The sequence below is a fragment of the Eutrigla gurnardus genome, assembly GCF_963514095.1.
Source record: "Eutrigla gurnardus genome assembly, chromosome: 1".
NCBI classification, from domain to species: domain Eukaryota; kingdom Metazoa; phylum Chordata; class Actinopteri; order Perciformes; family Triglidae; genus Eutrigla; species Eutrigla gurnardus.
Window position 1 is genome coordinate 28295161 of NC_139915.1, and position 144179 is coordinate 28439339.

The 144179-nt window shown below is 43.4% G+C and overlaps 3 protein-coding genes across 9 annotated transcripts; 1 reads left to right on the forward strand and 2 right to left on the reverse strand.

Annotated features, from left to right (window-relative positions):
• Positions 1-5809: 5809 nt before the first annotated feature.
• Positions 5810-7807, reverse strand: senp8 (SUMO peptidase family member, NEDD8 specific). Its single transcript, XM_084010190.1, has 2 exons — positions 7790-7807; positions 5810-7136 (listed from the first exon to the last, which is right to left on the reverse strand). The coding sequence occupies exon 2, from the start codon at positions 7109-7111 to the stop codon at positions 6476-6478; it is 636 nt and encodes a 211-aa protein (XP_083866316.1). The 5' UTR covers positions 7112-7136; positions 7790-7807; the 3' UTR covers positions 5810-6475.
• Positions 7808-8527: 720 nt separating this feature from the next.
• On the forward strand, positions 8528-95509 carry myo9aa (myosin IXAa). Of its 7 annotated transcripts, none has more exons than XM_084008138.1 (44): positions 8528-8911; positions 28733-29705; positions 53880-53974; positions 54066-54128; positions 55022-55121; positions 56811-56870; positions 58879-58976; positions 59138-59264; positions 59683-59772; positions 63335-63451; positions 63571-63705; positions 67223-67344; positions 68552-68693; positions 69416-69611; positions 70796-70915; positions 71549-71596; positions 72133-72208; positions 74988-75128; positions 75823-75862; positions 75957-76079; positions 76921-77001; positions 77222-77332; positions 81012-81134; positions 82037-82186; positions 82769-83088; positions 83436-85148; positions 85488-85578; positions 85765-85974; positions 86581-86678; positions 86834-86961; positions 87085-87308; positions 87398-87514; positions 88324-88512; positions 88734-88784; positions 89011-89122; positions 90147-90208; positions 90367-90559; positions 90654-90782; positions 91240-91345; positions 91460-91591; positions 92171-92294; positions 93346-93554; positions 93695-93837; positions 93926-95509. In XM_084008138.1, exons 2-44 carry the CDS (start codon positions 28821-28823, stop codon positions 94414-94416), a joined length of 8085 nt encoding a protein of 2694 aa, XP_083864264.1. In that variant the 5' UTR covers positions 8528-8911; positions 28733-28820; the 3' UTR covers positions 94417-95509. The 7 variants fall into 7 exon arrangements, with proteins under 7 accessions (XP_083864264.1, XP_083864265.1, XP_083864269.1 ...); XM_084008139.1 differs by having other exon boundaries at positions 85491-85578; XM_084008143.1 differs by lacking the exon at positions 85765-85974.
• Positions 95510-130155: 34646 nt separating this feature from the next.
• On the reverse strand, positions 130156-130479 carry LOC311015168 (coiled-coil-helix-coiled-coil-helix domain-containing protein 5-like; the record flags this gene model as incomplete). The annotated part of the gene is made up of 1 exon (XM_084012277.1): positions 130156-130479. The coding sequence occupies one exon, from the start codon at positions 130477-130479 to the stop codon at positions 130156-130158; it is 324 nt and encodes a 107-aa protein (XP_083868403.1).
• Between the last annotated feature and the right edge of the window lie 13700 nt (positions 130480-144179).

A 144179-nucleotide genomic window follows, 5' to 3' on the forward strand; every position in this document is an offset into this window, starting at 1 on the left:
AGCATGCAGTAAAAGTGCTGTAGAGACGAGTTAATTTTAATTATTAGCTCATGCAACACCTGGTTTATGAGTCCCGGCTGAACAGCCTCCACGAGCACCGAACTACTGGAACTCTCTCTGCGTGTGCGAGTCGAAGAGTAACGGCGGCAGCTCGAAGCAGATGGCCAGAGAGAAGCTGCGGCCTCGTCCGTGCCTCCGGGGAGCCGTAATGCCTGTTGTGGAATGCTCCCCAGGTGACCTTTGACCTCTCTGGTGTGAAGGTGAATGCTGACTGTATCTTCACGGTGATAGTCTGTATCGCACACGGTTTAAGATCATCGCACACACAAGACACATTACTGGAGGTTTTTTCCAGGAAGGCGTTTCATTAAATCAGATCACAACCCGACTGCATGGCAGGTAATCTCTTTATGAAAGGAGAGGAGCCGCGATTCACTGCAGTCGTACTAATGTTTCTTCTTATCTGAAGAGGGTTCGGAACCAAATACCCAGAGAGAATACAATCACAAATACCACACAGCTTATTGAAAATGTTTTACATCATAGACATAAAATAAATATGTGTAAGTGCATGTTGAAAAGGCTAATTGAATGTAAAAGGATATACATTGGATTGTGGATTATTCCCGGGATTACGCTCTGTGGCAAAACACAAGTTTATGATACCTTCAAATTCTGTTCAGCGAGATAATCTTCACAAATGAACACACTTCTTATGACGTTTGAAGCGTGAATCAGTAAGTAAAAAATGAACGTTACGCTAACATTTATAGTCTTATTTAGCAACCGTCTATGAAAACACATAAAAGGTTAAAAATTCACGAGATTATGGGTATTTACTGACGTATTTAATATCGTAGAACAAAACGTTACAAATCTCTTAAGCTTGTGTTCACCACAGACTTTTATTTCAGGCATTTAAAAAAAATCCATTTCAAAAAGCCCATTGAAACATTATGCAATATGAAAATTTGTAAAATGACCACAAAGTTTATTCTATTCTCTCTATAGTTCTGTTTGAGATCATTGCTAACTCTGTGGGTGAAACCTGATAATTGGGGTGTTTTCTTATCATCTCCATGGAAACACCAGCCAAGATGACATCATTCTACGACAGCGATTTAGTTTGATTGTACAAAAAACATAGTGGGCTACCTCGAAGGTTCAATGGGTAAAAAAACGTCTCATTTATCACCTGCCAGCAGACTTGAAAAGAAGCCGAATGCAGCGCCGCCACATGTTCATCTGTGTTGTGATTATCGGAGTTCGGCCGTGACCACAGACACGCCTCGCCTTCACAAACAAGTTGGATTGCTTCGCTGGATTTATGCGTCCATGTGCCCATCACTGACTGAGATCGTCACGTTCACACCCATTCTCTGGAGAGCTGTTGAAAGGCATTCTGGGAAGTATGGGGGAACCTGTCAGAGGACAATTTATTAATATTTAATACTCCTGGGAGGCATTGAATGTATGTTACTCAGACTTTAAATTAAAGTAGTCAGGATTCTTAGTTCAGTTTGATGCCGTTCATTGTCCCAGAGGTTGAATTGCAGCTCCTGATGTGGAGGAGAATCATCAGTGAAGGTCTGAATCGTCTTTACCACAGAGTTAAATTTACTGTACTTTTTTCCTTTTGCTCTCTGTGTTTCCATCTGCACTTCATCATCTCTCTGGGTTTATTTACTTCTCCTCCCAGCAATAACTCATCCAACCCAGCATGCCCATCACGGAGAGATCTGCGTCATGTTAAACTCTCCACAGAGTCCGTGGCCTCGGTGAGCAATATATTATGTTTAAAGGAGATGTAGGCTTACATGTGGTGGAGCTAAGAAAAACAACTTTGTGTTTATGATTTCTTTAGTTTGAGCCATTAAAGACAGAATGACTGTTGCTGTAATGTCTTTGATAGTTCAAATAAAGATGGTGTAGCATTTAGGTGGATTCTATTGGCATTGACATGGAATATAATATTATTAAGTATATATTCTTTAGTGTATAATCGCCTGAAAATAAGTGTTTTCATTAAATGTTCACTGTAATCCAGAATGAACAAGCCAAACACAAGCTCTAGGCACTTCACTGTTTTCCAGTTTTGGTCGTTCTCCAACACGCTCGGCACACAGGAGAAGTTTCAGTTGGTTGCAACCTGCAACTTTAAAGTAATATTCATTGTAAATGTAAAATATATTTCATGGGAAATAAGATAATATGCTTTCTTGTTGAGAATTAGATGTGAAAATTCATATGATGAACAATGTAAGGCTACGGCCAGCAGTGGGTTAGCTTAGCTTAGCTTAGCCCAAATACTCATAATGGGGGGAAACAGCTAGCCTAGCTCAGGTCAAAGGTCATGACATGTCCCTACCAGCATCTCTAAACCTCACAAATTAAAACACGACATCAGTACGTACATAATCAACAGTGTAAACATTTAAAGTAGTGGTTTAGAGGTGATGTTAGTTGGATTGTGTCACCATTGCAAAGAGCTAGGCTAGCTGTTAAGCTAACCAGTAGACTCTCTACTAGACAGCATTTGCGTATTTTCCCCAAAGTCTCAAGCTATCAATAGATTTAATAGGTTTAACTTGGGACTACAGTATTTATTTTCCTGATGCTAATATCAAAATGGGATTCACGATATTATTTATAGTCAACTTATGCACTTTAGAAGAGATATTGCTCCAAATCCCCGGTTGCCCCTCGAGGTTGATGAAAGTCCACCTTAATAGCTGCTCGCACATTCCCACATGTGGGTTTATATTAGTCGTGTTCTGCTGTTTCACAACACATTTTAAGATGAGTGAAATATGTTTACACGTTGAAGCCTCCAGGTTCTCGTTCTCTGCTGTGTTTGCTGGATTTCAGATGTGTTTATCTGCAGGGACAGATGTTCTCACTGACTGACCTATATAACAACCGCGGTCCACCACCTGATCCTGAATGCCGGTGGAGCATCTAATTCTTGCCTTCCCCTCTCATCCTGTGCCCGTCGTGATACGGACTCTGGCCTACTTCCTCCTGAACGAGACGTGTGAACGAGCAATTGCACACCTGGAAACGCCGGCGTCCAGGATGCAACCGTGTCGGCGCTGGGCCTCTTGATAGGACGTTGCTTGTTTTAATCAAACCGAGTCTCACGCACTTTAAATGAAGCTGAAACGGCTCCAAGTCGTTGTAGTTGGTTGCAGATGTGTCTTGACAGGACAATGATGTAATGTAGAGCCAAAAACTCCCCAAAAACAGATTTATTTCAGATGACAGCGACCGATCTGAGCTCAGAGTACGTTCTGCATGTGTGTGTGTGTGTGTGTGTGTGTGTGTGTGTGTGTGTGTGTGTGTGTGTGTGTGTGTGTGTGTGTGTGTGTGTGTGTGTGTGTGTACCTGCTCCAGGCCTGAGGGGTCCTCTGGTCCTCTCTCTGACGAGTAAATGTGAACCACCTGGCGGAGGAAACCTTGGCTGCTGCTCCTGAACTCAATTACACAGAAACACTGATGAAGAACAGCGGTGAGTTCGCTAACGGACCTTTGCGTTTGTTTAAATGTCTATAAAAATACATTCTTTATTGGGTTCAGCTATACGTGTGTGTATTTTTAATGCAGGTAGATAGAAAACATGTTTTGTAAGTCTCTTGGAGGAGCACATGTCCAAGTCACGTCCTCTCAGCGTCACAGCATTTCAATTCCTCCTTTCAAAGCTGCGTTCACTAGCCAGGACCACAACACAGCAGAGGGCCTCACACAGGAAGTCCTACAAGAACAAATTTCCTTCTTACTTTTGTTCCGAGATTTGCTGTTATTTTGTCAGGCACCATTGATTACTTGGATTCACGAATGTGCTCTTATTTGTTTCTCTTCTCTCAGGTTTAAATGTAATTTAAAGGAACATGAATGTCATATGATCACATTTAGACTATTCTAGATTTTAGAGTAATTATAACAGCTGGATTATTATATTTGTAGGCTAAATAAATACTACTGGAGCACGGATTGATTAAGATGATAAAAAGCCTTCATATTGTGTAGCTTCTGCTCTTTGGTGCTCTTTGATTTTCCTGTAGCTTCCTTTTTCTTCTTGGTGGCATCTCGACCACCAGTTTATGATAAAAGTGACATCATTCAGCACTTCCTTAAGAGACTGTTGCTGCATGAGGCCCAATGTGAGTTTGGTTTATACTATTATATGAATACTGATTTCATAGAAGCCTCCTGTAAAAAGGTCAAAGGCCATCTTCCACCTCTCCTCTGTGTGTTTAGTTCACGGCTGTGTGTTTAGTTCACGGCCCCTCAGCTGTCATCTGTTAGCCTCCTGCAACACAACAATAGCACCAAATGCTAAGAAGCTTTTGTTTTATGCCACAGAAAAGCTGTGCATCAATGTATTGCCAAAAAAGAGCAAATCCCACGGTACGGGATTTAGTTGGATTTAAGTTTATCCGTTGATTATCCGGCACAGAACAAGGTGTGCCTTTGTAATATGCCTTCAAATTACGCCACCGATCCCGTGCAACACGGTTAAGAGTCCCGAGATGACAATAGACAGAAAGTGGAGCTCGGTTTTTCCTGAGTGGTCTCGGCAAAGTGGCCATTTAGAAGAACATCTGTCTACATTAATGTGCCTTTGTCTCAGTAATGCAGTGCACCGCCAGGGTGGTGAATGCCCCGGCTTTGTGGCACTTTATTAGGACAATGGTGAACCCTGACGGCTCGCCTGACTGGTTACTCCGGGTGAAATACGCCAGTGGGATGTCGATGTGCCAGAGGAAGTAGAGCAGAGGGTGGAAGCGGTCCAGGCAGGGTGAATTACAGAGCAGCGCAGCCAGTCAGACCAGGAGGTTCCTCCTTTACACGATTACTGATGAGGATTTCTGATTACACTGTATGTGGTCAGCTGGTTTCATGAGGTCAGATCTAAAACACAAAGTCAGCGTTATTTTTGCTGCACGTCTGTCCGTGTTGAGATCTTAAATCATGTTCCGACTGCTGTTATAATGCTGACTTATAAATATGTCAGAGGCCACAGTCTGACTCTGAATAGTAAAGTTGTAAATAAAGAATAGTTTGGCTTTCCTGTGTTTTATAATTTAAAGCACAATACCGAGTGACGGCATGTATTGTTCTACTTTGAATGCTGTTGCCTTTTTATAGAACATAAATGTATTTTAAAACATGCTACTAAAATGAAAGTCTCCGTTTACGTTGTCTGAATCGTAAATGTGACAGATTTCTTCACAAAAATTTATTTTGAACTCTGCCCCGAATGAGTTTCAGCTTTATTTAGCTACGATCCGTCATGTTGTTGCGTTCTTGTAATATGTTCCTTACTTTCAAACCACAAAGATAAGATACTGTTCAGTGTCGAATTCCAATACATTTTAAGCTCTGATTGAATTGTTTGTACAAGCAGTGAAGCAAAACGTACTTGTAAACACTAACAATTCACTTTCTCCGTTTTTTAGCTTTGTTTATTTATTTTTAATCTATTAATCTGAGTTATGCCATTGTATTTATTTTAAGCCCGTTTTGTATGATTTATTTATTACAACAGATCATTGTACCTAAATCTTAATTATCTTCGTGCCAGTAAAACACCCAGAAGAATCTGTTACCCGATGATTCAGTAAATGTGCATACATATAAACACAAGTGAGGTAATTGTGTATTCAAAAGGACATACAATTTAGTTTTCTAATGGAAATGAATGGAATAGAATAATGAAAATGTCAACATATTTCCATGAATAAGACTTGAACTTGATGATAAGAAGACAGCTGGGACCTCAGATAAAAAAACACAGAGCACATTTATAATATTATCAACAAAAATGTGACAATACAGTTTATTAGATCAGCACACAATGAGTTTGATACTCGGCTTTTGTGAGAACATATCACACATTCCACCGCTCAACATTGCCCTTTGTCCCATAAACAGTCACAACAGAGTGCAGCCTCACCCTCGTACAGCAAGTTTATTTAAAATGTCTCCAAACTAAACGTTTGTAACTGCAGACGCCTGAATGTGCGACACAAAAGTAGGAGCCAAAGTCAAGATTCACATTCTTATTGTTAATTCTAGTTCATTTAAAATGACCCTGAGCAATAATCAGTGTAAACAATTCTACATTCGCCCCAAAAATAACACAACGAAGCCTGTGCCTCCTCTTTGACGCAACACATTCTCCACCCGCATTAAATACGTACATGGAAGTAGATTCCTTCATAGGCATGCTGGTGTTCAGGTTTACATATTGTACATGCATATACAAGGCATAAACATGACACCACGTGTTCAATGAACCATTAGGAGATTCGTAACAAACCATAAACTGTTGTATCTTTGTTGCAGTGACTGTAATAGAAATATAGTTAAATACTGTATTCAAGGAGTGCATTCAGATGCTCCAGCAGGAGATATGTAGAGGCTGACAGCTGTTCTGCATATAGTGAAGGGCAAACAACGTGCTAAGGAAAGGTCATAGAGCTAGACTCTGGATCAGTCTGCTCCACTCAGCCCTCTTCTGGGTGATGTAGGCCGGGGTGAGGACTTGCCCAGGAAGGCGTGGCGAGCCCTCCACCCTGGCCTTCTCACACAAGGCCTCAGCGATACAGATAACGTACATGCCGCAGTCGTAGCTGTTCTTCTGCGACGGGCAGGGCTCCTCCACAAACGACGCTTTTCTCCCCGCGCCCAAGAAGGGCTCCAGGTTGATGGCGATGCGCCGCGCATGCATGGAATTGCTGCCGTTCTGAGAGTCGTAGTGCGCAAAGTGGTTGGAGCCGTGATGGTAGACCAGAAGGCTCCAGTGGGATCCCCCGGCGGTCTGGTTGGAGTTGTCGTTGACGGCGAGGAAGACCCAGTGGCGAGAAGCGAGATCCAGCGGCTCCAGAAATAGGGCTAACTCATTAGGGCAGGAGGCACATTTGATGAACTGGGTGACCTCTGGGCTGATGAAGGTGACGGTCTCCCCCAGGACCCTGAAGCGCTCGGCAGCAAAGTACTCAAAGGCAAAACCAATGACTTGGTCGTTGAGCCAGTAAGGCCCTTCCAGCAGGGAAGCATCGGAGCGCCGCAGCAGGCTGTCCTGGTAGCTCAGCACGACGGGGTCCATCCTCCAACACAGTCAGAGTGCCTGTCTGGAAAACACAGATTTCAGTGTCAATCTCCACAAAATGAATACATTATCAATTCATCTTTACTCATTTATCCAGAAAAAATACCAAACTTTCCTTCTCTTAATTGTGATGATTGTCTCTTTTTTTTATGTAATGTCTCTTTAGGTTTTTAACTGTTGGTCTAAAACCCACAGTTTAATGTAACGATGGCGCTTTAGGGGATTGTTTGATCAATGTGTCAATAAAGTATCCATCTCTATTTTTTAAACAGAGAAAACCTTGTGAAAGCTGTTTCAATTCAACACTTACTGTGGTGTGTGATTTATTTAACTTTACTGGAGCCGGCCCAGTTATGGTTCGTTGGTTTGGACCGTCACTGACAGACGCGTTCATATGGAAGAGGTTAGTCGTGTTAAGATATATTATAATTTACACATATTTACTGTCACACTAACGTTAGCGGGTGATGCCACTGCGAAGTGTCACATCGGCGTTTAGCCAGCAGGCAATCTCACTGATGAAACGGTTTTACGTTAGCATGAGCTAGTTAGCTAGCCGCCACTTTTAACCCTCACACGAAGCTAAAAGACTCCGCTACAACAGTCATTTTACCTGTACGACATAAACGATTTACTGTAAAATAAAAACAAGAGCACTACATTAGATGTCCCTACCTGTAAAAGAGACACTTAAATAAAAAGTAGCATGAAAACTGCGGTCCTGTCCCTCATTGCAGTAACTAACGTAAACCGCCGCTGGGAGACGTTGGACGTGTTTGCGACAGGATACCTGCGCGCGCAGTCCGTTTACTGAAAAAAAGGGTTCCCGGTCTGTTTCGTTACATCTCGGCACCGGAAAGTCACCGGCGTTTAGGTTTTACAGCTATATAATCGGAATGACTGGCTGTACACGTTGAAAGCAGCACATCTCTCATCGTGACAATCTCGTGTGACAACAACAATAAACGCCCGGGCTCTTTTTAATCACCGTTTTTATAATCATGTGGTGTGACGCGTGTGCAGCGCTGCCGTGTCATCTCATTCCCACTTCCTGTTGTTTCGCCTCATCCATGGAAGCAGAAGCGCTTTAAAAGATGGCGCCCCATTCATTCCTAGGATGATTTTGTGCGCACGTAGCTCGTGATTTGAGTCGTAGTGGTTCAGAAACGTGTGTTTATTATTTTAGAGCCACTCCTTTGCGCGTGACTGTGTATATGAAAGTATTTTTAAGGGCGTTATGATGAACGCGGAACTTGCAATACCCCTTTCCAACCACTACGTTAAAATCCCCCCCCCTACCCCGGTTCCGCATCCCGGAGGCTCGGCTCCGTCATCATGCTCCCTCCTAGTCTACATCCTCGGTCCTCCCCCTCTTCATCTATCTCCCCGCCCAGTAGGAGAGCCGTGACCGCGCACTGCCGCGCGTCCCCGCAGCGGCCGCACTGATTAGCAAGGCAAAGTGGAGTTTTTTTCCAGCGACCGTCACCGAGCTGCGAAGGACTGCGTTAAAAAAAAAAAAAAATCACATTCGCAACAGCGAGAACGCACGGATATTTAAAAAGAAAAAAAGGAAGGAGCGCACGTATTCAGCGTGGACTTGAAGCTCGAGGAGTTGTTCGGAGGCTGAGCGGCGCGCGACGAACGGAAACAAATTAATTCAGTGGGAATGCAGGGAATTAAATAGAGATTTAAGGGTGTTTTTTTTTGAGTGCGGCTCTGCAAACCATCCCGAGAGAGAGCAGACGGGCAGGAAGAAAAGTTCCCACCTCCAGTTGACTTCGGCGTTCACGTCTGGAGGTAAGAGCGTGATGTTGTTTGGTAGTTGGACGCTGGTGAGTGTGTGTGTGAGTGTGTGTGTTGCCCCGCACAGGGACGAGGGGCTGCGGGGCTGGGAGCAACCAGTGAACCAAAAAACTTGTTCCTTTAAAAAAAATATATAATTTGTTGTTGTTTTAAAAAATATAATTTGCAAGATGTCCGAGCTTTTAAGGTGTGTATGGGCTCAGTGGGTGCTTTTTGTTGTTGTTGCTGTTGTTGAATGAATCGTCTGTGTGTGTGTGTGTGTGTGTGTGTGTGTGTGTGTGTGTGTGTGTGTGTGTGTGTGTGTGTGTGTGTGTGTGTGTGTGTGTGTGTGTGTGTGTAAAGTTTGAGTTGCCGCTCTCTCGTCATGTCATCCAGTGTTTGATCTCTACCTAAAGCCACCAACATGTGCAGTTCTGTAATAATGATGAATCCTGTCTACTCCTATTGATTTATTCCTGAAGCATAACACCTATATTTGCATCAGTGTGATGAGACTGTGTCAGATTTCTTTGTATAAATCTGGAATCCCTGTGCATTGATGTTGATATGCATTCAAACAAGGCACACACACACACTCGTATAGGGATGATACAGCATGAATGAACTGAGGCGGTATTTTAAGCTCATAACAGGATGATGTTGTGTGCTGCAGTAGGGTGGGGTGACTGTTTACATGTATTATTTAGTGGAGGTCAGGCTTATAATGCAGCCGGAGCCAGAAAGACTGCAGAGCAGCTGTAATCGTACAGGAGAGAGGTCTAACGGGGTGAGGAAGCTGCTGAATCATGGGTGAACGTCTCCGGTCTGTTCGGTGGACGGAGAGTCGAATTCACACACTGCGTGGCTGCAACCCCCCCCCCCCCTCACAGCAGCAGATATCAATCTGCCTTTTAATGTGCCTGTAGTTTTCCTTCTGGGGGCTTTGGCCTACATTGTGTCTGTGCTGCTCCTTTTGTACTTGCTGAGGATCCTGATGCCTTTTTTTATTTTTGCGTTGTCAGTAGAGTGATGACAGGAAAATGAGGGGAGTGAACATGCAATGAACGTCCTGTAACGGGTGACCTACACATCTGCATGGAGCCCTGGTCATCTTCCATCAGCGACTGTGTGAGATTCCTACAGTGTCTCTATTCGTTTTCCGTGATTATCGAGGGCTGAAAGTCTTTGCTCCATGTTGCTGTAGATCAGTATTCCCTGCATCCTCTCATATCTGCAACAGGACCTTTATTTAAAGTAACTGTGACCCCCCCTCCCGAGATCTCGTCCTGGCCTCGGCTCGCCACAGGTGATGAGGGTAAAAAGTGGGTCTGTCCTGCAGGAATGTGAGGTCTGAGAAGACGCAGCTGCTGTAAGCATGAGAGAGGCGGCCCAGGCCTGAGACTCCAGCAACTGGTCCCTGTCGACATCTGACACCCCACAGCCCCCCCACCCAACCTCCCACCCCCGGCCTCCGTCTCTATCACACCGGGCTGCGTCTGTGTCGGGGCGATATCGCCGACACCACCTGAGGCCGAAGCTGTGGCTTGAAAGGTCGTGCAGGAGAGCCGTCTGCACGCCTGCAGCAGAGTTTGTGGTTCTGTGAACGTGTTGCAAGACGACGTGCACCTCTAATTATACTTTGTGGATGAAAGCGTGTAACCTTCTAAGACTGGCTCGATGAAACAAACCGTTACATGGGGGGAAGGGGGGGCATCACGTCATGCAGCCGCGCAGATACACGATCTCCCGTAGGATCCAGGCGATGTTCGTCTCAGAGCCACTGTCACCCTGAGCGCTCCGTCTACCTGAACCGGGGCGTGGCCTCACTATTTGGCAAGTCCTGTTCCTCGAGTTCAACTCAAGTTCATACAGATTCATACATTGAAGCTGTGGCCATGTGGCTGAACTTCCTGTTAATCAGTCGCCTGTAAAGATGGAGGGAGGGGGCTATAATGAATATATGACTGGAGATTTTGAAAGAGTTCCCAGAGGAAATGTTTGACGGCCTTTCCACGCTTCATACCCGTAACGTTGCCGTGTTTTTTGAGTTATACGTCCTCGGATAATGGTGAACAAACTGAGGAGCCCTCCTCTGTGTTTCCAGCACGCCGTAAATATACTGCAGCACATTTTAGATGCAGACCAGCTGAGACGTGACGATGGCAGGAAGAGCAAACCACCGCTCTGCAGTTTTAAACCCTCCTGTCATAAGATATTTATCAGCAGTGAATCAACTCCGTCTTTATTTAGAACCTCGCATTCTTTTGACAGTGAAGTATGTCTGTGGTTTTAGACAATGATTCTGTAGATACTGTACAGATTTTACAATCAGCGTTGGATTAAGAGAGTGGCGTGACTACATTTCTGCTCCATCTCTATAAATCCAAATAGGCAGAATATCAACTTTCACCCACTTTTCACATTTATTTTTGGGGGGGATTCGTCACCACAGGTTTGGAAACGGTTGTAAACGCATAGTTTTCTGATGCATTTCTAACAAAACGAGGATAAAGTAACATTTATTTTGGCTTGAACCACATCGAGACCCTAATGGAGAGTTACGGTAACTGAGCTTAAATAGGTCTTCCCATTGATATATTACCACGAATGATGGGACGATATAGGATTTTATCGCAGATCGGCATAAAAAACACTCACAATAAGTCCATTGTGATGAATTTCCATTATTGGGGTAATATCTTCACAAGGCTGTCTAGCTCGTTATCATAATAAAGAGAAAAATAGAAATAATGCAGGAATTAACATCATATTTAAACAAACATTTATTGATCCTTTATATTTATGCTAATGAAAGATGTGTGTTCCATCTGTGATGAATAAAAATCTAAGGTAAAGTCATTGTTAATCAGTCATCGTTAATAATTGCAATTCACGACATGAACCCGATGAGCATCAAACTGCTTAACAAATGACAGCAAAGCATGCTGGTATCACTTTACTCTTTGTTCATAACCAATTTTTCCCCTGCGTCACAGATAAGACACACTTTTTTTTTAAAGCAAATGTCCTTTTTAGTGAAAAACAATGAAATAATCTTCAATAAGATGATCATGAATCATAAGGTCTTCCTGCCAAAATAAAGGAAAAATCCATTGTTATCCAAATTTATATTTAGATCCTGTATTTTTAACATCTCATCGTTGTCTAACATGGTAGCGAGCTAGACTGATCCCTGAATTAATCCCATGCCTGATTGCCACGGTTTCAGTTTTAGTTCCTGACCCCCGCGACCCCCATCATCAGCCCCCCCCCCCCCCCCCCCCCCCGAGGTGTCACCTGCTGAACCGAATTGCAGCCTGTGTTTGGGGGGAGGGGCAGGAGTCACGTGCTGCAGGCTCACAGGGTCGGGACGTCCTGAATACAGTGTTGTGGCCGCATGACGGGATTGTGTGGCGTAAGTGATTGGCACTCGCATGAAGTCATTAAAGAGGGAACCTGCTTGTGTTGCACCGAACAAAGCTCCCTTTTTTTTTAGTAGGCCATTATACGAGCGAGGCTTTGGCCTCAAAGGCTCAGCTTCCCTGCATTTTGCATTTCCCCTCATTAACTCGCTGCTGCTGCTAACAGTAGCTGGAGCGCCGCGGAGGGAAGAACGTGCATTGTGTCGTTCTTTGGCGATTTGTTTTTGTTTACGTGAAATGGGCTTAACTTATCTTTAATTAATCCCTTTCTTTTTTTTTGTTTTTAAATGGGGAAAATGGAGTCAACAAACAATAGTGATCCGTGCGGAAGCTCAGTTTATGTTCCTCTAAATTAAATTCCATCCTCAGAGGTTTGTGTTGGACGGAGAAGAAAGCCCCCCTCTGTGGTAATTTAGTCAAAGCTTAGAAAGCTGTCGTGCAAAGAAAGCAGTTTGCTCGGCTTTAAGACCTTTTATATATTATTTAAATAATTACACCACTAGAAAGGACATTCTTAATGAAAGGATGAAGTTAGATCAATTGATGTCTGTCTGTCTGTTAGTCTGATTTTTGGTGCTGTGACACAGCTGTGACAATAGCTGGTGCCCCCCCGCAGCCTCATGGTACAGAGGGGACCGGGCCCTCGGTTAATCCCCCAGGCATGTGCTGTTGTGTAATAGTTGTGCACCGAACTGTCAGTTTGCAGCGCTGCCGTCAAAAAGCCCTCAACACTCTCAGCCTTCGTGCAGCAGCACTGGTCTTATAGCCTGTGAGAGGTCTTCAACCTCAACACAGTGACACTATTACAATATGCATTTGTGTTGCTTATTAAACCGGTCAATAATAATATGTAGTGCAGCCCTAAAGGTACTTTTTGTATGTATACAATCGTAACGCCATTAAAATAATGATTGTTGACATATTCATATATTTATAGAACATAATTTAATTCTAAACGTTTAACAAATAGGAAGATTATTATTTGCTTTTTTTTTAGGTTTTTAATGTGTATTTTTGGACATTGTCATTTTTGGAAGAAGTAGTTCGGGATTAAATAATTTTTGGGACCCCCTGCAGTAGCTCTGTGACCCCCAGGGGTCACGGACCCCCTGTTGAAGATCTCTGGTCTATGTCATAAATCAAAGAGTTCAAGATGCTTTGCCAACTTTTTCAAGGCATTGCTGCATTCTTTTTTTTTTTTTTTTCTTTTTCCATTCATCTTCTCTCTTTGGAAGATCGCCGTGTTTTATGAATGGAAAAACCCTCAAAGTTCAGCAGCACCTTTATCATCGAGCACAGAGCCGAATGTGATGCCGTCGCATGAAAAGGATGCTAAACCAAATGTTCGACTTTCCAGCCCCAAAATGTTTTGTGTGGTTTTCCAATTCTATATCACTTTTACAAAAGGGCAGTTATTTTTTTTACTAATACAAAGAATTAAACGAAAATACCATTGAAAGAACAGGGCGTCGAATACAGTTTGTATGGAATTTTGTAATGGTGATTTAGTACATTTCAAGAGATATGATTGTATTGGAAAGGCCGGGAAATCAATTGAATAACTTAATTCACAATTATCGCACGAAAAACCGCTTCATGTAAAATGTGAACGAGGGGCCAGATATTCTCCTCCATTCAGAAAGGAAGAAAGTAAGAGTTGTCTCGGCGGTGCGCTGCTGCTGCTGCTCTTATCTGTGAGGAATTCTGTCAGTTTACACTTACAGTAGTCTGTGCTCCGTCAGAATGAGGCAAGAGGGGAGGAAGAGCCCAGATAGTTGTGGCTAACTGACAACAAACAGGCCGCGATAAGCTGGATTTCAAATGCGGCCGGAGACGTGCTCACTAATAGCTGGAATGCTTCTTCTGCCGTCTAATCTATACAGTTATCAATGTAGTAAAAGAGCAGATGATACAGGCTACTTGGAGATCATTCTTAAATCCAACCTCTGCAGAAGTGTAGTGAAATAAAACATGTTGGTTTTATTAAAGAAGATGACAGAAAATAATACAATTCAGTCTGATAATTAGGTTTAGTTTGAGTTTATTATGACTTGAAATTACTTCTGTATCATATTTTTGCTTTTTTTGGTCCCATTTTGGGGTCTTTTGATACCAGATTTCTTTGAGTGATTTTCTTTTACTGGTGTTTTTTTGTAAAGAACTTTTTCTCATTGAGATATTGAATAGTTTTGCAATTTTCTCATGACATCACTTTATTTGGATCATAGCACCCCGTGCCCATCACTATGAATGTTTCCCTTTTTAATTGACTAAATAACTAAGAAGATGATTGTGCAGACTTGGCGTAGGTTTGCGCTCTTGAGTGCTTTTCCTTTTTGTAATAAGAGACAACGGTTTGTTTTAAAGCTGCGAAAGTCTAATAATTCTCCATCAGTCTCAGCAAACGGAGCCTGATGTCATCTTAAAGTAATCATTCTTTGATCAAAACTTGAATCATGATGATACTGGTACCACTGATCTCCCGTCCTTTCACGTGGGCGTCCACCTGCGTTCACGCTGATGGCCCAGTGGTTATGGACAGACACCCCGGGGACGATTAGAGGGCCCCTATTGTCTCCACAAAGTCAGAGTCCTCCACTCGGCCTGAAAAGAGCCCTCTTAGCGCTGAAGCTGTTTCAGTTTAGGGAATATTTCTGCTCTGCGGAGCAGGTGAGCTCTCTGAGGAGCCTCAAATGACAACTGTAATGAGTTTTATCCTGAAAGTACCGGTTTTTGGGGGTGGAGAGTCGGAGCCAGTGTGAGCTTAATCAGGGTTCAGAAGGAGGGTCGGACTGAGCTGACCTTCACAAACGGAGAGAAAGAAGTTTATTGTTCTGTGAGAGTGGATTAAGGAGTTTTGTTCTTGATGCTGATTCTCTGTGGACGCGACATGGTCCCTTTTAGTGAAATATGGTGTATTTAAAATATGGATGTGAGTGAATTCAATGAGGTTCAGTATAGTGTTGAGATTTACATACTTTACATACAGGGAGGATGATGTCCAGTGTTGATGGTAAATGTAGTCAAAGCAATACATTCCTCAGTGTGTGTTATATCCACTGGGAAAGCAGCTGCAGATTCTGTTCTTCCTCCGACCAACAACCGTTATTTGACGTAGAACAGAGCGGATATCGGCCGAGACCGAGGCTGCATTAGTGCGAGACGATATGGCCGGTGTCGCAAGCTTGCAGCGCAATGCATCCTGGTACATGTAGGCACTGCCAGCATAGCTTTCGTCAGCAGGAGAACTGAGCTTTCTTGGCGAGTATTGCACTGAGGCATTTAAAGTGACTACATTTACCATCGTCATTAATTGGACATCCACTTAAAAGGTGTAAAATGTCCTTTTTAAGTTATTCAACAATATGTGCAGCTTCCTGCTTCTAAAATATGGAAATTTGCTGCTTTTCTTTGTTTTGCGTCATCATTAATGGAGGTATTTTGGTTTGTTTGTAGTGCACTATGGGAAATTGTGATATTTTTCAGTCAATAAATTAGTAGTAAACAATTAATTAATCGTGTATGAAATTGGGTCCAAGTTTTTATCCATATTATGCTTTTTGTTGTTCTTGCAGACAACTAGTCATATGCAGCCTGCTTGATGTCATATTGAGTTACTTCCAGGATACTGTACAAACATCAGTTTTTCCAGATGGAGTAAAGGCTTCTGTCTTGACTCATCATTTTTGCACCAATGATCGTTGATCCCAGAAGAAGAAATCCACATTAGAACACGAGGAGAGTTCAGTTTGTTTCCCCAGTAGACCAGAAAGTCTCAGACCAAAGTGTGAAGGAGGTGAGATGTGTTTTAAAGTCTGAATGTTTCCATGCAGAATAACACATCAAGGGTTAATGATAAAGTGTATCTGAGGATGGAAGTTTCCGACGGGTCTAGTTTATTTCTTCTTCGACCGCATTTTACCAAAATGCTTCTCTCCACAAACTTTGGGTGTGCAGTAAACCATGAGGTCATAACATCAAGTGAAGCCCAGCCAAGAGATTCCCTCGCCAACGTGTCCCGTCCTCTCCAAGAAGCCGGGAAAACCAAACGTGCGTTATCATCACGCTGCAGCTCTTACCGTCTGCCGACTGCGGCTCAGACTTCCCCGCCAGGCTCCGATTTCAGGCAGAGAGACAGCCTCCCCCCCCTCAGTGAGAGCCACTGTGAAGCTGCCCCTAATTACAGGTCATGTTTTTTTCCTAATACGCTAAACAGATGTGCTTAAAATGATGCTTAACATTCAGACCCCGAGTTAGACATGATGACATGTCATTACTATCAGTCGGTGGAGGCGCAAACTGCTTCTGTCGCATAGATGACATTCTGTCTCTGCGTTGCTTTCGTTCTCTAATGGAAACATCTGTGGATTTAATGGACCGAAAGAAAAGAAAAGTCAACAAATTAAACTTCAATCAAACCAAAAAAAGTAAAAAAAAATAGAAGTTTAAAATTATATTTTGCATGGAAGCTACAAAATCAAATTTATAAAAGTGGTTTTATTTGTCCCCGTGGACATTTTGAATAGAAAGATCATGATTTGCATTTTAAACGAGGTCTTTGAAATAAACCAGAGAGGATCAGACGGCCGACTGCGCTGCATCAGGATGTCAGATGTTGAGCGCTGGGTTTGCTTCACTTCCAAAGTTGCCTAAATGTATTGCGTTATAACATTTTCCTTTGATTTTTCTTTCGCTGGCACCCACCCACGTATCCCATGATTCATAGCGATTCATTATTGAAAGGACTCTCCGTGTAGGTGTCAAACAGCCCCGGGGAAGATCTTCCCTCTGTTTCATCACGCAATGCTTCAAAAAAAGAAACATCCGGCAGCTAATTTGATCAAATTCACTGCAGTTAATTGAGCACGAAGTGGAGCGGGTCCGCGTACGCCTCCCTCAGGTTGAAAAGTAACTCTCCTTTAGCGCCTCGGCGTCTTTTTGTCTGCGTGCATGCTCGACCTCGTCGCAGGTATTCAAAATAAGAAATCGGTCTCTCGGCTCATGTTTGGAGGACGTGAGGTTGGAGGCGTCTTGGCACCGCGGCGCCGTGCGAGCGGCTACACTCATTACTGCTCATCTCCGCTCAGCTGTGAAAGACGAGATGAGTCCTTTTGGCACTTGCAGCCGCCGGAGTGTTTGTGTTTGCAGACGAGGCCCCTGATCCCTGTAACCCATCCCGTCGTGTGTACATGTACATGTACATGACTTGGTGTGCTTTGTCGTGCTGCTTTGCCGTCTTTTAAAGGCTGAATGTTGTTCAGGGAGGAAAACGTGCCGGTGTCCTGGCTGCTCCTCCTTCTGTCTTCCCTCGGGCCAGAGGGCGGCTGAATGGGTCCGTTTGGCCCAACAGACTCCCTTTCTGAGGGGGAAATGGAGTGTGCATAATCCAGGTCAATGATACCTCCTAGTGCTTCGCCGTCTTCCCCCTTGTCTCCTCCCTTTCGTCTTTCAACTCCCCTCTCGCCCGCCGATCCCTCGTAACGCCTTGAGCACCTCAACTTTTTTTGTAAAACCTGATGGGATGTTTGGTGCTGATAAACCTGTGACCAAGAAATATATCGGGCAACTTAAACTTGTCACTTCTGTTTGGTATACAAACTGTAGAAAACACATTTTTGGCATTTCCTTACATCACCGGCCGTCATACTACAGATGTTCTAATACCATTTTAATAACAAGCATCATAACTCTCTCTATCTATTTGTATGTGTGTGTAGAAACAATATATGTTCAGGTATCTTAACATTCTTTTTGTTTTACAAGCTTACATTTAAACACAGGATGAAGTTTACTTCTCATTTTTATTGAATAGAGCTTGTGCGCATCTAACTCAATGTCGCTTCTGTTCTGTTCCGTTAGCTTTTAGCTGTTAGCTGTTAGCTGTTAGCTCCGTTATTCAGCCAAACAGGACTGAGCACCAGCTAATGGCTAACGTTTGCTAGCTCTCCTGTTGATTTCCTATTCAGAATGTAACATCATCAGGGATGGGGGGGGGGGGGGGGGGGCTATGCTGCACAAGAGTGTTTAACTGCAGTGAAGTACTAGTTGTACTAATACTTATGTACTACTATGATGATATGATGAGGTGATATTGATTAATGTACTGGCCGACACCGGAGCCAGCATTGTAGGCTGTAGTGGAACAGCTCTAGTCAATACTTGTATCTGCAGTCAGCTAATATCGGCCGGAATATTACTTGGACTTTTAAGTGCCTTTGACCATTTATGAGCTTCTCCCACATTCTACAATTGTTTGGTCTCCAAGCCCTCTCTACTTTTTTTTTTTAAATGTTTCTATTTTCCAACAACATGCTGTAAAAACCCACCCATATGGATTTAATGATTTTATTTTTTTATTACATTTTAGAAAATAGAAGTCAACATCTACATTTCTGGAAATTATTTCCCAGAGAACCATTAAACTCCAAAACACGTAATCCCTTTCTAAAACAGCTGTTGATGACGTGCCTTCCATTTGCTTGACTCTTTCTTTCTCTTTTTTTTTTTATTGCCGGGTGGTGTACTTTTCCCATTCCACCGGCCAAATGTAGACTGCACAGCGTCATATAGATATTTCCAGAGTCTGAAAGGAAAAACACATTTTTCCACTCTCTCAAACAATAAAATGTAAATGTGAGGTCAGTCTAAGAGCAAGGGCCTTGTTTCAGACTCCACCGTTCACACCAATGTTCCTCCACCTACAGCAGCCTAAAAATTCAACCATCTACATGAGTATGTTAGAGGCGAATGAAGGGGATCTCAAAGAGAACAGAGGGGAAGCTATAGTTTACAGGAGCGAAGGCTGATTTGAGGGGAAACTTTCGGCGTTGCCAAAGACAGAAGTGTTGGCAAGAAAGTTGAGTTTAGAAGCAGGAGTTTCAGCATCAGCTGACATGTCTCATCTGCCGGATCTGGACTCTAGAAACAGGAAAAAATGTCGTCCAAAACGAAGAACAAACTTCAGCCAGAGAACCTCACTGTTTTTATTATTGGAAGTCTTTGTGGATTTTTGTGTACTAATGCAGGAATTAGATCAGTTCTTCAGTACAAACCATACGTGGCAACAACAAGGAGTCTCCACTATGTGACCATCTGTCTAAAATGTCATATGTCTGGTTGTGGTGCATTGCTGAACACCCCCGCCCCCCTCCCCGCCCCCTGCATGCAAGATGTATAACTGGCCCCGTCAGTCTTCCACCACAGCCCATATTGTTTTTGTTATTCAGCCTTTTGGTCCTTGATGTTGACGTGTTTAAGTGAGCGTGCTGCAACGAAAATACATACAAATTCAGCTGTCTTTTAATTGTGGTTCAATCTCGACTCCCATTGTTTGCCTCCAAACTTTGAGTAGAGAGTTTATAATCCATGCTGCTAATATTGTATATAACAAAACAGCTTAGACCTTTTTTTAAAGGTGAAACAGAGATTCATTAACGACGTCATGGTGGCGTTGTTGTGTTGAAGCCCCCCGGAGCTCCACTTCCTGTCTCACCCACGGCCGCTGTCATTGTCCTGGGAGTGGACACAGGAAGTGGAATTCTCCATGGCGACAACAGGAGTGGCGGTGTCCACACCCAGCTTCTCTATTTCATAGAAACCCCACATAGTCGTCGGTAACGTAGATGCTCATACAACACGGAGAGAAGTTCGTTCTAACATCTCAGTTTCTTCCAGCCGGTTAGAATGAATCCAACAGTCACTTGCAAGCTTTTGACTTAACCTTGCACTTTCTAATGCTTGTTTCATTTGTTATTTTTCTAAAAAAAATAAGTTACATTAATGCGTCGACTGAAACTGGTTGGATTAGCAACATTTTCCTACAATATTCTTTTTCCATGAATGCTTATAATGTTGAAACACTGAGTCAGCGAAAATGGCAAAAGGACACAAGTTTTATGTACAGATGTTGCAGAGAACAATGTTGGCCTTAGAACCGCTGCCGTACTCCGTATTAATTTCCTTCCTCTCCACTCTCTCCAGTCCACCTCGGGTAATAACAATAATGGAGTCCTGCAATGTTGGGCTTTTAATTTAGGACACAAACACATGGCACTTCCTCCGGTGTCATATTTGGGTGCGGGTGGAATGTGGAGGGAGTTGGTGTCGGCCCAGCGCTTCATTCAGAGTGACCGGCTGCAGTCATCCTCTGCTGTGTGCACAGGCGGGCCTGAGAGGCCTTCAGTCGTTTTTAATTACGGCGTGGACAGTGATTCCAGTGTGGACTTGTTCCAGTCCGGCCTCGCGGACTCAGGTCGACTCGGTAACCACGGATCCTGTTGGCCTGAAATACCAGCAGGAATAAAGGCCAACATGTTGTTAGTTGATTGATTTTCATGACTTAGAGTCAACTTTTTCTTGGTTTCTTGTCTCTCTCTTCCTGTTTCTTTCTGTTGAGCGGCAGTTTGTTTGTTTGTTTGTTTGTTCGTTTGTTTAATGTGAAGCGTTCCTCATCAATATTCTGTCCTGTGTCTGAAATGCCACAGTCACCCTAAATAATGAAGTTGAACCAGAGCCTCAACATGCAAAATAATAATTCCTTGGCTGTAAATCACAGCTGATTTACTTTTTTGATGACCATTTCCAAATGCAACCTGTCCAATTTAAGAAGTTTGAATGCGTTTCCCATATGTTTGAACGCAGCCATTGATTTAAATTAATTCCTGTTTGAAAAATCAATCCGTAGACTCACCTTGGTTAACCCCTTTTTTCATCAATAGTTTTCATTGACACTTCATTTGGTAGACCCCTCATCAACACTGTATTTTTAGCAAATACATGAGCACAAACTGTAAAAGATAAGGAAGCAAAATATGATGTATAACATAATTACCACTATGTCCATATGAGACAATGCAATGCAAATCAATCTCCACTTTAACTGTTTCCATGTGACAGTTATGTTCATTTAAAGAAGGAAATTAACTTACATGAATCCAGAGAGATGAGAGTTTATTTTATTGTTGAAATGAAAATAAACCCCCAAAAAACTACATCAAACAATCTAAACCAAGAAGCCTGAGCTGCAAACAGGTAAATGTTATTAGTGCTACAACCAATTATTATTTTCCTTATTGATCAATTACTCAATTGCGTTAACGGTTTATAATATTGGCTGGCAAGTTACAAGTATTTTCCCTTCGTAATTAAGAAGCGATTATCAAAATGTCATTTAAACGGGTGTAAATGACCAGTATGGTCCTTTCACGTTAGTTTGACCTAAAAGATAACGATTACTTTTGCATTGAGGTGATTTCCACCTACGTTGAGGTAGATATGAGGTTCCTGGACATAACTGTGAGTTTACTCAGTTCTGAGGGTGCGGCTCGTCGCTGAAACGCTGGAATAAACCATCTGTTGGGGGTGCATCAATAATGCACGGCCATGTCTCGGCAGCTGAAGCCAGACCGGCTCTCAGAATTCAAGCTCACTTTCCCACAGCTCCAATTTCGGGAAGGCAACATCATCTTCTCTCTCCGTCTCCGTACCTCCTTCAGCCCTTCCTACTCATCAGTAGTCGTAGAGACTCGAGAGCCGTGTGAGTGAACACGGAGGTAGTAAAGTATGTAATGCTGTTTGTCTGCAGGCCCTGAAACCGTGTTACTGTCAGTGTGTGACTTAACAACAACAACAGCAGCAGCTAGTCTTCCTTCTGGGCTTTGACTGACAAGTGAATTCAGGACGTCCTCTAAGTTGACCTCATTCCTTTCTAGTGGTTCATCAAAGTGGTGAATGGAGCTGAACTTGTCTTAAGAAGTTTTTATGATTTTAATTACGTTTTCCAGGGCCAGTCTGAAACACCCACCTGTATCTGAAACCTCATCACAGGTGCTTTAACCAGCTTTTTTTTTAGATCCGTTTAATCTGAGTCATTTATAAACGCTTGGAGAGGTGAACAGGTTTTCATGGGCGATAATGTAGTATGACATTTTATCATCCTTCAGTGCAATCATATTATGTATTCACATTGAGATCACAATACACAATGATGGCGTTTAAATTGATAATGATATTCACACACTCAAATGTCTCAGAGCATCTTGATTATTTTTGCACTGAAGTTCTTGATTAAATGAGAAAACATTTTGTAGTTCTGCCCCGATACCGAGCCTCCAGTTTTGTTGTCTAGATAAAGTTTATTAATAAATCGATTTCTCTGTGAGGCTTCGGTAGTTACGGATGAGTTATAACCATCACTTAATCAGACATTGAGACATATTTCCTTTGTTTGGCTACTTGTGCTGAAAATGAAAATCCAGCTTCTGAAGCACAGTCTACACATTTGAGGAAGCGTTTGCATGTATTAACTGCAATTTGGAAAAGAAAAGAAAAAAACTAACCCCAAACCGAAATGTTAGAGACGCTGACTACAGCGTTGGCATCTCCTCGCTCCTCGTTTTCCATTGACCCAAATTAGCGTCAAACATGGTCATTCACCAGGGAGTTAAATACAGGGAGAAGTTTCAGTTGGCTGCCGGGCCGTATCCTCACGTTACACTCAATTTACCACACGGCCTCGAAGAAAAGTTAACCTCTGTCAACCTTTCACTCCGCAGCAGCCTTTATTGTAGTGTTGACGGGGTGTGAAACAGCAACACTGCTGAAATAAACTCTAACGTTTAGTCCACGACGGCAGTCAGAGCTACAAAATCAAACTCCACAATCATCGAGATGGAAGCTTTATCTCTTCTGCTTCATTTGTCGACTCATTTTGTTAGTGACAATAATCCACGTGTCTCCTTGGAGACGTCCGGACTGCTTGCAGGGCTAGCTGGCTAGCTAGACGAGCTAAGGGCTAACGCGTTAGCCAGCTGGAACATGCTGAGGCTAGTCAGTCACGATGGCTACCCGAGCGTTTTCTGTTTCTTCTGTAATGTGACATGTTCTCCTTCTCCGCGCTGACATTTTCTCTCCAGGATCATTTCATTTTATAAAATATTTCAAGGAAAAGGCGGGAAACGCTCTCTGGCTTTGCTAACTGATAGCTAACATAATCTGTAAACCTGCAAGTGTTTGCTGATGAATGTAGACAGAAGACTTTTTTAGGAAATTGTTGCATATTTTTTAACTATCATGAATGTTAGCCTGCAGCTGTCCGTCCCGGCTGCTATTATCGTGTTACTCCCAACAAGCCGGAGGTCGCGGCTCGGTGCCTGACAAGGTCAAGGCCGCTCTGAGAGCTGCAGTGTTGCCTCGGGGCTGAAGGTGAATCCTCTCTGTGGGACGCTGCAGAGGCAGAGTTGTGTTACACATGGATACATTTGGTTGCAGAGAATGGCAACCTTTTTCTTTCTTTTTGTTTTAACTATGTGTGTGTTGGACATGTCGGCGCTCGTATGGCACGTCCACTACCGCTCATCATTCAGCTGACCTCTCCGGCCCTTAACACCTTGTTTTTTTTGGAAAAGTTGAAGTAAATCCTGTGGGTTTTGTGCTTGCACTGTATGGTTCTGGTCAGTTTGGTCTCGTAAAACAATTCCAATAAAGTTTCTTCACACTAGACAGCGTTGACAATAAGAGAAAAAAGGCAGTTTTACTTTGTGCAAACCGACCATGAACGTAAAATAACAAAAAGAGAAGAATTTGGAGCTGCAGATGAAAGACGCAGACATTATGGAGTCTGTTCTGCAGGACGTTTTATATCTCGGTCGAGACAACGGTTTGAACCACATCATGTAAAATACGACTCCCAATATAATATAAAACAAGTCTACAAAGCATCTTCTGACCATGTCCAGGAGGGAAGTTACACTGAATCAAACAACAGAATCTGGTGGAAATTCGGCCTGATTTTAAAGTTAGTCGGGGCGACCGATCCGGGTCAACAATCTGTCTCCCACATGGTCTGTCTTCATCGTCTCCATACACAACGCTCTATACACACTACTGTATTTGAAGGCTCTTTACTGGAAATCCTGCAGGCGTGTAAAACTTTCAGTACACATGACAATCAAAGCACGCTCTGGTTTTTAGCAGCTCGTGCCCATCCCTTTTTTCCTTTAAAGTCACTTTGATGACTGTGTGTACTGTATGTCTTTTATGTCTGAAGGGTAATTTCCTAAGCCCATAACAGTCAAGCGGGGGGGGTTGGGCCTGTTCCTAAAGGCAGCGTGGCCCTATTAAAAGCAGGGAAATGAGTTTCTGTGTGGTATGTAAACTGCATAACATAGTCCGGCCCTGCCTCACCCGGGTCTTATCTGTGCTGTAACGTAGTTTACGGCTTCTGTTACACGTGAAGTAGAGTAGACACCAATAAACTAAGCACACCCCTTTGTTATAAAATAAAAAGGTATTTAGAGAACAAGTGACTCGGTCAGCAATAAAAACAAACCTTTACAGCAAAATGTCAAACCTTTTCCACCCAGAAGCATTCTCACAACCGTTGAACACTAGAACAATTAATTAGGGATGCACCGATCTGACTTTTTGTCCAGTCCTGATACCGATACCTGGTCTTCGGGTGTCAGCCGATACCGATCCAATACCGGTGTTTAACTCATAAGCTGTGTGCCTCATTGTGCACTGGGATCTTTCTCTTATGTGCAATGCAGCATCAGGCTAGACTTAAACGTTGTTTTCCTAACTTATTTGTTAAAATAATGTTATCTGACACCAGATCGGCCTATTATCATTGATATCTGATCCAGCTTTGTGAGAGTCAGTATCGGGCCCATATCTGATATCTGTATCGGTTCTTCTCTACAATAATGTGTTTAAAAGGTAATAAGTAGTACTAGTAAATACAAGATGACACACCTGTCCTTATGTAATTCACCCAGCATAGTACATTTCTTTCAAATGATATACACACCCAGTGAAACCTGTAGTGGCCTTTAGAGCTGCTGACCTGCAGCTGAAGGATGCTTTTAATATTTGTTTTGTCTTCTAAATTTAGGGTTTAATTAACGGAGGATCCAAACATTAACATAAGAGATTATTGTCAGTATCTGCTTTAAGACACCTTATTGGTTTGACTGTCAAAGAAACCCCACTATAAAATATTTTTTCGTTTGAAGTCAAAGTTCTGAGTTGTGCTCTAGCTTTGAGCAAAACTCTATTGCAAACTCATTTCTATGACTGATAGAATCCGAATGTGCAACAGCGAGAAAACTTTGTGGTCGTGTGACACGAAGCTAGCAAACACAGCGGGTAAATATGGCACCGTATTCATAAATAAACCCATAAAAAAAACTGTGTAGGCTGGACGTGAGAATTCACAATCCAGTGGCAAGTCGGACACCTCAGTGTAACGCACATACAAAGTCCCAGTGGCTGAAGGTACAACAAAGAGCCGACACAGCATTATGAGCCCTGAACACACAAGCTGAGCCCTGATGACACACACACACACACACACACACTCACTCACTCACTCACACACACACACGGCCTATTCAGAAAGATGACTTCACATGGTAGAAAGCTGACCAAACTCGATCCTTCACTCTGCACAATGGCAGCCGTTGAAGAGGCCGAGTCACATGGTGGAACCTCTCCTTGGTTTCCTGTCACAACCTCCAAACAGTCAGCGTTCAGATTACTGAGAGAATGCAAAGAGGGATTTTACTTCTAATTATTGTATATCTGGAAGCAAGTAATCCCAGTTGAGGTCAGTCCTGGTCTGCTGTGTCTTCAGGGGGAAAGGCCCCTCAAACAGACTCCAGGTCAGATTACCTGACTGTGATAGACTCACAGCATTCAGGTGATGTAACCAGATCTGTTCCTTGTCCAGTTGTTTGAGGAGGACAGCAATAAGGAAGAGGCCACAGCAAACCTTTTTTCTTTTTTTTTTTCTCTTTCAAGTTGCCGTAGGGACGAACCTGTGCAGCGCTCAGGTGGAATGACATCATGCCTCAAACATTTTCTCTGCTTCGCTCGCTCCGTCGCCTCGAGCAGGTCGTCGCCGCCGCACGCCGGGTTGTGAATGTGCGTCCGAGTGTTTGTGTGCAGACGCAACACTTTAAACAGTTTAAAGAAAAAATGCAACAATCGTGATAATGTTTGAATATTTTCGGTATCTTTTCCTGTCCGGAGAACAATGCTGACGCAGAGCGCTGAAGAATGAATAGTTTGAATGTTATCTGAGAAGGTGTTTCATTCTTGGAAACAAGAGTAGCATTCACAAAGAAGGTTTTTGTGCATCCCTCGCTCAACAACTGAATCCACGGGGGCGGTTTCATTGGTCGGTTGGGATAAACTGCCCGATCCAGACCTCTGATTTGGTCGTGTTAGTGGTTTGTCTTCTCCTCTCTCTCGGTTACACATCCAGGAAATAGCTTGTGAACAACAGTGACGTAGTCCAGAATAGTGAGTAGCAGCTTGTGATACATGTCTGTAAACATGTCCTCATTCAAAATGGGATTCAGAGAGTGAAGTGAAATAAAGTTTCAGTGTATGCAGCTACGTCACCTACAGGGTAATCTCCCAAAAGTCATCTGTTTCCTGACTATAATGAAGTAAATGCCTGTTGTCTAACCAGGTCACTGTGTTTTATTATTCCTTCCTTTTTAATAATGCTCTTTTCAAAACTGCGTTAATGTTAAAAAACATTTTTCTCGTACTGTCTTTGCGTGTTTCAATGGAAATGGTCGATAATATCTTGTATAGTTGTAACATGACAACAAGAAATTGGTTTAAAATGTGCATCCATGTACCTTAACATGACATCATCCTGCCACCCAGTCTGAGCAGCCCCTCCCTCATGTCACCTTGGTCCACTCTGTGGTTCATGCCGTTGTAAATCTGTCAAAAGCAAGAGAGCAGCGGAGATGGTTGTTACCGGGAGGGAGGTGCTCTGTGATTGGTACGTTTGTGCCAGCGCTCTCCTGGAGGAGACGTCTGTTAGTCGGTTCTCCTCGTGTCATGGTAAACAGAGAAGCAGCCCCCCCATCCTTTAAGCAGCAAGCTGGCCATCTGTTCCAGGCGCCGGGCCCGAACCCAGTACTCCAAACACATGCACACACACACACACACACACACACACACACACACACACGCACACACACACACCGTTTGCAGTTAGAGTAAATGCTTTGTTTGAGGTTCCAAATAGGTGACGTGTGTGTGTTTGTCTCGTGTGTGTGTGTGTGTGTGTGTGTGTGTGTGTGTGTGTGTGTGTGTGTGTGTGTGTGTGTGTGTGTGTGTGTGTGTGTGTGCGCGTTTGGAAAGAGGTCCTGTGTGCACGTTTGTGCACCTCATGGTCAAATCAAAGTTGCTGAGGCGACACATGGCAGGAGAAGGTTGGAGAGTTGGACGCGGGGCGACAGGAAATGACCAGGGGTGCAGGAGCCCTTTGTACTCCCCTCTGCACACCAACTATACGCGTCCCTGTTCCATTTCCTGTTTTCACTTTTCTTTTTTTCTTTTCACTTCTGCAGTTGCCATACTGCTCCATTTCTTACTTACCCCCATTTATACTCAGCCAAACATTTCACAACTGGCATTTTATACACTTCATATCATCAATACTCAGTTTAGAACAGATGCTCAGCAGGAGAAATCCCTTTTAACAAGACGCAGAGATACACAGTCCTGCACACATTTTTAGCTGTTCGTGGAGCAGAATGCAACGAAGCCACAACATCATGTCACTCTTTAATTAAAAGGCGCAACTCGAGCAACTGCGCGTGTCGCCATTCCTTTCTCTACCTGCGGGAAGAAGCCGTCGCCGACGGCAACGAGTCGAAGCTCATTCCTCGGCTTTGACATTCGGTTTGTAAATTAGAAGTCGACGAGACGTGTTGAAGAAAAGTGGGGTGAAACGTAAAGACACATTACAGCATGATAACTAACTGGAATGCACTGCAAAGACTGCAACGCTGAGACGAACGCAGGGATACGACGACGCCAAAAACGCCAAAAAAGTGCAGTTTTTTATATTTCTGCCTCATTAGCATTAAATGTGACACTTAAATAAAAAAAGCAGCTCAATTGATTAATTCAGACGTATTTTCCTGAAACGCTACAGAAGTGTCCAGAATGAGCAGCAGCTCCGTCTCTCCTCTGTCTCTCTCCGTTGGCCTCCTCTCACCCCAGGGTGTCCCTCTGCTGCGTATTAAAGAGGGAACTTGTGAATGGCGTGATTGTGTCTTCTTCGGGCAAAGAGGAACGGCAGCTGCTGGTCTCGGCGTTGGCGAGGGCTTATGTGTGCGCTCGGGAGTGTGTATGTGTGTTAATGGTAATCCTGCAGATCCCCCCATGACTTATCCTTTATCCTTTTATGAGTATGCATGTGGGGGGGGGGGGGCAGTTGAAGCCTTTTTGTCATGATTTAACAAATGTCGTAATCTGTCTGCAGAGGGCTGTAGTCTGAGATTATTTGATGGAAGTCTGCTTTTATTTCCGATTATAGATTTAGTTTGTTGTGTAATCTGTTTTCTGATTGATTGATTTGTGTTCTTCCTCTTCTGCTCCGCAGTGGGAATGTCTTGACTCGGTGGCCCCTCCCAGCCCAGTAGAGGACGTGCCAGAGCCCGGCTGCCGCTAATGGGAACTCCTGCTCCGCCATGAGTGCTCGTGATGGCGGTGGTGGCGTCGGTGGCGTGGGCACCCTGGGCCGCCGGCCGCGCTTCGAGAACTCCGAGTTCACCGTGCGCATCTACCCGGGCGCCCTGGCCGAGGGCACCATCTACTGCCCCATCAGCGCCCGCAAGACCACCACGGCCGCCGAGGCCATCGAACGCGTCCTGGAGCGCCTGATGCTGGACCGCACCAAGTGCTACGTCCTGGCCGAGGTGAAGGAGTTTGGCGGCGAGGAATGGGTGCTGAACCCCTGCGACTGCCCCGTGCAGAGGATGATGCTCTGGCCCCGCGTGGCGCTGGAGCACCGCCCGCTGTCCGGCGGCGAGGATTACCGCTTCCTCCTCAGGCAGAAGAACCTGGACGGCTCCATCCACTACGGCGGCAGCCTCCAGATGTGGCTGCAGGTGACGGAGGAGCGCCGGCGCATGATGGAGCGCGGTCTGCTGCCGCAGCCGGATCCTCAGGGGGACCACGCCGACCTTTGCCACCTGCCGGAGCTCAACGAGCGCTCGCTGCTGGACAACCTGCGCTCGCGCTTCCGCCAGGAGAAGATCTACACGTACGTCGGGAGCATCCTCATCGTCATCAACCCCTTCAAGTTCCTGCCCATCTACAACCCCAAGTACGTGAAGATGTACGATAATCACACGCTGGGCAACTTGGAGCCGCACATTTACGCCGTGGCGGACGTGGCGTACCACGCCATGCTGCAGCGGGAGAGGAACCAGTGCATCGTCATCTCCGGGGAGAGCGGCTCCGGGAAGACGCAGAGCACAAACTTTCTGATTCACCATCTGACCGCTCTCAGCCAGAAGGGTTTCGCCAGCGGAGTGGAGCAGATCATCTTAGGGGCGGGGCCAGTGCTGGAGGTAAGCAAAAACACGAGCATGCTGGGAGTCGATACAAAGGCTTTTGTTGTTTGTTGAATACGCTCTTCCGATAACGAGGCTTTGCTTTTGAGACGAGGGACTTGACATTGATTCAGACCCAATGAGACATGACCGTTGTGTCTCGTGTTCTGACTGTTTTATTCTATTGTTCTGAGATATTACAATGATAATCAGGTATTCCATAGCTCTGAAATAGGTGACGTTTTCCTTTTAAAAACATCTGTTCCTGACCTCCTCATCCCCGATCTGGTCTCAGACGTCTTTTGAGGCTTTTAGTTGGCTGATGTTGGCTGATGAGACACAGATTCTTGATCTGAGACTCGTCTGAGTTGACTTGAGACTTGACCTGGTTTTTTGCCCAGAAGACTGACGGTTGTTTTTTTGGTTTTTTTGCTTATAATCCTGCCTGATTCACATCCTGTGATAGTTGAATTTCAGGCTGTGTGGGCCGATGTTTGTCCATATAAACTGCCACTATAGTCGACGTGACTCGCTGTGATTGTGAGACTCTTCATGGCTTTTCACATCAGTTACCCCCCCTCCTCCCCTACAGTTGCCTCCACACAGAGGTTTATTGCTCCGTCGGTCCAGCTGTGTGGGGATTATGTCGCACACATAGAGGAGCTCTCTATCTGCAAACAGCCAGTGGCCTATCAGTGGTTCTAGCATTATTCTTGTTATTGTGATTTTTACTGCACAGTGGAAAGATTGTCTGAAGGTGGAGCTCGTAGGGGCCCCGGCCAAAGGTTGTGAAGGAAACTGGTTGTTTTCATATCGCTCAAGACATTCCACTCATATTCCCCTTCTCTTCTTCTTCAGGGACCTGTCACTTTAACGCACGCTAGTCCGACAGTCTTTGACGAGCTCACAACGCGCAGATTGTTTTCTCATTCGTCGTCAATTGAGTTTGCGGCGGTTGCGTAACAGCCTCTGACTGTACGAACAACGCTGCCAGTCAGGAAGGCAAATACTTAGTCGCTTATTGTCGTCGTATTTTACGAGGGGGGCTTTATCGCTCGCCGCCGCGTCACCTGACCACCTGCTGTTTACACTCCGTTCGCGTACAAAGAGCAGGGCAGCGCTCCCAGAAACGCACACATTGCCTGCTGGGTATTTCTCCATCTGGTTGGAGTCGTCCAGGATCGTACAAATGTGTTTTTATAATACAGCTGAATCATTTATGGTGTCTTGAGTTATTAAGTTCCTCAATAAAGATACTGCCCAGTGTTCCCAGTATCAATGTCAAAGTTGAAACCGGCAGCTTAGAAGCCAAGTTCAAAAGTAACCTGCGCGATGACAATCTTTGCAACAGGTAGCTCTTCGCTCGGGCAAACACAGCTCCCAGGAATGCCATTCATCGGTGTGTGTGTGTGTGTGTGTGTGTGTGTGTGTGTGAGTGTGTGTGTGTGTGTGTGTCTCCGGGGTTAATTTGTAAGCATATCAGGTTAATCCTCAACGCGGCAACGCGAGCGTGTCGCTTCAAGTGCAGAGGAGCAGCCTTTAATTGTTTGCACAGTGAGATTGTGTATCTGCCCGCTGGCGGTTTGATGCCAGGGTTGGAGCCGTGGAGCTACTGCAGAGAGAGAGAGATAGCTAGAGGAGAGGAGGGCGAGCGGCCAAAGTTACCTCATAGCAACACTTTGTCTTCATTTCCGTGTAGCGCTTCATTCAGGAAAGTGGACGAGCAGCACAGGAGGAATCATAAACACGTGTTTTTTTTATATATTCTGTTTATGTTTATTCATCTGCTTCAGTAATTGTGTGGGTTTAATCATCATGGAATCCTGGTCGAAGTAAAAAAGTGGAGTTAATGTTCTTGAGCTTTGCATTTAACCTTCATCTGACACGTGTCGTTGGTTTTAAAGAGCTGTGCCTCAGTTAGCTCGAATAGAAACTCAGAGTTTTCCACATCAAAGTCAGTTGTTGATGGTTGGAGTGTTGGTGGGAGAGCGACTGCACATGTGGAGAGGAAAAAATGTAGTTTTAAAGCCATTTGTGGCTCCAGAAGGAGTCTGATAAAAGTCCTCGAGTGATGTCACTTCCTCTCGAGTCGGGTCGACAGGTCTGGAAAAAAAAGAGTTTTGTTGGTGTGAAGTTAGAAGTGAGTGTATCAGACCTCCTCATCTCGTCTTTAGGCTGGAGACCACATTAACCAGCAAAACCAGCACAGTTGCATTCTGGGTAACGTAGGTGTAACTATTGGGTAATGTCCACGTTTTTATAACAAACTAATATTAGACATTTAGGCAGATTTGTGTATTTGTTGAATCCGATTTTCAGATTTTAGGACATTTTTGTGGTTTGAGGTGAACTGGGGCTTATCTTATTGTGTAAATAGATTTAGTTCCTCATAACAGCAGCCTTGTTTCCCTTTACTTCACATTAACCAGGCATTAGCCTCTAGACCTGTTCGTCAGTCAGGTATCAAAGACCAGGACAGCGTCGAGCCGTCAACAATCCCTCAGCAGACAGACGTTTCCTGCTGACTGTCAGACGCGGGCCAAACTCCCCCCGAGGCCTGCAGCGTATATATAAAACTCCTGATACAGGATATCACTTACAAGAGGGTTTTCTGTCTTTTTTTTTTTTCTTTCTTTTTTTGGAAACCAGCCAACAGCTGCAGTTACGTGTAAATATCCTGACAAGCCCTGTCGCTCAAGTGCTCCTATTAATCAAACTCTGCCTGGAGGAGATGAAAGCAGGAACCTGGTTTGATAAACACAGCGAGTCCCAGTGTTTTGGTTGAACATGGTTATTATTCTAAATGAAGGTAATCAGGGATGTGACAGACTGGATCTCACTGATGCTACCTTCCAACACCTTCGGTCTTCAGTTGACCTGCAGATTGAAGACTGATACCAGCGTACGTGAAATATGACTAATGCATCACCCGATGTTGACGTATGGCTCTTATCTGCCGTCTGTCATTCCTCACTTTGTTTTCCCTCTTGCGGGAGATATGACTGAAATTGACATTAAGCTTTAAATTCCCGTGACTGCGGCGCACTGGAATTTATTGTGTGAAATAGTTTGGGTGAGTCTTTATCTTCTTTCGTTTCCATGCCAACGTGGAACATGGCATGTAGTGACGAATGCGCTTACATGCGTAATAGAAACTTAAAAGCTTTTCCCCTGATCCAGGACTTACTGTGATCACATTTGAAAGCTGCATAAACGTGTATATATAAGACTGACGTTAGCCGTAAAGCGCAGGGTTCCTGTGCATCCATAAAAAGGCATTACAATTTCTTTTTAGGCGACTAGATGAACTAAAAAAAACAGCGATTAAGGTTCTAAAAACAAAACACGGACTACAAGGTAGCCCCGCCCTAAAGCATACCCTGCTTTATCCTCCATTTTATTCTAAAGGGACCATAATTTACTAAACGAACATCATGCTATTGAAGATTATTACAACTAGAGATTGAGACCATAAACTCATGTTTACAATGTTTACTGAGATAATAAATCAAGTGAGACGTAGGGTCATTATCTCATAAACGTCCATGCAGTCATACTTAGTTTTGTAACCAGAGGAGTCGCCCCCTGCTGGCTATTTGAAATAATTGAAGTTGAAGGCACTTCAGGATTGGCTTCACATGTCAGTACCTGAAGACTATTAAAGCACATTTGCTTTATTTTTCAAGTGTTGGATTTAAGATCGATGGTTGGAAGCCGTATCCCGGATAGTATGGATATGTTTATTTATTTATTTGTAGTTTAGTTGTACTACCCATTCATCATCTTGTGTTTAACTACTACCTGGGCTTTGAATCCAGATGTCAGCCTGTTGCATCTTTGGGGTTTACAGATGAATACCTGACATTTAGGAATGATTTAAGGCAACGTTGGGGGAATGAATGTTGTAAGTAGGAATGATAATGCAAAAAGTGTTTAAAATACTACAGGATGGGGCTTCATTGTAGCTGAAAAGGTTACCATAACCATGGCTTAACTACAGCAACCTAATATATGACAGATTAGATTTCGATTTTTATGGACATTTTATGAAAAATGCCTAATACAGGGCCATATTACTCATTAGCATTTTAAATAGGAACTGGTTCTAGTTCAACACGGTTGTTGACACTGTTGAAAACAAAGACTACTCACAGGAAGTGCAGTCATTTGTTTTTACATCTGAGCCAAGTGACGGCTTAATATGAGCTCAGCTGTCCTCTGTAGTCCCCGTGGGTCCAGAGGGGGGGTGTGGGGTTACCTCGCCCTGACGGGGCATCATCGGGATCTGCTGTCCAAGACCGGCGTCACAGGGCAATAGTGTGTGTGTGTGTGTGTGTGTGTGTGTGTGTGTGTGTGTGTGTGTGTTACCATCAAAGGCTGGAACCACTTTCATGTGCGTGAATACAGACGAATTCGTCGGCTTTGAGGAAGGTGCGTGTAAACCTGCATTCATCAGTATCTTTGATGTTAACATCAAAACCGACCACACCATTCAAGGCAAAAATCACATAAAAATAGATAAAATGTTTATTGAAACCACCAGACAGAAATAGCAGCTAAATAACCAAGTATTTAATTTTTTTCTCAGCCGTTGGTGGAGACCAAAACGGAGCTTTACAGAGAGTTAATGTTGGACTTTGGTTCAGGATGGACCAGAACCTTGACTGTGTCTGCATATCTGGATCTCACCTGGTAGCTGTTATTCCTTTCTTTACCTATAAAAGTATAATACCTTCTGTCTGTGGAGGACCTGCAGGTCCTTGTTGGCCCCGGTGAGCTCCAGAGCTCCTGTTGTTCTCCTCCATCGTTCCCGGCCAACAGAAACACTCCCGGTGTGAGTCAACCCAGGTCAGCAGATTCATCTCTCGGCATCTCCTCCTCCTCCTCCGCTACCTCACTACGCATTTAACACACCACCTCCTCAGAGCCCCCCGCTAGTACTGTGTATAGGATTAGTGCGTATTACTGGGATCTCCCCCCAACTGGGCGGGGTCGAGGCAGATTTACTGTACCCTGAAAGTGTTGTTTTCCTCGGGCCGGGGGACACGGAGGGGGAAAGATCGAGTGCCTCCTTTTTAGGTTGAGTGTAAAGTTCCAGTTCTGTGTGTGTGTTTTTTTAAACGAGGTGAAACTGAGTGTCTAGGTTATAGCCTGCACCGCCTCCAGTTGAGTCACATGTAAGGTGCAGGTCTCGAGTGCCTGGTTTATCTGGACTAGTTTGAAGAGTAGAAAACACACAGCGGCAGGTTACACAAGCGACTCACCACAGAATGTTTGTGCAGCAACTTGAGGTTGAAGAATCACATTTGTTTTCCAGCAACTTCCCTCCTCGCGGTGATGTGAGGATGATGTCACTTCAAGCTGTATTTTTTTAGCTGTTTGCTCGGGATTGTCCCATATGATGGAGGGACGGCTGATTTGTTATTTTTCTTTTATTTATTTCTTATTTCCCACTTGTTAACACCCACACTAACTTGGTGAATATGGAGCAGAAGCCTTCCCCCCTCACATCCAGCTCACCTCCGTTCTTTGAGCTTCTGTCGACGCCGATGCAATCTCTCATTCAGTTTCTTTCATAGGCCTTCCTGGAAATAATAAGCTCCTGTGTTTCTGGTTTACTTCCCTGAAGCTCCGACTGTTTGACGTTGAAACCCCCTCGGGGTCTCAACCAAGTTAAAAACACGGGTGCGTACGTCATCGTCATAGGTATCAGTAGAAACTCTCAACACTCGCTTGTAAAGACGTTTTTTTTTTTTACTTCTTGGCTGTTATCTTGCCTGTCCAAAAACATTAAGTCCTCGTTTGTCAAGATGAGGCATTTAACCAAGGGCTTATGGGAAATGGTGTTCATTAAAGACTGTCATGAACAGAAATACAGAGAAAAATAGCGCTCTGTCCCCAAGGCTGGATTTAAAGTGACATGTTTCTACAAATGAAATGTGAGTTCACAGAAACTCTGATTTGGAAAGAGATTAGTCTCGGGAGAAATGTTTTTATTCATTCATTTGACAGAGACAATACATAGGACTTAGCAATCTTCTTAGGCTATACGAAATAGTCAAACATAATAATCTTAAAAAGAGTTTTGCATTGAAAGTGTTCTGCTGGGATTATAAGTGTGTCCTCATTGATTCTGCTGCCTTTTGAGTGTAAAATAAATGAGATAGATTACCTGAACAGCTTGATGAGGTTATGATCTCCTCACCTCATTTAGATGACTGTGTCCTTCCTCTGTTCTTTATAAAGCTCATAATCATCATTAGTCAGGAGATGAATGAATCATTCAGTCCTTTATTCACCCTCCATGATGGAAGCAAATCATTAGTGTTAGTGAAAGCATTTGATATGAATAGTTTTAGCCATTACTAAAATGAGAGCTGTGGTTAAAACTGCTCCTACTACAGATTAAAATTGAAATTGGCCAAAGTTATTTCATTTAGCCAAGTTGTGCCCACTTTTTCAGTTGTAATTATCATTAAGGAATATTGATTGATGGTTATAAATAAACAAATATACACAGACGAACACGAGTCAGTGTAGCTGCACTCTAACCAACAAATGGCATTTTGCTCAGCTCCAGCTGTTACCCATCCCCCGTTTGTTTATCTCTCCGGTCCGGTGCCAAACGCCTCTAAACCTGCATCCACGCAGACTGGTACCGCAGGCCGGGAGAGAGGAGTTACGTACGACTAGACAGCGTCGACGCAGCTTCTCGCTCTGACTGTAACAGCCTGAGGTCAGAGGTCACAGAGACTCATCGAGGGCTCAGAGGGATTTGTTTGACTTCTAATTGTTTGTGTAGCAGGTCAAAACAAAACTTTCCTCCAGTTGGGTCTCTTGCACTCTGCAGGTTATTTAAACGTGAATCGTACATTCAACACCACAGTTTTCACCGTCACGGTACGTCTGTGTACAGCTGAAACAATTAATTATTTAATAGTCATTTTTCAAGTAAGAAAAGTGAAACAATGCCAAACATTCTCTGTTTCCAGCTGGTATCTGTGTATATATCATTTTAAAATAATTTAAGATGAGTTAAAAAGTAATCTGCAGATTAATAGCTAATTAAATAATCTCTTAGTTGCAGCCCCGCATCTGTGCAGAACTGAGGATAATGTTTGATCTGTCTCTGGATAGACTTTTATCAGTCGGCCGTCAGCAGCAGCAGCAGCCCGACAATGTGCCTGTCTGTGTCCCATCACAGGCTCTTTATTTATGCCGGGGTACGCCAGAGTTCGCAGGTGCCTCGTCAGCATCACACACACGAACACACACACAAACACACACACGAACACACACCACAGTCAGCTTTAGCTGTCAGACCCGACCAGCTGCCCTCCTGCCCCGGCTACACCTGCAGCAGCGTGTCACATAGAAGCGAGTCGGACAGGAAAGGCTTTATTCTGTATTAAGTCCATCACACAGTGGACCTGCTCTCTTCTTTGTCATCTGGAAACTAAAGGACTCGGGAGCACACAGGACTCTGTGTTGTCAGCGGCGTAACCGTTTCTTTGCTCAAATACAATGTTTCCTCATGAACGGCCTGGATGAATAATAGTTAGTTGCAGCCTTACAGTCATTTTCATTCAGGAAAGAAACTCCTACTGGATTCCTGCACTCCCTTCTGTGACTTTGTTCATCTGCAGCTGGCCAGATGTTTTCTTCCTGAGAAACTCTCCTCTGATTTTTGGGAAACTTCGTCACATGTTGATAAAAACCTGCTCTCCTGCTGAAGGTGTGGCAGCAACGGAAAGAAAGACGTTTTTATTGTATGTTTCTAATCTATTTCTTCTCAAATCCAAATGAATTACCTTGAGCCTAAAATCTGAACCCAGGTCTCACCCTCCTCCAGGAGCTCGCAGACTGTTTGTTCATCCAGCAGATTTTCCATCCTCATGATTTTGAGTATCAATAAAGTTACATAAATGCTGAAAGCAGCTTGTGTGTGCACGCGTGTGTGTGTGTGTGTGTGTGTGTGCGTGTGTGATTAAACGAGAGTGTGAAAAGAGCACACATCTGGAAGGGAGCAGGAAACGAGGGATGTCGCCGCCGCTCAGAGCAAGAAGTCGCTCACGGAAAGATATTTCCTGCTCTGTGTGTTTTTCCGGTGGGTTGTCTCTAGATTTGTTTGTTGCCAAGTGGAGGAAAGTTAGTTTAGCATGGCAGGTGGTCATCTCATCGGCTCATTTGGGTTTTTGTTTTGTTTATTGAATCAAAGATTAGATTGGACTTGTATACCCCGATACGTTATCTCTGCAGGAAACGGGAAGCGATTATAAAGTGGCGTTATCGTCTTCCACGTGTCGCGTCCCTCTCATGTCGCTGCAGAGAAAACATCTCTGGAAGAGTTGCCTGTTGTAGTGTCAATGACTCTGTGGTTTGAGATATGGTTCCCTTCTGTCATAAAGCTTCTAAGAGTCGGCGACGCTTCTGCTTAAATCGTTGAAGGACCGGATTATGTTCTGTATGCAGCGGCTTTTTCGCTTTGATGTCGTACACTCAGTCCGTTTTATTTCATGGAGGATTTGTGGGACAGTTTGTCAAGTCGGTTTCATTTATACAGCATGAATTTGACAAAAATCACATATTTGCCTTTACAATCTGTGCAGCATATGACACCCTCTGTCCGTCGAGGAATAACAGAAGTTGAACATTTAAAATGGAAGAAACCTCAGGATGAGGCCAAAATGATAATCAGTTATTTTCGTCCAATCTCCTCGAAGCAAATCCGCCCCACACACACACACACACACACACACACACACACACTGAATTTAAATATGACCGTGTTTGTTTACAACAAAACCCTGCAGGGTATCTTCATAGTACGCCTCTGTGACGAGTGCAGCGAGGTCACATGCTAGTAGCTTACCTAGCGCTGCATTGAAGTGAGTTGAGGGCGGGCCCAGCTTTTCAGATTAACCACTTAAATTCTAACAAACTTTCCCTATTGATCCTGTTTAGTTTTTTTCTCTAAAGACGGATAGATATGTGTGTATTGTACGACTATGGCGGCGGCGGCTATTCTTGGAGCTGCACGGGATTGGACCAGCGTTTGTGTCTCTCAGATCTAACTAATGGGATTGACCCCCTTCCTGCTCCGACCACGTGGCTCAGCTTTAGCGTATTGATTGTGCTAAGTCACTCCCCTCACCTGGCTGCACCGCGGCGCCGGCCGGCCGGCTAATGCTCGACATGTGGCCTACATATGGGGCGCGGCCCCGATGAGACCACCTGTTCTGACTTTGCTCCAACATGGCCGACCGTGTGGACGGAGCTTTAACCAACATGACCTGGGCGTCGGCTAATGACGGAGAGGTCATGGCACGCACGCACGCGTAAACACACTCATCTGTCAGCTGATGTAGGAGGTCGACTGGGGCTTATACACCTCACCTGGGAGTATTTGTTATAAGGAGAGAGAGGGAGCTTTCCACACTGTCATTACCGAAGCTTTACGCTGTCAGAGGCAACAGTCAGAACGGTGTCAGTCTAGTTCTTTAGGTAAACACTTGTGCATGTAAACCTGTGGACAGAAGGATGAAATGACTTCAATCTGAAACCAACATCATTGTTCAGTGATCGCCCCGTCCTTCCAAATGTAGCAAGTTTTTAAAGATTACTGACAAACCGAAGATTAAAGGGACAATTCAGCACAAAATTTAAAAACATATTTTTCCTCTTCACTGTAGTGCTATTTAATAATCTAGGTTGTTTTGTTGTGAATTGCCTAGTTTTGGAGATCTCGGAGATGTAACTGATGATGGCTTCTTCCTTGGCTGAGATGTAGCGTGAGCTAGCTGATTGGTGCTAGGTGAGCTAGCTGATTGGTGCTCCGTAAGCAAGCTGATTGGTGCTAGGTGAGCTAGCTCATTGGTGCTGTGAGCTAGCTTGTTGGTGCTAAGGGAGCTAGCTCGTTGGTGCTAGATGAGCTAGCTCGTTGGTGCTTGGTGAGCTAGCTCGTTGGTGCTTGGTGAGCCAGCTGATTGGTGCTAGGTGAGCTAGCTCATTGGTGCTGTGAGCTAGCTTGTTGGTGCTAAGGGAGCTAGCTCGTTGGTGCTAGATGAGCTAGCTCGTTGGTGCTTGGTGAGCTAGCTCGTTGGTGCTTGGTGAGCCTGCTGATTGGTGCTAGGTGAGCTAGCTCATTGGTGCTAGGTGAGTTAGCTTGTTGGTGCTAAGGGAGCTAGCTCATTGGGGCTAGCTGCAGAATCTAAAGTTATGAAGCTACAGCGAATTATCACCATGATCTGCTGCTCCCCTCTGGTTTTATAAAGCTTTATAATGGGAAAAAAAACATTTATTGAAGGTTATGAAAACATTCCATTTAGAGATTCAACACAACCACAGTGAAGCAAATGCAGCCGTCAGCAAAGAATTGCAGTTCTCTTCCAGGACCTGTCTCCGTCTGCAGCCTCGCAGCTGTTTGCTCGCCGGTATTCCTCAATGAACAGATACATAAATTGATGACCTCCATTACCGAGTGTGCAGCCAGCTAAAGCTCAAACAGCGCTGACGGTGTCGGGTACACAGCCGGGATTTATCCCCAGAAGGTTTCCTAGATGGAGCGATAATCGACGCGATAGCCAAGCTCTCAAAGTAGAGGCAAACATTTACAAACTCACCTCGACAAGTTTAATGATGGCTGTCGACCTCAAATAAATTAATTTCAAAGCTAGCACGAATGCATTTTAATACGCAGACAGATTATTATGTAAGATAACGGATCAGAAATGCTGCAGGGCCCTGATCCTAGCAAGTCTGCTGATGAGTTGTTACTTGCTGTGTGAAATTTGCTTACATGATGGGAACATAAACAGGCATTTAAACATCCCCAACCTGTTTTAAAATGTTTTCTTTTTTAATTTCCCCACAAAACTCCACTGTGACCAGTTCTACCATCCTCGCATGTGAATCCGTCCTCCTCGGGTTTCACGTGGGTTGTAATCGACCCGTGTGCGATCAGCTCGCCGCCGTGCCTCGGGAAACGGAGGAAAGCCGAGGCCCGACCCGGCAGTGACTGATCTGTAATAACAATTAGCAGCAGCTTTGCACTGTCGGTGCGAGGACACTGTTGAGATTATAAATACTTGGAGAGAGTGAAGGTTTATATTCCCGCGGTTGAGTAATCCCTGCTGTCCTGCACTGTTAACGCCTGTAGACATTTTCATTTCCAGCGCACAGCTTTTACTGCGTGACCTCCTGCACTTTCTGTCAGCGTTTCCAGCGTTCAGGATTGAGTTTCATCGCTCGGGAGGACATTAGGGTTTATGTTGCAGCCTGTAATTACAGTGGGCCAAAGGAAAACAAGTCGGTATATTTACCCGTTTCAGGAATTAAATTCTAAGTCTGTGAAGCACATGCATTAGGGGAAGGACTGTAGCTAACAGTTGTTTTCATCCTGACAAGTCGATGAATCATTTGGTCTATAAAATGTCAGAGGTAATAGCATTGAATCCTAAAAATATATAGCTTAGTGCTGAAATGACTGGTTGATTAATGGACCAGTCAACAGAAAACATGTATCATTGATTCATGGTTTAAGTAACGGAAGCAACCTTGTTTTAGCTTCTCAGTTATGAGGATTTTCAGATTTTCTTGGTCCAGGGTGAAAAAAAATGGCTTTTGACCTTTTCTATCTATTTGATATGTTATGGATTCAGCCATAATGAAAATAATCTTAATAATAAAAGTAAGGTCACATGACATGCAGCCCAGAAAAAGGATGTGATCATGTGACCAAAAACTGTAAATGATGTTTGTTGTGTGGTATTCTTTCTAATCAGATTCACATTTAGAATCTGGAGGCAAACGGGACCAGATTTTGGTATCCAGAGTATTCTGCCTTGCGTTTTTAAGTCATATTGATCGATTGTGTTTGAGCAGTCTTAGTCAAAGAGTAAAGGAATATTTACCATTTCTATTTGAGGAATGACAGTAAATAGATTTTTCTGTCGATTTGATGATGAATGAACTCATTTCAGATCTACGCTGAAAGACCACCACGACATAAAGACTGTAATTTGCTGTGTGAGGATTCTTGCTCTTCCCTCACTTTCTCTTTGTGTCCAAACGCACCGCGTTGGACGTGACTCCATGTTTCCAACCCTCACTCCCTGGTGCATTCCGCTCCGCTGTATGGAGGCCAGATTTGGGAAGCTTCTTTCTACGCCTCCTGCATTTCCTCTCCGTTTCTGCGGATGTCTGGACTGGTTCTGGTCTCCTCTCTTCACACTGAGCGGCTCCAGGGTCGAGAAGAGGGACGACAGGATCCCGAATGTTGTTTTTGTGAAGTTTCACGGTCTCCATGCCGACCACTTGTATCTTCACATACACACAGTAAGAATGCAAATTCTGCGATTTGGACAGGTTTCTCCTGCTGTCGCCGCCCCATAAATCCCTCATGGCACACCTCCACACTCACCAAGCGACACACAAAACACACAGCTCTGTGTGTGTGTGTGTGTGTGTGTGTGTGTGTGTGTGTGTGTGTGTGTGTGTGTGTGTGTGTGTGTGTGTGTGTGTGTGTGTGTGTGTGTGTGTGTGTGTGTGTGTGTGTGTGTGTGTGTGTGTGTGTGTAGGAGGTTTTATATGGGGATGCCTCCTCTTCGTAACCTACAATTGAGTTATCTCCTTCAACATCTCCTGCAGAGAGCTCTCGGTCGTATTTCTGCCCAGCTGTGCGTTTCACGTTTCCTGCTTTTGGGAAAATAATAACATTCATTTCTGCTTTGAGTGGCACTAGATTGTCATGTGGAGCGTTATGTCAGAGAAAAGAGGAGCGCCATGGATCATGATAAAGTCCAGAAAATGTAACATGTGCTTAAGTTATTATAACATGACACATGTTTATCTCTTCTTTTAACTTCTGGCTGCAGAACATATTTACTCAAGTGCTGTACTTCAGGTCAAATCTGGAACACTTGTATTTTACTTGAGTTTCTTTATGCGGCTTGATACTTCCACTCCACTACATTTCTTTGATAGATGTAGTTCCTTTCCAGAGTTTAATATCTTAGATTATAATGTCACTAAGTGTTAGTAGTAAAAAAACAACCTATATGAACCAGATTTTTCCCCCTCCTCTCATTAATGATCTCACAAGCGTTACGATTTATCTGGTGACCCTTTGAAGGGACCTGACCCCTCACATTGGAAACATCTGGACCAGATAAAGTAGTTAAACAAACCAACTACAACAATAAAAAGCTGCTTTTAAAAAATGCAAATGTGGGCAGTTTTATTTAGGAATTATGGCTGAAAGAAAATGGTTCTTGGCGTGATTGAGAAAAAATCCATTCAAATAATATATTTAATGTGAGCAGAGCAGCAACACACACGGTCATAAAGTAAATATTTAATGATTTGGAAAAATCATCTTATTGCCTCCGGCCTTTGGTGCTTATCTTTCACAATAAAAGCCCTTAGACATATGCAACATGGGAACTTAAATTACAACAAAGTAGCTTAATCTGTACTTATTATGGATGTTACACCAGCACGTTTTAATTATGCGACAGCAGTGATGTAATTGTGATAAATATGGGTTTTTTTGGGGCGCTTCGAGCACCACAAGCAAACGTTTGCTTCAATGAGCGCTCCGGGACGTCCGTCCACCACTGATATCACATAAGTACGCGGAGGGAGATTTCCCCTGTGAAGCTACAGCAGGTTATCAAAGCCTGTTTCTGGCACTGAGAAATAGCATATTGACACAGGCTTCTGGAGTGAGTGGGATTAGTGTTTGCTCTTAAAGATAGGCCTGTTTTCCTAATGGCTGAGCACATTTACTTAGCGCTTGTCAAACACATCCTATACAGGGAGGCAAATTGACTCGGGTCACTCCGTCACAATCAAAGCCAGCGGCGGACTGGAATGCCACCAAATCTGCTCCAAAACACCCGACCACCTTATTACTTCTCCGGGTCTGACGAATGACTTTTAGTTATTATTATTTATTCTTTTTACTATTTGCTGTGTGAAATATCGACTCAAACCTCATGTTTAACGTTTAACATAAGTTTCTCCAATTTTTGACAATTACTTATTTTTAATTCTGAAGCAAAAGATCCAGCATGATAGGAATATAATTATATATATAAAATAATATATATATAAATATATATTGTCCTGCGCTATTGAACAATTAATACTCAGTCAACATGTAAATGTGAACTTATTCCTCCATGTTGTCTTTAGTGTTACACTGTGAGTTATTGATGAAAAGGCCCTTTTGTGAGGCCACACCTGAGTCTGCAGTGCTGCAGTGAGCTGGCAGAGATTCAAGTGGAAAGGCTCAGATGCTGTGTGCGTGCGTGCGTGCGTGCGTGCGTGCGTGCGAGCGAGCGAGCGAGAGAGAGATGCTGACCTGGTGGCCCATTCTGTCAGGTGCATACTGTCTGCCAGCTCAGGTTCGCTTCTGGTTCGTCTGTGTAGAAACTGCAGCTAACTACTGACAGCAGGCTGGTGCAGACGAACACATTTGTCAGATAAATGCTCTTTGCTTTATAAACTGTGTATATGTGTGTGGATAGGGTTCAGTTGTAGATGTGTGGTGATTAATGTGTGGTGATTAATGTGATATGACGAGCCTTTATTGAGCCCCAAAGCGGAGGTTCAGGTGTTGCAGCAGCACAAGAACAGAAATGAGTAAAGATAAATGGATAAAATTGAAACATGTAGAAGTATGGAAAATACTAATTAGAATAACAAATAAAACAGAAACAATACAAGAGCAATAAAACTCAACGAGCAGTGCACATACAGTAACCCTGACCAGAGTGGGACCTAAACTAATGCAGTACTGTCTAGGACTTAACTGAGGATACTAGTTCGCTTCTGATCCGACTTTCTAGAAAATACTTTAATTTTATTTTCAGTACATGGACTATTTGTTTGGCTCTAGTTGTGGTTTCTGTTCCAAATGTGTGTCTGATCCCCGGGTCGAGTCGGCGGTGCCGTGGTCAGTTTGATATTTGACTCAACAATCAGGTCTTGTGTCTCTCCATGTTGGTGGAGTTTGACTCTGTGGGCCGAGTGGAAGGAATGACGGCATTTCATCGCGATCACACATCAGCTCCTCCTCAAGTGCAGACGAGGGGACGATGTACTGATAAAACATGTGGAGACAAAAGGCACACAATCCCCAAATATTAATCTACTAATAGACACAGGATGATGTCACGACAATCCTGGTCAAAATATTCACAATATTATCCCAGTAATCATCAAAATATGCTTAAAACTCTTAAAATGGCACTAAAACACACTGGGATCACTTTAAATTTTGTTAAGAAACTAATACTTGTATTATGTCACATCCATTGTTGTGAAAAACAATCAAATAATCTTAAATAAGCAGATTATAAATCACAAGGTCTCCCTGCATACATTAACGATCAACAATTCATTCATTCCTGCCTATGAAGTATAAATAGCGAATTCTTCCTGCTGTTTTTTAATATTTTCCCTGTTTTATAGATAAAAATGGATGGGATTTTTTCAACACAATCCTCCACGTTTTTGCTTTTGAGTTAAACACGTTAAACACCTTCCTCTTTTCCACATTAGCTGAGCACATAACTCAGATTCTCCTAAACATCCTCAGGATGAAGTGAACTACCAGAAGAAGTGACCTGAAAGTTCCTGTGATGTACATCTGCCTCTCTTTCTCTCCCCCCTCCCTCCCCCATCTTCTTCATCCCTCTCTGTGCCTCTCGTTTACCTCATCTCATTACCGTGAGGAAACACTGCACTATTGTTTCGTCCCGGTGAAGTCGATGCTGAAACGAGAATCTCCCCGTCACGTTTGTTCTGCCGCGCTTTCCGCTCCAAGAAGAAATGTGGATCAAACATTACATTCTCTCTCACACTTTAGAAAACCAAGCGCTCTTACGCAACGCCGGGTCAAAAGTTCATCCGAGGAAAACGTGTTTTGTTTCTTTGAAATCGTCACATGGCAGAAAGAGCAGGAATAATGAGGGGAATGGCCGGAGAACAGAGCCGACTCTGTGCGCCAGTGTGAGGAATGACATTGCGTCGAAGGCATCTTGACAATGTTTGAAATAAATCCTGTACGGCAGCTGTTCTCCGCCGGAGAGGAGCGGGCCTCGGCTGCAAATAGTCACCTCCACTGTAACTTCAGTCATCCGGTCGCGCTGAAGAAGAATGCAGCTTCACCACTTCGTGCAAGAATGCAGGAATACAGAGCTGCCTTCATTCTGTTAGGATTCTCAGAAATAGGTGAATCTGCTGCTTCACCTGGACCCGAGCTACTTCCAGCAAAATGTTACTTTTACTACAATTATTACTAGAATTTACCATCAAATTATTTTTGAATTTTAAATGTGATCCTATCAGTGCGTTCTTGTGATTACCTCCACACATATGAGCAGTTATACGTCAGTAATTGATAGAAAACAACAGTTTAGGCATCAAATAAAAATGGAAATGAATTGATTTCAAATTAAACTTTCATAACCGGACAAAGACGAAAAAGAAGGATTTGAATGGAAGCTCAAAACCCGGTGATATAGATTAAATAATAAAGATGATTCCTCCACTTGCTATGGGACTTATATGTAACATACAAAACTCTAACTCTAACAAAACTATTTGCATTATTGATTAACGTTTTCTATGAATCCCATTACTTGTCCATAAAATGTCAGATGACAAATACCCATCAAACTCTGTCGTCGTGTTCGATCAATGTCTCCATCTTTTGTTTAGCGTTTTGTTGCTTTGCAACCTTCTCTCCCCAAAACATAGAATTTACTTTGATGACCGACGTCTGAAAACCGGCAAATCTCCCCGTTTGAGATGTCGCAACGAGCTCCTGATTCTGATTCATCGATTATTCATTTTCGATGAATCAGATCATCACAGACAGTTTGTTGCTTTTTTTATCTCCTTTAGGGTGGGAACACAAACCTATACGTGTTAATTTTGTATTAGTTTACTTCCTGAGGAAGCTGAGCTCCTGACTCTTGGAAAGTCATGTGACATGGCGGGTCTTAATTTCCCATCTCAGTCTGTAGTTTTGTTGAAGTGTCACCTCCCTGCTTGTGGTCACACGTACAGCCGAGCCCAGTCATCAACGTCTCTCAATTTAGCTTAGTTACACACACACACACGCACACACACACACACACACACACACACACACACACACACACACACACTGAGCCTCACGTCTCCTCACGCATATAAATTCCTCTGACCCTGTTCTGTTTGGCTGCTTTCTAATGTTGTCTTCATCACTTTGTTTTCTACGTCAGGATTAGCTCTACTTTTATTTTATCTGTTCACACTTTAAAAAAAAAAAAAAGAAGTTGAAATGCCTTTAAAGCACGTTGAACCTGGCTGATGTGAATCGTGCTACATTGATGAAACAGCCTCGCCTTGTAGTATTTATATAACCCACGGTGAAGTAGCTGCCGAGACGGTGAGATCAATATCGGTGATCGCCAAAATCCCAGCAATTTAAATAGATTAAGTGCCGCTGCACTGTTCGTAGTCTGTGACTGACGTGTGAGCACATCTGTGTGTTTGAAATTGATCTCTCGAGGCGTCCGTCCTGTTTAGTTTTATGGTTTCACTCTGTTTTTTGTTACACTTGTTCTGTTCTCTGTCCCCGTTGAACACTCAGCCGTGAATACACTCTGATCTCACACACATCTCACCCCGTTACTCCCTCACAGCACAGATCTGAGACGTTAGCAGATACAGATGCAGGGTTTCACTTCCAGTTCCGTTCGCTGTGTGTTTGTGTGCGCGATGTGTGAGGGAGAGAGGAGAAGAAGAAACAAATACAACAGGGTTCAGATGCTTGAAAGAGGCAGTCAGAGGAAGTTGACCACTCTCTCACACACACACACACACACACACACACACACACACACACACACACACACACACACACACACACACACACACACACACACACACACACTGACTCACTTCTGAAGAAAACAAAGTGCCACCCACCAATGAATCACTCCAATAATCTCACGCTGTCTCCCAAAATTAGGAATGTGGATCAGGTCTGCTCAGTCCTGCAGTTCTGATCTTAGTTGCACCATTTAGGACACAATGTGATGATGCAACACTCCTCATTTTTGCCATTCAAAGTGTTTTGAGGGTTTTTCTGCAGGGTGAGAACAGCTTCCTCCCTCGGGGTTTTAAATTCTTTGTGTAACACAAACGACAACGAGGTTCCTGTGTTCCTGGAAAGTTCTGTGTTCCCAAGTTCTTGGATGTACAGGATTATTCTCTGCTGCTGCTGCAGCAGATTAATGGCAAATGTTAATTTTCTCTCCAGGCTTAACTTCGTCCCGTCTGTATCTTCTCAGATTGTAATCAGTGAACATGAGAAATGGAGTCACTCAGATGTGTACATGCTCGACCTAATTTCCTTGTTTATGTAGTCTCACGTTTCAAACGCAGCGATGGAGACGGTCTCCTGCAGCCCGAGGACAACCGTCTTCTCTCAGGATTCATGCGCGCTTCATGGGAACAGCATGGGAAATGAATACGCTAATTTGGACCTTTTTTTTTTTTGAGTTTTTGAAGTTCGCTTCTGTCTGAGGAGCCTTTTGTAAACTGAGGAATGTGGCTTTTTTTCTTTCTCCTCCCTCCACTCATCTTCTCTTAACTCTGGGAGGTTTATGTCATATGAGCGATGTCTCCAGTCCTGGAGATGTGTGTGATTATTTTTCTATTATGCAGAGCTTTCATCTCCATCCCTGCGACTAAATCTCACTTCCTTCTTACGAAACTCAGGACTTTCTGATTAAGCCAAATACTTGCAGTCGACCATCGGACTGATCAAAAGCCCTTTTTCTAATTAGGTTTTTCTTGTTTTCTCCCTCACTTGTCAGCTGCAGTCCAGCGATTCAGACATTTTTTAGGAGTTGTTTGGCATTTTGAGAACTGTGCTTATTTGCTTTTCTGTGGGAAGTTGATGGAAATGGATGAAACCATTCCTGTATCCCTCTGTTGAATAAAAGGTTGCCGGGGGAAACAGCCAGCCTGGCTTTATGTTCTCAGGAAGATCCTGTTTTAATTTACGTGGTATTATGACATATCTATTATTACACAATACAGAATAACTTCATCTAATATGATCTAATATCTTTGTTATGTCTCAAAGCATCTCCCGTTGTTACACAAAATGAACTTACCTCGTTAAAACGTGGAAGGTTTTGTGTCGTGGCAACATACAGACTATTATATTTACAATGATTTGGATTCATGAGGACAAAGACGCTTTGTTTACACGGTTTGATTAAGTTTGTTCATGAGACGCTGTATATGGGGGGAGATTCCCAGAAGTTTCCGCCTGTTTATTTATTTCTCCTCCGGGCTGTGAGAAATGTCGTCTCCGATACAAACATCAGCGTGCAGCGCACACAGAATTATGAAGTATAAACAGACGGGACTCCAGTTTTTATTAAAAGTCGAAGCTGAAAGTCTCTTCTCATCAGTTGAGTCGGAGCTTTATGGCCGTTCATTCGCTCATGAATTCCTGATTCCATTGGACCATCAGATCTGGTCCCAGGGGGGTTTGAGGCAGAGTGACGATGAGCTTTCTGGGGATTATTCACAGCTTTTCAGATGGTCGGATCTACTACAGTGTAACAAAACGCTCACAACCAAACATACATGTTTTTAAAACGACCTCATATACGCTCCGGAGGAGAGAAGCCTGTTAAATGTTTGGCAGTAAAAACCTGCACACATCCCACCTCAAACCCTGTTTTGACAGAACCCACAGCCCACTGTGCTCTCGCTCTCGTCCCCCCGTGGGATTCAAACAAACCCACAGCAGCCACAGTCCACTCCGGTCGCCGTGACCTTGGGTGTGACATTACAAGGGTCACGGATTAACGCCCGGAGAGGAAAGAGCGTCATCTTGCCCACACACACGCCGTGACATAACCAGGATGCATGCCGGCGCCCAGTCACTCGCCCTTTCACTCTATTGTTGACATCCTGTTTGGCGTACTGCGGCGGGCGAGTCGGTCTGGTCACGGCCCTCGGAGACAGATATGAATCCACGGAGGTCAGATGAGTAACCGTTAGGTCACACAGATGCTCCGTAGCCTCGCCGTCGGGGAAGGAATGCGAAAAATTTGGTGACAATTTCCTAAATCAATTTGCAGTCAAAAAAAGAATGCTGTTTTTCATCTCATGGCTCATTTCACTTAAGTGACTTTGAAATCCAGACAAAGCCTTCCTCTGTGGAGTTGTTGAGGCCGTGCCGTCACATGACCCCTAAACACAAACCCGGCGTGGAAATGCATTTGTAACCCCCCGAGCAGTTGATGACTTACTGAAAGATAATCCCTTTGTGAGTTAAATCAAGCAGCTTATTGTGTGCTGCCTCCGTCCGAGCGACGAGCGTGACCCGTCCGTCCGTTTGAAACCGACTCCGCAACAAGACGGCGGCCTGTTTGCTTTTTTTTTTTCCCTCCTCCGCCCAAGAAGCCGCTAATGAAGTCATCCTCCTATGATTTACAGCCATGTGTCTCTGCTCCACGCTGCGTGAGTCACGGCATACAAAGACGGAGAAAGACCTAATTACAACGGAGCATTAATAGAATCTGAGCTGACGTGTGAGGCTTTTTATATTAGACATTGCAAGGATGCATATATCCCCCTTTTTCTGACAGAACGAGTGACGAGTGACCTGATGTACGTGATATTAAGAGATAGATTTAATGAGGAATTGTAAGCACTTACATAAGCCTTCTTCAACAACAATCTCTGGGCAACATCTGCAGTAGTTAAACTTGTTTACTAAAAAAACCACCATAAGACCAAGTATCTCAGCTGAGAATGTTCTTGTAACGGTCAGCGAGTGCAGAAGTCAAAGAAAGCTAAATAATGATGAATAAGTGGTGGAGAAATCCAGCTTCTGCCACTCAAATAGGTCATGGTAAATAAACTGCAAAAAAGACCCAACATGTCTTCAGTCCCAGAATATCTGTCTTCTATTAAAAGAAAATATGACAGCAATGCACGCGTTTATGTGATTATTAGTGTGAAATGATTTTAGCAGTACGCATTGTGATGTGACTCACTGTTTGAGCACTTCCAGGGCTTCAGATGAGCATGAACACATCTGTTTTAAATCATCAGTCAAACAGATTAATGACTGCGTGAGAAGATATCTGGCTCTTTGATTTTAAAAAGTAGACACAATCAAACGAGGTGCATGACCGTTACGTGCAGCGCTAACAGCAGGTTTAAGCCAAAGGTGCTGCTGTGACTTCTTCTTCACAGCAGAGGTTTATGGGTATTGTAGTTGTCTAAGAACCCCCTGCAAAACCGATGGACAAAACAGGATTTCTGTGAAAAAAAAAAAAAAAATGATTTCCCCATGTTTAGGGATGGGATGATATAGGAATAGGATTTTACCACGGATCACGATATTCATGGTGAATATCCATTAATCAGAATAATTGGGCTTATCGTCATAGGTGATAAGAAAAAGGCGTCTCACTCACTGTCATGTAGAAAAGTGACAAATATTATTATTTTTTATTTTTTTAAATGGCCTCCTATTTTTTAAAGCATCAGAATGGGTTCACTTTCCCACAAAAATAATGAAAGTCGATTGATTTTGAAAAGCTACAGCTGAAAGACATCTAAATGTTTTCTCAGAGCGACCGCAGCGCTGAACACCGAGCAGCTGTAGACGCGAGGGCCGACGGAGCCGTTTACTCGTGAAAACATCACATCAGCCTTGTGGCGTCCTCTCCCCGTGCTTTCCCTCCCTCCCAACGACTCTGACCGAGCCGACACATTACACCCAGAACACACTGGCACCGTCTCAAGTCTGTCGTTGGTCAGCCCTCTGGCTCGGTCCGCAGCCAAGAATAATGTTGTTGACCTGCCGGAGCGACTGAAGTGGTGCGAATCATGTCTGTACAAACAGGTTTAGCTCCGGTGTCCCTTCCAGTCTTTGTCATCATTCTTAGGGAGAGAGAGAAACAAATCCAGGGTCTGTATGATAGAAATCCTGAGCTCAAGTTAGTGTGGAGTTCCCAGAATTCCTTTTGACAAAGAAGGTGATGTTACATTGTTGTGGGATGTTTGCGTAGGTGGAAGGAGCAAAGAGTGCTTTTTATGTATTTATTTATTGGAACTGCTTTGTATTGAGGTCTGCTTGTGGTTACTTTGTGTTTATATTCGCTGCTGATATGGAGCGTGCCGAGTTTAGAAAGAACACAAACTGTCGACTGTAAATATGTCTTATCTGTCTCTTTCTTTTTACGCCGAGCAGGTGGACGAACATAAATCAGCTCCCAGTATTTTAGTTTTTCCACATCCTGCTTCCTGCCGGCCCGGCACGAAATGTCGAGTGTCAAGCACAAACGCTGAAAGGCCGAATGTCTGACTTGTCTGACCCGAGTTCCTCGACACGTCTGCAATGAGTGCATCGTTTTTTTTTTTTATTCCGTTCCGGAAGCTTTTCAGGACGGACGGCGGTCTGTCCTCGTCTGACCCGTGGTCCCTGAACTCAGCAGCTCAGCCCAACAGAATACCGGCTCCTCTGGGAATAAATAAACACATCGGGCATTTTATTTTTTTAAAACCCACAGTTCTGGATGTGAGTTGATATCGTCACTGTTCCCCAGTTTGACCTTCTGTGCTCTCTCTTTGTCCCCGACAACAGAGTCGGATCGGTTTTTCCACAGCGTCTGCCCGCTTTAATGATTTGTTCAGCCCCGTGAGTCATGAATGAAGGGCGAGTTCATCGCTGTGATCCAGCTGTTGGAGCTGGTAGTGGAGGGTCCAGATGGTCCAGAGGGGTCAGAGGGTCCAGAGGGTCCCGGTTCCCCGAAAGCATCTCGGATGTTTAGCGTCTTTACTGTTACCGTTGTCACAGTGAATATTTGGGCGGTGTACAGTTACAGGAGGGGCTTACATCATATTCTTTGCATTTGATTGGGCCGCTAAAAAGTGGGCGGGCTTAGAGTTTAGAGTGATAATGAGCTGCAGAGGACTGTTGGCACCAAACAAACCTCCCTCACCTGTTGTTGGATGCAAGAGGAGGGAGGGATGGAAGGGAAACGCCCCTTTTTCGACAGGCTCTCTGTGTGAACGCAGCACAGGAAGTACAAGCAGCTGGTTGTAAATCTGAAAGTTGTCCTTGAATGAATCGGACCTCAGCCAGTTTGTTTCAGAAATTAAAATGTTTTCATGTATTCTTATATCCAAATGCACATTTCTTCCTATCTCATCATATTTCTCTGTTGGCTGCTACGATCCACAAACGTTGAAGTGTGGTTCATATGACTAGCGTGGCTCGCTACTCGCCTGTAGTCTCATTTGATTGGATAATTTATTTTCTTTGGTAAATGCATGCAGGATGAGTCATCAAACATTTGAAACCGTAACAGAAGCTAAAGACGCTCCAACCGCTGCTTCACTGGGATTTTAATGCTTTGATGATGCTTTTGGGAACTATTACTTGCTCCTGATTTATTTCCCTATAAGGGTAAATTATAAACACGTGGGTCCTTGAACGAAGGATTACCCTACATGCTACTAAAACTACAAAATGCCTCTGTAATCTCCGAGGAACTCCGAGGGAAGAAACACGTCCTTGTGTTTCTTCTGTGTTGCATTGCAAAAACGCTACTTGACTCTAACGCCATACGCTGAAACAAAACATGCAGTTTTGTCGAAATTCAAATTCAGTGTTGAATGAAATCAGTCTCAGCTGCAAAATTGACATTCCACTGTGTAGCCCATTAGCTTGGCGTTAGCCTTCAACTGGCACGCTGGTGTGTTAGTAAGCGGTGTTTTTGGAAGGGTGGGGTCACAGAGGCAACTTGGAGTGAGGGTTTGGGGTGACTCGGAGTGATTCACTGAGGAATTTGTTTACTTGTGGCGGAGCTACAAATAACTGCAGGGTTTATACAGGGCGAAAAAACGACTTCCCCTCCAGGCAGCCATACAACATAAACAGCGCCGCGAGGGGAAATACAAGAGCGTCTTATTAAAGCACCACCACTACACATGTTCCACACGGCCACATGGAGCCCATTACTCCCCCCGTCTCCATCAGCCCCGCTGACCCTGACTCCTTCATCCCCCCCACTCACCTGTGTGATCACCGACATCGTCCTATTTGTTGCCGTTATTTGTTTTCATCTCACCAAACCTTCCTTCCCTTCTCAGGCATTCGGGAACGCAAAGACGGCCCACAATAACAATTCCAGTCGCTTCGGCAAGTTCATCCAGGTCAACTACCAGGAGAGCGGCACCGTGAGAGGGTGAGGAACCCGGGATTAATGTTTACAGCAAAGCTAGATACATTTACCTGAAACAATAATGTATTGAAGTTAACTCATTTTTTTTTTGAAGGGCATATGTGGAGAAATACCTGCTAGAGAAGTCGAGGCTGGTCTATCAGGAGCACAATGAGCGGTGAGCAGCAATGATCATCACAATCGTAGAGATGTTAACAATGTTAACATGACACTTACATAAAAAAAAAAATATGATACATATAATAAGTAAACATGAATGATGTTCAAGGTTTAATATTTCAACAAAAGTGTGTCGATCTTACGTGACATTTGAAGTCTTTCTTCACTAACTTGCAGCGAGTGTGAAATAAATGAGTGAGTGACTGTGATTCAGAGAGCCTGTTGTTTGTCAACCGGAGTGTGATTCATGAGGTGAGTGGAGCTCTAAGTGGAGGCGACACTAATGTGTTGGAGCGGCTGGACGGTGCGGCGAGGGTTAACCTCACCATGGGGGGGTCCCACAGGGCCCCCAGCGAGAGCCACCTCTCATTGAGATGGATTGCTGACTCCAGGACCATAATAGTGTGTGTGTGTGTGTGTGTGTGTGTGTGTGTGTGTGTGTGTGTGTGTGTGTGTGTGTGTGTGTGTGTGTGTGTGTGTGTGTGTGTGTGTGTGTGTGTGTGTGTGTGTGTGTGTGTGTTGTGTTGTGTGTGTTGTGTGTGTGTGTGTGTGTGTGGTCACACAGCTGCTGCACACGTTTGACCTTTAACCTGAATGGCTGAAGCTAGTTGCTGTCAGAGGAAAAAGTGCACTCACATGCACTCCTACACACGATCAAACTGACGTACCGGAGCTTTCACGATTCTGTTTTCCCCAATTCTTTGCTTTTGATTTAGCTACGTTAAATAGCATCGATGTCGAACATAACTGTGTTACCTGTGAGCGTAGTTACTGTTACCATACTGTTGTAATACCTCTTTATTATTGTACAAAGCTTTCATTTGTTATGAGTTCAAATGACCTGGCCATACGTGTAAATGTTCTTTCTGTTTTTCTCTTCTGTGATTTTAGAAACTACCATGTGTTTTACTACCTGCTGGCGGGAGCAAGTGAAGACGAGAGGAAAGCCTTTCACCTGATGAAGCCTGAAGAATACCATTACCTCAGTCAGGTGGGACACGAGCAGACACTAACACTCAACTGTCTCTGTGAGGAAAACAGATCAACAAGGGGTCCTGTCTGGTTCCGTTTCTTTTTTTTAAATGTCTTGGAGTGTTGTTTTGTGTTATGTGTTTACCAGAGTGTTCATTCATGTGTAGAAATGTGTGTGTCTGTGTGGGCGTCGCCTACCAGTCGTTGGACCGAGCGCAGGTACCTGTCTGTCTGTCAGGAAAGAGAGAGAGTGTGTGTGTGTGTGTGTGTCACTCATACGTGAACAAAGAGAGTGTGTGTTAACTTTTTACACATCCTCATCTACACACACACACACAAAGAGAAATATGATAGAGAAAAATGGTATCTGTCCCTCATCTCTGTGTGCTTGTGTTGCAAACAGGTTTCACACACACACACACACACACACACACACATTACATGTATGGAATGTGGATGTTGTGTAAGAGCCGTTGTGCATCCTCCTCTGAGCTTCGAGGGTCCCGGTGTGACAGACAGGCACCCGTCGCCCTCCTCCTCCTCATCCTTTACACCTACGTGAAGCGAGCAGGGAATTCCTCCCATTCCTGCCGGCCGCTGATGCGCACATACGAACACACAAAAACACACGCATGTATAAATACATGCACACATTCTTGCCCTCTGTTCTTATTCTGCCGTCCCTCACATCGTTCGGCCTCCTCCTCCTTTCCCGCTCTGTTTATTCTGTGAGTTTACGTAACCAAAACCACACGCTTGCATGGCTTTCGTAACCGCTCCGGTCCTCACAGTCAACACGACGTGTTTACAAGCGGCGTAAACATGTTGCACTTATGGCTGCTGCTGTGTTTCTTCTAGCTTCACACCTTTGTCCTTAATTATAACTCATTCTCCAGTTTTGCCTTGTGAGCCATGCCTGTGGTTTTGCATCCGTTCTGCCGGTGAACAACTAAAGTGCATTAAACTGGCCAATGTCCAAAGCAAGCTGTAGTTTTTAGATTGATCTCCTCATTTTGTAGCTTTTTAATTCGATTCATTTATATTCTGAATGAAAATACTTTGCAGAACAAGAATTCATCTTTTCTTTTCGAGAGTACCATTAATATTGTGTGTTGAAAATGGTGCGTTTGAGGACATCTGTTATTGAGTCTTTGCTGTCTGCTAAAATGTTTTTTATTGACTAGATCAGATGTTCCAAATCCAGAAAGGCTTAGACGAGCAGACATTTATGTTTATTTATGGTGATTTTGAGATTTCACAGGTGCGCTGCCTTTCCAATCAGACCTGGAGAAGAATGTAAAAAACGGTTACAAACTGCTTACAAACGGGAACATGAACATGAAAACACCATAAAATTAAAAGTTTACCGTTGAGTGAACGAATCAGTCATAAAGACCTCCTGGTGTGCTTAAACATCGGTCAGCTGAAGTATAATGTAAATCCAGAATCCCTAACGTTCTGCAGCTGTCTTCCTCCCTCTCGTCCTGCTTTCACACGACGCGTCCAATCACGACGCGCTGCTTCTTGAGTGTCCGTGTGCTTTTTGAACGTTTGACTAACGTGATATTTATCCGTCTGTTTGTCTTAACAGCACGTCCTTCCTCAGCTGCACATAAATCTGTGTTTTTTTAACGTGTGTGTCTTCATATGAATGCTCCTCTCTAACCGTGACCTTGCCTCCCTGTGAACTCTTCCTTAACGCTTCCAGATGACAAAGTCAAAGTCAACCCGCCAACTTCACTGGGACAGTTACTATGAGAGTGAACCGGTCAGTATCTGTGTGTGTGTGTGTGTGTGTGTGTGTTCGTGTCGCTGAAAAACCCCAACAAGTAGACTTTCTGGTCACCTGATCACCTGCAGCTCAAGCCACACTTTCCCTGCACAGTTTCACACTCCCTCCCTCCCCCGTACCCCCCCCCCCCTGCTCATTGTGTTGCTGTTTGGAGATTTGGGTTCGCTGGTGTTTATTTCAGCTCTCTGTTTTTGCTTTTCCTCTGTGGTGCTGCTGCTCTGTGTTATGTCGGTATGTCTGGTGATATCCGAGTCGCTCTAGATGCCTGTGTGTTTTTTGATCATTGACAGTGTTCACTAGGCTCCTCTTGGGTCACACAAACGCATTTGGATTAATTTATTTGTATTTCAAGTCTTTCTCTGGCAAAAAGTCAAAACGCCACCACAAGTCGTGACTCTAAAGACTTGAGACTAGCCACAGACTTGCCCTAGACTTGGGCCTACCCTCTGATGGCCTGAGCCTAGACTTGGATCTATCCTCTAAAGGCGTAAGTCTAGACTCAGACTTTCCCTCTAAAGACCTGGACTTGCTCTCTTAAGACTTGAGCCTAGATTGGACCTACCTTCTACAGACTTGAGACTAGACTCAGACCTGCCCTCTAAAGACTTGAGCCTGGACTGGGATTTTATTCAGTCTTGCCATCTCAGGACTTGGATTTACCGTCGAAGGAACCTGAGAGTTGGAATAACTTGATTTTTCAATCACTGGATCTGATTGGAATCCAACTAGACAGTAGAAATACTTTGAGTGATGTCAGTGATCAAAAAAATCTTTTGTGGGTTTTTTTAAATGTATTTTTTTAGGTTTTGTGGTGTCATCACTGTGTATATTTATTAACTCATGTATGTAACGGTGCTCTTTGATCCTTGAGTTACAGTTCATGGATCCGTAAGTTTTCAATTCTTCTATCTCAGTGATTTAATTGTATTATTAGGAATATTGTTGATACTGTGAGATGCTTAATGTAGTCGATGTAAATTCTAGTGACAAGAAAACACTATACTATGATTTTAGGAGAAACATAAGGAAAGATTTAATCGAAATCTCAGTTAAATTTCTTTAATTATGTTGACAAAGGGAATATTATTACAAATTGATGTTTTAAAAAAAACATTTAGATCCATTGTTTTGACAAAAAGTCAAAGTTAGAAGTCTTTTTTGAACTAAATGGAGATCTCCCTGCTGCGAGTCACTAATAGGTGAGTGTGAGTTTCTGCTATGAAAGCAGAGAGCGAGTGGCGGCGAGAAGGAGGCGCGTCGGTGTGAGTTTTATGTTTGTCTTTCCGAGGCCTCGGTATGTGATAATTATGGCAGCCGCTTTGGAATGGGCCCATAAAACCGAGAGCTCACATTACGGCGGGCGTGCGTGGAGTAGAAAGAGTGTGCAAGTTATGAAGTTGCATCAAAGCGATGTGGTCCTGGTCGGGGAAAAGGCTCTTCCTCTGGTCATAAACAACCACCCCCGATCCAGATTCACCCCTCTCATGTGCATCTGGTTGCTGAATGAGATTTCTCTAGTCTTGATGGGGATCAGAGCTCAACATGAACGCCCGTATGCACACGTCCCTGTTGTTTCGTCCATCAATCAAACGCAGGGAAACCCAAAAACCAACCAACCACATTATTCTGTGGGTTTTAGTTTAAAAACCGGAGCCAGAGTTTCCACCCGATGATCCGAACCTGCAGCCGCTGCTCTCCACCAGACCCCCAAACTTCTTAATGATAGCTCATTTAAGTCTGAGTCATTCCTTCCGTCTGCTCCAGGACACTCTGCTCATTACGTCAAGTAAACTCAAAGACTGGACGCTCTGTAAACATTTAAAAAAAACTAAAACACCATTATGGCACCGTGTATGTCAACAGTGTTAAGTAAGTCCTTCATCGGGACTCGGGTCGTCTGCTCTTTTGGCTCTCGGGCCGCCGTGTCGTAACAGCCGCTCTGACCCTGATGACACCAGATTGCTGCTGCTTTGTTCCCCTGCAGGACTGTTTCACCGTGGAGGGAGAAGATCTGAAGCACGACTTTGAGAGGCTTCAGCTGGCCATGGAGATGGTGGGCTTCCTTCCTTCCACGCGCAAACAGTGAGCGACACGCACACACACACACACACACACACACTCAGACTTGCCCTCTGAGGATTTAGACTGTATTGTTACAGTACAATTAAATCTGCACCGATAAAAGGAGGTTGAGAACACACACAGTCTGGCATCTCCTCAAACACTTTCTGCTTTCTGTTTAGGATTTTCTGCCTGCTGTCGGCCATCCTTCACCTGGGCAACATCCGCTACAAGAGGAAAACCTACAGGGACGACTCCATCGACATCTGCAACCCCGAGGTGCTGCCGGTCGTCTCAGAGCTGCTGGAGGTACAAAAATAATGCCACGTCCTAAATACAAAAAAAAAAAACAGAAAGTTATCTGAGAGGAAACGTCTGCTCTGACTGTGTTTCCTGTTTGTTTGTGGTGCCAAACAACACAAAATGACACGATAAAGAGAAAATAAAACATGTGGTTTAAACACGGGGGCCTCATGTAAAAGACTGAATGGAAAATCCCTTTACTCCATTTATATACTAAGTCATCCCTCTAAATTGTTACTATATAACCTTTCTGCCAATATTATGTATAAACACCATCAAAGATTAAAAGGCAAGTCGAGTGGGAAGAAAACTGTGTGATGATTCTGTGGTCACAGCACACACTGTTTCCATTAATCTGAATAAACTTGTACACATAAATACATTGAAAACGAGATTAAAGTCCCCTCTCTGCCGTCATCACCAGGTCAAAGAAGAGATGCTGTTTGAAGCTCTGACGACGCGGAAGACGGTGACCGTCGGAGATAAGCTGATTGTTCCTTACAAACTCGCAGAGGTGAGTCTCTTCTTCTTCTGCTGACGTTAAACGTCAAACACACAGTGAGCGTGAAGCTTTGAGACGTGCAGACGCAGAAAAGTGAGGGATCAGGACGTCGAAACACAGAATACGGTATTTGCATGTTGTACTTTAACAGCGCTGCTGTTTTTCCAAGTTCTCCCGAGTAATTATTACCTATTTTTTTCTCATGCCATTGAGAATGAACAGATGATGTATCGGGTTCAGCCGTTGGCATACTACCACTTGCCTCAAAACAAAGAGTTTACTCAAACCTGCCAGTGTGTCTACTGAGATGAAAACATGTTGTTCTAGTTTTTGTTCCGTAATGTCCATTATTGTCCCACAATGCAATGCAAAGAGGAAACGAATGAGTTGTTCACAGCTAGGCGGCAAACTGGGTCTGAAAATGCCAAGGCGGAAGTGCCTTAAGCGTAAATTCTCAATAATGGCCAGCAGGGGGCGACTTCTCTGGTCGCAAAAAGAAGTGAAATTGTTAGCAAATCTATTAGAAAATTAACCTTCTTCTTAACTGATTTATTACCTGATTTATTACCTCTAGTTTCAAGTCTTCTTCAATACAGCATGATGCTCATTTAGTACATTTCAGTCCTGTTTATAGTCAACTAGACGATAAAGCGTGATTCAGGGCATGGCTTGAATGGGATTGACAGGTCGCTACCATGACAACATCCGGTCTAGGAGTTGTCCGTGTCTCTTCCTATAAGTATAAAACAGTTTCTTACATACTAACTTAAAGAGTGTGTACTATGACGAAGAATGTGTAGTAGATACTGTATCCTGCAGGATTACACTCAACCTAAAGATTCTCTCCCCCTCTCTCTCAGCCTGTGGCCACACATGACCACACACACACACTCAGCCCGACACACACTTCCAAACACACATGCAGGGAGTCCTTCAGGGTGTTTAGAGAGACGGGAAGGCATTTCAAGTCCCTGTTCAGTTTTCTTTGAAAACAAACACGCGTCACGGTCCGTCGACGAGAGACATCTGAACCAGACGGGGGAACAGGAGAGGTCGTTTCTACACATGCACTCCTTTCTCAACATTTAAACTCATCATACACACTTCATATTCCATCCATGCCACGTGTTTAATATCGCCGAGCACACATTTGGTTAATTTCCAGTACAAATAGTCACCCAGAGAAACTGTGATATTTAGGAGACGTTTCTAATGGACGGACAGTGATTGTTTTGGGACCTCCCTGGGTGGTCTCTGTGTAAATATTGCTCCAACAGTCACAACAATCTCGCTGCCCGCTGACTGAAATCGTACACTCGAAAACCTCAAAAGAAACCCGAGCGTCGCCGTAATGACTTTTTCTCCGTTTCGCTCGGAGTTACGGGGCCGTTTCGCTCGGAGTTACGGGGCCGTTTCCGTCCGACGGTTCTGAGTCCCGACTTCCTCTAAATAATGAAAAGCTTATGGGTCATTAGACTGTGAATGTGTACAGGGTTCAGAATAACATCTGTCCAGACTTGTGGAAGCCATATTTGGTTGGAGGTTTGCTAAAAATATGCCTGTTAATTATTTAGACACAAAGGGATTTTTTTTTCCTTTAGTTTTTGAGAAGCCACTTAGCGGTTTGTTTGGTTTCTGAAGAGCCCGGCTCACCTTTTTCTTCAGCGAGGTCGAATATTTCCAGCGGATACGGGAATTAAAGCATTTTTTCCCAATAATTTCACAAGGAAGCCTTCGTCACGCAGCTTCTAAAAAGAACACACAGCGTTGATGTTGTTTTTCAATCTTCTATATCTTTCAAATGTGTAACGCCGGCCTTCCCAGCGGGCGGAGCCTTCAGCATACACAGTGTATGTTAAGCCCATTAAAGCTGATATTTCCATTCGGCCATGACTGGATTTTTATAACGTTCTGCAGCACTTGGCCGATCCTCCCGTCTGTGCCACACTCCGCTGGTTTGGCAGGTCTCCTGCTGTGGTAGTGACATCATCATGGCCAGGAGACGTCCTGCTGTGATGCACGTCTGAGCCAAAGGTTCAGAATGTGAAGGCTGTAGATGTGATGGGTCTTCTTCTTCTGATTCTTACCTTTAAGGACCTGTTGAGACTTCTGACAGCTGTGATTTACACTCAAACTATAAATGTTTGGCACTCAAGGAGAAATACGACCGTCTGCACATCTTGACTCCTTTTTTTTTTTTTTAAACAACCTTTTTCCAAACTGAGCCAGTGTTGTCTGAGACATTCAGACCTTAATATAAATCCATTTTATTTTCTGTCTTTAAATGCCTCCATTCATTGTGTTTTCTTCTCCGTGCATGCTGGAGCTGTATAAAAGTGCAGTGTAAGAAGGCGAGCTCTAATGTTTAATACAGATGTGTGCTGGTCGAGCTTCAGTGGGAATGATGTCTGCAGTTCTATTGTAATGAATGACTCTTTAAATCTCTGGCTCTGCACACGTTGAGTATCAGAAACGTTAGTCGGACATTCGGGGAGTTACGCTCGTTTGCTTTTTGAGAGTCGGATAAGAAGATCAACGTCAGTCTGGTCGATGTGAAGTGAGAGACGGCAGCCGCGTTGGCTTTAGCTTCGGGTCGAATAAATAGATACCTTGGCTCCCTGCAAAATAAAGTAATACAATCCCCCCTCGAGCTGCTTTCGTCTCGCTAATTAACATGAAAAACTTTATGGCTGCACAGTTTCTGGACTGAGACCCGTAACGCCCCATAAAACAGCTTTTTACACTTCCGTTTGTGTGAGGATCAAGCAAACGACATATAACATGTTAATGAGTTACCTTTGGACAGAGCCGGCTTAGCTTTTTTATCCCATTCCCAGCTTTTGTGCTAAGCTAAGCTAACTGCCTGTTGGCAGTAGCATCGAATGTAGTGTCCAGTTATGAGAGTTGTATCTTCTCATCTAACTCGGCAGAAAGAAAGGGGGGAAATAAAACATATATAACAAGGAAACAGACAAGGTTACAAATAAAAACACATTATATAATCTATAAGTGTCTCTCCTATGATACCTATTAGGCCTTTTACACACCAGGGATGTGATGAATAGATGACATGCAGATTATAAAGGCAGCGATGTGAATTTGTGAGTGAAGTTCCCTCTGGTGTATTGTATACGTCTCATGCTTTTATTGTGAAAGGTCAGAAAGGAAGGCCTGGATCTGGTATACACTGCCCTTGTAAAGGTTTAAAGGAGTAATTACACACGATGTGGTTGGTTGATGCCTTTATTCACGGTGACAAACCCACTCAAAAAATGAACTTTCTTTTTTTAACTGCATAATATTTGTGAAACTACTCGCGACAAAATCAATGAATCGCGTGACAAAGACTCAAGTATATGAGTGTGGAAATAGGTGTTGATGACAGTGGGATCAGCCTCCCATTCATCGTCTATGGAGTGGCTCCAGATTTATACTTGATGACATCACACGTTCGAGTACTGATTGAGTTTTCCTCTGCCGTAGAAATAACTTCATTTAGGTGACCTTCCCCTTTAATCGAATGTTGTACGCCGAGTTGTCACCACACTGAAGACATGCTGTTTGTGTTTTACAGGCGGGTACGGTGAGAGACTCCATGGCCAAGTCCCTGTACAGTGCTCTGTTTGACTGGATCGTCTTCAGGATCAACCACGCTCTGCTCAACATCAAGGACCTGGAGGAGACCACCAAGGTGGGGCCACACGTTCAAATTCAACTCAAAAGATCTAAAACCCCGACGTACAAAAGGGAGATTTTCAAATGTATTTTTTTGAATGAAATAAAAGTATCGTGTTCGCCCGTCTCCCTCAGATCTTGTCCATCGGAGTGCTCGACATTTTCGGCTTCGAGGACTACGAGAACAACAGCTTCGAGCAGTTCTGCATCAACTTTGCCAACGAGCGTCTGCAGCACTACTTCAACCAGCACATCTTCAAGCTGGAACAAGTAAGAACGTCTGTCACATCTCCGTCCTCCGTGTCCAGAAGTCTGTCTGAGCTCCTGTTGTTTTAGATAGATTGACCTGCTTTAGTTCTCCGGCTGTGATCGTTTTCCTCATGCTTATCACACCACGCGGTGCACCGACACACACTATTACAATCGCACCAATCAAGGCAGGAATTCTTCATCCCGTTACGCAATGGTCGTATGACTCAACTCGCCACCGCCGCTCTGGATGAGAGTTCACTTAAATGATAAGCTGATGAACTTCAAAAGGATTTTTTTTTTTCAAAGTCACGCTCCGTAAGAATTTCCTGGAAGTTCCCTGGAAGATCGACTGAATCAGCAGGACCTGCCCAGACGCGTTCAACGGGCTTTTCAAGAATTACACCATTACGTGAAGGTTCGCCCTCGTGTCATAATTATGTCAGGACTCGTAATGCAGCTGTATGCCCAAGACTTTTAGTTAAATGACATTTTTTTCCAAGTAATGCTTCTAAGAATTCAAATTTCAATGTTCCATAATGCTGTTTATATAGTTAAAACAGTCAGAACATAACATTTATTCTAATTAGCAGTCCTTCCAGTGTCTTCCAGCCTTTCTTGTTGAAAGCTTTGTGTTTGTTAAACATGTCTGAGATCAGATCGAACACGATGGCGCCACTAAACTTTAATAAGTAGTTTGCGGTTGATCCGAGATCTCGGTCTTGTGACATCGTGCTTCTTTTCCCCGACTCTTGAGACTTCAGTCCCCAGTGTGTGTTGATATTGTGTTAGAATCCCTCCGTACTTCCTGTGCTGCTGGTCGCCACGGTAACAGGGGTCATAATAGATTAGTATCTAATTCAGTTAATCTCTCCATTCAGCCTTGAAAAAGGACATGAGGGACAGTAAATCTGGAGATTTCTGAAAATGGAGAGTCGTAGTGAGATCGCATATTTCTGAGAAGTCTGTTTGGATTTCATTGGTCCAGATTTTGACTTCATTCGTTGCCCGATTACTTCCACGTTCTGAAGAGCAACTTGACCCCCTATTTGGCTTCAACAGAGAGAATCCTCTTGAAACCCAGAGGAGGTTGAGCTGCGTGACCTTGGAGTTTGGGAGTGTGAACATGGTAGATTCTTCAGATGTTTGGGGGCTCCAGAGAACAGAATTACTGGTTTTTCTTCGGGGAGAATGGGGCAATGAGGTTTTATGAGGTATTTATTCGCTCACGTCTGTACATATTGTACATCCCAGGCTCCCGTCCAGCGTGTGTGTGCACTTTGAGCTGATGTACTTCCATTGAGTGTTTGGTCAGAAGGTTTACTCTGGCGGTTAACGACTGTTCGATCAGGTAATGGCAGCAGAGTGGACGTCCACCCGCTTCCTGATCTCCTATATTTAGACCGCCACAAACACGCAGCGGCTCTGCTTGTCAACACTAATGCCTTCTCTTATTGATTCCTATGTTTTTTCCACGGATCAAACTGTCACGTTTTACCGTCAGACATCCTGGATTCTATCGGCCAATGAGATCGAGGCTGTGTGTGTGTGTGTGTGTGTGTGTGTGTGTGTGTGTGTGTGTGTGTGTGTGTGTGTGTGTGTGTGTGTGTGTGTGTGTGTGTGTGTGTGTGTGTGTGTGTGTGTGTGTGTGTGTGTGTGTGGTTACATCCAGCGTGTTTTACCATCCATGTGAATGAGTCAGTGTGGAGGAGCAGCCGAGGTTTGCTTCGGGCCACGGTGACGGTCATTTTTCTGGGGAATAGTAGTTACATTTAAACAAGCTCACTGCCAGTAATCACACTGTTGGTGGGAGGAGGAGGAGGAGGAAGAGGAGGAGGAGGAGAATATTTATACGATAACACTGGAGTGTAATCATCTTGGACAGTTTTGCACCTCCTTTTAATTCAAGTTACAAATGAGTGATGAGTGACAGTCTGTTATTGAACTTTTAAATCGGTAAATAAAGTCGGTGAAATTAGCTCCAACTTTACCAGCTGCAACATCAGTGACGCATCAATAATAATAATCCTGTGATATAATGTATATTATTCTGTGAAATTTGTACATTTACTTTAAGTTTTTTGCCAGTAATAGTACTTTTACCCCGGTAAGATTTTGAATGCTGGACCTGAACTTGTAAATAGTTACACCGTGGTATTTCTAGAACTGAGTACTTCTGGCACCAATTACCTCAATCTGTATTTCTTATGCACAAAGACATTCAAATTCCTAAAAAAAAAACATGAAAGAGCCGATCTTCAGTTAGTTTCTGTTAGTCAGCCTCAGTCGTTCTGAGACATGTTGCCGTTGGCCGAGTGAGGATAAAAGTAAATCACAGCTTCTTTGGAAGATGATTTAAAGGCATGGCGAGGGGGCGGGTCCGGTTTCCTGTGTAATATAAAGCGATACAATAGAAACGCCTCCGCAAACCACGGCTTAGCGATCACTGATGACTTGAGTCAGCACCCGTCTGACACACAAATTGAATGTTATGAGCTTCACAATCACTTATTCCAGTGGATTATGTTGCACAGGTGTGAGTCCTGAGTGTATTAAAAGACACCGGAGGTGAAAACCTGTTATTAGTAAGTTACACGATGACAGACGGCCGTCACGTTCCAAGAGGTTCATATCGTCACAGGATGAAGAGACGGACCGGTTCTCCAGCTTTATTATTAATCACAGAGTAATATCAGGACACAAGGTAATCCACAGACGCCTTGTCGGTGGATTACCTTGTGCCATAATTGGTACTTTTTTGTTGCGTTAAATGTTTCTAAAGACGACGACGACGACGACGACAAATGTTATTTCTGAACACTGTTGCTGTCTTGGAAAAAGTAACCAGCTCTTCTTTCTGATTTTTGTCATGAAAAAAGGACGAGGAAGTAACAGCTGGTATCAAAGGAGAGGTCAGGTTAAAATCAGTTTTATTGATAAGAGAGAGCTCAGAGACACAAATTAAAATCACAGCAGCGGATGAAGAACTTGTTACAGAATGATTCTCTTGCAGCTGCTTCCTTTATTCTCCTCCGACAGCTTCGTTGTCTTCAATAATAATAATGGTTTATTATTAACGGCCCGATGACTGTAGGGGTAGAAGAGGAGGAGAGCGGAGAAAAGGAGACTCCGGTGACCTTTATTAAACCTCGCCCGGATTAAGGCCCTTATTGGTTAAATCTCTTTCCCAGGAACACAGGAAAACAACATGTATGGGGAAGAATAACTGATAAATGCTCTGAATGCTTCTCTCATTATTAAACCACCGCGAGGCCCGGAGAGATCTGAGGAGTTGTTTTTTTGTTTTTTAGCACAGGGAGGCGACATGAAAGCAGGTATACAAACAACACTGTTGCTTTGTTTTAAAATGTGAAACAGCCTGACCCACATAGAACTGGTTGTCTGTCGTTGATGGCATCTGTCTCTGTTTTCCAACGTCTTTAAACATTTAAATATTAAATATCGAGGTGATGGAGGACAGTCTACAGTTACATCACATTAGTATTATTCTAAGTATTATTCCTGTGTGTCCCTGCAGGAGGAGTACCGGGCCGAGGGCATCACCTGGCATAACATCGACTACATCGACAACACGGGCTGCATCAACCTGATCAGCAAGAAGCCCACGGCGCTGTTCCACCTGCTGGACGAGGAGTGCAAGTGAGTCTCTGGCTTCCTGTCGGACCAGTTTGTTTCTGTGCAAAGTCATTTTTTAATTTCCTACACCGTCAGAACCGTGTAGCTGCCGTGTCGGTGGTTTGATTCCAGCGAGCCGGGGGGGTCCGTTGTTGCATGTGCCACCCCTCCATCTGTCCCAGACCACCATACCAGTCAGTGTGCCAGTATAAGATGGAGTATGTCCCAATACATAGCATGTTACATGCCACGGATACCACATACCTGAATGCTTTAGTGGCTTTTCTGACCCACAATCCTCTGAGCAAGAAGTTCAAAGTTCAAGGTGCTGCATCCCAATTAAACACATACTGCATGCACCGGTCTGTACTTTGTAAGTGCAGCTGCTGTATGCACTAAAAGTAAAAAGCAAATCAGCGCTGCAGGCTGCAAATACAGTAGTGATCATTGGAGCTTATATGTTCTTATTATTGATGCACACATGCTACCTGATATATGTTCTTTTGGCAGTAATAAAACTGCTGTAGCGATCAATATGATTATTTTCAATCTAGTCTCGTGTCGGTCCTGTTGTTAACATTAAATACTTATTATTTCTGCTGATACAACTATTTCGACCACGATGTAAGATGTGATTGACGACTGTAACGTGACTATTTTTACAGCGTTTCATCCTTTATTTCCCCGTCCGCTCCATTTGGAGAGTGAATCAAATTCCTCCCACTTGGAAAAATCTGGAGAGCACTTTGAGTCTTTGGCCGCGTTGTCTTCATGGTTCAGGTTTCATCCCCCCCTCTGGTGTCTCATTCTTCCCCCGTCTTCTCTTCCTGTAAGCTGTTGATTTTTCTGCAGAATCGCTGGGCTCTCGATATTAAAGGACTGGAGGGAAATCTGAGCACAGATCAGCTTGACGTGATAATCCTCCAACCTGTGGCGTCAGAGGATAAAATGTCAAAACGGGTTGCGGATCAGAAAACGTGCCATGTTTCCAGCTGCACCACAATAAGTGCTGTTGAAGTTAACAGTTACTCGTGGAAAAAGTAGAAGTCTTGTCGCGATGCCTTTGTGATGAAATGAGGTCGAACACTCTCAGAGTCTTTTATACCGCAGCATTCATGATGGAGTTGACTGTTAAAAAAGTGCTTCACCCGGCAGACCTGCTTTCACATTAAAAACAAATGTTAAAAACCCAAATCAATCCCTTCTGCTGCTTTTCTTTGTTTTATTTCAGTTTCCCTCAAGCCACCAACCAGACTCTGTTGGATAAGTTCAAGCGGCAGCATGAGGGGAACAGCTACATCGAGTTCCCCGCCGTCATGGAGCCCGCCTTCATTATCCGACACTACGCCGGCAAGGTCAAGTACGGGGTCAAGGTCAGTGTGATCCTCACTTCCACGCCTCCGAGTCACCGGTTAGACAGAAAACCTGCTTTTTTTAGTTTCGTGTGTTTTGGGAGGGAACATGTTTGTTTTTCTGACACGTCGTCAGCATCGTCATGAAAAACTCCAGTAATAATGTAAAACATCTTCTTGGTTGTTTGTGTTATTATTCAAATGCATAACAGACCGTCACAGCCCTCAGTTAAAGAGTACAAGCCAGTCTGCTTGTTTTTATACAGTTTTGTTCTGCTTCAAGTTACCCAACAATGAAAGAAATTAGAGATTCAACACGTTTTGTGTATTTAAATCTACATCAAATTATGCATGTGATGTTTCCTCAGGATGGTTGTGTTCAAATGTTGTTTTATTTTATTTTTGTATATTATATGGAGTAATTTGAAGTTGCTTATAGTTTTGTGTTGTAATTGATTTGATTGAACTTGCTTTATGTATGATTGATTTTATTTGGACATTTTCTAATTTGTGGAGCCCAGAAAGTTTAGCATCTGTTATGGGAAACAGATGCTTTTATCGAGCGCTTTTCTCGTCTCGCCGACCACTCAATCAGTTTACACTGCATGTCTACATTCACCCATTCACACACACACATTCATACGCTGTGGTGCCACCTGCACATCAGGATCTAACTAACATTCGCTCCCAAAGCCGCCAACGGGAATCTAATAAAGAAATAATGCCGTCTCTGTCGCTCGCAGGACTTCCGGGAGAAGAACACGGACCACATGCGTCCGGACATCGTGGCGTTACTGAAGAGCAGCAAGAACGCCTTCATCTGCGGGCTGATGGGCATCGACCCGGCAGCCACTTTCCGCTGGGCGGTTCTCCGAGCCTACTTCAGGGCCCTGGTGGCCTTCAGAGAGGCCGGGAAGAGGCACACGCAGAAGAAGAGCGGTGAGCGGAAAACTCTGTTGTCCATATGCACATTCTAGCAGTGAGGCTCTGATGTCGGAGATAGACAGGGGGGATCCTTGTTTGAGCTCAGAAATAACATATTATGTATGTCTTTATTACTTTACTTTGCAGCTGCAGAATTTTAAATGACAGATTATATCAGATTAAATAATGAAAACGGCTGTACAGAATCCACAAAGAGGGAAATAACATTGTTTACTGAATGGCATGAGAGCATTACGGATCCATTCTAGTACAACAACAATAAACTGCTACATCTAGAGAATATTGGTGATTGGATTATCCGCCTGCCATGTTTTTGAGGCTTACAGTTTGTTGGCGGTCTGTAGACAAAAGGAGCTCCGTTCAGCCAATAAACTTCACAAAATGACATCATTTGTTTCCAGTTTTGCCACCATGCCCAGAACTGTATGCTCACATGCCACGCACGTCTGATGTAGGCCTCCTCGCCCGTTAATGTCCGCTCCATCTCCACCGTCGGGTGCCGGTAGTCCTGTAGTTTGTGTGCGTAGCGCTGACATGTCTGTATAGTAGCTCTTGCTCTTTGTCTCTCTCAGCTTTGGTCCTCCTACGAATGCCTTCCCTTTCCCCCCCATAGACGGCCTTGATATGCAGTAGAAGTCGCCGCCGCCGTCGTCGTATGAATCAGACTCTGCACCCTCTTAAACCTTCCTGCACATATTAAGTGTTTTTACGCGCAGATGTTAAACTAGACGTATCATTCGCTTAGATATCTTTTAGAAAACTGAACTCTAAAGATATCGGAGTCACCCAATGGGACATGTTGCATGTCTTCTAATAAATACAACCTGCATTTCTGCACAAAGACTGTTAAAGGAACTATTATGAGACAAAGTTTAAATACCCTCACCTTGTCGAAGAGGACAAGGACTGTAGAAGGAGGGCATCTTCTAGAAGACATTGTATGTATAAGTGCCTTTGGGGGACGAACACCTACTCACTGAACTACAATGACAAACATCCTGCTGCAGTTTTGAATGTCAATCATCTTCTCTCCTGAAGTCTTTGCACAGGTATCTCTCCAGTAGACGACTGCATCTCTTCTTCTTCGCTGTCTAATCTGTCGTTTCTCTCTCTCTTCCCTCCCTTCTCTTTCCTTGTGTTTTTCTTTTTTCTTGTTTTTTTTTTTTTGCTTCTCCAAGGGCATGATGACGCTGCTCCCTGTGCAGTTTTGAAAAGTGTGGATAGTTTTAGCTTTCTGCAGCACCCTGTGCATCAGAGAAGCTTAGAGATCCTGCAGAGATGCAAAGAGGAGAAGCACAGTAAGGCTGCCAATACAACCATAACTCCTCCTTACTTCCTTGACCGTGGGGGGGAGGGGGCTGTCGGGGGGACGAGGCCGACCAACATCGTCATCTTTGTCATTCAAAAGAGATCCAAATCATTCAAACTGAGAAGAGAAACGTTTTCTGCTTCATGATTTGAGACACAACTCTGATTTTCTATGGTTGGACTCGATGCTCGTTGGCCTCCCTCCCGTCTCCTCCTTCCCTTCTTCTGATGCACCTCCATGCGTTTGTTCTCTGCTTGTCCTTGCATGTTGTCGTTCTCGTCTAGCATGATTTCAGCCGTTCTGTCACACTCACCCTGCGCTAGCGTCGGACTAGCACAGGAATGCATGGGTGTCATTTGCTCTGTCAGCTAATTTTTGGTCTGGGGGGGGGAGAAAAAAAAAACCCACCTCTCGGTGTCGATCACTTTCTGTTTTGTCACACAGCTACACTTCCCTGTCCAGTCCTGTCTGTTTGTGGGGGGGTGATGGTGTTAGAGTCACTGGAGGGGTTTAATAAGACGTCACTAACGTGGGCAGCTTTACATGTGGTGCAGGACGACGTCCCTTCTCTCATGACACTCCAATGTGTTTGTGTGTTTGTGTGTTTTGTGCCACCCTGCAGCTCCCGATGAGAGTGAAAGTGTTGTACAAAGTGATGAGACTGAAAACGGTATACTGTTAAGTCGCCTGATAAACTGCTCTTTTTAAAGTAGAATAACACACTGTAGAGTTTTATTTCTCCTCGCTGTGATTCAGTGGTTGAAAGGAGAACGCTTGTAGGCTCATCACTGCCGTCGCCGTAGCAACTGTTATTAAACAGTTTCACTCCGTAGAATTCTCTCTGGTCTGACCTAAATGACCTTTATTATATTGTTGATTATGGGACAAATATTGGAATTTTAAGCACACCTGCAGTCCAATAACTCGTTAGCATCACTAACAAGAGCAACTCGCTATTAACCTCACAGATCTTTTTTTTTTCAATGTTAAATCATCTGCAGTAGATTATAGTTCCAATCAAAACGCTCACTGCAATAACACTGGAGTATCATTTGGTGTTTTTATTTGCTTGGGAAGGGGGTGTGTGTGTGTGTGTGTGTGTGTGTGTGTGTGTGTGTGTGTGTGTGTGTGTGTGTGTGTGTGTGTTGTGTGTTGTGTGTGTGTGTGTGTTCTTTCACCGATGCCAACCTGTGTGTCCGTGATCAGGTGTGACCAGAAAGAGTCCGCGTACGCCGCTGTCGGACCTTCAGGGAAGCAACACAATCAACGAGAAGTCGCCGAGGTGAGAGTCTGTGTTTGTCGCTCTCCATGAACCTTCAAGTGTTTGGACACGTCTGGAGACATAATTACTGCCCTATCAGAATCTGCTTTATTGCCAAGTAAAAGGAATTTGCTCTAGTTTGTTAATATAAATTTAGTAAAAAATATAGATAAAAATAGATCTATTAAAATACAAAAAAAGCCCCAATAAAAAATGTATAATATATTTGAATTAAGTTGAAAGTTGTATAGATGAAAATGACAATAAAAAATGGAAAAAAGAACCCTACAATAATGACATACAATATATTTAAATGAGCGAGTTGTTAAAAGTGGTGTGTATATATATATATATATATATATATATATATATATATATATATATAAATATAAATATAAATATAATTTACATCACTTGGCACATCCAAACGGAATATGAAAATATGTTTCATTTTCATATGACATATCTTATGTATTTATCAACATAGTAAAACTGGCTTCCCCCTCTTTTTTTATTAAATATCAACTCTAAAAAGATGAAATGAGGCGAGAGGAATCAGAAACGGCGTGCTACGAAGGTCTCCCGTTGGATGTCGTGGTTCAGCGTCTTCGTTCACGTAATCTTCCATACAGATCACCTCTGGGCATTGAGACAGACGTGGCATTAAAAAAAAAGAAGGAAGAGTGATGAGTGCGGTGACCCTGAGCGTCGCCCCACTGAGACCCCGGCCCACCACCTCCTCTAATTAGCTGTGAACCGTGGGATTAGCGACCCGCGGCGGCGGCTGGTGGCTCAGAGCGCCTCATACAACACGGCTTTTGTTGCACAGGAGCTCGTGTGGGGCTGTTAACCCCCCCCCCTCCTCTCTAAATGTGATTTGCAACCTCTGTCTCTTCCTCTCACTCACACATTACACACTGGTCCTCCATGAGGCACTAAAGCCCCGTGCAGCTGCTTCCTCGGTGATGTAAAGTCAGAGCTATGCATCGGAGAGGAGTGCCCAGAGAGTGATAAACATTAAGTCCTCTGCAGGGTGCTCGTCTGCCGGACAGTGTGGTGCTTTATGGGGCTCTCAGAGAGACCGTGGAGACAAACAGTCACCACAACAAGCATATTTACTGAGATCGATGGACAACCGGGGAGACGTTTCCCTCTCGTTCTCTTCACATGGTCGGCCAGATGCAATCCCAGGATCTGTGCTTACTCTTAAGAGCTCATTGTGGCGTCAAACATCATTTTCTGATTTAGTCATACACCATAAACCCTTAAACACTTACCTAAAGACAGAGTATAAACCCAGGAATCCAAAGACTTGAATATGCACTTAACATAGAGGAGCTTTATGGATCCCCATGCCTTAATGTATTATTATATTGTGATGCATGGTAGTAGTATATATCCTCCGTCTGTGTACGGCTCCTCTGGGACTGTGAGGATGAGATCAGGGTAGTGGATCAGTGCGTCCCCTCCTCTGGGTCTCTATCGCTGCCTCCGTAGTGAGAAACACTGATGGAAAAGCCGGTCGCACCTCTGTTTTCTATTTGCAGCTTGATTTATTTCAAATTCAACACACTATATTTATTATTTTGATCAGTTTCATTGGCCAAGAGTCTTTCGTTGTACAAAGAATTTGTTTCCAGTGGCTTTCTCAGAGCTAAATGCTAACAGCTAATCAGCATGATGATGCTCACAATCGGCCTCATTCCCAAGTCTGTACTCTGAACTGTTCGTACCGACATTTCACTCACACATCCAGGATTGTACCTGGATTTAAAAGTCTGCAGACTTTTAAACGTGGAAAAGAAAATGCACAGACGGACCTGAACTCAACGAGCACAGAGAGGACGGTAGTTTATTGTGAAAGCCAACATGAGAGGAAGCTGCATGTTTAGGTTTTTCATCCGTGTAAATTCTTCCCCTTCACATATCAACCTTCACATCTGCCCTTCATGTATTTCTATTGACTTTTCATTTTAGCCTTTAACATCACCTCCCCACATGCTTGTTACCTCTCTAGGAACGTTTCGACCTCCCGCTAATGACGCAGCGGCGTCTCGCCACTGTGTCGTAGTGTGCAGCCGCTTGTAACTCATCAGGAGAGATTCTTGTAAACCTATGAATAAATTATAATCCTGGAAAGAACATAGAGTGCTCCGACGGACCTGAAGGGGAGCTATGAATGATACATTGCTACGGCTATTTTCTGACTGGTACCTCAGCTGCCTTTTCTCCTCGCTCGTCCTCTCGTCTCCGACTGCTTAACGGTTTTAACCGTGACCTGACCGCCCGTGTTTTTGTTTGTCTTCAGGTGGTTTGGTTTCACCTCGAGGTCTGAGGTTTGAATTCCACACATGGAAACGTACTGCACCTACTGGTGCAAGGCATTCTGGGGGGGGAAACATGGCCATGACAGAAACGAAACACAAGGCACTGGTTGATGCTTTATGAAATATGCAGCTCCATGTTGGCATAAAACAGTAAAACACATCACAAGTCCAGTAAACGTGTAATGTTGTTGGTTCAGGAAGTCTGATCTAATAACACAGGGTGTCTAAACTCCATTCTCCAAGTCTTGAGCTCTTTAATAAAGAGATTTATAAATAAATACAAATACAAAATACATTTCTTGGATTCAATGTGTAATTTACAAAATAAGGCAGTGAAATGAATTAATTAAAAATATATCTTTTTATTGCTTTCCACTGTTAAAAACATGACATTTGGTTTGCTTCAACACCGTCTTGTCAGGTAAATAATAATAGTTTGGCTCTTCATACATGTTGGTTTGGTTTGTCCACAGGAGTTCTCCGGGCCTCGGCTGGAACGGACGCGTGGGCCGACTGAGCCGCTTGTCATCCGGCAGCTCCACCACAGAAGAAGACGGCATCTTTGTCAACTCGGCCAGCAGCAAACTGCTGGAGCGAGCCCACGACATCCTCATGTAAGTAACACCACACCATATAATGATGTGATAATGTGATCAGCAGTGTGGCTTCGGTGCTGGATCAGTGTATGACACTTATCTATAAATGGAAGAACAGATAATTATATTATCTTGAATATGTAAAGCAGACATTCAGAAGAGATTCATACTTTTAAGTATTATAATACTTTATAAATGTGACCAAATAAATAAATTCAGGTGGAGTTATAAGGCTCTTGTTTAGTAAAACAAACAGAAAGTATGCTAGCTTTTCATATTGGATGCAATGTTATCAGAACTACAATTATCAGGGTCCCTCTTGTGGCTGAAAGTCGTATTGCAGCGATAAGTCTTAAATCAAATTCTGTACTTGCCGTCTCTAATAAACCCTCCTTTGGGAACCTGGAGAAGTCCTTCAGTGATCGCTACATTCCTACCGGCTCCGAGGGTGCTGTTCGGCAGCTCCCCCTGACCTCTGACCTCCCTCTGGAGGGGAGCAAGTGAACGGGGGAGTTTCCCCACAGGGATGAATAAAGATCCGCTTTACTGACAGGGATATGACCCAATTTGGGAAGAATTTCTGGAGTTAATCCGGTGCCTTGTTGACCTTTTTACTTGACAGGAAAAAATGAAATCAGTCTTCCCGCCTGTTGAATTAAAGAGTAAAATTGACTGCTGAACTTTTCTGTTTTTGTTTATTTTTTATCAACAGGAGGAACAAAAACTACAAATGTAAGCCAGTTCTTCCGAAGGTACGGCCCACGATGTTTTTAATCTCTTCATAGAAGGATTCTAATGTAGCGTTTATGAGAATATTATCAGCTGACTCTCGCTTCACACTTTCAGCATTTACTGAACGTCAAGTCCCTGAAGTACCTGAGCAACCTGACGCTTCACGACCGCATCACCAAGTCGCTGCTTCACCTGCACAAGAAGAAGAAACCACCCAGTATCAGCGCTCAGTTCCAGGTCAGACACACACACACACACACAATAAGAAGAATGTTCCGTGCTGCTCTGAAGAGTCTCCGTCCAGCTGCTAACATTATAAAAAAACAACTGGTTGTGGGTGGTTTCTCTGCCCGCCAGCCTTCGCTGTCCGCTTTGCTTGTCCATAATGTGTGTGTGAAGTCCATTACGTAGCTCACACACCCACCCAAAAAGGTCATAAATGAATGACATCATGTCTGGGAATTCAAGAAAAAAAAATGAAATAAATGTTTCATTAAAAAAGGGACTTTTGATGTGGTGAGAAAGTAGAAAGCATTTAATAAAAAGCTGAGGACGAGGGTGAAATGTGAGCGCTGTTCTCTTGGTTTTCAGCAGAGGAGACGTTCCCTCCCATGGTGATGTGAAGTAGACTGACATCTACTGTTAACGTTCAGAGTAATCTGCTTATCTGTAGGTCAGAAGCGTCTCTCACATCGTGCAGCCCTTTTTATTTTCTTCCTGATGTCTTTTGAACGTTGAAGTGCTGTGGCTGTTGAGTGCCGAGGCCCCTCTGGCAGGCCGCCCTGGCCCCAGTGTGTGGATGACTTCACTTCCCACATCCTGTGCTGCGCTGATTGCTTTAATCTCCCATGGAGGAGGCGGGGGAGGAGGCTGAATTCCTCCTGCCCCTGAATTATCACACACACATGCTGCTGACACACATGTGCGTTTGTTTACACACACGATAATTACACATGGAGGTACGACACATGCGGAGCCCACATGGATGCTTGTTTTTACGATCCCGGGCAGCGACGGTTCCTCACGTTGTGTGTTCTGTGTGTTTAACGTGTTGTGTGTTTGTGTCCTGGTTCTGCAGGCCTCCCTCACTAAGCTAATGGAGACTCTGGGTCAGTCTGAGCCCTATTTTGTTAAGTGCATCCGTTCCAATGCTGAGAAGGTACAGTGTGCTCACTCCATTCTCACTGTTTTGGTTCACTTTTCAAAACATCTTTTCATTTCTTTGAAATTCAAACGTTTCTAAAGCTGTTTATCGTCCCCTCCCCCTCCTCTCTCCTCTCCCCCGTAACCTCTCTGCCTCCTGTCGCTTTTCCTTTTTCTGTCATCTTCCTTTTTCTCGCCTCTCCTCCATTATGTTGTTTCTTTTTTTCCCTTTTAAGCTGCCCTTAAGGTTTAATGATAACCTGGTGCTGAGGCAGCTGCGATACACCGGCATGCTGGAGACCGTACGCATCCGCCAGTCGGGCTACAACATCAAGTACAGCTTCAAGGTAACGCACACACACACACACACACACACACACACACACACACACACACACACACACACACAAACACACACACACACACACACACACACACACACACACACCCTGGAGACACTCTTTAATCATTTTAGTCCAGATTTATTTAAACGTTATATATTTAATACAGTAAATTCGAATGAAACCAGTAATTGGAGACATTATTGAATACTTCTTTCACCACTGATAGTGGAGAAAGTATTGATCTGAATTATAAATACAGTGAAATACAAAAGAAATAACAATCACAGCAGCAGACCGAAAGATATCTGGACTTTAATCTGGGACCAAACTCCAAAAATCCTGTATTCCCCACATGCCAACAGGTGTTTCAGTATCAGGAGTTAACCGCTGCAGCCGCATGCCTCGGTGGTTGCCCGTGGTAACCAGGGTCATGGTATATGACCTTCTGTATACCACAGAGAACTATATTCTACTTACTTGATGCCTGTAGTTTCATGCTGGTGTAACAGCTCTGTTTCCTGCATGTATGTGGCCTCTAAACGTTGGGCTACTTGATAATGTATTCTACCTGCTCACTAACAGCACACACATCTGGACAGTCAGTTTGTTGAGGATGCATCTTTGGTCTTAATGCTTCTTGCATCACCTATCGCATTGCTTTCACATACGTCATCACTGTTTACCAGCTACGAAAGGCTCTATTAGACGGCCTGTCTCTAGATGACGGAGCTTCTCCGGCAGCTTCCGGAGCCCGAGTCCTACTTAACGTGATGGACGAACTGAACTTGATGCACTTTCCCTTTAAAGCTAACATTCGTTCCCTGACAGATGTAACAGACTCACTTCCTCCGCTATCTAAGTATCTAAGTATCATATTCACCAGGCCGAGTTCAGCAGCAGCAGATTACATTCCCATGTTCCTCTGTGCGGGCGTGTTGCAGCCCCAAAAACCCCTGACGCACCATCCATCTCTCCGCTCACGTCCCCACAACACAAACGCCTGTCGGGTTTCCAGGCGTTCCGCTGCCAGCGATGAATTCATCTCCAGGAAACACGTCGCTGCTGCTGTTTGAGCTGCGATCCATCGTTGTGTTGGGAGGGGATTGTGGAACTGATGAGGGGGAGTGGGGGGGAGGGGGGGGGGGGGCGGCGGCCTACTTTACCACGCTGGCACTCGTGAGAATGATGTCAACCCTGTGAGAAATACTGTGTGACATCATGGAGCCGCTGATGTTTTAATGCTGATTGGGAGCGGCTCTCTCTCTCTCCCTCTTTGTCTCTCCCTCTCTCTCCCTCTCTCTCTCCCTCTCTCCCTCTCTCTCTCTCTCTCTCTCTCTCTCTCTCCCTCTCTCTCCCTCTCTCTCTCCCTCTCTCTCCCTCTCTCCCTCTCTCTCTCTCCCTCTCTCCCTCTCTCTCTCCCTCTCTCTCCCTCTCTCTCCCTCCCCCTCCCTCTCTCTCCCTCCCTCTCTCTCTCACATCGGGTTCACATCTTGTGGTCTCTTCATTTGTGTCACGTCAAGGTTTCACACAAAGACTGAGTCAGTGACTGTGCTTGTTTGTTAAGGAGCCACCTCACTAAATCACTACTTGATTTCTCTGTGTAACCACAGTGGAGTCTGCTGTAGCCGTGCAGATACTGGGTGGTTTTATTTTCTGCTGCCTCCTGGAAACCATCACACACACATGAGATTACATTTAGGACACTAATGATGACACATTTTTAATTTATGACAGTAAAAATGAGTCATTTCAGCAACTTTATGCTCATTTATACTTCCAGATTTCAGATGGAAGCGTTGAACTTTTTCTTCTTTTATCTGACATCTTAAATTACTGCTTACTTTTGCTTACAAATTAAGATTTTAAACATATACGTGATAATTTTATAAAATACAACACTGTTAAAAATTAGACCAGTGCTTCTGAACCTTTTTGGTTTGTGACTCCTAACAAGAAAACAGTTGTGTTGAGGCTCCTCGTCATATTTCAGGTAAAACAAAAAGCACAATCAACAAGTTAAAGAATAATTTTACTGATTATTATTATGTTTCAAATGTTCGTTACATAGTGGGATTATATAATATATATACAATAATCACAAAGCGAGAATCTGACATCTTGACAGCCCTACTTTAATAATATTTTTTATTTAATGTAGCCTTTCATTCCACTCAAGAATGAAATTGTATAAAACAATAAACAACAGGGAGAAACCATGAGTCCAATCAATAATAAAACTAATATAGTGGAGCTTAACGACTTGCATAACCTGGTAAAAATAAGATGCCGTAGTTGTAATTAACTAGTTTGTTTGTTTCGATTAATTTTAAGAGCTGTTTTGAATTATGTGATGGAGTCCAGTGTGTCAGGGGAAATGCTAAAAACATATATTTTGTGGACATATTTATGCATTTTTAGTGAAGTAAGATTTGCTTTCATCACTGAAAAGAAAGGTTCCCACTAACATTTGACAATTTAATATAAAAATGACACTTAACATTTAGTTATTTGTGTGGGCTGATCATAAAAAACTATCTTGATGAGCTCACTCCGATCATTTTGGCTTCGTTTATCAGAAATCGCTGCCCCAACGTATTTAGTGCTGCGGTCAGCACTAATGAGAAATATCTTGGGCATGGGATCACTTTGGAAGAGTCCGCTGGTTCTCCTCAGAACAGAGCCTCTCTATTGTCCTCGGGTCTCCGAAGCACTCCCCATGCTTGTAATTGTATAAACACAGCATCTGTTTCCCCGTCCACCCCCCCCCGCAGGCCCGGAGTGTATTGAATTCAGACAATGGGCCTCAGTTTGAAGAGTGGGAGTTCAGCATATTTATGCCGTGATGTTCGAACCCCCTGCAAATATTGACTTTTACCTGAAACCACATGTGCCTCCGACAGCTTCTCCTTTTGTTTGTTTTCTGGCCGAGCGATGCTGCAGGAGGCTGCTCAACACTTATGTTTCATATTCAGTGTGAAACATCCCAAACCAATTAATGCCGTCCTGCTGGGGGGTCCAGCTGCAGCCGCCGCCTGTTTTAAAAATAAACTACAATACGGCTGAAGCCAGTTAATTGCACTGAATTCATGTTGCAAATCCAGGTTTAAACACTAGATGTCGACTCGTTCAAATGAAATATCTCTGTCTTAACCTCTTTGGAACTAATATTATACCATTTCTGCCTGTTGTCTTTGTTCTTAATATCTTAATATTAGACTTTTACAACTTTCATCCGCATCCTAATGTTTGATGCTGTAAAAATCCAATATTTATCCATTTATCCCTATTTTAACTTGACTTATTTACAGATTTATACATATAAAATATAACATATAACACCTAGTGTTTTAAGTGGACTGATTGTATTCATTTAAATACAATGATAAAAAGTAATATGATACATATGATCCACACACAGTAAACCACTGTGATGTCACACCTGTTTAGTCGTGTAGTTATTGTGATAGAAACTGACTTTTGAAACACTGACTTTCTTGCAGAAAACTACAGACTCACTATTGTTTGACTATTTTCCTGTATGTGGTCCACAAGCAGGGCTTTGCCCCCCTGCTGTGCTGGAGTCAGCTGTAGGAAAACAGCTGCAGGAGCATGTTGTTAGAGAGATTACTGGACGTGACATCACGTATTTTCTCATTAACGCCTCTCCTTGCTTCCCTGACAGGAGTTTGTCCGTCACTTCTGTGTGCTGCTCCCCGAGGGCACCAGTGCCACCAGAGAGGGCATCCAGGAGAGTCTGGACCAGCTAGACCTGGAACCAGATGGGTACCAAGTGGGAAACACCATGGTATGTATGGAGCCCTGTCCCCGTCCCTAGTTGTTCTTTTTATTCAAACGATTTAAAAAAAAAAACAGTGTGACATCTGCTTTACTTCGGCACATTATATCTACCTGAAAATGTGATCTTGTGGTGCAGCCATGAACTATTTCACACAGTCTAAGTTTGAGCTTTAGGTACTTTTTTGAAGGGGAAAAAAGTATTTTTTTTACGACTTCTACTTCAGCAGGAATTGAAGTGAAATGAAGTCCTAAAATAAAATCCAGATGTAAAATGAAAAGGTAGAGCTCAACAGTGGACAGTTGTTTACTTCTGTTGTTATTAAAGGATGTTTTTTCAGCTCATTATACGGCATGTGATTTTTGTTTTATGTTGAGCCAGTTAGGAATTTGGAAAATTCCAGGCTAAGACCCAAAATTGATTTACTTAAAATAATGTGGGGGTTTGAGAGTGACTCAAACCCAAGTGAGTTTAATAAACCGTTGAATTTCACCAACTATAAATAGAGCCATAGATGAAGGGAAAGGACAGTGTTGGGAATATTACCTGAAAGCATCCTCCCTCTGGGGGAAAGAAAAAAAGGATGTATTGAAGACAGTGGCCCATATTTGGTGGTGGGTATGAATGAGTCATGATGGAGGGGTCCTTGCCTTCGGGATGCTGTCTATATAATTAGAGGATCATACCTGACATATGTGTCACTGTGTATCTGGCTGTGTGTGTGTGTGTGTGTGTGTGTGTGTGTGTGTGTGTGTGTGTGTGTGTGTGTGTGTGTGTGTGTGTGTGTGTGTGTGTGTGTGTGTGTGTGTGTGTGTGTGTGTGTGTGTGTGTGTGTGTGTGTGTGTGTGTGTGTGTGTGTGTGTGTGTGTGTGTGTGACTCTTGCTGACTCCATCCCCGTCTCCTCCCTCAGGTGTTCCTGCGGGAGGCCGAGCGCCAGCGGCTGCAGGCCGTCCTCCACACCGAAGTCCTCAGACACATCGTCACGCTGCAGCGGCGGTTCAGAGCTCGGCTGGAGAGGAAGCAGTTCGTCAGGATGAGGGAAGCGGCCATCTGCGTCCAGGTAGAGCAATTCAGGCTTTTGGTTGCTTATTATGTTTTTTAAAACATGACTACTTTTTCATATTATTGCTGATTAACTTTCAGTGGAATTCTATTATTAAGTTTTACCAGCTTTTTTTTGTTTTGTTTTACTGAGGTGCAAAGATAACGTAACTGAACACAGTCATAAAAAACATAAATCTTATGTGATTGTGGTTACATTTGCAGTGTTGTGATCCGCATCAGATAATCGTAAAGATATTGTTAATTGTTTTGTGGTATTGATTTGCTCGTTAATTTGAAATGAAATTACCAGAAAGTGTCCGTTGCTATCGAGGATGTTTTTATTTTAGTTCGTAACTGTAAATTATTTTTTGTTTAATTTGAAATATGCGTAAAATTCTCAAATATAGTTGAGATGAAGTAGTCCCTCACAGACATGTCCAGTCTAGTTGGAATTTAATTTGTTTTACATCCCATAAAAGACAGAAGAGAGTACTTTATGGAATAAGATGAGTTGCTGTCGACGTAAACATGTGTTGGGGAAAAAGAAAAAACATCACAGTATCTTGAAAATAACATAATTATCATCATGTCTTCACAGAAATGGTGGCGTTTGTATCAGCCCATAGAAGAGGAGGAGGAGGAGGAGGATGATTATGACCCTAGTGTCCAGGAGGGGGCAGCGTTGTGTCTGCAGACACACTGGCGGGGTTACAGGCAGCGTCAGAGGTTCAGGCTGTGGAGGGAGGCTGCTCTGGTGCTGCAGAGGGCATGGAGGTCGTGGCTCGCCCGGCGCTGCACGGCGGCGCTGCTCATTCAGACGGCCTGGCGCTGTCATCAAGCCAGAGAGGCCTACCTGCGTCTGTATGGCGCTGTGGAACAACTACAGACCGTCAGCAGAGGCTTCCTGGCCAGACGAAGGTGAGGAGCAGACGAGTTCAGTTGAACAAAAGCATTTTTATAAAGGCGCAATTCTCCGAAAATAGCCTCTTATTGTAGGTGGCTGCATAATATTTGCTCAAGCTGGTGAAAAGCCAGATTAATCGTTGCACACAGCTCATTGTTCAGCGTGCTTATTGGCTCGTTAAGACCGTGCCGTTACGCAAGCAACCCAACCCAAAGCTGCTCCACAATCAGCTGAGCCTCCGAGAGAAAGACTTTTTAACTTCGGTGAATACTTGAGGTCGTTTTGTTCCGAGCGGCTGTTTAAAACTTGACGGAGCAGGAAGTAGTCTGTCGTAAACTAAACGTGTCTTCTTGATTGACAGCTTCAAACAAGTGAGAGAACAGAGGCTGAGGGAGGAGGAGGAGGAGGAGAAGCTACTTCGGCTACAGAATGGCCAGGTGAGACTGTCCCCAGAGGAGGAGGAGGAGGATTCGCCTGAGCGGATCATGGGTTTGGACCTCAGCACCTGGGAGGATCGCTCCTACGAGCAACGAGAAAGGAGCCTCCAGATCCTCAGCAGCCACGAGGGCGCCGTCAAGGAGGAAGGAGAAGGGAGAGAGCACGCCCCGACCAGAGAAAGCCCCGCTAAAGGGCTAACTGAAGCGCCGGACTCCTTCATGACATCCCCTGTGGTGGTGCGAGAGAGGTCCAGAACGATAGACGAGCCCGGCCTGAAAACCACCCGGGCCAAGAGAGAGAGCCGGCGGATGAGGGAGCTGGAGCAGGCCAAGTTCAGCCTGGAGCTCCTCAAAGTCCGGGCGACCACCGGCGGAGCCTCGTCCCCGCCTGAGGAACGCCGCTGGTCCGTGGAGCTGGTCCCCCCGGCATCCCCGCCTCCCCGCTCCCCCCAGGGCACGCCCGACAGCCAGAGCTCCAAAGGCAGCTTTGAGCTCCTCAGCATGGACGACGAGCCGCCCAAGGCCATGGAGGAGGTGACGGACAGCGAGGACCTCTGCTCCCCTCTTCCCCCAGCTACCCCGCTCCCTGAACCCGATGTGGAGGTCGTCTCAACGAGCCCGGAGCCAGTAGAACCTCATAGGACCGGGGTTTCTGATGCGTCCCCCCACCCAGGCAGCCAGATCCAGCCCACATCGGACCCACCAGCCACCTCCGCACGCACACATCCGCCCAAAATCGAGAACTACCTCCCCACCTTTTACGTCCCTGCTAGTGAGGGCAGCACATTCGTCTCCCGCCGTCCTGCTGAGGAGTCCAAACAGAACTCGGAGGCGGCCGTCTCCACGACAACCACCACCACCGTCGTCACCAAGCCTCTGAAAGAACGGCGGGAGTCGTCGCGGCGACCGGTGGTGGTGGTCATCAGCATGCAGAAGGAAACGCCACTAGACCAAGAGCTGAGCCATGTGGTCCGTCCCCCCACGGAGGTTCGAGACTCTGCAGCCCAGACGGGGGAGAAGCCGGACCCAGCTCCCGTCCCCGTCCCCGCCTCGGTCCCTCAGGCCGACCAGACGGTCATAGAGAAGCTGGTGCGACTGAACGAGGAGAAGGAGGTGCGGCAGCGTAATCAGCAGCAGCAGAATGAGAAGGAGATGATGGAGCAGATCAGGCAGCAGAAGGAGGTGCTGGAGCGGCAGCGTCTCTTCTTCGCTCAGTACGAGAGAGACATGTTCGAGAAGCAGAGGGGAGAAGCTCTGTACCGGATTCAGCAGAGTCGGCAGGCCGGACACGATGCCGGAGAGTCCCTCAGACCTCGTTCCCTGCTGATAGAGAGAGCAGCGGGGCTGGTTCCTCACGCCAGAACACAGTCAGACTCCACCCCCCCGGCTGTAGACCTCCAGGCCGGCGCCCCTCACCCCCAGCTGCCCCCTCCGCCGGCGTCCGTTCCCAGAGAAAGGCGCAAGGAGGGCAGAGCGGCAGCAGAGGGCTGGGCGCCCAAACTCACTCTGGAGTCCAAAGACGGAGGAGGAACCAGAGCGAGGACCAGGAAGCCAGCGAGCAGCCAAGGCACCGCAGTCGCCATGACGGACAAGCAAAACATCTTCTTCTCCCCGAAGGACAGAGTCACGTTTACAAAGTGAGTAATGGATTCATACATCGCTGTCTTTGATTGGTCTATGTATGTTTTTGTTGCTAGTTCTCTTTTTTAGGTTTATTGCCAAGTAGGTTTTTGGGTAATCGCAAATAAAATAGAAATTTACAATATGACAAAGTGATGTAATGTAAAAAGAACCTTTTTTACAGAACACATTTCCTATAAATGAATAATAACAATGCATTACTATCAATCAAAATCTAAGAGGAAAAACACATGCCACTAAACCATCATCAAAGTCCATAAATGAGCACAAGTTTCCATTTAAAATAAAATAGAAAACTTAAATAAATGTACTCCTGTTTCCCTCGTCGTGTCCAGCAGGTTCGACAGCGATGGAACGCCCGAGTCCAGTCCCAGAGAAGCCCCGTCTCCCGTCCTCAAACCCTCCAAAGGAGCGAAGACACGAGATGTAAGCTCCTCCTTCCTTATTCACCAGCACGTGTTTGCAGGAGTGCCTTGTTGTGACGTGAATGAATGAATCCCGGCAGCTCCCGACCTCACACTAAACACCACACAGCCGACCTACGTGAAGCAGGTTATCCAAGGCTCATTTTTTTAATTAAACATGCTGTTGTTACTTCTGATGAAACTCCAGGTCGGCAGAGCGGGCCAAAAAAAGAAAGCCAGAATGGCACGGACCCGCTCCGACTTCCTCACCCGCGCCCCCATCCTCTCAGTTGGGGGCGACTCGGACGAGGATGACGATGAAGGCGACAGCAGCCCCCGTCATTTCTCTCTGCCCCTCTCCAAACTGAGCTCCACGGAGGCGGGCTTAAGAAAGTCCTGTTTCAGTGATTCAGACATGGTAACCGTGGCGCCACCAGAGTCCTCTATGCGTTCTTTGCAGCGTGCCTTTGACCTTTGACCTCTCTAACCCCCTCAGCAGAGCGAGCTTAGAGCTCCGCCGCTGACTCGAGCCGAGCTTGGACTAAACTCTACACTAACTCTCCATGAGAATGAAACACTAAACCTTTAACATAGCAGCTCTCCTAACATGGTTTGGTTTCTCTTTCTCTCACAGCTGAGATTTATTCTTCCTGGTTCATTAACATCCTTTGCATGTCACTTGGTTATAGTTCCTCTCTAGCAGGTCGCTCTAGTCATGAGCCACACCTTGGGAATTCTTGAAAAGGGTTATAAATCACTCTTGACTTTTTTCCACCTAACAAACTCCGACTGTCTTTTAAGTACTGCTCTCTTCCTGGGAAACTTGTGTCACAAGGTATTATTTCTTTGTAGCATCATGACGACAATATAAACCTTCTGCTGAAGCCTAGACTTCTGGTAAATGTAGCTGGTGAAGCTGCGGGGATGCTGCCATCTACTGGCTCAAACTTGTATTTGTACTCATGGATGTTGCTTGGGGTTCGGCGTGTCTTTAACTTCGTTCTCCAACCTGTTGTTGTTGCAGCCTGCGAGCTCCGAGGAGCAGAAGAAGATGCACAAGGCCTCGTCGTCGGGAGATTTGGGCAAAGAGGACTCGCTGCGTAAGAACACGCAAGATGGAAGGTTTGTTCCTCAACTCAGCTGCCGTCCAGAATTTCAACATTTTGGCACAAAGTTCCTCGTAGTAACTTTATTGGCTGTTTTTCACTTATAAATCAAAGTTTTTTACACTTTCTTTAAAGTTTGTCTTTTTTTTTTTTTGCTCTAATTTTGCACAGGGTTCGTAAAATGCGTTTCTGGGGCAAATCAAAGTACGGGGATAAGAAGACGTCCAGAGAGAAGCTGATCTGTGGGGCCGATTCCCTGGACGGAGACTATGGAGACACGGGGCCACTGCTGGGAGAGGGTGCGTTATCCAAAAGCAAAAACACAGCACTTTCATGTTGGGTGCTAAAACACACACAATAAAAAAAATAAATAAAATGCATTCAAACTGACGTGCACAAATCCTCTCTCCTCTTCCATGCAGCGGGTCAGGAGAACATGTCGCCGCCCTGCAGCCCCGACATGCTGCCGGATCGAGTCTTCAGAGACCTGAAGGAGAACAAGGAGCCGTCTCCCAAGGTGAGGCGGCGGCGCAGCGTGAAGATCAGCAACGTGGCCCTGGAGCCGGCTCAGTGGCAGAACGACGCGCTGCAGATCCTCACCTGCACCAACGACTACCGCAGCATGAACGACTTCCTCATGAAGAAGGTAAAGACGCACACGGTGTGGGTCATGTGGGCGGAGGTGCTACAGGAAGTCGATATTCACGCTGAGGTGATGGTGGCGTCATGTTTCAGATCAACGACTTGGACACGGAGGACAGTAAGAAGGACACGATGGTGGACGTTGTGTTCAAAAAGGCTTTGAAGGAATTCCGTCTGAACATCTTCAACTCTTACTCCACTGCACTCGCGGTAAGTCGACTCTGTTTGTCTACAATGCATTCTAAACATACTTATAATCTGTATAATCATAGTTATAATCACTAATAAATTACATTCATTTTGCCAGGATCATGGTGTATTATGATTTCCATAAATGTTATACATGATGTTGTTTTTATAATACATTATAACCACTGTCACTCGTCAGTATAACCATTTTACACCAGCAGTTCATATTAGTTTCAGTGTTATAAGTAGGCTACAATTACCAGAACAATTCTGGCTCCCTCATGTGGCTGAAAGATGTACTGCAGATATAAATGTTCAAATTCAATGGAAGAAATTCTGCAAATTTACATGGCGACCCCCAATAAAATCTCCTGTGTCCCAAATCAGTCGATGTGAATTACTCTGTTTTTCTGCAAAGAATGACCACTTAGAGTTACTTATAACCACATTATAATACAGTATAACACTGATTATAATACACTATAAATCTTGCAAAAAAACAGTGAGTCAGTGAGTTACCAGCAAATATGAAGTATTTATATTACTTGTCCTTTATAAGTCATTATAAAATGATATATAGCTTGGTATGATATTTGTAATAAAGCATAATGAATACGTATGAGTGCTTAGAACTATAATTATACAGTGCTATAAACAGATAACGCATTATAGGTAAGTTGATAATGCATGATAGAGAGGGGCGTCATACAAAGTTTAAATTTATAAATATCCGTTTGGTGTAAAACTTTTTACATGATGGCAGATAAAGGACTAGATCAAACGTTTCTAACTACTGTGCTCCTCCTGCGACCCACCGCCTTCGTCCCCAGATGGACGACGGTAAAAGTATCCGCTACAAGGACCTCTACGCTCTGTTTGAGCACATCCTGGAGAAGACCATGCGACAGGAGCAGAGGGACTGGAGGGAGTCTCCCGTCACCGTGTGGGTCAACACCTTCAAGGTTTTCCTGGACGAGTTCATGACGGAGTACAAGCCGATGGACAGCACACTCACCAAGGTAAAGGCACGCCTCTGTTAAAGGTCATTTATGCTCCTTTTGAATTTACTCTGTTCCGGGGTAACGTTAAAGATTTACATGCGTGTGTTAAAGGTTGTGGAAATGTTGTACATTCAGGTGTATAAAAGCCATCTGGGTTGTTGGTTTTGAGATATATTTCTTAATAATGCTGACATACACAGTGACATACGAAATATATCTGTTGTTGTGTTTTACTACAGCAAGCACCGAAACCTGAGCGCAAAAAACGGAGGAAAAAGGACACCGATATCGTAAGTCTGTCTTCCTTCACATCGTTACCAAGTACCTGATCTTCATCATTAACACTTTGCTTCAACATCCAGGCTTTTACGCTCCCATGTGCCCTTTGGAATATAAAGATATATACTCAATATTCACCAGTCACCAGACTAGAAAAAGGCTATTAAACACGTGTAAATGTGAAGGGAAATATGCAAGTGAACTCCACGTGAACCTGTGCTCTGCTGCCCCCTGCAGGTGGAGGAGCATAATGGCCACATCTTCAAGTCCACCCAGTACAGCATCCCCACATACTGTGAATACTGCTCATCACTCATCTGGATGATGGACCGGGCCTGTGTGTGCAAATGTGAGTGTGCCGGCCAAATATCACATCGGGGGGTTCAACACATGTTGAGAGTCTCTCATACGGTGGACTTGAAAACACAAATATCACAAAACATGTTGAGAGTCTTCTCATACGGTAGACTTGAAAACACAAATATCACAAAACATGTTGAGAGTCTTCTCATACGGTAGACTTGAAAACATCTGTCATGAAAAAGATTTAAGATTATCAATTTTGAAGGAAGAATAAAAAATGTTGTTCGCTGTTCCAGCTACCGTGATGTTTTAGATTACTGCTTTTCTTTTCTTTTTTTATCTAATTGAGTTTTTATTTATTTAAGTTGCAGCCCTAAAACATTTATCTGCACATGCATGAACGTCTCACACACAGAGGAAAGACTCCTGTGATGGATATTTGATACAATCATAGTTTTAAAATGAAAAGACTTCTCTACTAATATAGACAGTAAAGGGCAAAACCTGCCCCCCAAAACAAATACACTTTTATACTTTTTGGTGCCCGTCTGTTTTCGAGACAATGGCAAAGTGAAAAGTTGTTTGACTGGCAGGAAAAGTTTGAGTCAACTTCCCAAATGAATGTGCAAATTGAAAGTTAACCTTGAGACCTTTGTCCTTAAAACTGATGCCAGGGAGTGCTGACACACACAGACACACACACACACACACACACACACACACACACACACACACACACACACTACTCCCTGAACTCATACACACACCAAGTCTGTGGCCTCAGACAGTGAGCCCCTCCCCCCTCCCTCCCTTCTCTAATCAGATTGTTTTCAACTGGACTCATGGGGTCTGCGGCGCCGTCTCTCCACAGATTTGCCCACACAGTTTGTCCTTTATTCCCACAGGATGTTTTCCTCACGCCGGCCAACGCTGCTCTGGTCTCTCGAGCGATAACATTTTTGTGTTGTTTTTTTTCTTTTATCCCGACTTCTGCTGAATAATGAGGAGGCACTGCCTTTCTGTGGACAGTGGGAATGACCTGTGTGATTTCTCTGGTTGTGTTTATCCAGTGTGCCGCTACGCCTGCCACAGAAAGTGCTGCCAGAAGACGACCACCAAATGCAGCAAGAAGGTAAGTCGGCCACGTTGGGCGCCCGCGCGACGACGTCCCATGACACTGATTTATTTTACAGCGGGCTTATTTACAGTAGCTCGTCTTATTTCCTTACAGTGATAGTCCTTAAAAGACAAACTTTAACGTGTGTTTAACAGTGTTGTGTCTGTGAACAGTTCGATCCGGAGCTTTCCTCCAGACAGTTCGGAGTGGAGGTTTCCCGTCTGACCAACGACGAGAGGACGGTCCCGCTGGTCGTGGAGAAGCTCATCAACTACATTGAGATGCACGGCCTCTACACCGAAGGAATATACAGGAAATCCGGCTCCACCAACAAGATTAAAGAACTGAAGCTGGGCCTCGACACAGGTGGGTGACTCTGACCGGCTTTTAAGGCCGAGAAATAGTAAAAACTTAAAATACTAAGCGTTGGTTTTGGTTTTGTCTCCTCGCGATGGCGTAGACGTCGACAGCATGAACCTGGACGACTACAACATCCACGTTATCGCTAGTGTTTTCAAGCAGTGGCTGAGGGACCTGCCTAATCCCCTGATGACGTTTGAGCTGTATGAGGAGTTCATACGTGCCATGGGTAAGTGATCAGTGTCCAACTGTGTTTTGAGATGCATCACACCGGAGATTCTGTCATCCATTAACCCTCCTGTTACCTGCAAATGTTCAACATCTGTTGTCCTTCGGGTCGGCGAATTTAATCCGTCATAATGATTATAATCAAAATTGTTACCCAGGTTTATGCTTCAGGTAGCATGTGTTTCTTTGTTGGCAAACTAAATAACCCATTAGGTAAAACCCCCACCTCTCGAAACATCCAGAAAGTGTGTACAGGACTTAGAAAACATATCATCATGTTAATTTTATGAATATTAAGGAAAATAAATGATGTCAAGTTGACCCCAAGGATAACATCCCTCATGTTATTTAACAAATTATTTGTGTGTGTGTGTGTGTGTGTGTGTGTGTGTGTGTGTGTGTGTGTGTGTGTGTGTGTCGTACAGTAATAGCTGATTTCTCTTCCCATGCCTCCCCAGCTTTGCAGGATAAAAAGGAAGCGATCAGAGGGGTGTATTCAGTTGTAGACCAGCTGAGCAGAACTCACCTCAACACTCTGGAACGCCTCATATTTCATCTCGTCAGGTAAAAAAAAAAAAAATCTGCTTTTATGATAATCTTAGAGTGGGATTAGTATCATGCAAACTGCTCCATTTGCTCCCTGATGGGCTGCTCTAATACTGAATGAATGCCTTCCAGGGTCGCCTTACAAGAGGATACAAACCGCATGTCGGCTAACGCCTTGGCGATAGTGTTCGCTCCTTGTATCCTGCGCTGCCCGGACACCATCGACCCGCTGCAGAGTGTCCAGGACATCAGCAAGACCACCGCGTAAGGACACACGTTTACCTACAACATAGGAATTGGATAGATGGATGGATGGATGGATGGATGGATGGATAGATAGATAGATAGATAGATAGATAGATAGATAGATAGATAGATAGATAGATAGATAGATAGATAGATAGATAGATAGATAGCACTACTTAATACCTATTAAAATCATAAGCATTTGTAGACGTCCCCCCCCCCCCAGGAGGCTTAAAACTGAAGGAGCCTCTTGGATGAGACGATAAGGCTTTCAAGGTCCTTCACAGGCGGTGCAAAATTAAATGCAAATTACACCGTAAAGTAGCGCCGTAGTGCACGAATGGGATCATTTAAAGATGTTGAAAGGTGCACGAGTCGATAACCTTGCCCCATGATAATATTATTTCAATAAAAGTCTGCTTAATTTGGTTTGCGTTGCCGCAGATTCCTGCAGTAACGGTTTAGAAAAGAGAGCCGCTGGCCTCGGGGAGGGGGGCTCCCGCTGCGCTGCATTAATAAGAGTGAATAGAAAATGGGTTTGCATTTTGATTAACTTCATATGAACTCAGCTTGCTGTGACATTGTTTCCCTCCGCAGGTGTGTAGAACTCATCATTTGTGAACAGATGAATAAGTACAGAGTCCGACTAAAGGACATCAGTAGCCTGGAGTTTGCTGAGAATAAGGCCAAGTGCAGACTGACCCTCATCCGACGGTCGATGGTGAGATCAAATAAGATGACGTATAACCTGTTTTCAGTAAAAACTCCCTCCCTGATCTCCTCCTTCTGTAAGCTGTTTCTCTCCTCCCTAACCTGTCCTTTCCTTTACCCAGAAACCCGCTCTTATAGCCGTTAGATTTATGACCATAGCGCACACTATGGTAGGTACACACACACACACCATGGATAACATCTCCAAAATGATCATCCACTGGTGGTGTTGTCGTAGTGCTGCATCTCTTCACACACAAACATCTGTCTTCTCCATCCCCGAAGCATGACTCATCACTTCACCTCGTCTCTGCTTCTGTGTTCTCTAACCGTCTCTTGTGGAGGAAACTCATGAGATCATGCAACCTCTTATTTGGAAAATAGACATAAAACTAAGAGAGCTAAAATAAGAAATTGGAAAATGAGATTTTTTTCTCATTACTTTGTCTGGCTATAGTAGTACATTTCCCTATAAATCTATATTAGTGATAGAATTTAAAACAAAATGTCTGGACACATCTACAGATTACATTATTTATGTAAGTTTACACATTGTTGCCTGCTATCTGCTGGCAAATGCTATTAAATGCACTAAAACTAATCGTTTTTTGTTGACTACCTGTAAAATTGAGTTGATAAACTGCAAAATACGAAAAGAAAAACATGATATTGGTTTTATATATATATCATAATATTACTAATAGACTTGATGCTACACATTTATGAACCCGACATCACTGATCCGTTTCTTTTTACGTTTTCTTTTTACTTCTCTACGTTGGCCCTAAGCAGACAACTAAAAAGGTAAAGTGTGTGTGTGGTTGTGCTGTATCTGCTCGTGTGTTTGACCAGTGTTTTTAGTGCTGCTGCTGTGCTGTTTTTAAACTTGGCTGCTTGTTTCACGTGGTTCAGTAGCTCCGTGATTAAAGTGCTGGAATGTGCTGGAATATGACAACATGACCGTTATCATTTAGTGCTGGTCAGCTGCTTTTTTTTTTTCTTTTAATGGAGTACAAAGTCATTGGTGAGAAGACAACAGCTGTCCTTGATTTGCCCTCCAGGGAAAAGGCCATATGCAGCGTCTGAGCTACCACACGCCCTCGCCGCCGGTTAGCCCACGGCTGCCCCCGGTGGCCGACTCTGTGATCGAAGAGAGCGGCGGCGAAGAGGGAGACGACACGTTCTCTGAAATCTCGGAGCACCAGCAGGCAGCAATGCAGCAGGAAGAACGAGTGCTGACGGAGCAGATTGAAAACCTGCAAAAAGAGAAGTAAACGCTGACAGCGCACTTTCAAAACATTCTGAAAATGTTGCATGATCTGTAAATAACTCCAGAAAAAATAGAATTTGCATGCGTTATTTGTGTAAGCTTTACTCTTTTGTTAAACTCAATCATGTTTTCCTCTGCAGAGAGGAGTTGACCTTTGAGATGCTGACCCTGGAGCCCCGAGCATCGGACGATGAGACGCTGGAGTCGGAGGCCTCTATCGGTACAGCCGACAGCTCTGAAAACCTCAACGTGGACTCTGAGGGAACCATTTCTGACTTCTCTGGTGTGGCACATATGCAGTTTTTTAAAAAAAACATATAATCAAAGAAAAAATATGAACAACAAACTTACCTTGTCTTTTGCCGTTGCAGAGAGAGGTCCGGTGTTGACTTCCCCCTGGCCCCGGAGATCTGATTTGACGAGCCCTCGACGGCGCGCTCTCCGCCGGCAGCCAGACTCCCTGGACTCTGTGGACTCCTCCTCCAGTTTGTCCTCCTTCTCTTCCTCCTCACACTTCCACCCGTCGTCCTCTTCCTCCTCTGCCACCACCCGCCGCTTTCGCTTCCACGCTAAGTCTCCCTCCTCGGGTCCGCCCCAGGCCCAGGCTCTGAACGCCTTTCAAGCCTCCCGATCCGACAGCGTGGACGGGAGCCCTACGGTGGACCCGGAAGGCGCGTCGTATGACGAAAGGCCCCAGTTTAGCAGCCGAGGCACCTTCAATCCAGAGAAGGGCAAGCAGAAACTTAAAGGGGCCAAGCATTCGACCCTGAGGCACTCCAGAGAAGGCAGCGGACACGGCAGGGACCCTCCAGACATACCGCAGCAGCTGGTGTTGTATGGCAGTAATGAATTCATGGTATGAAGGACACTGGGACACCAAAGCACTCCTATCCGACTCCCCGGCAGGCACAAACACTCTCAGCGGGAGGCGGCGCAACGGCGACTGAGCCCCTCAAAGCACTCTTGCTTAGCCTTTTCTTGAAGTCTGCAAAAGAAGAAGTGTCCCCAAGTGCTGTGTACAGCATTCCCTCCTCCGGAGGCGGGAGATCAGTGGAAAGGCTCCTCTCATGTGGACTAAACTGCCACCCCGATGCTTTCGCGGTACCTCGGCAGCTCTTCATCGCCGCCAGGAGGAGACGCACTGAGCAGGAGGACGGAGGAAAAGGGAATGTTGGAAAGAGCATCAGGGAGCGTTACGGAGCTGGAAAGCCGAAGCAGTGAACTTTCAGCGGACGAGAAGAAAAAATCGGGGCAACGTCGGGGCGTCGCGGATGTTACAGTGAACTCAAAGTTCACGATTATTAGCTGCTTTATGAGTTTACAGTTCATAACAATCAGTGTCAGCAGTGGTTGCTTTGTTACTACGTTTATTTTTCCTTTTTATTTAATAAATTTTAATGTCACAGAAATTCTTTATAGCGTATAATATACAGGTATAAATACTGTACAAAGCCAGAACACCAGCCTCTGTTGGGTAGTTGAAGACAAATATTTAAACCTTTTTTCTTTCTTTTTTTTTTTTTTAGTATCTTGGACAGAGATGTACGGATTTGGGCAATGGATGATGTGTGTGTTTGTGTGTGTGTGCATGTGCATGTGCCGAGCACACATGCAGCGTGACCGTGTGTACGTGTGAGAAAGAGGAAAAAAAACAAACACTTTGTGTATTAAGTTTGTGCTGCTTTTTTTCCCCTTACAAGGGAAATACCGCCATCAAAGGGACCAAGTCAGCTGGTGTGTATTCCAGCCAATGGGGATCCTGTCGGATGTGTATAAAAATCCCTGCATTCACTGCTTAACAGCCATACTACAATTGTAATTGTACAGTTCATATGTACAGTATAGTGGACAAATGCCATTCTATTCTTGAAACCTATTGTTAACCTCCCCCACTCCCAAACCCCTCCCCCACCTCCTGTCTCTAAAAGTGTTTGCTCAATAGCAACCAAGAAAGAACATAAAGTCTCTCTGTCTTTTGTCTTTATTGTTGAGAATTTAAGTGTATTTTCCCATATTACCTATTGACATTTTGCAGCATCGTCAAAGTACCATAAATGATAGTAGAAAAAACACTGATCGAAGTAGTATCTGTAGTATTTATATCATACATTCAGTACGATGGGTATAATTTTGAGGACAAACAGAGAAATCTGCTATTTTTAATGATTAAGTGAGACCCTGTCAGTTTTTCATCAAAGAAACAACCCATTATTTCTCTTTCACATGAAAGGTCGAGTTCAGTAACGATATAAACACCTTCGCTCGATTTAGTACACACAAGTTTCGCTACTTGCAAACTTGATAGTTGTGCACTTAATTTGCTGACTTATGACTCTATTTGTGCTTCTTTTACACTACATTTAATGTTGACTATTATCCTCTAATCGCCACTGTGCACTTACAGTTATGTAGGCTCACTTGAAGGAAGGGCCGGAATTATCTTTTGAATGTTTTCTGACTCAAAGATGGAAATTATTATGAGTAATAATAGTATTATATAATAAGATCGTGGGGAGATCATGCGGTCGGTCGTGTGTATGTGTGTGCATGTATGTGTCCGTCTGTCTGTCCACAACTGATCATGCATTCTAATATATCAATATGTTATTGATTACTCTTTACTCCTCACGCCGAATCGCCCACAGAGGCCGCAAGTGATCGACGATTGTTTCAGCAGCAAAAGGCATTTCTGTCTCTCGGCTAAGGCTCCTATAGTCTGGTGTAGGCTTCTTTGTGGCAGATTAATTTCACACTCACTCTATTATGATCCACTAAAGTTAGGCATGAATAAATGTCTTTTTTTTGTCCTCTTCACTGCCATCTTGAATGTAAGGGAGCCAGGAGGGACAACTGAGTGAGATTTGACTCTTCTTTATTTGGGAGGTGAGAGGGAGACACATCTGCAGTCTACTACTGACTTTTCTAGTTGTTTTAGGGCTCTGCTGCCCCCCTTTCAGGAAATTAAATAATAATATTAAGGCTCTTGGGAGAACAGGTAATGTACAGTTTGCTCTTTCTTTGTTGCTGTCCTCCTGCTTTGTTCAAGCTGTAGGTGCTACTTTTATGCTGGGAAGTCATTTAACATTTGAGGATATACTCATCCCAGAGGTCATGTCTTGCGTTTATTTCAATCATCACAGAAATGACAATCTATAGTTCAGGGCTTATTTCCCCTCTCATATAAACTGAAATTGGTTTTGCAATTATAAACCTATTGAACTGCTCCTGAGATTTGGCTATTGAAACTCCGCTCACCTCTTATGTAGCCTAAAGAGAGCAGACAATGTTGTTTACGTTCACATTTTTGGTCCGTTTGTTTCATTACCTTTGAAAAGGAAAGTGTCAAAGTGTGACCATAAATACACGTAAAAGCAGTGAGGAGGCTTATGTAACAAACAAAAAGGTTTCAGCCTTCGAGGGAATACGTAAAACATGTTTAAATTCTCCACCTGCAATGAAACTTAAATAAATGATAGCATTTACTTATTTACTTTTACTTTGAAAAAGCAAATCTTGTGCCTTTTTTTAACTTACTTTGTTGATTTAAAGAATTCAAACTAAATATCCATCCATTATCTGTAACCGCTTATACTGAGCTGACATTGTGTGAAGCCAAGTAAATGATGGATATTTATCTGATAAACAATTACAGTTTATGCTATCATTATCCATCCTTATATTTTTCTTCCGTTTTTGGGGGGCTAACTTATAATTAAATAATTTCTCCTTTTGTAACAAGTTGTTACACTGACCACAAAATGCATTCTGTGTTGGACTTTTCTCAACATTTTTATTTGACTGTTTTTGACCAACTCTACTATGACTTTTTAACCTACTTTACTATGAATTCTTTGACATAGAACTTGTATGACCTTTTTGACATATCATACTGTGACTATAATACTCTTAATAAATTATTTCAAAATTCTATACTTTAACTTTTTTTAGACACAATACAATGACTTTATGAATTTATTTGACATACTTTAATATCGCTTTTTATTGGAATACTATGCAATGACTCTTATAAGACTTGTTTCAACATAATATATCACAACTTTGTTGTCTTGCAATCTTTTTACACCATTGATTTCTGAAGCCATATTATACTACGACTCTTCTATAGCATTTCTTGACAAAATATACAGATTTTTTGTATTACTTTTATCATCATACTATACTACCACTTTTTTTCAAGATGCTACACACTATGACTTTTTGAGAAGTACTATTCTGTGATTTTTTTCCACCACATACAATACAATGTCTATTTCATGAGTATTTGACATACTACAACTTGTTTGACATACTATGAATATGATTATGTATACATTTATACAGAATAATTTCATTTTGAGTCAGATTTCCAGTGTTTTGGTATAGTTAGTGTGTACAGAGAAAGATGTGTTCTATTTTGAAATGAAGAGTTAGTAACACTGGTCTCAAACTCAACTAACCTGTGGACCGCTAAAGGTAGAGTCTGGGTGAGGCTGGGCCACATCAAATATTCCACAAAAAAGATGGACCAATGTTAGTGGGTGCGGCTTATATTCAGGTCTACTCAATAGTCCAGAAAATTATGGTACAAGTGACCAACGTTGCTAATTTGTGTTGTTGTCACGAGCCTGAGCTATGGTAGCTCACAAGTGTTAAAAAATACGCGCAGGGCAAAGACTCGCGCAGATAAAGTGAAGAAAAAAATGTGCGGGCCGCAGTAACCAAGCTTTGATTTCAGGTAGGGGGCCACAAAATATCCTTCCAGGGGCCGCAATTGGCCCGCGGGCCGCAAGTTTGAGACCCCTGTTCTAGACTTTCTTTATCTTTCTTTTTTCTCTTTCTCTCGCTTGCCCTTCTTTCCTTTCCTCCTCTCCCTACTTGCTACCATTTACTCCCCCCTTCACCACTCTTATTCTCCTCCTCTTCACTCATTTCCCAACTGTTGTGGCTGTCTCCTTCCATCTCTTTTCTCTCTTTCGCACCCGCTTACAGAAAGCAGCGCTAGGGTACCGCTACCGGACCTACGGTATACAGGCCGTTGGCCGATGCGGAAGTTGAGTTTATCTAGCAAGGTCTGCTGTATACTCAGAAATTCTTGCCAATGCAGTATACATCCGGGAATGTAGTAGAGTGAAGTGTATAGGAAATAGTTAAGTAGTAGTTTTTTGTGTAGTTAGATCATTTGTTGCCAATTAACTAAGAACTAAACTGGGGAAACCGTAGCACACGGAGAAAACCCAAACATGAGGAGAACATGAAACCCATACTGTTTGTTCTGACCTGAACCAGAACCTGGCTGCTAATCATTCATGGTCTCCTGAAAGAAGGAAATAGAAAAACAAGACAGCATTTAAAGAAGACAGAGAGAAAAGGAGGGAATGTAGAAGAGTGAAGTGTATAGAAAATAGGAAAGTTGTAGTTTTTTTTGTGTAGTTAGATAATTTGTTGCCAATTAACCCGACTAAACTGGGGAAACCGTAGCACACGGAGAAAACCCAAACATGGGGAGAACATGAAACCCATACTGTTTGTTCTGACCTGAACCAGAACCTGGCTGCTAATCATTCATGGTCTCCTGAAAGAAGGAAAGAGAAGAACAAGACAACATTTAAAGAAGACAGAGAGAAAAAGAGGGAATGTTTTTTTGTGTGTAGTTAGATCATTTGTTGCCAATTAACCCAACTAAACTGGGGAAACCGTAGCACACGGAGAAAACCCAAACATGGGGAGACCATGAAACCCACACTGTTTGTTCTGACCTGAACCAGAACCTGGCTGCTAATCATTCATGGTCTCCTGAAAGAAGGAAATAGAAAAACAAGACAGCATTTGAAGAAGACAGAGAGAAAAGGAGGGAATGTAGAAGAGTGAAGTGTATAGAAAATAGGAAAGTTGTAGTTTTTTTTGTGTAGTTAGATAATTTGTTGCCAATTAACCCGACTAAACTGGGGAAACCGTAGCACACGGAGAAAACCCAAACATGAGGAGAACATGAAACCCATACTGTTTGTTCTGACCTGAACCAGAACCTGGCTGCTAATCATTCATGGTCTCCTGAAAGAAGGAAATAGAAGAACAAGACAACATTTAAAGAAGACAGAGAGAAAAAGAGGGAATGTTTTTTTGTGTGTAGTTAGATCATTTGTTGCCAATTAACCAAACTAAACTGGGGAAACCATAGCACACGGAGAAAACCCAAACATGGGGAGAACATGAAACCCATACTGTTTGTTCTGACCTGAACCAGAACCTGGCTGCTAATCATTCATGGTCTCCTGAAAGAAGGAAAGAGAAGAACAAGACAACATTTAAAGAAGACAGAGAGAAAAAGAGGGAATGTTTTTTTGTGTGTAGTTAGATAATTTGTTGCCAATTAACCCAACTAAACTGGGGAAACCGTAGCACACGGAGAAAACCCAAACATGAGGAGAACATGAAACCCACACTGTTTGTTCTGACCTGAACCAGAACCTGGCTGCTAATCATTCATGGTCTCCTGAAAGAAGGAAAGAGAAGAACAAGACAACATTTAAAGAAGACAGAGAGAAAAAGAGGGAATGTTTTTTTGTGTGTAGTTAGATAATTTGTTGCCAATTAACCCAACTAAACTGGGGAAACCGTAGCACACGGAGAAAACCCAAACATGAGGAGAACATGAAACCCACACTGTTTGTTCTGACCTGAACCAGAACCTGGCTGCTAATCATTCATGGTCTCCTGAAAGAAGGAAAGAGAAGAACAAGACAACATTTAAAGAAGACAGAGAGAAAAAGAGGGAATGTTTTTTTGTGTGTAGTTAGATAATTTGTTGCCAATTAACCCAACTAAACTGGGGAAACCGTAGCACACGGAGAAAACCCAAACATGGGGAGACCATGAAACCCACACTGTTTGTTCTGACCTGAACCAGAACCTGGCTGCTAATCATTCATGGTCTCCTGAAAGAAGGAAATAGAAAAACAAGACAGCATTTGAAGAAGACAGAGAGAAAAGGAGGGAATGTAGAAGAGTGAAGTGTATAGAAAATAGGAAAGTTGTAGTTTTTTTTGTGTAGTTAGATAATTTGTTGCCAATTAACCCGACTAAACTGGGGAAACCGTAGCACACGGAGAAAACCCAAACATGAGGAGAACATGAAACCCATACTGTTTGTTCTGACCTGAACCAGAACCTGGCTTCTAATCATTCATGGTCTCCTGAAAGAAGGAAATAGAAGAACAAGACAACATTTAAAGAAGACAGAGAGAAAAAGAGGGAATGTTTTTTTGTGTGTAGTTAGATCATTTGTTGCCAATTAACCAAACTAAACTGGGGAAACCATAGCACACGGAGAAAACCCATTCATACAGAGGATCTCATTTAAGGCGTCTAGGGAATCAGCTTGATGGGCCGCCTTGACCCCTTCGTGTTCTGGGGTAGCAATGTGGATAATCTGGACTTTATCTCACCATTCGTGGGCTGGTCTTTCAACACCACTTTTATCCTCGGGGGTGCACCTCTGTTGGAAATCGGTGGGAACTTGGTTGGATGCAGATCAACCATAGAGTGGTGGATGCTGGACCCCTGCACTGCTGCAGAGGGACGAGTGCCCAATCTGGGCAATGACAGGTCAGCGGCAGAACCATTTCTCTTGGTGGTGTGTGGTCGTGGAGTCTGGTCTTTCATGACCGGCAATTTCTCGGCCACAGCCTCAGTTAGGATCTGGCGATTTCTCACCACTTTTGCTTTGCGGTCTTTATTGATCTTCTCCCAATTGTCCTCCAAAATCAGATTTTTTCCCTCGTCCTCCGCATACCGTTTCTGGTCTGTTATGACTGTCAATTTCTCGGCCATGGCCTCAGTTTTCGTCTGGCGATTTCTCACCACTTGTGCTTTGCGGTCTTTATTCATCTCCTCCCAATTGTCCTCCAAAATCAGATTATTTCCCCCGTCCTCCGCAAACCGTTTCTGGTCTGTTATGACTGTCAATTTCTCGGCCATGGCCTCAGTTTTCGTCTGGCGATTTCTCACCACTTGTGCTTTGCGGTCTTTATTGATCTTCTCCCAATTGTCCTCCAAAATCAGATTTTTTCCCCCGTCCTCCGCATACCGTTTCTGGTCTGTTATGACTGTCAGTTTCTCGGCCATGGCCTCAGTTTTCGTCTGGCGATTTCTCACCACTTGTGCTTTGCGGTCTTTATTCATCTCCTCCCAATTGTCCTCCAAAATCAGAGTTGTTCCCCCGTCCTCCGCATACCGTTTCTGGTCTGTTATGACTGTCAATTTCTCGGCCATGGCCTCAGTTTTCGTCTGGCGATTTCTCACCACTTGTGCTTTGCGGTCTTTATTGATCTTCTCCCAATTGTCCTCCAAAATCAGATTATTTCCCCCGTCCTCCGCATACCGTTTCTGGTCTGTTATGACTGTCAGTTTCTCGGCCATGGCCTCAGTTTTCGTCTGGCGATTTCTCACCACTTGTGCTTTGCGGTCTTTATTGATCTTCTCCCAATTGTCCTCCAAAATCAGATTATTTCCCCCGTCCTCCGCAAACTGTTTCCGGTCTGTTATGACTGTCAATTTCTCGGCCACGGCCTCAGTTTTCGTCTGGCGATTTCTCACCACTTGTGCTTTGCGGTCTTTATTCATCTCCTCCCAATTGTCCTCCAAAATCAGAGTTGTTCCCCCGTCCTCCGCATACCGTTTCTGGTCTGTTATGACTGTCAATTTCTCGGCCATGGCCTCAGTTTTCGTCTGGCGATTTCTCACCACTTGTGCTTTGCGGTCTTTATTGATCTTCTCCCAATTGTCCTCCAAAATCAGATTATTTCCCCCGTCCTCCGCATACCGTTTCTGGTCTGTTATGACTGTCAATTTCTCGGCCATGGCCTCAGTTTTCGTCTGGCGATTTCTCACCACTTGTGCTTTGCGGTCTTTATTGATCTTCTCCCAATTGTCCTCCAAAATCAGATTTTTTCCCCCGTCCTCCGCATACCGTTTCTGGTCTGTTATGACTGTCAGTTTCTCGGCCATGGCCTCAGTTTTCGTCTGGCGATTTCTCACCACTTGTGCTTTGCGGTCTTTATTCATCTCCTCCCAATTGTCCTCCAAAATCAGAGTTGTTCCCCCGTCCTCCGCATACCGTTTCTGGTCTGTTATGACTGTCAATTTCTCGGCCATGGCCTCAGTTTTCGTCTGGCGATTTCTCACCACTTGTGCTTTGCGGTCTTTATTGATCTTCTCCCAATTGTCCTCCAAAATCAGATTATTTCCCCCGTCCTCCGCATACCGTTTCTGGTCTGTTATGACTGTCAGTTTCTCGGCCATGGCCTCAGTTTTCGTCTGGCGATTTCTCACCACTTGTGCTTTGCGGTCTTTATTGATCTTCTCCCAATTGTCCTCCAAAATCAGATTATTTCCCCCGTCCTCCGCAAACTGTTTCCGGTCTGTTATGACTGTCAATTTCTCGGCCACGGCCTCAGTTTTCGTCTGGCGATTTCTCACCACTTGTGCTTTGCGGTCTTTATTCATCTCCTCCCAATTGTCCTCCAAAATCAGAGTTGTTCCCCCGTCCTCCGCATACCGTTTCTGGTCTGTTATGACTGTCAATTTCTCGGCCATGGCCTCAGTTTTCGTCTGGCGATTTCTCACCACTTGTGCTTTGCGGTCTTTATTGATCTTCTCCCAATTGTCCTCCAAAATCAGATTTTTTCCCCCGTCCTCCGCATACCGTTTCTGGTCTGTTATGACTGTCAGTTTCTCGGCCATGGCCTCAGTTTTCGTCTGGCGATTTCTCACCACTTGTGCTTTGCGGTCTTTATTCATCTCCTCCCAATTGTCCTCCAAAATCAGAGTTGTTCCCCCGTCCTCCGCATACCGTTTCTGGTCTGTTATGACTGTCAATTTCTCGGCCATGGCCTCAGTTTTCGTCTGGCGATTTCTCACCACTTGTGCTTTGCGGTCTTTATTGATCTTCTCCCAATTGTCCTCCAAAATCAGATTATTTCCCCCGTCCTCCGCATACCGTTTCTGGTCTGTTATGACTGTCAGTTTCTCGGCCATGGCCTCAGTTTTCGTCTGGCGATTTCTCACCACTTGTGCTTTGCGGTCTTTATTGATCTTCTCCCAATTGTCCTCTAAAATCAGATTTTTTCCCTCGTCCTCCGCATACCGTTTCTGGTCTGTTATGACTGTCAATTTCTCGGCCATGGCCTCAGTTTTCGTCTGGCGATTTCTCACCACTTGTGCTTTGCGGTCTTTATTCATCTCCTCCCAATTGTCCTCCAAAATCAGAGTTGTTCCCCCGTCCTCCGCATACCGTTTCTGGTCTGTTATGACTGTCAATTTCTCGGCCATGGCCTCAGTTTTCGTCTGGCGATTTCTCACCACTTGTGCTTTGCGGTCTTTATTGATCTTCTCCCAATTGTCCTCCAAAATCAGATTTTTTCCCCCGTCCTCCGCATACCGTTTCTGGTCTGTTATGACTGTCAGTTTCTCGGCCATGGCCTCAGTTTTCGTCTGGCGATTTCTCACCACTTGTGCTTTGCGGTCTTTATTCATCTCCTCCCAATTGTCCTCCAAAATCAGAGTTGTTCCCCCGTCCTCCGCATACCGTTTCTGGTCTGTTATGACTGTCAATTTCTCGGCCATGGCCTCAGTTTTCGTCTGGCGATTTCTCACCACTTGTGCTTTGCGGTCTTTATTGATCTTCTCCCAATTGTCCTCCAAAATCAGATTATTTCCCCCGTCCTCCGCATACCGTTTCTGGTCTGTTATGACTGTCAGTTTCTCGGCCATGGCCTCAGTTTTCGTCTGGCGATTTCTCACCACTTGTGCTTTGCGGTCTTTATTGATCTTCTCCCAATTGTCCTCCAAAATCAGATTATTTCCCCCGTCCTCCGCAAACTGTTTCCGGTCTGTTATGACTGTCAATTTCTCGGCCACGGCCTCAGTTTTCGTCTGGCGATTTCTCACCACTTGTGCTTTGCGGTCTTTATTCATCTCCTCCCAATTGTCCTCCAAAATCAGAGTTGTTCCCCCGTCCTCCGCATACCGTTTCTGGTCTGTTATGACTGTCAATTTCTCGGCCATGGCCTCAGTTTTCGTCTGGCGATTTCTCACCACTTGTGCTTTGCGGTCTTTATTGATCTTCTCCCAATTGTCCTCCAAAATCAGATTTTTTCCCCCGTCCTCCGCATACCGTTTCTGGTCTGTTATGACTGTCAGTTTCTCGGCCATGGCCTCAGTTTTCGTCTGGCGATTTCTCACCACTTGTGCTTTGCGGTCTTTATTGATCTTCTCCCAATTGTCCTCCAAAATCAGATTATTTCCCCCGTCCTCCGCAAACTGTTTCCGGTCTGTTATGACTGTCAATTTCTCGGCCACGGCCTCAGTTTTCGTCTGGCGATTTCTCACCACTTGTGCTTTGCGGTCTTTATTCATCTCCTCCCAATTGTCCTCCAAAATCAGAGTTGTTCCCCCGTCCTCCGCATACCGTTTCTGGTCTGTTATGACTGTCAGTTTCTCGGCCATGGCCTCAGTTTTCGTCTGGCGATTTCTCACCACTTGTGCTTTGCGGTCTTTATTGATCTTCTCCCAATTGTCCTCCAAAATCAGATTTTTTCCCCCGTCCTCCGCATACCGTTTCTGGTCTGTTATGACTGTCAATTTCTCGGCCATGGCCTCAGTTTTCGTCTGGCGATTTCTCACCACTTGTGCTTTGCGGTCTTTATTGATCTTCTCCCAATTGTCCTCCAAAATCAGATTTTTTCCCTCGTCCTCCGCATACCGTTTCTGGTCTGTTATGACTGTCAATTTTTCGGCCACGGCCTCAGTTAGGATCTGGCGATTGCTCACCACTTGTGCTTTGCGGTCTTTATTGATCTCCTCCCAATTGTCCTCCAAAATCAGAGTTGTTCCCCCGTCCTCTGCATACCGTTTCTGGTCTGTTATGACTGTCAATTTCTCGGCCATGGCCTCAGTTTTTGTCTGGCGATTTCTCACCACTTGTGCTTTGCGGTCTTTATTGATCTTCTCCCAATTGTCCTCCAAAATCAGATTTTTTCCCCCGTCCTCCGCAAACTGTTTCCGGTCTGTTATGACTGTCAATTTCTCGGCCACGGCCTCAGTTTTCGTCTGGCGATTTCTCACCACTTGTGCTTTGCGGTCTTTATTCATCTCCTCCCAATTGTCCTCCAAAATCAGAGTTGTTCTCTTAGCCTCCGCATACCGTTTCTGGTCTGTTATGACTGGCAAATTTTTGCAGAGGCCCTGGAGTATGACTTCCTCTTTCTTCAGTGCTTGTTTCTCTTCCTCTCTCTGCTGTTCCTTGTCCTTCGTTTGTTGAACGTGAAATTGGGCCACAGCCTGTTTATCCAGCTTTCTCTGAGCAGCTTTCTTCTGCTTCTGTTTCACCTGTCTGGAATTCTCCTGATCCACAAGTACATTCTGGATGGCACTGTTTAATGGTCTGACCTCGCTACTCTGTTGATACCTCATTGCCTCAAGTCTGTGATGCACTCCCTGTCTGTCCTGTTCACCTGAGGTGGTGTTGTGTTTGGCATGACCATATGCCTGGTCAATGCCTTCCCAGTTTGCTCCGAAGCTCGGGGGCTTCATCTGGAGCTTTGAGTATTTTTTAAGACTCATACAATTTTGTTTTGTTGTGTCTCTCTGTTGAAGCCCATTTTATTTATAGATTTTCTTCGTGACATCACTGATCACTTGGCTTTGATGGATTTGATGGCTTTGATCCATAAACATTCTAAGGGTAACTAGGCAACCCCCCCCCCCCCCCCACACACACACACACACACACACACTCCACTTCCCCCCTCCTTAGTCCCTGGTTACCGTTGCTATGCACTTCTGGAATTCTGACCTTGTGAACTACTGATTTTGCACACGGGTGATATAGAGATAGATCATAGAGATTTTATCAACCATAATGTTAATTTATGGATGGATGGAATAGACCAGATCAAGGGCGTTGCTGTTTGTCCACTAGATGGAATCCAAAGCTTTTCTTAAAAGAAAACCCTTTAGAGGGACCACCAGCCACCACATTATATTGGAACTATTTCACTTTGGAGTGTTTTCTTTGGAACCTATATTTACACACAAAAGGGTGTGGAGGGTAGACATCCATTTAACAATGCAATGGATCAACTGCTTACCTGTTTTAAAGCTTTTTAATATACTTGAACAGAAATTGCTGCTAGACGATATGTGAACCTCTTGAGCATTACAGAACTTATGTTGTTTTTTTTAACCATTATTTTCTTTATTCTTATATGTCTTTATGTAATCAGAACCTGTTAAGTAAGTAAGTAGTTGGCGACTTGATTCAAGGACAATTTTCTTTTTTATAACGATTCGATTCTGTAAACCACGATTCGATTCAGTAACTTCCATCCGTCCATTGTCTACCGCTTATCCTGTATTCAGGGTCGCTGGAGCCGATCCCAGCTGTCACTGGGCAAAGGCAGGGTACACCCTGGACAGGTGGCCAGTCGATCGCAGGGCCGACATGTAGAGAACCGTTCACTCTCACATTCACACCTACGGGCTTACACGGGGAGAACATGCAAACTCCACACAGAAGGAGACCAGGCCGACCCGGGAATCGAACCCGGGATCCTCTCGCTGTGAGGCGACAGTGCTACCCACTACACCACCGTGCAGCCTCGATTCAGTAACTTGTAACCAAAATTCTATATCCATGAAATAAACATGCAATAATGCGAGTGAGACTATCTGTATTCTTCTGAAAGGTGAAAAAATAAACAGACCACAGAATTACTTATTTAACATTTTTATTCTATAAAAAAAGTAGTCCTGCATAATATTTTATGCTGAATAAAAAAATGTAATGGTCAGTTATTTTTAAAATGTTTCAATAGACTACATGCTAGCAGGGGAAAGAGTGTATTAAACGTATTAAAACATTAATCATAATTAAGAATCACGATTAATACGATTAAATGCATTTATATCGATTATTGCTGAAGCCAAAACAATTCATTACTATTTATTTATTTTAGCAGATGGATTTAGTTGAATCGGTGGGACTGATAATTGATTCGTCGGTATAGGTTATCGCGCTGGGTGTTACCTTAATGGATCTAATTACCTTTCTGACCAGTGACGTGCAGTCAAGGTAGGCAAGCTAGGCACTGCCTACCCTGCCAAATCAAACATAACATTTTTATTTCATTTAATAAACTTCTAATTGTATTTTTACCACTTATATTTGTGCTTTCTATATGTAATTTATGTATTTATTCAATAGACGTGAGAAATGTAGCAGTTATGCAAAATCAAAAACGAAAAGATGGTAGATGGTAAAAGATGCAGTGCTTTTAATGTCCATTCCTTGTGGACGGCAAGCAAAAAAAACATAAAAAATCACAACTCTTCTGTGCCTTTAGATGTAAATATGTTATGTCAGAAATCCTCTCCGTTACGTATCAAACAAGGACCAATTACAATCGAGATTTCACTGGACATTTGCGCAGCTGCCAACGCCATCACGCCAGCTACGATCGTTAACGAATTCACAGCACATTTCAAACTTATCATAACAGCCGCCGGTATTTCCAACTGAGGAACTTCTCCAAACTGGATTTTATTTAAAAAAAATAAAATAAAAATCATCGATAGAGGGAGGCCTACGCCAGCGTTGGAGGGCCTACAGCAGCATAAGGGACAACAATTTGTCCGATTAAACTCATTTGGTCGCTGTGTAATAATTAAAGGGATAGTTTGGAATTTTGGACATATGACCTATTTTCCAACTCAGCCGGTGTGTTCAAGACGTCTGGAGACGTTTTCAAGAAATTTCATTCAGTTCTTCTAGTTGCCGAGCTCGCTTATGCTATGGCTAGCGCAAGTCAATCGTTCTAGTTAGCATGGCATTAAAAACACTCACCGACTCCACAGTGCACCCGAGGCAAATCAATTAAAACACTAGACTGTCGATGTACATATCTGTGTTGATAGGATAATATTTTAAACAAAACTAACCTTGCATCGCATGAATCATCCATTTTTTGAGTGACTAGATTCTCAGCAGCAGCGGAATTTTACTTTGCTCTGTCGGACTCAAAACTCTAAGGCGCTGCTCGGAATCCAGCTGGTAAATACACACCTGAACACCGCCGATTTGTCGGCCCTTAAGCCCCCAAGGCTGTCTGAAAAGCCCTCGGACCTCACTCAAACACCGGGCAGCCCATGGCCCAGCCAACCCACAATTACGCACCGCGAACCCGAACCTCTGCTCGTCCGGAGAACCGTAAACACTCGGACACGTTGCTGGGGATTCCCGCCTGGCACCACCAGTCTCCGTTTGTTCGGTCCCGGTTCTCAGCTCCAGCGGGGGCTATCTCGGTCTCCACAGACGCTCGTTCACGTTCTGCCCTTTGAGCAGAATTCAATTTTATTTATAGTGTCAAATCACAACAGAAGTCATCTCAGGACACTTAACACATTGAGCAGGACTAGAATACGCTCAAAATTTCAAGAGTCAACACAATTTCAAAGTCCCAACATCACCCAGGGGCAATCGTTACAGCGACAGTGGCGAGAAAAAACTGCCTTAATAGGCTTTTAGGCAGAAATCTCGTGCAGCACAGGCCCTTGGGTTCCAACTGCATTTGGTGTTGGTAGTATGGTAGTAGTAGCATTAACAGTAGTGGTGGTATTAACAGAAGCAATAGTATCAACAGTAGTAGTCCATGGCAGCAGGCACAGCCACGCCGAGATGGATCCATCCCAACCACGTCGCCGTAGACCAAAAAGCTATATTCCAAAAAACTGACAAGTATCAGGTCCAAACTTACTTTATTTCAAAGATCATATTCTTGTTAAAATCATATTAAAAAATCGGGAGGGTGTTTTGCCTCAATTTGTCGCAGTGATTTTTTAAAATCCTGATATTGGTGGGGTTTTGTGGCCGGTTTTGGTACTGCATGTCCTAACAGCCCACTAGTAAACATCACAGCAGGGCAATTCAATTGTGTTTTTTACCATTTACCAAAGACGAAAGAAGATGTGACTAAATGCTACTGATAAATTTAGCCTTACGAAAACATTAAAATGTAGCACAGTTGTAGTTACAGAGGGAATAAGTCCTTGAATGTGAGTTAAACATGGTGAAAGCAGCTTTTAATGTCTTAAACCATGAACAAACACAGCATAATATTGAAGACTGTACATTTTGTCATACTTTATGTATATAAATTACACAAACAAATCAAATAATAATCTTAATTTGAGCATAAAGATTTTACATTACAGTAGAAAAGTCTCCAAAGTTTGATATTGAATAACAGTTAAAATGACACGGAATGACCCACTCACATTGTGTCTCATGTCACCGTCATGCAGGTATGTGTGTGTTTGGCCGCCATGTTAGACATGTTTACCTGTTTCCTTTACCGTGTGGAGAAATGTGGTAGCATGGGTCAGTCTGCGCTGTCCCTCACTGGGAGAGGATTTATGTGGAGAGGAGATGACCATTGCACTCACATTGTGTCTCATGTCACCGTCATGCAGGAATAAAGTCGAATGTGAGAACCCGCCCCGTGTCCCCTGTCACTGAATTGAACGCAGAGTACTACACACGAACAGCGTAGTCGGGACCCTGCAGACCCGTCCCGGCTACACTAGGTCCGTTTGTTTCATTTCCTTTGGAAAGGAAAGTGTCAAATTGTGACCATAAATACACATAAAAGCAGTGAGGAGGCTTATGTAACAAACAAAAAGGTTTCAGCCTTCAAGGGAATACGTAAAACATGTTTAAATTCTCCACCTGCAATGAAACTTAAATAAATGATAGCATTTACTTTTACTTTGAAAAAGCTTTTTTGTTAGAACTTAAAGCAAATCTTGTACCTTTTTTGACTGACTTTGTTGATTTAAAGCATTAAAACTAAATATCCATCCATTATCTGTAACCGCTTATACTGAGCTGACATTGTGTGAAGCCAAGTAAATGATGGATGTTGATCTGTTAAACATTTACAGTTTATGCTATCATTATCCATCCTTATGATATTTTTCTACTATTTTTGGGGATTAGTTACTTTTAAATTATAACATGTTGTGTTGCTTAATGTCTTTGCAAAGCAATCAAATAGTCTGATGAAATGAGAGAAATGCAATTTAGATATTAAGTTATACAACTCTGCCACAAATGTCTCCTTGAAGCACTTTAAAATATCCTCAGAGGAACCGTGTATTTGAAATGTATTGTATAATCACCTCCATAAATCTCAGTTCAACTACTGATGGGGTTCAGGTAAAGAGCAGGAAACACAAAAGACAACATGCAGCTGCACTCTGTTCAAATCAGCAGGAATCAGGCGTTTATCCAAATTTGCCTGAGACTCGAGATGCTTTGCTTACACGGCTTGTTTGAACAATATTCAGTTGTTTGTGTGGTCGTTATATGATTAGGCAAGTCTTGGCAGTAAATACGAAAGACTATTTTACAGTTTCTAACCTTGACATGTATGTACATGGTCATAGGTTCTCAAGGTATTTCAATGTGGCCCTAAAAGAATATCAAGATATTTCAGGGTATTTAGGCGATAATGATATATTTGACGATATGACAAAATACTGAAAAATAGGCTGTTATTCATTTCAAGATTATACAATTCACCTTGAAATTTTCAGTAATTACTAAAAGAAATATGAATTGCTTAAGTTTCAGTTTAGTCAGTAGTCTAGTTTGTAAACAGCCTTAACCCTCTGAGACACACAGAGAACTTTAAAGTTTTTCAAATTCAAAACTGGATTCCGATGTTTTTAATTGTCCTACCTTTTTTTTTTAATTAACGACATTGTGGCTTCTTAGGACTGTTTTCCACATTTATACCCTGATTTTTTAAACCAACTCTTCCATTTTTATTTGACTGTTTTTGACCAACTCTACAATGACTTTTTAACCTACTTTACTATGAATTCTTTGACATAGAACTTGTATGACCTTTTTGACATATCATACTGTGACTATAATACTCTTCATGGATTGTTTCAAAATTCTATACTTTAACTTTTTTTAGACACAATACAATGACTTTATGAATTTATTTGACATACTTTAATATCAATTTTTAATGGAATACTATGCAATGTCTCTTATAAGACTTCTTTCAACATAATATATCACAACTTTGTTGTCTTGCAATCTTTTTACACCATTGATTTCTGAAGCCATATTATACTACGACTCTTCTATAGCATTTCTTGACAAAATATACGATGATTTTTTGTATTACTTTTATCATCATACTATACTACCACTTTTTTTCAAGATGCTACACACTGACTTTTTGAGATGTACTATTCTGTGATTTTTCCCCCACATACAATACAATGTCTATTTCATGAATATTTGACATACTACGACTTGTTTGACATACTATGAATATGAATATGCATGCATTTGTTATATATTTTTCAATAATGCATACAAATGGTCTGTCTCCTTAATTTCTGAGCACATATGCAAAGAGGTTGTTCAATTAAATTCAAAAAACTTTATTTGTCCCCGAGGACAATAACAGGCACACAGAGTAGCTGTACAATAATAAATGGTGACACAAAACAAAGCAATACAGATTGAGATGATGTATACAGATTTACACAGACAGACATCTACTAGAAAATAATTAATAATAAAAAATAACAAAGACAAAGAACATAGAGCAAAAGTAGACTATGCTGTCGTCTGATAGCATTTGTACTGTGCATGGTCGGGAGCAATCATGTCTAACATTAAAGATGTGTTGGCTGCAGGTGTGTGTGTGTGTGTGTGTGTGTGTGTGTGTGTGTGTGCGTGCGTGTGTGTGTAAGTGTGTGAGTGTGTGAGTGAGTGAGAGAGAGAGAGAATCTTCCCAAAAACAACAAAAACGTCCTCTGTGCTGGTCGGGAGCCGCCTCACCCTTTGGCTGGTGGGTGAGGCGGGTGGTGTCGGGGGATGGGCGGAGGGGCAGGGAGGTTGGAATGGCACACACTGGGTCTCGGGCTCACGAAGGTAGGGGAGTAGTTCAGGGTCTGCTGTGGTGCTGGGTCTTCGTTGGTTGATGTCTTGGTTGACGTCCATTCTCAGCTGCCCAGGAGAGCCAAAACCATAGAGGAGTCCTGACCTATGAACCAGAACCACCAGAGATGAAAACCCATGAACTCCACTATACAACATTTACATGGTTATTAGCTAGAGTGTTGAATATGGACACTAATTATGGAATGATATTATAAACAAGGGAATACTATTCTAGAAGGCTCCTATAATAAATACAATCCACTGATGTAAAGTTAACTGTTATGTCATTACTGGTACTGAGATTAGTCTCTGGAGGAGAATACTCACTCGGACCACTGGTCCTGTAGTCCTCCATCCTTCTCATCTGGTCCTGTAGTCCTCCATCCTCCTCATCTGGTCCTGTAGTCCTCCATCCTCCTCATCTGGTCCTGTAGTCCTCCTGCCTTCTCATCTGGTCCTGTAGTCCTCCATCCTTCTCGTCTGGTCCTGTAGTCCTCCATCCTCCTCATCTGGTCCTGTAGTTGTCCATCCTCCTCATCTGGTCCTGCAGTCCTCCATCCTTCTCGTATGGTCCTGTAGTCCTCCATCCTCCTCATCTGGTCCTGCAGTCCTCCATCCACCTCATCTGGTCCTGCAGTCCTCCATCCTTCTCGTCTGGTCCTGGAAGGTGAGCCTAGGTCTGCTCCTGAAATTATATTATAAACATTGGAATACTATTCTAGAAGGCTCCTATAATAAATACAATCCACTGATATAAAGTTAACTGTTATGTCATTACTGGTACTGAGATTAGTCTCTGGAGGAGAATACTCACTCGGACCACTGGTCCTGTAGTCCTCCATCCTCTTCATCTGGTCCTGTAGTCCTCCATCCTCCTCATCTGGTCCGGTAGTCCTCCATCCTCCTCATCTGGTCCTGTAGTCCTCCATCCTCCTCATCTGGTCCTGTAGTCCTCCATCCTCCTCATCTGGTCCGGTAGTCCTCCATCCTCCTCATCTGTTCCTGTAGTCCTCCATCCTCCTCATCTGGTCCTGTAGTCCTCCATCCTCCTCATCTGGTCCGGTAGTCCTCCATCCTCCTCATCTGGTCCTGTAGTCCTCCATCCTCCTCATCTGGTCCGGTAGTCCTCCATCCTCCTCATCTGGTCCTGTAGTCCTCCATCCTCCTCATCTGGTCCTGTAGTCCTCCATCCTCCTCATCTGGTCCTGCAGTCCTCCATCCTTCTCGTCTGGTCCTGTAGTCCTCCATCCTTCTCATCTGGTCCTGTAGTCCTCCATCCTCCTCATCTGGTCCTGTAGTCCTCCATCCTCCTCATCTGGTCCTGTAGTCCTCCATCCTCCTCATCTGGTCCGGTAGTCCTCCATCCTCCTCATCTGGTCCTGTAGTCCTCCATCCTCCTCATCTGGTCCGGTAGTCCTCCATCCTCCTCATCTGGTCCTGTAGTCCTCCATCCTCCTCATCTGGTCCTGTAGTCCTCCATCCTCCTCATCTGGTCCTGCAGTCCTCCATCCTTCTCGTCTGGTCCTGTAGTCCTCCATCCTTCTCGTCTGGTCCTGTAGTCCTCCATCCTCCTCATCTGGTCCTGTAGTCCTCCATCCTCCTCATCTGGTCCTGTAGTCCTCCATCCTCCTCATCTGGTCCTGTAGTCCTCCACATGGTCTCTTCTTGTTGGGAGGCTGGTGCAGTGGGTATCATCCTGAAGGTCTGCTGCTGCCATCAATACCTAAGTAAAAGAGACTTGGAGACTTTTCTTCAGGTCAGTAATTATGACCGTACCTCTGTCAGGAACAGCCACCAACACCTAACTTAAAACAATAAAAAGACAGAGTGAGTAAAACAATCTTTGAATAACTTGTAAATGTGACTTTACTGAGACTTGTGTTACTGCTGTAATTAAATGTTGACTTACCCTTGTCTTGTAGCCATCTAGAATTTAAACACTAAAATACATAACACAATAACAATAACAACCATTCATTGTGAACTTACCTCTGGTATCTGCATCTAGCATCGTCGGCTATGACTCAGAAGGTAAATAATTAGAAAAAAACACATAATATTGCCATGAAATCAGGTGTTCCAATCACTTCCATGGCCACAGGTGTACAAAGCAAGCACCTAGGAATGCAGACTGTTTCTGTTTCCATGGGTCACTCTCAGGAGCTCAGTGAATTCCAGCGTGGGACTGTGATAGGATGCCGACTGTGCAACAAGTCCGGTCGTGAAATTACCTCGCTCCTTAATATTCGTCAGTCAACTGTCAGTGGGATTACAACAAAGTGGAAGCAAATGGGAATGACAGCAAGTCATCCAATATAATGTATGAAGAGGCCTCGGTGGAAGACGCTACCTAAGACCAACCCGGCCAGAGCCTGGGAAGGCTGTCTGGGGCTTTATCAGTCCTGCCAGACACAAAGGATTCACAATCCTGCAGGAAAGAGGCCGTCAATCTTCATCCGAGTCGCTGTCTTCTGGCCACGAAAAGCATCTTCCGAAGGTGTAGGTGTGGCGGCCTGAAGTAGCGAGTACTATCTCTAGACCGTCCTCGGAGATCCTCTGCCTCTTCCCACTTACCTGCTCGTCCTCTTCTCTGCTTCTCTTCATGGATGAGCTGCAGCCTGAGGTTGAAGGAGCGCAATCTTCTGGTCTCTCAGGAACCAAGGATGGATCTTCTTCAAGACTGCTAACAGAAGGGAGTGAGACGGGAGGACAAGAGGGAAGGCGACCGGTAAACCCTACTTCACGGAGTCCCTGCCAGGAGTTGACAGGAGGAAAAGGCTGAGCTCTAAAGTCTTCATCTTCCTCTTCATCCTCTTCATCTTCATCCTCTTCTTCCTCGTCTTCAGAAGAACAAATGGAGCTGTAGCCGGAGTCTTCGCTCATCCACCCGTCGTCCTGCTCGCTGTCCTCATCTTCAGAAGAGTCTGAAAAAGACGCGTCAAACTCACCTCCACCCACGACTCCATACTCACCTTCACCCACGACTCCATACTCACCTCCACCCACGACTCCATACTCACCTCCACCCACGACTCCATACTCACCTCCACCCACGACTCCATACTCACCTTCACCATGTGCAGGACGGCCGATGAGGACGTGGGCACCAACTGAGGGGGAAGCAAATTCAAAGTATAAGGATTTTTCATTAATTTAAACAAAGCAACAATCCAGTTTAAAATCGCCAAGAAGACAGCATATCTATATACCAACTATCGCTGCACTACGTCTGTCACAAAGCCACCAACACACGGGGCTTTTAACAGGAATATCACACATAGTGCTGTTCTGTCTGTCTGAAGGAGGATCAATTCATGCAGCTTTCATGTGACAATTAATTAACTATTAGAATTATTTCAACATGTTAATTGTTGTTTTACTTCACCAATATATATTATAATTATAGTTATTTGTTTTGGCTTTATTGAGAGAACAGTGTGAGAGTGAAAGGGGGGAGAGAGGGGGACGACATGCAGAAAGGACCGCCAGGCGGATTATAACTTTCCATATGTGCTGAAGAGTTTGACTTCTGCTGTAGATTCAAAATCAATTAATTTTTGTGATCAGAAACTAAACATAATTGAACATATGAGGCTGTTTATTCTTAAATTACTGAACAGAGATGAAAACGGCATTGAAGTTACTTAAACCAATAATAATATTAATGAATAATAATTAAGAATTACTATTATTGTAGCTATTTATAACATATTATTTATATTGTTATTATAATAACGCAATATAAAATAATATAATATAAATTAATCTAATACAATTACAATATAAATGACTGAAATGATAATAGTGTCATTATAATATTGTACATATTAAATGTAAATAACCCAAATAATAATACAAATATTATTATAATCATCAATAGTGATTACTTTGTGCAAAGACATGTATTCTGCACCAAAGAATAGTGAGGACTTGAGTTTGTGCGGACGAAACGATCAGTGGTTTCCGATCAATGTATTAGTGGATGGATTAGATGTCGCAGCTGTGCGTCATTACGCAGTGAAACGTGGCTTCTTTCATCCAAAATGACCACAGCGACCTCTTTACCCCACAACTCATCATCATCACCCCGTCTATCATTTGCAGGTCGCAGCGCGTGCAGGATACGGTGTCATCGTGGAGGCGGCACGCGCACACGCAGTCTCACGCAGTGACGTTCGACCCGAACATTCCCATCGTTTCCACGGCGCACAACTAAAACGCTCTTTGGGCATTTTATGAAATATGGCCCCAGCGCCATCTTCTTTCACAAATCTCATAAGATGCACGTTTTGACGCCCTCAAACCAAAACAACAGTGTTTGTAACCATCACACCTCCTAGTAGACACACGGTTCCCCTGCTATATTTAAGACATGCTGGCCCACAAATAACCATTTTACACGAAGAAAACGTCGCGTGAATGTCTGGTTTCACCAAATGGTTTTTACACCAATCGTCATGAACTGATGTGAACTGTTCTCCTTCAAACTCCAAAAGTTGCACTGATTTCTGGACTTGGGGCGCTTTTTAAGGTTTTTAGGCTATGAATCAACAAGTATAACACTAAAATAAATATAAAAGTTGTCTTACCATCACGGCCGAGGTCCAGATCCAGGCCCGGAGGATCCTCCTGGATCCGTGGCTCCCGGAGGGCCATCGTCGTCGTCACCGGTCTCTCCTCCCAAAAGTAGCTCGTTGACTATCCTCTACTTCGGTTTAACAAAAAGATGTGTTTTCTCAAGCGGTTTGAAGATGTGTTTTTTTCTCAAGCGTTTGAAACTTTCCACAGTTTGGGTCAACTCTCAGAGTTTATCCAATGTGTGTCTAGTCCAAGTGCAAAAAGAGAACTCCAAATGGTGGACAGCGCTTTTATACCTGCTCTGACTGGTCATAGTTCTGTTTCCATGACGATGACTGATGCGCGTGCGTGCGTGCGTGCGTGCGTGCGTATGCTTAAGCAAATCCGAAATAGACAGATTTTTTTTTTCTCTCATATTTTGTCAAATGTATGTTAATTTTCTGGGATTGTTTCGTCATTAATTGTTCAGGACACTCTGACGGGACATCAATCATCTTCTGCCTCGTCATGAAATAACGTTTCTACTTCCTGTCCTCCATAACAACCATGAACACCACAGAAGAACTGATTCAACTTCTCTACTCAAGTGAAAGTACAGGCTCTGAAATGTACCCAATTTAAAAAGTATCCCTATGAAGGACGTGTCTTGTGTGTGTAGCCCGGCAGTCTGAACAGCCATTCTAGTTCAGGTTATGTTTTCAGGTTTGGTGGCTCGCTGCTGCCACCTAGTGGTGTAACGGACGTCCGAAAAAACGACAGACACGTGTATGGAGAGTGAGCTTAGCAGCATCAGCAGAGAGCTGTTATTAGCACAAAACAATAGTTCACTACTTGTCTTTAAAGTAGGAAGTGGCAAGGCTACGTTAGAAGAGTTTTTTGACCGTGGAAAGAGAAGTCGTCCGACGTCGCGGAGGTTCCTGACCCGTCCGAATGACGTGGCTATTGAATATCCCGGTGAGTTAGCTGTTAGCAAACACGGCGAATTAGCACGTTCAACTAGCACGGTGAATTAGCATTCTGGTTGATAACTTGAAAAAGGTTTATAACTTCAGACTGTGGATTTATTGTGTTAAAAAACCAGTCAGGATAAGCTGATAAGCTCATGGTGATATTACGAATGGTGTGTTTATTTTGGAAATGTGTAAATACTGTGAAAAAATGCTAATTAGGCCTGTTGGTCAGCTAATTCAGATAATTTAGCAGACATGGTTAATATTATGTGCTTAATGTGTGAATATATTCTTTGTGAGCTATTTTATTAAGCATATGGATGCAAAAGTTAAAGCATATGTGAGTGAAATGTTATTATGTGAAGTATGAGGGATTGTGTGATAGTGTGTGTAACTCTGAGAGATAAAGAAAGAAAGAGACAACACACAGTGGACTTTTGATAAGGACAATTATTAATTTTCCCTGCACGTTTTGTGCAGGCTGTTTTTTTTGTTGAGCTGTTCTACGAACTGGATCGAGTGCTCAAGCTGCCTTCATCCTGCTGCTTTCTGGTTCCCCCTCATCATTCCCCTCCATCACTGCTCCCTGGATCTCCAGTCATCATCCCCATCATCTTCAGTCCTCCCCTCTACTCACCTCACAGCCTTCATCGTCTGTAACCAGGATGGACAGTCTTTCTCATAAAGGGTGGTAGGAAACTTGAGTGCACTCAAAATAAACTGAAACATTCACAAACTTGGGTTGAGTAACCAAAGACTGACTCGTACTCAACCTGTTGACACGAGTACATTTTTTGTTCATTGAGATCTAAATTTTTAGTTTTTTTATTTTGGTTGTCAATGATTTATTTAACAATTTATTTGTACATTGATACAAGGTTGAATGCAAGTTTATTGCTAAATTTCATGGTGATAATTAAGTTGCCATATTTGTTTTGATATTGATAATTTAACTTCACATTGGGCCAGATGTGTGTTTAAATTTTGTCATGCCCAATTGTGTACCAGGTTAAAGGTCCTCGTTACAAATATAAAAAAGTGTATTGAAGTGGAAAAAATCCAACAAGCTGCGTCATGGCTACAAGCAGAGGATTTCATGATGGGCGGCCGCCACAGAGTCCCCGTCCCAGCAGAGTGCGACGCATTCCCGGACATCTGGAGGACAACGAGCTCGGCTATCCATTACAACCCCTTCATCCCACCATAACAAGGCCAGTGTCACCAGGACACCAACATATGCAGCACCACCCAGCACGGGAGGATTTCCCCACTATCCAGTGCCCACATATCCGTCCTATGAGAGCCCTGATGATAGACTTCAGCGCCTAGAGGCACGCTGGCAGGCCGTGAGACACCAAATGAAAGAGCTGGCAGCTGAAATGGACAAAGTAAGACTGACTCCTGACCCACAGGTTGGCTTCACTCATCCTACATATCGCTCACATCGATACGATATATGTCACAGTACGGTAGTCTTCCCCAACTAGAGAGGGTCCACAGGTGTCCCAGTCCCATTAGGATGGTGCAGTATCCACCTGCATACCACATTCCGGCTACTACAGTGCCCCTCTATCGAGATCAGGACACAGCTGCTGCTCCATCAACACATGCTGCACCCTCTGCTACACCGACAGAGGCTGTGGACCAAGCTTCTTCTGCACTAAAGGCTGGTGATGTGGATCAGGCTTCAGACGCTGAATCTACACGACCTACTCCCCTTCCACAGATGGAACGTGTGAATTGTGTAACCTCTGTTTCAGCAGCAACTCCAACTACCTCGCTGGTGCCACCTGCAGTCTCTGCAGTTCCTGCGCTGCCCATCCAGACTGCACCTGCCCCATCACGACCAACATACAGTGCACCCAGGTATTGGCAGCCTCCTCCTCAGCAATACCCCCATCCTCCTGCACATTATCCTGCTCCTGCTGTCCAACACTATTATCCTCAGCAGCCACTTGCGCCTGTGCGGCCACCAGATAATTCCAATGTACCAGGTGTTTTAGAGATGGTTATTGCATCATCATTTGGCATCCCCAAGCCCAAACTGACTGTTTTTACATCATGGAGGGAAAGTGACTTCCTGCTGCTCAAAAAGGGCCTGGACAGTGTTCTTGGGCCTCACAGACATTTAAGTGAAGACTACAAGTACCAAGTCCTTCTTGACCACCTCAGATTCCCTGCTGCACTTCAAATAGCCAAGCGGTTCATCAACAGTGCAACGCCATACACTACTGCCATGCAAGCCCTCATGCAAAGATATGGTCAGCCTAGACAGCTTGTGCAAGGAGAACTCAATGCCATCCTGAATACTCCACCAGTGAAGGCCGGAGACTATCAAGGTATTGAGGATTTTGCAGCATCAGTTGGAACACTAGTGGGAATGTTAAGCACAATGCAAGGCCCCTCATCTTCAGAGCTGATGTGTGGTTCTCATGTTGACACACTGCTCACTAAGCTGCCTGCTAACTTCAGAGATGCCTTCGCTGAATACTGCTTCCCCAGGGGAATTATCCAGAGTGGCAGTGACAGAACATATACTCTTCCAGATCTGGCAGACTGGCTTGAAAGGAAGGTCCAGACCCTGCAGGTATCCCGTCGGATAAATGCATGCCCACCAGAACTCCCACATTCTGACAGCCGGGAGCGCTGATCAGTGAAGCAGCCAAGAGTGAAATCTGCAACTATTCTACTGGGTAACCACCAGGGGGCTCAGCAACCTAATCCAGCTCCTGTATCCAGCATCCCACTACAGTCTGTGAAGCGTGACAGGTTTAAACCCTATTGCCCTTACTGCAATAACCAAGAACACCACCTCAACGCCTGTCATGACTAATGCTAAGCTCACAAACACGGCTAAGGCTGACTGGATAAAGGGAAAGAAAAGATGCTGGAGGTGTGGGAGAGGACACACACCTGACAACTGCACTTTAAAGAAGCCATGTTCAACTTGTGGAGAACAACACCTCTCGGTGCTCCATGATGTGGCTCAAACAGAGACCGTTGTCTTGACCGTGAGTACATCCCCCAGTATGATTTATATGGACCAAACCAGTCATTTAGGTCGAGTGATGCTGAAGGTTGTCCCAGTACGGCTGCACACTCAGCACTTACGCTGTACTGGATGACGGATCCGAAAGAACAATCATACTACCAGCTGCTGTACGTCACCTGGGTCTCAAGGGTAAGGAAGAGATCCTGTCCCTGAGGACGATTAGACAGGACAAGGTGCAATTAACGGGTGCTACAGTTTCCCTCAAGGTGTCACCCATGATGAAGAAAGGGATGAAACATGACATTCAACATGCTTTTACAGCAGCAGACCTGAATCTGGCTGAACAATCGTGTGCAGCTGAAAATCTGAACCGAAGCTACCAACACTTGAGAGACATTCCCTTGCACTCATACAGTAGAGTCAAGCCTATGCTACTCATCGGTTCTGACAACGCTCACCTGATAACTCCAGTATCCCCAGTCCGGTCTGGCCCGATCGGTGGACCTGTAGCTGTGTGCACGGCTCTGGGATGGGCTGTGCAGGGACCTGCCACCTTCCTGCAGCATTCATCAGGTGAGAACAGCTGTCTGCATTCTTCATTCCTCTCCCCGTCCGATGAGCTACATCAAAATGTTGAAAGGCTCTGGCAGCTAGACACATTACCGTTCAGAAACAGTAAGGAGGTGATCCGCTCTGGTGGGGATAAAGTAGCTATGGAACAACTGGAGCAGAAGACCATCAGAGTCACAGTTGACGGCGTGGCCCGCTACGCTACTCCATTGTTGCATTAACCAGATGCACCTAAGCTCCATGCTCCGCCCACGGCCGTGATGGCTCTCCTCAGAGCAACAGAGCGCCGCCTTGCTACTAACCCTGAACAAGCTTCAGTGCACAATGAGGAGATACACAAATTGGAGAAAGCTGGATATGCTGTCAAGATCAACGCTGATGATGTGAGCAGGACAGAGGAGTCATGGTTTCTTCCTCACCATCTTGTTTATCATAACGGTAAAGGCAGAGTTGTCTTCAACTGCTCATTCAACTATCAACAAGCCTGCCTCAATAACAACCTGCTTCCTGGTCCTACTCTGAGTGCATCACTGCTTGGTGTGCTACTGAGGTTCAGAGAACACGCTGTGGCCATCAGTGGGGATATACGCGGCATGTTTCATCAGGTGCGTCTCCTTCCTGAAGACCAGCCACTCCTTCGCTTCCTGTGGCGTGATGGAGAGAGAGACCGCAGCCCAGAGGTCTACGAGTGGCGCGTGTTGCCATTTGGGACTACCTGCAGCCCATGCTGTGCATCTTTACAGCGTCACGTGCAACAACACTGTGAGAGCAGTGAAGATGTGGTCCAATCTGTGCTTCAAGCATTTTATGTCCACAATTGTCTCCAGTCTCTGCGGTCTCAGGATCAAGCCAGACAGCTAACCCGTCAAGTGCTGCGTACATCCTCGGTAATTGTGACGTTGTCGTTCGGAGCCAGGTCGGGACTATCAGTGTCGTGGCTTTGTGCGTGGATGCAGAGTGAGTTGGCACTGGACATTTGTTGCTTGTTGTCTGCTGTTTTGCAGTGTTTTCGACCGGTCGCCATGTTGCGATGTGTGCTCACGCACTTTGAACTAATTATAGCCAAGAGAGTGTTAATGTGTTTGCAGTTCAGCATATATATGTTCTTAACATATAATCATAGTCGGATTGTATTTGTAATATTGTGGATGGGTTTTACATCTGCTGATATTTATGCTTGTTTAAGTTCATATGTTTACTCTGTAATGACGCTGTCTGAGCGCCCCTGTTCGACCAGTAGAGGGTACTATTTGACCTCATTGTTATTCTCTGTATGTATTGAATAATAGATTATTATGTACCTGTTAAGCGACATTGCTTTAATTAGTATTATTTAATCATCATTATTATTACTAACATGTTTATTGTTCATTTCTTTATGTATTCCAAGGGAACCACAACTCGACCCTTCTTGTATGTACATGTGTGGAATAAAGAAGGATATCAACACACTGGAGTAGCTGCAGTTCTTCTAACCGAGAACTAAGACCAGACCTGTGTACGCCAGCATACATAAACAATTCACAGCCTCCATAAATCTCAGTTCAACTACTGATGGGGTTCAGGTAAAGAGCAGGAAACACAAAAGACAACATGCAGCTGCACTCTGTTCAAATCAGCAGGAATCAGGCGTTTATCCAAATTTGCCTGAGACTGGAGATGCTTTGCTTACACGGCTTGTTTGAACAATATTCAGTTGTTTGTGTGGTCGTTATATGATTAGGCAAGTCTTGGCAGTAAATACGAAAGACTATTTTACAGTTTCTAACCTTGACATGTATGTACATGGTCATAGGTTCTCAGAGTATTTCAATGTGGCCCTAAAAGAATATCAAGATATTTCAGGGTATTTAGGCGATAAGGATATATTTGACGATATGACAAAATACTGAAAAATAGGCTGTTATTCATTTCAAGGTTATACAATTCATCTTGAAGTTTTCAGTAATTACTAAAAGAAATATATATTGCTTAAGTTTCAGTTTAGTCAGTAGTCTATATTGTAAACAGCCTTAACCCTCTGAGACACACAGAGAACTTTAAAGTTTTTCAAATTCAAAACTGGATTCTGATGTTTTAATTGTCCTACCTTTTTTTTTTAATTAACGATATTGTGGCTTCTTAGTACGGAAGCGTATTGTATTCACTTGAGTAATTTTTTTTTGGGGTTTGTTTTTTGGAGTAATTATTCCTGTTTTTCTGAGTAATTTTTTTTTGGTCTGTTTTTCTGAGTAATTTTTTTTTGTTTGGTTGTTTTTCTGACTAATTATTTTTCCTGATTTTCTGAGTAATTCTTTTCCTGTTTTTCGGAGTAATTTATTTTCTGTTTTTCGTGGTAATTTTTTTTCTGTTTTTCGTGGTAATTTTTTTTCTGTTTTTCGGAGTAATTTTTTTTCTGAATTATCGCGATACTTCGAACTCCCGCGAGAACCTCCAACCTGCAAGTGACTCCCATGGACCTGTAGTGACTCCTGCATACACATGCCCCATCTTCAGCTATTTACCGGGTCAATTAAGGTAAGGCATGTAATTATTTACACACAGGGTATGATACTCTAGTTAGTTGTGTTTTAGACTGTATCCTTCTATTGTAAGCCTATAGGCTACATTGAGCGATGTATCGCTATATAGCGATACATCGCTCAATGTAGCAGATAAGGAATAGGCGAACATGTCTATGAGCATGATTTCAGTTGTCAGGGAAGCTAACAGTTTTGTTTCCATCATGCTGGACATTGTCGCTCATCAAAAATTACTCGCCTTTCTTTCAGTATATTGGCTTGGCACAAGTAGAACGAGCCATTCGTTATAACGTTAGGTTATATGCTAAGTATACGCTAACACTATAGAGAGATAACATGAGAATACCAACATATAAGTAGTTACTGCAGAAGTGGTTTATCGTGGGGCACGTAAGCATGTAAACAAACAGAATGTTGCCAGTAGACTAGTCACTATATATTGACACAATTGACCAGGGCCGTAGCCACCATTGAGGACACCGAGGTCATGTCGTTGGTATTTTTTTCTTAAGTTTCGTTTCATTAAAACCGAAAGTAAACACGGTCGCGACGTGACTGCAGGCCTTTTTTAGAACGGCAATTAAATGAATCGGAGCAAAGATGCAACGAGTGAACGAGCCTACAGATGCAACAGATAGCCAATAGAGTGTGTGTGTCTCTCTCTCTCTCTGTCTGTGTGTGTCTCTCTCTCTCTCTGTCTGTGTGTGTGTGTGTGTGTGTGTGTGTCTCTCTCTGTGTGTGTCTCTCTCTCTCTCTCTCTCTCTCTCTCTCTCTCTCTGTGCGTCTCTCTCTCTGTCTGTGTGTGTGTGTCTCTCTCTCTCTCTGTCTGTGTGTGTCTCTCTGTCTCTGTGTGTGTGTGTGTCTCTTTCTCTCTCTCTCTGTCTGTGTGTGTGTGTGTGTGTGTGTGTGTCTCTCTCTCTCTCTGTGTGCGTCTCTCTGTCTGTCTGTCTGTGTGTGTGTGTGTGTGTGTGTCACTCACTCAATCACCACAGCCTATACCAAACACTTAATGTATACAGTTAGTTACAGATCATCTTAGTTGTAGTTTTTTGTGAGGCAGCAACGCCACACACACACACACACACAAATTCTTCATTTATAGTTATATATATATTTATCTGGGGGGGGGGGGGGGGGGGCCCTGCCATTGACGCACCATGACGAGTGTTTTGAGTTGCTGTGGTTTGCTTATGGGCTGCCTCTCCTTTGCTATTTCCTATGTAGGCTATTTAATACATGCATGCATACCTGAAACACAGTGAGGAAGGATCCTGCATGAAACGTCCATGCACATAATTATTTTTATAGGACTTTCACATGATTATACATATAGATAGAGTATTTATAGGTCAACAGTCAAGACACGAAACATCCATTTAAAACAAAATAATTTAATGCTTTCATATAAGTCGACAATATCATGACACAATTGGTGTTGACAGTTTTAAATGTGTTAATTGTTGGTGCAAACAAATATTTTTATAGATTCTGCCTTTTTCCTACATTTCCGCAGTGCCAGCAATGGCTACATCCTCAACCCCAGGCCTCCCACAAGATGATGGTCTGTGGATATTTCTTCGCAACAGAGGTGTTCCTGAGGACGGTATTCAGAAAATGCAGCAGGATCATGTAAGTCACAGGAAATTTGTATCTGCAGGGCTATATTCATTTTTAAAACGATTTTCTCAACTATATTTTTATATATCACTGAGTTGAACGATTTTACATGTACCTATACATTTTAGACCATCACATGTGGTTCCATAGGTTCAAATATTTTCATCTGTCAAGCATCCCTTCCAACAATGCAGCCTGAATGGAGAGACATCACTGTTACACAAATATATAAAATAACTATATAAACTATTCACTGCTTTATATTTTGTTTTGATATGATATGTTTTAAAATTATGTTATTTGAGATTTTCAGTGTCAAATGTATATGAAGTATTCTATACTATCAAAGTAAGACTTGATTCTTCAAATTCTTTGCCAGTATGGTAATGTGCAACAAATTAATCAAATTTGATAACTTAGATGCAATGTTTACATCATGATCATACAGATGATGTACATAGTATATAAGAACAGTTAGAACAACACTTTCAATATATATCACGCTAAACTAATACATTGTAACATTTATAGTGTTGAATTATTTGTGCCATAATATGATATTGAGTATATGGAGTAGAAATGATAACTAATCCCATCTGACTGCATTTGAAAACAACTGCATGACTAAACTAAAACAATAGGTGAACAGGATTAAGTACCCTTTCAAGTTACTCTTGATGTATTATAAACTTAGCAGAAGGAATAAATGTCTGATGTTTATATTGGCGCACTACATTATTGCCAGCTTCAAAAGCTTTTTTTGTACTGTCTCATACTGTCCATTGTGTTATCATCTGCATTAGGCATTTATAATTGGTTGTCCTGGAATTTAGCACTGAAGTAAATAGTCTTGGAGATAATATAGTTTAAGCTGTGTCATGTCTAATGTATACTTTCTGTTTTTATTGCAGATCGACAGCTCGATAATTGGAGAAATAGATGATGCTACCATGGCCTCTTACATTCCAGCCTATGGTGACAGGATTGCCACAAGGCGTTTCTGTATGGAAAAACAGAGAAGAAGTGGAGATGATTCAAAAAGACTGTCCTTATTCAAAAAACTTAAAAAAAAAATGGGCACAATGAGCAACAAAGACAGCAATCAAGGTTTTGAGGGGGAGGATGCAGTGCAACCAACAAAAACGCGTCAAAAAAATAATAAGAGAGCCTGGAAGACAACCAGAAAAATAGAATTAGGGTGGATACATGACAACAGACAAGTCAGAAAACGCAGCGGTGGAGGAACAAGAGTTCTTGATATTAACAAAAATGCCACTAAAACTGAGATTCTGTCACAAGCTAAAAAACTGTTTTTCCCTAATGAAAAGTCAGTGATGGGAAAGTGGGAAGAGTTCAGTCACAATATAGTTGACTTTCAGGAAGCACAAGTTGATGAGGATGTTAGTGTGGGAGACTACTACGAGACACACAAATTGGGGTTGTTAAGATTTTATTTGTTCACAAAGACCCTGACCAGTGGAGATGACACAGAGGAAGGAGTTGATAAACAGACAGATGAACAACATGAAAACACAACAGAATCTGGACAAGAGAAACACACAATGGAAGGGGTCGAGCAGCTGACACAGAAAAGACATAACAGTGAAAATCAAATACACACAGTCGAAGATGATGAGCTAAGCACTGCCACAATGTCAGCTGTTTTCTCTACTGCAGATGTTCAGATTATTGATCTTACATCTTTGTGTAATACATCAGAGGTCATTTTTGGTCCTTTGACAGGTGGGCCGTTTTTAGGTGATCTTGATGACACACTCATACATGAGCCAATCCTTGCAATAGAAGACTATCAAATAAACACCCCCACCTACACCTCAACTCCTATTGATGCTGAGACAGCTTCTGCTAGACCACCAAGTCCTGCCAATGAACTTTTGCATGTGACTGTGAAACTTCACAGAGTGACTCTCTTAGATGAACTGATTGCCCAATTCAAGGATGAAGCAATGATGACCTACTCTGTGAAATACAGCTTCATTGATGAAATGGGGGCAGATGCTGATGGTGTGTCCAGGGATGTATACGCTGCCTTCTGGACAGAATTCCTAGACTGTGCAGCAGAAGGTGCAGATGTGAGGGTGCCATCACTCTCCCCAAAATGGCAAGAGGAGGAATGGAAGTCTGTTGGCAGGATATTGGCCAAGGGACTGGGGGACCATGGGTATTTCCCATTTCGCCTGGCACAAGCCTTTACAGCAGCAGTCATATTTGGTGAACACTCTGTTTCACCTGATTTACTGTTTGACTCCCTGATGTTGTATCTTAGTCAGTCTGAGCGTGATCTCTTGTCCACTGCTTTGCAAGAGGCTGTTGTCGGCGATGATGAAGAAGAGCTTCTTGATCTTATGGATCGCATTGGGAGTAAGAACAGTACCAACACAAAATAACTTGAGAGCCGTGCTTGTCCAGGTCGCCCACAAGCAAATTATCCAGCACCCAAAATATGCACTGGATAATATTGCAGAGGTTGCAGGACCAATACTCAGGAAGTTTTTCCCCAGTGTACAGGATATGAAGAAGCTGTATGAGGACATTAAACCAACAACACGAAAGGTGATTAAGATGATAACAGCTTCTCCAGGTACTTCAGCAGAGAACCAAAGTTTGCGATTTTTACATCAGTACATAAGGGGATTGGATGAAATAGGTCTCCGGAAGCTGATGAGATTTCTGACTGGGTCTGATGTCATCTGTGTAAAAGAAATTCAAGTCACATTCACCTCTTTGGAAGGGCTAGCGCGGCGGCCAATTGCCCATACTTGTGGCCCAACCATGGAGCTGCCATCAACTTACAACAGCTATCCTGAGCTTCGAGCTGAAATGGAGGCTATACTGTCCAGCAACACGTATGCAATGGACATTGCATAAGAGTGGCTAAGTGACTTATGAACACATACACATTTTTCTCTTCCCCATCAGTGCCAACGTTATAGGTTTAGACTGTGTGAATGTGGAATAGAGCATGTAAGGAGAAAATGTGATTAACTCAGGTGCTGTGTGATTAGTGCAAAATTATTTTTATTGCATTTCAAGATTTTGGTTTTATTGTATCAAGAAACAATAACTTACACAGACTTACTACTTACATTTTTTGTTATCAGAGCATGTAAAAAGAATATGTGACTAGCTCAGGGGCTGTGTGATAAGCACAGATTGATTTTTTTATTTTGGATATTTTTTTTCAATCATATCAAGAAACAGTTAACAATTTACTTTGATTTAAGACACTTTTGTTATCAGTCTAGGATGAGAATGTTTGGACATTAGAAATACTTTCATCATATTTTCACTGTTAAATCATAATAGAATTTGAACCTCTACCTCATGTCAGATGTTAATACTGACAGTGTTTGTGAATCTGCTTGTTACTGTACATTAAAAGGTACTTTGAGGTGTTTTTTTTACAAATACAATCACAGGTTGCTGTCTTGCTTTGTACAGCTGTCTTCAAAAAGATTGTGTCTTAACTGTTGAGTCATGATATGTTTCCACCCACAATCCTAAAAGTGGACATGTTCCTTTTGTTATGGGGTGCTTGTATTGTGAAATGTTAAAGTAATCAAATGTGTGTAAACTCAAAGAAAGATGCATGCCCTAATAAAAGACGATATGCTTCATTTGCTTAAAGTTTAATGACAACTGCATTTCACATTAAATGTATAGAGTGACGTTTCATTCAAATACATAAGAATAGTTGATCTGAACTGTTTATATGTTTGAGAGATGACATGATAATCACCAACTAATTTTAGATACATACATATTAAACCAAATTTTGTTACATGTAATTGTTTGGCTGCAAATGACATTGAGACAAATTCATGAGAGAAACATAAAACAGGAAGGTATATTTCCTAAATGCTACAATAAACAGTAACTATCAAAAGAGAAAAAGGTTTCACTGCTCGGTATTAACAGGTATTGTGTCTGTAAGAGCTACATTTGACATGCAGCACACACCATTGTGGACAAGATATTATAACCTGTTTGATTTATAATAGATAATGACTGTCCTTTTTGTAGGCTGCTCTTTTTACAATGCATCCAAGATTTTCCATTTTTTTGGTTTAATACAAATCAGTAAAAATAGACTTCCTTGGGTAAGGGAATGATTAATTCTATTTTCACATGAAACATTTACATAAGGAGTAAAAGGACGATGCAGTAATAATTAATGCGCAGTACTGTTGTATTCATCACCTACACATTAAGTCTCACAGAGGAAACCAAATATCAGTCACTGTACATACAGTATCATGTGAAACCAGCCGATCTGTGCTGCTGTGGAGGCGGGAGCTGTCTGAAGGTGACAGAAGATGCCTGAATGCTACGATGGCTGAGGTTCTGGATTTGTAGCCACTCCACTGAGGTCCACTGTCACTGCACAGCCCAGAAAGCGAGCCACATGTGGTGAGCTGGAGGAGGGTGTGTCCTGGTTTTCTCTCAGACAGCGCTCAAACTCCACAAACTCCATGGAACAGTCCTGCCTTATCTTCTGGATCACTGGGTGTGATGATGTGCACTGTGCAACCTTCAGCTTCAGTTCATGACACTGTTGCTGCCATGTTGAGGGGTTGGAGGCCACACATGACCCATATGCCTCCATCTCTTTATGGCAATACTTTGCCGTTATATCCATAGCAGCCTGCATGTTGCTCTTTCAGGCTTTTTCTGACACGATGAAGCTAAATAATCAAGGTTACAGCACCAGTATTCCTACATGTGAGCCATCGTGATGCAATATTTCATATGCAGCTATTGGACTGCCAGCACTTCTTTTGATGTGTCATTTTTCCATAATTAGTAGAAAGAGGATATACAAAGCACAAAGGGGAGATGTCCATCAGTAAAGAGTTCACAGTTATTTACAGTTTGAACACAATACCCTGTACAGTGAAATTCGTGGTCCATAACATTTTCTACCCTTATGTGGAGGCTTATATCTAGTCATTTTATCCAGTCGAGCAGGTTGTGATCATTAAATTTGAGCTCGTATGTAAGCACGTAAGAACTTGTAAAGCTCAATGGCTTCCTCTGGAGAGGTGGGTGGATGAAGACTGTTTTCTGCCATGGCAAGGCAGCAAATGTCAAACATTGTATCATCACAGGGATACGGTCCTCTCTGAAGGCATTCCTCTCTGCAGGCTTCTATCTTTTGTTGGGATACCTCTTTCAGGTACTCTCTGGCACCAAAAAGTTGGGGTAGGGTGTACATCATCACTGGGCGCCCACATGGAGACACAGCATTTCTGCATGGGCGAATTCTGTGAGTGTTCCAGAGGTGAACAACTTCCTGCAGTTCTCTCTAAATATAAATAAAAACAGAAAGTGAGAAAATCAGTTCACACATTTGCTATACCAACTGCAGTAGATATTATGATGCCATAAACTAGCCAGTAATGTAGTTTAAATCAGCTCCAACTTAAACATCTGCAATAGTAAACTGTATCATGCAATTAAAAACATCAAAACACTGATAGGGAACATTTTATTGCATTTTTATACTTTTCATACTTTAAGTACTTTAAATATATACTGCTGATAATACTGTCCTTTTACTTTAGTAAGGTTTTGAATATAGCCTAAATGGAGTGAGCTCTTTTCACAAATATCAGTAGACCTATGATATTAGTACCACACTAAAACTAACCCACTACACAGGACGACGCTGAAGTTAGCCTCCGATTCGCCAGCTTCCGATTCGGCACTTAAGGGGAAAGTTAAGGGGGAATTAACGTCACGTGCAGTGTGACTGTTTGTACACTGATTGTCTGTTTTTTGTGACACTTCTTGATGTAAAAACATTTTAGACATTTTAGGTAAGACATTAACTTTGCCTGACACCCGCTATTGGATTTGTGAAACGTTTATTTTATTTGTGAAAATGCTAAAGGGAGATTTCACCGTTTTTGTTTGATACCTACAGACCTCATTAGACCTGGTCCAGATCAAGAACCACTGTACCCAGACTTGTCAAATCTGGATTAGATTAATCTACAGGCCCTGAAGATTCATTCAGACACAGTTTCTGATCTGTTAAACCTTTATTCTATTTGTGAAAATTCAATAAAGGCAGATTTCACCGTTTTCTCATCATATAGACCTCATTAGACCTGGTCCAGGTCAAAAACCACTGTACCCAGACTTGTCAAATCTGAATTAGATTAATCTACAGAGGCTAAACATTCATTATAACATAGTTCCTGATCTGTGAAACCTTTATCCTATTTGTGGAAATGCAATAAAGGCAGATTTCACTGTTTTCTCAGCATATAGACCACATTAGACCTGGTCCAGGTAAAAAACCACTTTACCCAGACTTCTCAAATCCGGATTAGATTATCCTACAGAGGCTAAACATTCATTATAAAACAGTTTCTGATCTGTGAAACCTTTATTTCTATTTGTGAAAATGCTTTATTTTCACAAATAGAAATAAATAGAAATCTGCCTTTATTGCATTTTCACTAATAGAATAAAGGTTTCACAGATCAGAAACTGTGTCTGAATGAATCTTCAGGGCCTGTAGATTAATCTAATCCAGATTTGACAAGTCTGGGTACAGTGGTTCTTGATCTGGACCAGGTCTAATGAGGTCTGTAGGTATCAAACAAAAACGGTGAAATCTCCCCTTTAGCATTTTCACAAATAAAATAAACGTTTCACAAATCCAATAGCGGGTGTCAGGCAAAGTTAATGTCTTACCTAAAATGTCTAAAATGTTTTTACATCAAGAAGTGTCACAAAAAACAGACAATCAGTGTACAAACAGTCGCACTGCACGTTACGTTAATTTCCCCTTAACTTTCTCCTTAAGTGCCGAATCGGAAGCTGGCGAATCGGAGGCTAACTTCAGCGTCGTCTACAACGGGTGGTAGCCTACTTCTGCTTTTGGTGAAGTAAAACATCTAAATACTTTAACCACTAAGCAGGTGTCACAGTATTATTCTGACATAATATAGCACTATGGAAAAAAACAACATAAACGTATTGCAGTTCTTACCTCTATTATTTCAAGACATGTGAACTGAATGAGACTTTTGTCTAGGAAGTCACCAGAAAAGGAGTCTGAGTCTTTTAGATCTTGGAACAGGTTCATCCAGAACTGTGCGTGTTGCCTCCTTAAAAAGCCCCACCAGTTCTCTATTCGTTGGTTGTGATTGCTCGAACCATACAGATAACATCTTTGCGAAAAGTTGTCCAGATGATCGTGCCTCAAGAACATCTGCATCTGTTCAACGTAACAGTTCTCGGTTCCGAGGTCCGAACGAATTCGGGCAGCAGTTCCATTCCTTGATGACACCTCATCAATGAAGTATTGCGCGATTATCCTGGGATCACTGTTTGTAGAGTAAGCGTGTAGCCATATCATCATTCGTGAAAACCCATCTATTGCACCATTGATGCAGATCCCGTACGGTTTGAGTTTATCATATGAGTCTACATGCCATAAAAAGTTTGGGCCTGGATTCTTGTACATACGCCGCCGAAGGCGATTCCGGCGCCTCAGCTGCACACCGTGCGGATCCAATATTTTCAGCAGTCTCCTGATCGTCTCTTGAGTCACAACGTAGCCAGCCTGAATGCATTTCAAATGCATCATCTTGTATCCGTGGAGCATGCCGTATCTGTCCAACTGATCTTGGAGAAACATTGCTATGTCTAGAAGATCTGAATGGGCTTTCCTTCTGAACAACCGCAAAGTCCTCAGGTGCCTGCGTAAAGTGGATACACTTATGGTAATACCATCTATATGACTCAAAGACAGGACTATCTCCCAGTGTCTTAATCCCAGATCAAAGTAGAACTTGATCAAACTAAACAAGTCGGTCATGTTGGCCTCCATTATCGAGCTTTCACAAAGGAATGAATGCGTCTATTGTTTCAAATGCTGTCTAAACTCAGAAAAAAAATTATTCAGAAAATCAGAAAAAAATTACTCTGAAAAACAGAAAGACAAAATAAATTACTCTGAAAAACAGAAAAGAAAAAAAATTACTCCGAAAAACAGACCAAAAAAAAATTACTCAGAAAAACAGACAAAAAAAATTTACTCCGAAAAACAGACCAAAAAAATTACTCCGAAAAACAGACCAAAAAATTAATTACTCCGAAAAACAGACCAAAAAATTAATTACTCAGAAAAACAGACCAAAGAAATAAATTACTCAGAAAAACAGACCAAAGAAATAAATTACTCCGAAAAACAGACCAAAGAAATAAATTACTCAGAAAAACAGAAATAATTACTCCAAAAAACAAACCAAAAAAAAATTACTCAAGTGAATGCAATACGCTTCCGTATGGAGCTGCCACTTGAATCTTCCCTTGTGTTCGCCGCCATGTTGAATTTTTACCGTAGCATGTAAGACTCTTCTGACACCACCAGATGGCAGTGTAAGTGCCCACGTACGTGTCCATAACACCCCCAATTCAGCAGTGAACACGATTGTGGACATAAGAGCTAAAAAGTGCTGTCCACGCATGTGACCGCTAAGCCTTAAGAGGATGATAGCATTTAATTTTAATTTGAAAAAGCTTTTTTTGTTAGAACTTAAAGCAAATCTTGTGCCTTTTTTTGACTGACTTTGTTGATTTAAAGCATTAAAACTAAATATCCATCCATTATCTGTAACCGCTTATACTGAGCTGACATTGTGTGAAGCCAAGTAAATGATGGATATTTATCTGTTAAACAATTACAGTTTTATGCTATCATTATCCATCCTTATGATATTTTTCTTCCTTTTTTGGGGATTAGTTACTTTTAAATTATAACATGTTGTGTTGCTTAATGTCTTTGCAAAGCAATCAAATAGTCTGATGAAATGAGAGAAATGCAATTTAGATATTAAGTAATACAACCCTGCCACAAATGTCTCCTTGAAGCACTTTAAAATATCCTCAGAGGAACCGTGTATTTGAAATGTATTGTATAATCGCCTCCATAAATCTCAGTTCAACTACTGATGGGGTTCAGGTAAAGAGCAGGAAACACAAAAGACAACATGCAGCTGCACTCTGTTCAAATCAGCAGGAATCAGGCGTTTATCCAAATTTGCCTGAGACTCGAGATGCTTTGCTTACACGGCTTGTTTGAACAATATTCAGTTGTTTGTGTGGTCGTTATATGATTAGGCAAGTCTTGGCAGTAAATACAAAAGACTATTTTACAGTTTCTAACCTTGACATGTGTGTACATGGTCATAGGTTCTCAAAGTATTTCAATGTGGCCCTAAAAGAATATCAAGATATTTCAGGGTATTTAGGCGATAATGATATATTTGACGATATGACAAAATACTGAAAAATAGGTTGTTATTCATTTCAAGATCACACAATTCATCTTGAAATTTTCAGTAATTACTAAAAGAAATATATATTGCTTAAGTTTCAGTTTAGTCAGTAGTCTAGTTTGTAAACAGCCTTAACCCTCTGAGACACACAGAGAACTTTAAAGTTTTTCAAATTCAAAACTGGATTCTGATGTTTTTAATTGTCCTACCTTTTTTTTTTAATTAACGACATTGTGGCTTCTTAGGACTGTTTTCCACATTTATACCCTGATTTTTCAAACCAACTCTTCCATTTTTATTTGACTGTTTTTGACCAACTCTACTATGACTTTTTAACCTACTTTACTATGAATTCTTTGACATAGAACTTGTATGACCTTTTGACATATTATACTGTGACTATAATACTCTTCATGGATTGTTTCAAATTTCTATACTTTAACTTTTTTTAGACACAATACAATGACTTTATGAATTTATTTGACATACTTTAATATCGCTTTTTAATGGAATACTATGCAATGACTCTTATAAGACTTGTTTCCACATAATATATCACAACTTTGTTGTCTTGCAATTTTTTTACACCATTGATTTCTGAAGCCATATTATACTACGACTCTTCTATAACATTTCTTGACAAAATATACTGATTTTTTGTATTACTTTTATCATCATACTATAATACCACTTTTTTTCAAGATGCTACACACACTGACTTTTTGAGATGTACTATTCTGTGATTTTTTTCCCCCACATACAATACAATGTCTATTTCATGAATATTTGACATACTACAACTTGTTTGACATACTATGAATATGAATATCCATGCATTTGTTATAGATTTTTCAATAATGCATACAAACGGTCTGTCTCCTTAATTTCTTAGCACAGATGCAAAGAGGTTGTTCAGTTAAATTCAAAAAACTTTATTTGTCCCCGAGGACAATAACAGGCACACAGAGTAGCTGTACAATAATAAATGGTGACACAAAACAAAGCAATACAGATTGAGATGATGTTTACAGATTTACACAGACAGACATCTACTAGAAAATAAATAATAAAAAAAATTGTGTGTGCGTGTGAGTGTGAGAGAGAGAGAGAGAAAGTCTTGGTTGACGTTCATTCTCAGCTGCCCAGGAGAGCCAAAACCATAGAGGAGTCCTGACCTATGAACCAGAACCACCAGAGATGAAAACCCATGAACTCAACTATACAACATTTACATGGTTATTAGCTAGAGTGTTGAATATGGCCACTAATTATGAAATTATATTATAAACATTGGAATACTATTCTAGAAGGCTCCTATAATAAATACAATCCACTGATGTAAAGTTAACTGTTATGTCATTACTGGTAGTGAGATTAGTCTCTGGAGGAGAATACTCACTCGGACCACTGGTCCTGTAGTCCTCCATCCTCCTCATCTGGTCCTGCAGTCCTCCATCCTCCTCATCTGGTCCTGTAGTCCTCCATCCTTCCCATCTGGTCCTGTAGTCCTCCATCCTTCTCATCTGGTCCTGTAGTTCTCCATCCTCCTCATCTGGTCCTGCAGTCCTCCATCCTTCTCGTCTGGTCCTGGAAGGTGAGCCTAGGTCTGCTCCTGAAATTATATTATAAACATTGGAATACTATTCAAGAAGGCTCCTATAATAAATACAATCCACTGATATAAAGTTAACTGTTATGTCATTACTGGTACTGAGATTAGTCTCTGGAGGAGAATACTCACTCGGACCACTGGTCCTGTAGTCCTCCATCCTTCCCATCTGGTCCTGTAGTCCTCCATCCTCCTTGTCTGGTCCTGTAGTCCTCCATCCTCCTCATCTGGTCCTGTAGTCCTCCGGCCTTCTCGTCTGGTCCTGTAGTCCTCCATCCTCCTCGTCTGGTCCTGTAGTCCTCCGGCCTCCTCATCTGGTCCTGTAGTCCTCCATCCTTCTAATCTGGTCCTGAAGTCCTCCATCCTTCTCATCTGGTCCTGTAGTCCTCCATCCTTCTCGTCTGGTCCTGTAGTCCTCCATCCTCCTCGTCTGGTCCTGTAGTCCTCCGGCCTCCTCATCTGGTCCTGTAGTCCTCCATCCTTCTAATCTGGTCCTGAAGTCCTCCATCCTTCTCATCTGGTCCTGTAGTCCTCCATCCTTCTCGTCTGGTCCTGTAGTCCTCCATCCTTCTAATCTGGTCCTGAAGTCCTCCATCCTTCTCATCTGGTCCTGTAGTCCTCCATCCTTCTCGTCTGGTCCTGTAGTCCTCCATCCTCCTCATCTGGTCCTGTAGTCCTCCATCCTCCTCATCTGGTCCTGTAGTCCTCCATCCTCCTCGTCTGGTCCTGTAGTCCTCCATCCTCCTCATCTGGTCCTGTAGTCCTCCATCCTCCTCGTCTGGTCCTGTAGTCCTCCATCCTCCTCATCTGGTCCTGTAATCCTCCATCCTTCTCATCTGGTCCTGTAGTCCTCCATCCTCCTCATCTGGTCCTGTAATCCTCCATCCTTCTCATCTGGTCCTGTAGTCCTCCATCCTCCTCATCTGGTCCTGTAGTCCTCCATCCTTCTCATCTGGTCCTGTAGTCCTCCACATGGTCTCTTCTTGTTGGGAGGCTGGTGCAGTGGGTATCATCCTGAAGGTCTGCTGCTGCCATCAATACCTAAGTAAAAGAGACTTGGAGACTTTTCTTCAGGTCAGTAATTATGACCGTACCCAGTGGCGGTTCTAGACAAATTTTACTGGGGGGGCCAAGGTGGGGCCAATGTTTGATCAGAGGGGCACATTAAAAAATGGAAAGTGCCGTTCTCACTCTCATCTCGCATCCGGCAAGGCAGTGCTTGGGTGCGTCGCTCTAATTATTCCGTGTAGAGCGCTGAGTCACATTAGTTCCGCTTTTGGCGCTAGCGCATAAAATCGTAATAACTTGATCAATTTATTTCATTTTCATTTTATCATTCAGTCAGCTTATTCAGTCAGCTCTGGGGGGGCCACAGGGGGGGCCTGGGACATTTTTACAGGGGCACTGGCCCCTGTAGGCCCCCGTGTAGAACCGCCACTGACCGTACCTCTGTCAGGAACAGCCACCAACACCTAACTTAAAACAATAAAAAGACAGAGTGAGTAAAACAATCTTTGAATAACTTGTAAATTTGACTTTACTGAGACTTGTGTTACTGCTGTAATTAAATGTTGACTTACCCTTGTGTTGTAGCCATCTAGAATTTAAACACTAAAATACATAACACAATAACAATAACAACCATTCATTGTGAACTTACCTCTGGTATCTGCATCTAGCATCGTCGGCTATGACTCAGAAGGTAAATAATTAGAAAAAAACACATTATATTGCCATGAAATCAGGTGTTCCAATCACTTCCATGGCCACAGGTGTACAAAGCAAGCACCTAGGAATGCAGACTGTTTCTGTTTCCATGGGTCACTCTCAGGAGCTCAGTGAATTCCAGCGTGGGACTGTGATAGGATGCCGACTGTGCAACAAGTCCGGTCATGAAATTACCTCGCTCCTTAATATTCGTCAATCAACTGTCAGTGGAATTACAACAAAGTGGAAGCAAATGGGAATGACAGCAAGTCATCCAATATAATGTATGAAGAGGCCTCGGTGGAAGACGCTACCTAAGACCAACCCGGCCAGAGCCTGGGAAGGCTGTCTGGGGCTTTATCAGTCCTGCCAGACACAAAGGATTCACAATCCTGCAGGAAAGAGGCCGTCAATCTTCATCCGAGTCGCTGTCTTCTGGCCACGAAAAGCATCTTCCGAAGGTGTAGGTGTGGCGGCCTGAAGTAGCGAGTACTATCTCTAGACCGTCCTCGGAGATCCTCTGCCTCTTCCCACTTACCTGCTCGTCCTCTTCTCTGCTTCTCTTCGTGGATGAGCTGCAGCCTGAGGTTGAAGGAGCGCAATCTTCTGGTCTCTCAGGAACCAAGGATGGATCTTCTTCAAGACTAACAGAAGGGAGTGAGACGGGAGGACAAGAGGGAAGGCGACCGGGAAACCCTACATCACGGAGTCCCTGCCAGAAGTTGACAGGAGGAAAAGGCTGAGCTCTAAAGTCTTCATCTTCCTCTTCATCCTCTTCATCTTCATCCTCTTCTTCCTCGTCTTCAGAATCCCCACACATGGAGCTGTAGCCGGAGTCTTCGCTCATCCACCCGTCGTCCTGCTCGCTGTCCTCATCTTCAGAAGAGTCTGAAAAAGACGCGTCAAACTCACCTCCACCCACGACTCCATACTCACCTCCACCCACGACTCCATACTCACCTCCACCCACGACTCCATACTCACCTTCACCATGTGCAGGACGGCCGATGAGGACGTGGGCACCAACTGAGGGGGAAGCAAATTCAAAGTATGAGGATTTTTCATTCATTTAAACAAAGCAACAATCCAGTTTAAAATGGCCAAGAAGACAGCATATCTATATACCAACTATCGCTGCACTACGTCTGTCACAAAGCCACCAACACACGGGGCTTTTAACAGGAATATCACACATAGTGCTGTTCTGTCTGTCTGTAGGAGGATCAATTCATGCAGCTTTCATGTGACAATAAATTAACTATTAGAATTATTTCAACATGTTAATTTTATTTTTACTTCACCCATATATATTATAATTATAGTTATTTGTTTTGGCTTTATTGAGAGAACAGTGTGAGAGTGAAAGGGGGGAGAGAGGGGGACGACATGCAGAAAGGACCGCCAGGCGGATTATAACTTCCGATATGTGCTGAAGAGTTTGACTTCTGCTGTAGATTCAAAATCAATTGATTTTTGTGATCCGAAACTAAACATAATTGAACATATGAGGCTGTTTATTCTTAAATTACTGAACAGAGATGAAAACGGCATTGAAGTTACTTAAACCAATAATAATATTAATGAATAATAATTAACAATTACTATTATTGTAGCTGTTTATAACATATTATTTATATTGTTATTATAATAACGCAATATAAAATAATATAATATGAATGAATCTAATACAATTACAATATAAATGACTGAAATGATAATAGTGTCATTATTATTATAATATTGAACATATTAAATGTAAATAACCCTAAATATTATTATAATCATCAATAGTGATTACTTTGTGCAAAGACATGTATTCTGCACCAAAGAATAGTGAGGACTTGAGTTTGTGGGACGAAACGATCAGTGGTTTCCGATCAATGTATTAGTGGATGGATTAGATGTCGCAGCTGTGCGTCATTACGCAGTGAAACGTGGCTTCTTTCATCCAAAATGACCACAGCGACCTCTTTACCCCACAACTCATCATCATCACCCCGTCTATCATTTGCAGGTCGCAGCGCGTGCAGGATACGGTGTCATCGTGGAGGCGGCACGCGCACACGCAGTCTCACGCAGTGACGTTCGGCGCGAACATTCCCATCGTTTCCACGGCGCACAACTAAAACGCTCTTTGGGCATTTTATGAAATATGGCCCCAGCGCCATCTTCTTTCACAAATATCATAAGATGCACGTTTTGACGCCTTCAAACCAAAACAACAGTGTTTGTAACCATCACACCTCCTAGTAGACACACGGTTCCCCCGCTATATTTAAGACATGCTGGCCCACAAATAACCATTTTACACGAAGAAAACGTCGCGTGAGTGTCTGGTTTCACCAAATGGTTTTTACACCAATCGTCATGAACTGATGTGAACTTTTCTCCTTCAAACTCCAAAAGTTGCACTGATTTCTGGACTTGGGGCGCTTTTTAAGGTTTTTAGGCTATGAATCAACAAGTATAAAACTAAAATAAATATAAAAGTTGTCTTACCTTCGCGGCCGAGGTCCAGATCCAGGCCCGGAGGATCCTCCTGGATCCGTGGCTCCCGGAGGGCCATCGTCGTCGTCACCGGTCTCTCCTCCCAAAAGTAGCTCGTTGACTATCCTCTACTTCGGTTTAACAAAAAGATGTGTTTTCTCAAGCGGTTTGAAGATGTGTTTTTTTCTCAAGCGTTTGAAACTTTCCACAGTTTGGGTCAACTCTCAGAGTTTATCCAATGTGTGTCTAGTCCAAGTGCAAAAAGAGAACTCCAAATGGTGGACAGCGCTTTTATACCTGCTCTGACTGGTCATAGTTCTGTTTCCATGACGATGACGGATGCGCGTGCGTGCGTGCGTGCGTATGCTTGACCAAATCCGAAATAGACAGAGATTTTTTTTCTCTCATTTTGTCAAATGTATGTTAATTTTCTCGGATTGTTTCGTCATTAATTGTTCAGGACACTCTGACGGGACATCAATCATCTTCTGCCTCGTCATGAAATAACGTTTCTACTTCCTGTCCTCCATAACAACCATGAACACCACACGTAGAAGTACTGATTCAACTTCTCTACTCAAGTGAAAGTACAGGCTCTGAAATGTACCCAATTTAATGTAATACTCTGATAAATATCAGATGTATTTATTTAATTGTTGTCATGGGAATAAGTTACAGATAAAACAGCAGTCGTAATGGTGAGGTTAAAAGTTACATAAATAATAATTTGATATAAATGATTTATGTTTAAAATGGGTGATATTAAAAATATAACTTCTTTAAGAAGAAGTTAAAAAAGTAATTCTTATTACGTTCGTTACGGGTGAGAGTTCATGACCTCGGAGCTACTTACTTCCGGGGAGAAGAAGAAGAAGGAGCAACGTTAAATGGCGTCGAGGCGTTAGTGTTGGACTGTTTGGTGTTGGACTGTGGGTTTCGTCAGTGTCGTGGTTTTGTCCATTTCCTCATCGGACCGTGAACTGTTGTCTGAAAACGCGTTGTGTGGTGGAGTTGGACTTTTCCCTGCCGCGTTTGTGTTTGGAGGACACGAAGCAAGTTCGGCTAAGTTAGCTAGCAGGAGCTAGGCTAACGACACGGTCATTGTCGAGAGGAGACACCGTCTGCGCGGACGGGAGGAGCTTCGCCGGGTCGTCTAGGAGAGTATCGGCGACGAAGGCTGCTTCGCTGCTGCCGAGGGAGACGGAGCTTCGTTGCTGCGAGCTGCTGCGGACGGAGACGGTTGCGACCGCGACGAAGGTGCCGTTCATCAGCTGCGGCCGGGTCCCGCTGATTTCACCGACACACGGAGGTACCGTTATCAAAGGTTTCCATCATGAGCTCCAACTAAAGCGCGCCAACGAAACTAAACTAGAGTGCACTCAAAATTAGATAGTCTGAGGGACAACCTATCACTACCCGGGTTTTTATTGTTTGTTTTTATTAATGGTGAATGTGTTTCTCCTGCGTACTTGTGAATACATTTTTCTAAAATGTATATCCTGTGTTTGTATTATTGCATTGTGTTTTTCCATCAGAGTTTACAGGTCGGAGTGTATTCCCTATAGCCTCTGAACTTTATGGATGAGAGTGAGAATCATATATTACCCTAGACAGTTATTGCTATTTGAGATGTTTCTTTTACCATAAAATATTGAACTAAGGTTAAGGCTTCACTTTAGAGCATAAGGTTGGTTCCTTCATACACGAGCCGGTGGTAAAAGATACATTAAAAAGTATCCCTATGAAGGACATGTCTTGTGTTTTTTTTCAATCATCACAGAAATGACCATCTATAGTTCAGGGCTTATTTCCCCTCTCATATAAACTGAAATTGGTTTTGCAATTATAAACCTATTGAACTGCTCCTGAGATTTGGCTATTGAAACTCAGCTCACCTCTTATGTAGCCTAAAGAGAGCAGACAATTAATATTGTTTACGTTCACATTTTGCTAGGTCCGTTTGTTTCATTTCCTTTGGAAAGGAAAGTGTCAAAGTGTGACCATAAATACACGTAAAAGCAGTGAGGAGGATTATGCAACAAACAAAAAGGTTTCAGCCTTCGAGGGAATACGTAAAACATGTTTAAATTCTCCACCTGCAATGAGACTTAACTAGAGGCCCAAGCTGTTTTTTTACATGCATTTTTTATTTCTCTTTGCTATTTGGGCTTATTGGAACCTAATTAGAATAAAAACTAAGTATCATCTTTTCATATGATGTACTTTTAGAGAAAAATGATGTCCACATATGTGGATTGTTGTTCCGAATTTGCATAAAACACAATTAAGTCACCTTTGTGTAATATAATGAAAAACTATTTATTTCTACTTGAACACAGCAGTTTTATCCCTGATTGCGTTTGCATGTATTAATAACACACACACACATTTTTGAACATGTTTTGAATATCAGAGAGTATTAAGTTAATTATTGTACCAGTTATGTACAGCTCCTTCTCCATCATTCATTGTGCACCTTTGATGGTGGTGAAGAACTATGGAGCTAGAACAGTCTCATAATTCATAAATGCACACAGAAATTCATAAATGCACAAAAAAGATTTACAAATGTATTTGGGGATTTGTATATACATGTGACTCAAAACACAAATACATTTTCAATGCACACACAAATGTTTCATTTCATATGTAAGTAAAAAATATTCACATATAAAAAACAAGATTCATAAACATATTTCCAATGCACACACAAATCTAAAAAAAAATCACAAATACATGAATGTTAAAGTATTTGCAATCTTCATCAAATACGCATTTGGGGCTTGTTACATTCATATATGAACTGTTGGACCTGTATTTACAAAGTGCTTTTAATTTGTAAACCTCCCTGCATTTGTGTGTGAAACTTTTGAGACTCCCCTGACGTGACTCTGATCCACAAATGCGTTTTTTCTAAGAGGAGGTTGTCTGTAGCCAATCAGATGTCTCCCTCCTTTACAGCCAATCACGTGAGTGCGTTGCGTTGGAGGGATATGGGTGCTAGAGCCAGAATCAACCTTATTTCTGGAGATAATTTCCCTTCTTCCTGTGCTCCCTGTCTTTATGCTGTATAGATTAGGTGTACAGTTATATAAATATCTATTTTTCTTTTATAAAGAAGCATTTTATGGAAGTAATTTATTCCCTCATTCTGGGGAAGATGAACCGGTGCGGGCGGAGTTGTGTTTTAGACTTTTGGGGGAGACACTCACGTGATTGGCTGTAAAGGAGGGAGACATCTGATTGGCTACA

Bases quoted from the DNA above. Each gene is read 5' to 3' on its own strand.
- senp8 (XM_084010190.1), bottom strand. From the start codon at position 7,111: ATGGACCCCGTCGTGCTGAGCTACCAGGACAGCCTGCTGCGGCGCTCC.
- myo9aa (XM_084008138.1), top strand. From the start codon at position 28,821: ATGAGTGCTCGTGATGGCGGTGGTGGCGTCGGTGGCGTGGGCACCCTG. The intron at 75,129-75,822 runs GTAAGTAACACC...TTTTATCAACAG, and splicing joins CGAGCCCACGACATCCTCAT to GAGGAACAAAAACTACAAAT. The intron at 87,515-88,323 runs GTAAGTCGACTC...CTTCGTCCCCAG, and splicing joins CTTACTCCACTGCACTCGCG to ATGGACGACGGTAAAAGTAT.